Source organism: Camelus bactrianus, chromosome 27, assembly GCF_048773025.1.
Source record: "Camelus bactrianus isolate YW-2024 breed Bactrian camel chromosome 27, ASM4877302v1, whole genome shotgun sequence".
NCBI lineage: Eukaryota > Metazoa > Chordata > Mammalia > Artiodactyla > Camelidae > Camelus > Camelus bactrianus.
Window position 1 is genome coordinate 26868681 of NC_133565.1, and position 128607 is coordinate 26997287.

Here is a 128607-nt window from a genome sequence, read left to right on the forward strand (position 1 = left end):
AAGGGAAAAGATGGAACAAAGTCAAAATAAAAGTCATGTTCAAACTCATCCAGACCTTGATGAGAGGGGCTGATGTAGCTGAGCTGGAATGTCCTGGGAGACCCTGTCATACTCTTGAGAGTAGCTTCTCTTGTTATGCTGAGCTAAGGATGTTAATTAACAGTAGCCCAAGATTTTCCTACCACAGGCACCCAGTTTACTCTGGAAGTTCAAAACAATCGGGAGAGGGGATCCTGGCACCAGTAACAAGTTCCTACAACACTTCATCAGTACTCGTATTTAATAGCAAACACTGACTGCCTTGTATTTTGGTTATTTCCAAACACAGAATCACAGCATGTGCTCCTCTGTGCTCTTTCAGGACCATGTGCAAACCTCTGTTAGAGGATTGATGGTGATTCTGGTTTAATTTTCTATTTTTCTTTCAGGCTTGAGAGGTTCTTGAGGGTAGAGACCATAACATTCATTTCTATACCATCGGTACCTGGCATAATGCCTGGCTTATAGTATTCAGTAGTGACTTAATAAATACTTGCTGAATCAACATCTGTCATCTTCAGGATCATAAAGGATCATGACCTTACTCCTTTTAACAAAAGAGAAGTCTAAAGTAAAGCTCAGGGATGGTGAGCCACTTGCCCAAGGTCACACAGTGGCTCAGTGGAAGAGCAGGGTTAGAACCTGAGTCTCCAGACTCCTAGCCTAGTTCTTGCTAAACACCACCTTACATATCCTCTCTCTTCTGCTAGACTGTAAATTCAGGAGAGATTGTGCCTTTTTGACCTCTCCATCCTTGAATGCCTTGATACTCCTTACTCAACTGTGCCCCCACCATCATGAAAGTCTGCTTGTTAAATTGGCAGATAGCAAGAACCCGGAAGGGCAGATTATACAATGGATGACAGGAGCAGAATTCAAAAAGATTCAGATGAGAAGGAAAGGGAGTGTGAGATGAACAAAATGAGATTTAACTTAAAAAAAAAAAAAGGTAAAAGTTTGCAGTTAAGATAAAAAAGACTTTACAAGTAGGAGTGGGAAAGACTTAGAAACAGTGGTTCATGTTGAAAACATACAGGCTTAGGGTCAATGAAATAATTTGGCTGCCAAAAAAATTGATGCTAATTTTGTGAAGCCCAGCCCCAGAGAGGTGCTAATTCAGTTGTAGGCTGCTCTAATTTGACACTTGTGGTGGTGGTGGTGGTGGGGTGTGTGTGTCACATTTTCAAAAGGAAATTGATAAATTGGAATAACTACTAGGTAACTAGTGGCATCATATCCATTGTCATATAAGAAATGGCCTAAAGGGAAATCTAGGTTCCTCCTTGTACCAGGCAAGACCTCTGGGATCTGGACCCTGCCTAACTCGCTTGCCTCTCTACTTACCCAAATCCAATATACTTGAATGAATACCAGGCTGTTTCATACCTCCATATCCTTGTGCATGCTATTCCCTCCATCTGGAATATTCTGTCCACCCTGCCCTCTGCCCAATTTTTAAAATCCTTTTCAAGCTTTACTTGGATTCTTCCTTCCTAACCAAATCCCTAGGCAGAACTAACCAATCTTCTATACTTTATGCTCTTCTAGACATAGCTTTATAATTGCACATTTCACCTTGAATTGTATTTTGCTTTTATGCTTGTCTCTCCTTTTAGACCATGAGATTCTTGAAGGTGCAGATTCTGTGACCCTTGCCTGCAACACATGTGCTCAAGCCTGATACATGGATAGTCACTTAAACAAATGAACCAAAGCTTCAAGCAGGCTTTCAAATATGTGAAGGTCTGTCCTGTAGACAACTGAAGAGATTTTAATAAGCACACCTCCAGAGAGCCAAGAAAAAGAATGATGGGGCCGTGTGGTCAGGAGACAAATCCGAGCTCATTAGGAGAAAATGCTTCAGGATTGGTCAAGGCTCTTAGATTCTACTAATTTGAAGCAGTTTGAGCAAAGGAAGGACTTTCTGGGTACAGATTCCAAGAAATGGCTGAACTGCCAATCTGCAGGTAGGCCATGGACAAAGCTGAGTATCAGGAACACTTACAACAAGGCACCTGAAAACCATCAGGACTCTCTGCCCCTTGCCTTCACTTCTCTGTTTGGCTTCCTTCTTCCTCACTGCATATTGGCCTTCTCCACACAGCAGAAAATATGGCTGCTGAAAGCTTAGACCTCACAGCTCAGTTTTCCACCACAGAAGGACTGGTTTTCTTCCCTGATTCCAGTTAAAAACGTTTTGGTGAAGAACTTTGACACACCTTGGGACTGATGTGGTCAGGGAGATGGGTACCATGAATAGCCTGGCTTGAGTCAGATGAGAGAGTGGAGGTAGTGGGGGCGTGGGCACATGTGGGAACAAGGCAGTTGCCATTGGAACCACACTGAGAGTGGGGGAAGAGCCGTTTGCAAAAGGAGTGGGGATCTGAGTGTAGCTTCTAGAACAGAGGGGTTGCACTCTTTTGCTCCAACTTTCTAATGATTATAACCACCCAGCTCCAGGGACTTTCTGGATACTCTCAAGGATACAGGAGATAAAAAGATGGATAAACAAACTGTGGTCACTCCCAATGTTTAGAACCAGGCTTAGACAGTGCTTAGAATTTTACTGTCAGAAATTTTTGAATGATTATATTGTTTTTCTGAGCATTAGAACTCAGCCCATTTCCCCCTCGGGTGCTAGGAAATAGAGGCCGAACAGGGAGGAGAAGGAGGTTCTAGAAGTGTTTACTGAACCCCTAATGTGTGCTAGGTAATGAAGGGAAATACAAGACATTTTCAGAGGAGTTCTGGCCTCCTAGGGACTGAGGTCACTTATGGAAGTATGTGGGTTTGGGTTTGTCTAAGTGCTGGACTAGCCGCCACTGGCAAGGCCAGGGTCAGTCAGGGCTGCTGCCAGAAAGACTGGCGGGTCTTTGGCTCCTAGTGGATCGAGCCCAAGCTCCAAGCAGCTTCTCGCCCCTCGGCGCCTTCCCCTGGCCTCGCCGGTCTCGGGGCTTCCCTCGCAACCCCCGCGCAGCATCTTGGGTACTTCTACACCTTCCGCTTGGCAAAGGCCGCAGAACCCGAGCTTCCACGCCTGCAAAACGGGACGCGAGCGGGGAAGGCAGGCTGACAGGACGCCGGGGTCCTCGGTGAGGGGGCTCCCCCTTCACCCCCTCGCTCCGAGAGGCCTCCCCGGGCCCCGGGCCCCGACGCGGGGCAGCTGCGGGCGCGGAGGGGGCGCTCCACACACGTCGGGCCGTCGACTGAGGGAAGGAACCCATGGACCGGAGTCGTCCCCCTCAGGCGGGGCCTGGCGGGGGCCCCCGCGGCCCGGCGCCCCCCGGCGCCTCGGAGGCCGCGCTGGCCCGGCCGGACCGGGGGAGGGACAGCAGCAGGTGACGACGACGGCTGGGCCCGGGACTATAAATAGGGGCGCGCGTCAGCGGCGGGCGGGAGCGGCCGCCAGCGGCGCGGGGGCCTGGCGGGCAGGGGCCTGGAGAGCGGGCAGGGGCCTGGAGAGCGGGCAGGGGCCGGCGGCGGGCGCGAGCCGGCAGCAGCATGGGGTCGCGGAGGGCCCCCAGCCGCGGCTGGGGCTCGGGCGGACGGTCCGGGGCGGGGGACGACGGCGAGGACGACGGGCCAGTGTGGATTCCCAGCCCCACCAGCCGCAGCTACCTGCTCAGCGTGCGGCCCGAGACCAGGTGAGTCGCGCCCTGGGGGCCGGGGTGGCGCGTCGGGCGGGCGGAGGCCAAGTGCGAGGCCCTCGGATGGGCCCCCGGCGCGCCGCCCGAGGCCTGGGGACACGGCCAGGCCGGCCCGGCCCTCACGGCCCCTCACGGCTCCTCTTGACCTCTCATGGCCCGTGGGCCTCAGGCCTCTGGCAATATGAGGCTCAGGGGAAGAGAAAGGACCTACTTTGGGGTGATTTCACAGGGGCCTGAAGGCTCTCCTTATCTGCGTACCTCAGTCCCGCCCCTCCGCACCCTCACCCCAGGCGCAGCTACTCCCTGGCCTTGGATTCCACCGTTCGAGATAAGGAGAGCTGGAGAGGCCGAAATTCCTCCCGACTGGAAGGGAGGGGGAAAGCATTCATGGGGGGTGGGCTGATAGCGGGAGGAGCGAAGCGCGGACTGCCCTGAGTGGGGCTGCTTAGCTCACGATTCACCAGGAAGAAATAAACCCATGCAAAGAGGGTTCTTCCTCTGGACCGAGGACTTTGGTTTTCCCCGGGATCTTTATGGGGGCTAATGAGGTGAAGGGGTGGCAGGAGGTGCTGGTTGGCCCTGCCTGAAGATTCAGAGCTTGTGGCTCTGAGGAGGCCAATTGCCCTGCCCAGTTTGAGGAAATGGGATGCCAAGGGAGGGGACTGAACTGATGAGCCCTTTGCTCCTCTTCCAAGAGTTAAAGAGGTGTGGATGCTTTGTTCTAGGAGCTAGGCTATCCACAGGTATAAAGACACGTAGACAATAGAGAAGCATCTGCACTCAGAGGCACACAGACACACAGGAACGGTGTATTACCATGGAGACGGACACTTCCTGTCCCCTATGGCAGCTCAGTTTCCCTCCAACTCTGGAGCCTATTCCAAAGGTAATTGTGATGGTTGGCTATTGGGACAGTGGTTGTGTCACAGCCCCAGAAGTTGGCTTGCTGCAGGTTATGCAGAAAACAGCCACTCCTCTGAGAAGCTGTCTGGAGACCTCTTGTCCTCTGTTCTTAAAACAGCAGAAAAACAGACATCAAGGACATTCAGGAAAAGTTCCAAGCACTTCCTCGTGGATTGGCTGAGTTCTGTTGACCTTGGAGTTGGAAAAGTTCAAATGTAACCGGAACCGGTTTCTGCATAAAACTCGTCAAATGGTGTCACATGTCTGGGGCAGGGCTGAGGGCTGGTGTTGGTGACTGAGTCAAACTCAACAAGGCCCCTGGTTGCCAGGAAAGAATGCCCCTTCCTCCCAACCACTGGCTCTATGGAAAAACTGGAATGAAATTTGTATGTTTATTCCAGTACGTGGTGAAGCTTACTGCCTTGTAGGAGCCTCACACGTGTCTCACAGTTGTCACAGTGATTTGTCTGGGCTTTGCCTCCCGTGTCTGGCCTTTGGCAATACCAGCGGAACAAGTAGAAGAGGGAAGCAGGGCCCTTCTTGGAGACAGCAGCAGGATGGCTTGAAAACCAGGCAGAATTGGGAGGGTAGGGGATCTGGGCTGTTAGGAAAAAGGAAAAGAGTGCACACTTCCTAAAGCTGCCTGCCTGACAGTTGTATGTTAGATAAATTTTAACTGCACATCAAATGAGAACAAAGCACTGTGTCAGCCTGAGAACTACGGGTAGATTAGTGTCTGGCTTAAGTCTCTTTGGACCTAAGTGAGTATGTTCTTAAAAGGAGACTCTTTACGAGTGTTTGTAGGGGCAGAGTTGGGGCAGTGGGAGAGGGGGTTTTATGACCCAATACTATGGGCTGTATTTTGCCTCAGCCAACTGGCCACTGACCCCCACAAGTCCTGAGGGACAAGGAGGGCCAGATTTCTCTCACCTATGGAAAAGCCTCTCGCCAAAGAGACAAGGAGAAAGAGGGTCCCTTGAGAACTTTGCCAGCTGTCCCTGGCTCCAGTCCAGATGAGCCCTGACTATCCCAGCGTCCTCAGAGACAAGTTCTGTCCCACTCAGTACTGACTTCAACATTTTCTGGGTCCACCTCTATGCAGATCTTTCATAGAGCTTGTGAGTCATCATTTTCGGGGGCCCTTGGGAGGGTGGGCTGCTCCTGGGAGCTGATGGACAGTTAGGCTGGGGGCCAAGCTGCCAGAAGCTTTGGCCCAGGTCTAGAACCTATCTTCCTGTGTGTACCTTCCCTTCCCCACAAGCCTGGAGCGGTTTCGAGTCCATAGTCAGCTCAAGGATATTTCTAATACCTACTGGGGTCAGAGGTCCAACATGCATATAGTCCCACCAAACTTTAGGCCCTACCTCCTGGGGTATCAAGTGTCTACAGGAAGGTGGGGCATGGATAGACTAGAGTTGGTTAAGGAACCACAGCTGGGTGGATGCAATTATAACTAAGTAGCTTCTGAGGGAGTTAGAAATTCCAGAAATCCCTGCCTCATCATGTCTTGGAGGCCCTGGTCCATGTGGGCTCAGAGGAGCAGCAGAACTCATGATATTTGCTACAGCTTTGTAACACCTCTTCCATTTTGCTTGAGTCAGGCAGGTTATCTAGAACTTTCAGGGAAACTGGGGCATCAGGCCAGGACTTTCTGAGGGCGTTTTATGTCCCAGAATATATGAAAACCAGGAAAAAATGGGTGGCTGCAGCTTCCATGGCCAGTCCTCGTCCCTCCTGCCCTTTTCTCCTTTATGAAGAGACCTTTCCTTCCTAGACCCTGAATTCCCATTCTATAGAACGAATAGGTCTTTTAGGCCTTTCTGCTCCAACATTTGACGTCTCTGATTCTGACCCCCTCATAATCAGTAAATGAGGAGTTCCCTTCTCACCTGAGGGTGAGAGCCCTGAGCCTACCTTTGGCCCAGTCAGCAGGGTACACAAAGATCTCCCACCTTCTGAAGACAAGTTTCCTCCATCACTCAGGACTCCTGACATGGCTAACTATTTAAGGGTGAAGCCTAGAGAAAGCAGGACCCTGGAGCCAGAGGGCAGAGCATTACAGCCAGTCCTAGAGAGAGCCAGGGAGGGGTCACCATCACCACCTGCAGGCAGAAACTGTGGATCCTGTCACTTTCTGTCTGAATTAGAGAGCTGATGCTCTCCTTCTCCCAGGGAGGAGATCCAGACTCAGCAAAGGAGAAATCTCTCCATTTTGAGAAGAAAGGCAAACGAAGTTCATGGTCAGGAAAGGATGCAGTTGGCCAGTGCCTTGAAACCATGGGAAGTTCTACCCTCACAGCCTCTGAGGGATTTTTAAAGCTCTGAGCAAAGGCAGCTTCATTCTGGAGCAGGAGCTCCCTCTTGGGGGTGGGACCCTTTGGGTTTGAAAAATGCACTTCCCTTCCCTCCCTCCCTCCTGTCCCTCTTTCTCTCTCTTCCTTCCATGAAACAGCTATTGAAGACCCACTGTATGCCTAGCACTGTGCTAGGAACTATAGAAGCTACGAAAAGATCTAGGTTTGAAGCCTGGGTGGGCAGGATTTAGATGAGCAGAAGGAAAGTGGGAGGGCTTTCCAAGCAGGGAGGACAAAACTGAAGTCTCAGAGGCCAGGAGTGGCCGTGTCCATGCTAGTGAAGGGCAGGTCTGGTTACAGTGGAACCTGAGTGTTGGAAAGTAGAGAACTATGATTGTAGTAGGAGTGTGAGTAGGTGATAGAGGGGTTTAAGTGCCCAGTCAAGGAGTGTAGACAATGTAATATACAGTGGGGGGGTTGTAGCTTTTTTTTTTTTTTTTTTTTCAGAGAGATGGTGTGATATGAGGGGTAAAGGAACAGGGGTTGAGGTGGTCATTAAATATGGAACTATAAGGGTCTAGATCAGAACACAGCAGAAGGAGTAGAGAGAAGAGATTATTGACTGACTGGGCTTGGGAGGACAAAGAGTAGACCAAAATGGCAGATTTACAGCTTTGGAGTTTGGGAGAGTGCTGGCGGTATACACAAACACAGGAGCACTAGAGTGGAAGCCGTGTTTTTGGGTAGAGGATGAGTTTGGATATTTTGGTTATAAAGATACAGGCTGTCAGTAGTTAGATATGTAGACTGAAACTTCCATGGAGCAGGCTGGGTTGCTGATAACAAAGGAAAAGCTATTCTCATGGTGGGGACAGCTGAAGGAATGTGTGTGGATAGAGTGGCCCTGGGATCTCTCAGAGAGCTGTGGGAGATAGCAGCCCCAGACTCCACTGGAGATATCTATGTTAGGAAAAGCGGAGGCAGAGGTAAAAGCTGGCTCATATCAAGTGGGCTGGATATCCATTAAGGGGAGGCCCTGTGTAGGTCCTCAACGCCTCCACCCTCGTGGCTTACACAGTCCCTAGCTGGTGTCTGCTTTCAGCTGCCCCAGGGCAGAAGGGATCAATGATCAGGGCCTCTAAGCATAACGGACCTTGTGCTAGTCTGACCAAATTGGGTGCCTCCTGGCTCCTGCTGAATTAACCGCTTTGTTTTTCTCCTCTTTTTTACTCTCCCAGCTGGTTTGCCTTGCGTGGCCTCTTTAACCATACTTAAACATATTAATGGGTGTTCTCCAAGCCACCTATCTCCTTTCCAGCCTGTGAGGGGATTTCCAGGAATGGGAGCTCTTCTCCCCCAAAAGATCAAGGGTTGAAGCAGGAGCTGGTGTGCTGCGGGCTGGGGAAACATGCCAGGCACCTATAAGTGACTCAAGTACACAGGACACACCTTTCTCAAAGTGCAGCCCCGAGGGGCTTCCTTCCTGCCTAACCACGTCCCTGGACTCTGCTGCATTTAACGAGCTCTTGGTTTCAGATACGTTGGTGTCAGGTGGTGAGGCCACTTGCTAGCTGGAGCAGGCCAACTGAGACAGCTGGTCCCTTTTAATAGAAAGGCCCTTAGGCCCCAGATGGTGGCCGATTAATACTTTGCCGACTGTTGTTGATTTCGCCTCCTCCTCTCCTTGCTTTTTTGGCCTAATGATTCCATTTGCTGTTTTTGCTTAGCTTATCAAGCAACCGGTTGTCTCACCCCAGCTCTGGAAGGTAAACGCACCATTGCATTACTTTTCTCTGACTGCTTTTTTTCTTGGGTCTGGGCATTGAGGGGCCTCTGGGTGATTGCTTGTGCACTAACCAGGCTGCATGTGGTGAAGGGAGGGCTGGAGGGTGGTTGGGGAGGGTGTGAAAGGGCACTCATGTGAGCATGGGTCTCACAGGGGCCAGAGTTAATGCTTGCATGGACCATTTGAAAGGGGTGCAGTGACCCAGAAATAGGCAAGGGTTCCCAAGACGCCTGCAACTATATCTCTGTGCCCCTGGGAGAAGCACTATGGGACCAGAACAGAGAGCCACCAGTCATGTGACCCATTTCTCCCCCATCCTAGGTTTTCATGGTTTTTGTAACCACATATCTAGGTTTGATACCTTATTGTCTATCTTCTAACCCTGGCTACTACCTTAAAAAAAATTTTTTTTCTGTTCTTGAAGTTCTCCTTCTATCATCTCTTTCTCTGAATTTCCCTTTCCTTTGGCTCCTCTCCACCCCTGCAGACTGTGAACTCTGTAAGGTCAGGGAATACCATGTTAGCATATTCCTGCATTAGCTTGTTCTCTGAATCTGCTTCAGAGCCAGGGCAGTGCCTGAGTAGGGCCCATGGTCAAGGCTTGCCTGTTGAATGACTGTCCTCATGCCTCCTGAGCTGGGGACAGCTCTCTGCCCCTGGCTGAACTGACAGTTATGATCGAAGTGGGAAGGTTTCCCACCACTTGGGCCTCATCCCAGACTCTCTGGTCGATTTGGGAAAAGATGACTACAGTTTCTTTACACCAAGAAAGATTTCTGAGTAGCTAACTGGTTTCTGAACAGCTGATAATGTCTACAGACATAGTTAGTATCTACCATGTACAATTCCTTTGATAGGGGAGAATACTGAGGGACATTTGTTCCGAGTGGCTCATGGTCTGAAAGGGTGGAAGAGAGGGTATCACAACTAATTCAAAGCGGAGCATGGTAAGTGCTGAAAGAGAGGATCTTGGAAGTTTATTTAAAGCAAGGTGAATAACCAAACCTAAGGGTAGGGTTAGGTTCCTTTGAACGTGTTGAAAACCAGTGATTCTGGCATTCTGTAGAGGCACATGATTAGGCTCTGATATCCTTATGAAGTCACAGAATTGGAAGGACTTGGAGGTGTCAGGGTGGGACCAGACCATTTCCAGATGTGAAGATTTCTTGGCTTTCCAAGGGACTGGAATCAGCACACTCAGAGTCCATCCCACATCTACGTGGTTTGGAAAGTGGGGTCAGAAAGCGGTGACATGCAATAAAATATGATGGTGTATGCAGTGACTCTCCCTGTCCCCCTCAAATGCACCCCAGATCCGCTCCCCTAGAAGGCCTTCTTCTAGTTATCCTTTTCAGCAGTTACTTATGATTTCCCAATGTAAACATTTTTTATAATATAGCTTAGGACCTAGTGTGGAAAGTTTGGGAAGATAAGCATTCTTTCTCACTCAAAAAAAGATAATGAAATAACATAAATACCTGTTGTTGAATATCTAGCATGAGCACTTGTCTCTGCAAATTTTCTTTTCTTTTTTTTAATTTGGTGGGGAGGTAATTAAGTGCACTTAATTTTTTTAATGGAGGTACTGGGGATTGAACCCAGGACCTCATACATGCTAAGCATCTGCTCGACCGCTGAGCTACACCCTACCCCCGTCTGCAAATTTTCTTGAAGCATAATTTCCCTGTTTTTCTCTTACCCAGTAGCTTATTTTCTTAGACTTCATGTCCAAGTGGCTTCATCCCTAAGAGCCTAAGCTAAATACTAGATCCAGGCTCATGTTCAAGAGTAGGGTAGGATTCAAATTATGTAGGGAGGACATAATTATGGATGTTTTGAATTAGCTGCAAAATTGTAGAACTCTGATTACTTTTGGCATGGCAATTTTCTCCAGAAACTGTTGGTTGGGATTTGATATTCCCCAAAGTCAGAAATTACTGTTAGTATGAGAGCAGCAAGAAATGTTTTCAGATGTTGTAATTCCTGAGTTCCAGAGAGTTGATAGTTTAGATCCTAAAGGATCCACTACTTCTGAGTGGATTAAAAGGGAAAGGAAAAGACAGTTCCTAGTTCTAATAAGTTACTTATTAGACAGTAAGTTCTAGGCAAGAGTGTTGTAGAGAGTGTTATGGAAGTCTTAAATGCAGTCCCAACTCAAGTGTTCAGGCACATGAGAAGTTGGGATCCCCTTTCTAGGTAGTCTTTGTGGGGGAGGACTCCTGTCAACTTTCCGAAGGCCCAGGCATCTGCATTCCTGTCCAGGAAGCACAGCTGGACCCCAATCAGTGCAGAAGTCTTCCTTGATTCTAGACACTGTTCCTGGGATGCAGCCTTTCTCCTCAAACTCAAGTCCAGAATGACACCCACAGAAATGATAAATTGAATGTGGATGCCCTCCCCACAAAGTAGGGTGGCAGCTCCTGTTTGCTTGTGTTCCCAGACTCTCACCTGCCCTGATGGACAGGTCGTGGGTGACACACACTGCCCGCGGGCGACCACCCCTCCTCTGAGGCACAGAGAAGGGCAGCTTTGAATGATTTGTCTTTCCCACCACAGTTCCTCCTGCTCCTCTTCACATTACCCTCACAGTCCTCCCTGCTGCTCACAATAGGGTGTGTGAGTTGGGAGGGGGAGGAGGGCTGGGCACGACTTGTGCACCATACAATCTGGCTATGTGGTTACACTTCACGCCTAGGGATGCACTGTCTCTGCTGGCCCATGAAAGGACTTGGCATGGTGGTTTGCTTCGTGTGCACAGACAGGAGAGGGCTGTCAATGCTGAGCAGTGCTGGTGAGTCTGTACTGGACTCAGTGAGCCCACAAATGCCCCTGAATCCTGCGAGATGGACTATCACAAGGGAACTAAAAGCCCTGGCTTTTGCAGGAGCAGATCTGTTTGGATGTGGCAGTCCTGCTGGTTGGTCCTCGAGCTGCCAGCCATGTATTCGCTTGAGCATGTGGTATCCAAGGGTGGAACAAGGGAGCCATGGCTGGCTTTCCATTGTAGGTCTGTAGCCCTGTTTAGGGTCAGAATTCATTTAAATCTTTCTTTTCTGATACTCCTAGGAGCTACAGTCCACCATTGGGTCTAGACCCCTGGCATCGGCCAGCTTATTCTTTTCTACTATGGGCCTATGCTTACAAATGCAGGGGCTTTTCTTCTGAGCTGAAGCTTTAGGAGAGGCCCCTGAGCTCCTAGGCCTATGGATCCTTGGGATTAGCCATCTTTTCCCTCTTTGGCATGAATGGAGGCTCTGCTGTGCTGAGGTCTCCATCTCTGAGGCTGGGCCTATCCATGTGTGTGTCTCCTCTGTGCACGAGCTTCCCTGGAGATGAAAGGTGGAGTGTGAAGCCAGGCCCCCCTGAGTAAGGATGGGATGGGGATGCCAGGACTGGTGGTCTGGCATGCTCAGGAGCCTGGTCCATGGTCAGAAGCCTGCCTGTTGTAATGAGTCTGAGTCAGGATTCCATTCAGCCCCTTGGTAACATCCCTGCTCCTGACCTGGCCAAGAGACCTAGTCTCTTTTGAAGAAAGACTTGCCCAGGTGCTAGAGCCATGGCCACGAGATGACGGACGGACATGGTAAGATTTAAGCTGCCTTGGACAACACCAGGCTGTGGTATACTGTGGTGGGAATGGGGGAAGACTGCTCTGAGTAGTTTTTTGCCTTTCCTAGGAGCACCTTCTGCTCCATCATTGCTCAGCTAACAGAGGAGACCCAGCCACTATTTGAGACCACGCTCAAGTCCCGGGCTGTGTCTGAGGACAGCGACGTCAGATTCACCTGCATCGTCACAGGTAACGAGGCCATCTGTATGATCCATGCCAGGACTGCTGCACAGATCAGGGCCCAAGGGGGCTGTGGGGACAGGCATGGAACGGGGTTGGCTATGTGCACAAAAATGTGCAAGCTGACAGTTGTCTTCTTAGCTTTCTCTCCAGTTTGATCTCCCTATGTGGCTTGGGGTCCCTTTCTCCTCCCATTCTGGAGCCACACATACACCCTGCTCTTCTTCAAACTTGTCTTCCCTAAAAGTTCCTCACCCTCAGGCATATATATATGCATGACTGATGAATCTTATTCCAAGGAAAGAAGCTCTCCAATTGAAAAAAGTTTTTGAGGCCTTTCCCTCAAATATCCCCATTTTATAGTTGAGCAGTTTGAGTCTTGGGAGTTTCAAGCCTGAGAGACAGTGATGTATAGTGTTTCTGACTGCAGACCCTGGAGACAGACTGCCTGGCTTGGAATGCTGGCTCGTCCCCTTTCCAATTATGTGATACTGAGTAGGTTATATGGCCTCTCAGCACCTCATCTGCAAAGTGGGGATGAGAATAGTAGGAACTTCATTGTGAGACTGAGTGCATTAATTCATGCAAAGCATTTGCAACAGTACCTGGCACACAGTAAGTATCATATAAGTGTTAGAAATTAAGACTGTCATTATGTGCATGTCACTGAATTCCATGGTGGAATTTGAAGCAATAAGTTGGTAGAATGGGAAACAGAGTGACACTCCTTGGAGGGTGGGGGAAAGAGCTGAGAGTACTGGGAAGCTGGCCCTGGGCATTGCCCCTCCCCCAGACCTCCCAGCAGCTTCTCCCACTGTGTTAACTCCACCTGCTTCACAGCCTGCAGGACTCCCCAGCAGGTGCTTTACCTCTCCCAGCTCTGCAGCCAGTAGGTCAGGGTTCTCTCCAAGAGCCCATTGTTTTAGTAAATCATGGCATTGGTGGTTTCCAGCTGTGATATGCTCTGATTCTGGGGACCTCATCTGCCCCAGGCAGCTGAACAGCTTCCCTGGGATTGGGCTCCCCTAGGCAGTTTTCTGCCTTGCCCGGAACCCTCCAAGCTCGAAGCCGAGAACACTTCCGCAGGACAGAGATGTGCCTGCCTTCCTTACCTTTGTATAGCGTAACATGCTTGCAAAAATTCATCTGTTTCCATCTGCCATTGAATTCTTTCAAAACTCTATGAAGGCAGTGCTGTTATTAGTCAGATCTTACAGAGGAAAGAAACTAGAACAGTTTAGGTGACCACAAGGCCCACAAAGCTGGTGAAGAGGAGATACTGCTTTTGCTCTGCAGCATCTGAAGCTGCTTGCTTATGCCTGCACCTGTTACATTCCTGGGCACTAACAGTTTTCTAGAAAAACTCGGCTTGTTCACAACTCTGCTTTTTCATATGCTATCTTCCCTATATAGAATGTCTTTAATCCTTCTTTTTAAAGACAATTAATTTTTATTTTATCAAATTAATACATGCAAAAGCTTAAGGCTTCAGATTGTGCTAAAATGCATATATCAAAAAATATCTAAGTTCACTCCTCCTGTTCACCCAACGTTTCCCAGAAACAACTGTTTTCAGCCTTTAACTCTTTCTTCTGGTGTATATACATTTCTATAATGCTGAGTAATATGTGAATACTGCTAACTTCTGAGTCTTCAGGTTTAGATGCTGTCTAGTCTTCCTGTTACGGTAGAGAGGGAATTTGCTCTCTTCACCATTATTTTCTCAGCTTCCCCTCACTTATCTTCTCAATAGAGCTATATCATAATTTTTGCTTAAATCAGTATTTCTGTTTACCTTGTTACACCTGTGCAGTATTATTCATAACCAAACATTGTAGTATGCTATGATTGTATTTCTTTCTTCTGTTTTTCCTAAAGTTAGTACTTTCTTTAATTTTTCAGTTAGTTAGCTTTTTGGTGTCTATGACTAGTTTTTCTTATAGCTTCTAATAGCCTTTAAAGCGACTTTTCACAAGGTCAATGCCATCAGTACTGTCGGTTACTTCCCTCGGAGACGTCCCTATTTTTCCATCTGAACTGGTGGCCTTTTAGGCCTAATACACAGCTGTTATCCTAGGCCTTCCCTTTGCCTTTCTCCTGGGTTTTATTCAGTCTCCTGGACCTCATGTCTTCCCTTTCTTTGGTTTACTCTCTGGCTTTATTGAGCTACATCCTCCAGTGGTTTCATCGGGTCCCAAAGATGGTACAACATCAGGAGGCAATGTGATGACAACTCTCAACCTCTGTACTCTTTGAGTCATTCTGCTCCAGTGAGATTTAATTGCTATCTGTATCTGGTGCACAGTTGTCATCCTAGGCTCTCCCTTCACCTCTCCTGTGGTAGATTTCCTGTTTTGTTTTGTTTTTTTGTATTCCACATCTGTCTCTTTCTCCTTTATTAGACAATTCGTGTCTGAAAATGTCTTTTTTTCCCCTACTTTATTCTTCATGGAGAGTTTGGCTAGGTATAGAATTCTAAGTTGAAAAGAATTCTTCAGAATTCTGAAGACATTACTGCATTGCCTTCCAGCGTCCAATGTTACTGTTTAGAACAGGAAGACGGTTTGATTCCTGATTCTTTGCATGAGACTGGTTTTTCTCTCTGGGAGTTTTTAAGAGTGCTCTGATATTTCATAATGATGTATCTTGATATGGGTGTCTTTTCATCCTGGAGCGTGCTTGGACGCTTTCTGTCTGGAAACTGATGGCCTTTAGTTCTGGGAAATTTGAGATTGTTTTGCTGTTGATTTCTTCCTCTTGTTTTCTCTGTTCTTTCTTTCTGGAACTCTTATTACATGCATGTCTGCTGCCCTGGACTCATTCTCTTATTTTCTTATCTTTTCTTCCCTTTCATCTATTTGTCTTTTTGTTCTTTCTGAGAGATTCCCTTAGTGTTATCTTTCAACTCTTCTATTCAACTCTTCTGAATACCCACAGTGTCATCATGGGAATTTAATTTCTAAGAGTTCTTTTTAAATCCTTTTTCATAGCATCTGTTCTTTTTATAAATATAATATCTTCTTTTAGCTTTGTGGGATGAGTAGTGATAGTTTTCTAAAAGTTTCCTTCTCCCTGCATAGTTTGTGTTTCTTCCAATTTGCTTTTTTCTGTTTAATTGTTTTGGTCCTTAATCTTCTATTTATAGGCTTTCCTCAGATATCTAGGAATCTTTGGCTGTTAAATAATGATTAATAGATGGGGACTAAAAAGCTGATTGGAAGTTCTGAGCAAGTAGAAGGGGCTTGAAAACAGGTTTTCTCTGTAGGGTGATCTGGCGGCCACTGTTGGGAACTGACAAAGTAAGTTTCTTTAGTGTTTTGCCCTAGTTTTCCGGGAGCTATGCTGATTAGAGGGTTGGGTGGGTCTCAGCTTAAAGCATTTATTTTATATATATGGCTATTAAATTTTTCAGTTTTCAAGCCCTTAATTGTGCTGGCTTACCCTTAGGGCAAAGTTTTACCTTTCCAGATAATAAACCTCATCTTTGGCCAAGGTGGGGAAGGAGCAGTTACAGTGGTATGGAGTGGGTGAGGGGATCCAGAGATCTGATTGTTTTTTCACACATCCTTTAACCTCTCCTTCCCCTTGACCCTCAGTTCCAGAAGTATCTGGTTGCCAGTTCCTATGCCCTTTTGGACTTTTCCAGTGTTCAAAGGATAGTTCTCAGTTTTCCCCACTGCTAGCTTAGAATTAAGCTGTCTTGGGTCGGCTAAGTCAGTTTCTACTTGTCCATCTGCTTTCCAACTTCCAAAATGTTGTTCCTGTTCCTCTCCTTGCTTGTTCTCACCTTCTTTGTGGCTTTATTTATTTGTTTTTAATAAAAAACCTCACTAGTGTAGCTTAGTGGGTTTGGGGGGAGAGTGGAAACAGAAGGTGTGCTTATGCTACCTTTTTACCTCGAAGCCCACTTGTTCTTTGCCTCCTCTTCTCATCTTTTAAGGCCAGCTCAAACAGCTCATCCTCCAGGAGGCCACCTCCAGCATTTGCACAGAGAGCTCTTGCTTTGTCTTTATAGTACAGTTTCTTTGTTCGTACATCTCTCTCCGGAACAAGATCGTGAGGTCTGCAGGGATAGAGCACCCAGCAGACACATTGTGCCTCTGCAGCAGCACGAAGGTGCTCAGCGCACATTTGCCAACATGACCACGGTGAACCTGGCTGTGCTGATGACAAAATCAGTGTCTTTGCCACTGTCCACATTGCCTGTTCGTTCAGCTGCACCTTCAGTGACTTGACAACAGCAGCTGCTGCGGGGGCCTCCCATCTCTCCTTCTTCCATTCTGTCCTTTGTAGCCATGGACTCTGAGAACATCGTGAAGCTGACATGACTCTGACTTACAGAATCTTGGGGTGTTTTATTGAATACCCACAGTCTCATCATGGGAGTAAGCTTATCCCCGTCTCAAGCCCAACTCAAATTAACAAAATGTATCCTCTCAATTGCCATAATGCCCATGTCTCATGATGGCCAGTCAGGTCCGTGGTCTTCTGCTCAGAAGCACCTGCCTGCTGAGATCTACAGCACTACCAGTTGAGCCTATCAGAGTTCCAGGGCTCTAGCTATCTCGAGCATCCATACCTTAGTCCGTGGTTGTGCCTAGTTCCCTCCTTCTGCCTGCCCCCCACCCCACGTCTATCAAAAGTCTTCAGTTACCTGAGTTTTATTTGGCAGATTAGGAAAGAAGTCTCTACGATCACCACAGTACACACACGGTAAACAAGCCTTTCTTAATTAGCAAGGAGAACATGTAGATTGTAGGTGAGAGGTGGTGCAGAAAGATCAGAGAACAAAGGAAAGAGCGTTAGAAATTGGATCTCCCCCATCTAGAATAGAGGATGGTGAATGGATGTATGGCTGAGACTGGCCTCCGTGTGAGACTGGTATGGTGATCCTGGCTTGTCCCATGGAAACTGAGTGACCACACCTGCTGCCCTTCCTCCCTCCTTGCTGGTAGCATTCCCTAAATGAGGTTGGGGTGAATCAGCCTAACCAAGGCCCTGCCAGGAGTAGGTGATTCTTTTTCAGTGGGTCAGAACCTATTCCAGGTGAGGAAGAAGAGTCTGTGCCAGTGCCCTGGCTGGCTGAGCTCTGGGGGAAGCCCTTGGGGACCTGGAGAAGTGGCCTTGAGTGAGGTTCTTCCCTCTCACAGTATCCTTGACTGGGCCTTCTGGCTCCTGTCTCCCCCAGGGAGCCCTCTGGCCAGAATGCCACTGTCCTCCTTGAGGCTGCCCATCTCTATCCAGCATGGTGGCCCCCTTCCCCTACTCTCCTCAACTCTGTTGTAGATTCTGAGTTAGTGTGTGTGTGTGTGTGTGTGTGTGTGTGTGTGTGTGTGTGTGTGTGTGTGTGTTGGGGCAGGAGAAGGAAGCATCAGTAGCAGGCTGGCTGGACAGAGGGACTCAGCCTTCAGACAGAACTAAGTTCCTGAAAATACTCATTTTAAAGAAATAAGTCTAAGATAATGACTGCTGGGGGCAGAAACTTACATACTGGTCCCAGAATCACCAGTGGAAAGAGCAGTGGAATAAGGAAAAGGAAACCAAGGGCTTTGTCATGTGCCAGCTGTGTGCCCTTGAGTAAGTTACTTGGTTTCTCTGAGTCTCATCTTCCTTTTGTGTAAAATAGAGATTCAAACACCCTGCCTGTTTTGTAGAAGAGAGAGATTTGAATTCTGCCTCTTCTGCATATGAGTTGGATGACTGGGCAGAAGCCTTAATTTCCTCTTGGGGAAATTGGGGATTAGTAAAAGTACATTCTTCATAGGACTTTCGTGAGGATTAAATGAGGATTACATGAAAAATGTTCATCTCAGTATCTGGCACATAGTAAGTCTTCAATAAATAAATGTTCACAATTCTTTTCACAGGATTGTTATGAGGGCCAAATGAACTTTTATATTTGAAACTTTTTGAAAACTCTAAATTTACATTCATCATTATTCTTCTCCTGAATCTGAGCTTCTCCAAACTAGGAATAGTTGGGATGAGGCTGATAGTCTTGGAGCTGAGCTCCGGACTCAGGCACGCTGGCCATGAAGCGGAGGTATCAGGGTGTGAATGGGAGGAGAGAAGGCCACCGCTGTGGGCTCTCCTGGCCAGGGCTGAGTGTGTGCGTATGCACACCTACCTCTGGGCACAAACATGGGCTTACATGTGTGTGCAGCTGGGAGTGAAGGACCTCCCTTGCTTTTGTGTGTTTTAGAGTACAGTTCACATTATCCAGGGGACAAGGAAATGTTTCCTCCCTAAATAAAGTTGTTTCCAGAACCCACTGTTGTCATCAAACCCTAAGCTAACAGGTTGGCCTCCACTTTGTGAAAAGGCACCAAAGGTGACATGGGGGCTGAGGCCCCAGGCTTATGGCTGTGGGGTCCATTCAGCGTTTCCTTCCTTGCCCCGTCCCTGCCCCCTTGCTCCAGCCTGACTGGACTCAGATGCCCTGGAGGCTGAGGCCCAACTGGGCAGATCATGGGTCAAGGAGGCTCTGAGCCGGGCCCTTGTAGGGATGAGATCATCCCACAGGATGGTGAGGACACACACAGTGATGTAACCAGGGGCTTTAGCTCACAGTGGAAACATGGGGCTCGCTTTACAGTCAGGGCTGCCCAGAGTTTGTTCCTGGCCGACCCAGCTGCAGCCTCGCCTCCCTTGCTCCCTGCTCCTGTATGCAGTTCCCCAACATGCCCTCTGCTTTCCACCCTACACTCTACTGTTGTGGTTCATCTGTCAGGCATGCCCTTCCCACTCACCTCTTGTCTGTTTGCTCACTCATGCCCTTCCTTATTTACTCACTCATCCAACAGATTTTTATTAATTAACTACTATGTTCCATGCAATGTCTGAGATGGTGGGGTTATAGAAGTGAAGAAGAGATGATTCTGACTCACGCAGGACATAAGTCTAGGAGGGGAGACAGACAAGGAAATAGTCAGTTACAATATCGTGACTGGTGCTATGAAAGGGAAGCAGAGGCACTGAACCCACATTTTCTGAAATTCTACCCGCCCTTCGCAGCCATTTCAAATGCCACTCATGCCATAAAGCCTTCCCTGATTCCCCAGCCAGAGGTGCTTGTTCCCTTCTCTGTACCCTGAGCCCTTAGTGCGTTGCTTCATTCATTCATCTATAAATATTTAATGAGTGTTGATTCCATACCAGGCACTATTCTAGGAACTGGGGACATAGCAGCGAATAACACGGACAAGTCACGGAGCTGTTCTTTCCCCCGGGGGTTGGAGAAGAGGCATGTAAACTAACAAATTCATAAGGGTATAATCTGTCAGGTAGCAATGCATTCTGTGGAGAAAAAGAAACATGAGAGCGATAAGAAGGCCAGGGAGAGAGAGTCGCTGTTTCACACAGGGTGGTAGGGAAGACCTCCCTGAGGAGGTCACACGCGAACAGGGGCAGAAGGAATCAGCTGTGATGCTCACATGGTGTTCGAGGCCTTGGGCTGTGTGGCTGGCCTGCGGCAGCAAGGCAGTGAGTGAGAGGAGGTGAGGCCAGTGTTGTAGGGGCCAAGATCATGAGGGCCTTAATCAGATGGGGGCTGTCAGGGTGTTTTGAGCAGAGGAGTGCTAGGACCTGATTTTATTTTAAAAGGCTCTGGATGCTGTGCTGAGAATGGGCTGAAGAGAGGCCAGGATGGATGTAGTGAGATCAGCAAGGAGGTTGTTGCAGAAATTGAGGTGTGAGATGGACCAGGTTGATGGTGGGGAGTGGCAAGAAGTGACCAGATTCTGGATATATTCTTAAGGGAGGGCCATTAGGATGGTCTGATGGAGTGGGTGTGAGAAAAAGGAAAGAATAAACGATTTCCTCCAGGGTTTTGGCCTGAGCCGAATCAGAACAATGAAGTTGCCATTTACCAAGATATGTGGGACCTGGCTTGGAAAGAGGAATGAGGATCTTGGCTTGGAACTTACTAAGTCTGATACTGATTAGATCTCCAAGTGGGGATAGGTACACAGTCAGAAATAAGAACTGAGAGTTCAAGGAAGAGGTCTGAGCTAGAGATACAAATTTGGGAGTCATGAGGATATAGATATTTAAAGGCCGCAGGGCAGGATTAGATCCCCTAGGTTATATGGATAGAGAATGGAAAACGGTTCTGAGGCTTGAGCCCTGGCGCATCTAACATTTATAGGCCTAGGTGGTGAAGAGGGGCAGGTGAAAGAGATTAGGAAAAGTGGCCAGTGAAGTAGGGAGAGTACTCAGAAGGAGTGGCATCCAGAAGCAAGTGAGGAAAGGTTTCAGGAAGGGAGGGTCACTGCTGATAGATGAGGCAGACGAGGCTTCAGAACGGCCAGGGGATTTGGCAATGTGCAAGTCATGGGTGACCTTGACAGGAGCATTCTGGTGCAGTGGTGTGTACAACAGCCTGACTGGAGGAGAGGGAGTGAGGACAGTGAGTACAGAAAACTCTTTCAAAGAATTTCTCTGTAAAGGAGGGAACAGAGAAATGGGGGCAGGGGCTGGAGGAGGATGTGGGCTCAAATGAAGTTCTTCTAAAAGGAGGGAGACAGTACAGCAGCTTCTATGTGGTAAGAATGACATAAGAGAGGAAAAGTTTGATGATACAGTAGAGAGGAGGAATAATTGTTAAGGAGATGTCCTTGATGAGACATCTCATCAAGAGGAGATGGGATCCAGTGAGGGTGGCTTTAGACAGGCATGTGGGCAGTGTATCTATAGACAGCAGGGATGGCAGAGCCTGCGTGCACAGATGCATGTGCACCCCTGCCTTTTGTGGAGGCCTGTCCTATCTTCTCTGTTGTATAATAGGTTCCCTGAGAGCACAGAGCTGTCTGTCAAGCTTCTGTAGCTTCATAACCTTGCTTGGCAGTCAGCACACACCTAATATATATATTTGAGGGAATATGTTTTAGGAGTCTTTGATTTCTAATAATCATTGCAAACTACTTGGAGTCAGCTTAAGAAATGAAGCAGATGTCATTCCACTGGGTTCGGATACTGGCTTAGTAGCCAGAAGTCTCCCATTTATGACCTATGCCATCCATATGTGGTGAAGCAGAATAGCAACTTTTCTTCCTAATACTCTAGAACCCCCAGCTCCCGGAAACCTCTCTAAACCAGTACTTTGTTGTTGAAATGTTGTGAACTGTTAGTGTCTGGAATTTTTTTTTCTAAGAAAAAAGATTAAAGTACTTCCTAGTAGGGAAAAAAAAAAAAGAAAGAAAGAAATGAAGCAGAATTCACTGATAAGGCTTAGATGGGTTTCTTGTGGAATTGACAAGTAGGAGTGTAGCTGTGCCCAGACAGGGAATGGAGCTAGTATTTGGAAGGATGTTGGGACTCTTGTCTCATTTTTCTTATTGTATCCTGAACGTCAGCTTCACTTTCCATCTCGCTGTAGACCAACTTTGTCTGCTTCTCAGTCCGTGTGGCAGAACACAGCTGTACCCTTTCAAAGTTATTACTAGACACTAGGGTAGACTGTCTCTAGGTTCTTATTCCCAAATACTAGGTCAAAGAATTGGATTAGACTATCTGATACACAATCTGATACACATTACTGGACCAGTCAGTTATGTGGCCGTGGAGGCAGGGACAAGTGATTCTCACAGTTGGAAGCTCTCTTTGTATATAGGGCTGGAAGTCCAGAGAGGAGAGGCTGGGAAAACACCTCAGTCAGTTTCACAACAGTGAAAGGGTGGGAAGGTAGGTGTGGATGGGTGGATAGATGGATGATGACTGGTTGGATGGCTGGATGTTTTAGCTGTGTCATCAAGGAATACTAACAGTTCAGGAACCTGGAATGGGAGACAGAGGGCTCTTGGCAGTGGTGTTGATGTTGGGTGTTGGGGAAAGACCTCTGAGGGTAGAGCTGTTATTACAGTTAAGGATGTGAAACAGGCCACTGAGGAAAGGGAGCTTATTACTACCAGCCAAAGCTTTATGGAAATGCCCTGCTTCCCTTCTTACCAGAAGTTAGGAAGTTTGTCCTCTATACTTGCCTTCCAGCTGCTGAAGGGGAACAGTTTTCATGTTTGACAGGGCCTAGCTTCTAAAAATAAGCTGAGCCATATGATAGACCTCCTCTTCCTGCAAGCCTGGGGCAGGTGGTCTGGGGAAACCAGTCCTTCAGGTGGTCTGGGGAAGCCATGGCCTTCTGTTCTCTCCTCCCACAATTTTGGAACTGGTTTTCCTGCAACAAAATCTCCCGCTTTCTTCTTAGGATACCCAGAGCCAGAGGTGACCTGGTACAAGGATGATACAGAGCTGGACCGCTACTGTGGCTTGCCAAAATACGAGATCACTCATCAGGGCAACCGCCACACACTGCAGCTCTACAGGTGAGGGAGAGGGGCCTGTTCTGCTCTCTCCGCCCTCCCTAGGGTCCTATGGTCCAAGCCTGCCCTCAGAAATGGAGTCAGCTGGATGAAGATGTCCAGGCAGGATCAAGGGTTCTGCAGCTGAGTTGAACCACCTGGTGAATTGTGTCTGCCTGCCAGTGTCTGGGATCTCCTAAGGCCAGGGTGGGAGTATTTCTGACAGCCAGAAAGCTGAGCGCAACCAGTGGAGGTCCTGACCCACAGAAACATTTTCCATGAGGTCAGCTGCCAAAAAAAGCTCCTGTGTCATCCTTACTTCACGAGGGGCTGTGTGGGTCACCTGCTTTTGATGGGAGCTCTCCTGGGCCCCAAGTCTAATCCCTCCTGGAACAGCATGACCTTGGTCAGCTCCCACCCTCTTGCCAGCCTCAGTTTCCTCAGCTGTAATGGAGAGTGTTGGATGTGGTGACATCTGAGGCAGGGCGTGGCACTCAGGGCAGGATGGGCAGTGGGTGGGGCAGCACACCCAACTCAGGGAGGCCCTGGCTGCGGGGCGTGGGGGCTCTCACCTCCCTCTCATGCTCCTCCCTCTAGGTGTCGAGAAGAAGATGCTGCCATCTACCAGGCCTCTGCCCGGAATGCCAAAGGCATTGTGTCCTGCTCAGGGGTCTTGGAGGTGGGCACCATGACTGAGTACAAGATCCACCAGCGCTGGTTTGCCAAGCTGAAGCGCAAGGCTGCAGCAAAGCTGCGGGAGATTGAGCAGAGCTGGAAGCATGGGAAGGAGGTGGTGGGAGAGGCCGACACCCTGCGCAAGCTCAGCCCTGACCGCTTCCAGCGAAAGCGGCGGCTGAGTGGGGCCAAGGTGCCAGCCCCCTCAGCCCCAACCCGGGAGGCCGAGGATGGGACTCGCGTGGTTTGGCAGGAAGGAGAGACTGAGCCTGATCGACACGCAGGTTTGGGCCTGATCAACAGTTTTGCTTCAGGAGAGGTGACCACCAATGGGGAGGCTGCCCCTGAGAATGGGGAGGATGGGGAGCATGGCCTGTTAACATACATCTGTGAGGCCATGGAGCTGGGGCCTCAGAGAGTCCCCAGAAAGGAGTCTGGGGCCAAGAAGAAAAAGAAAGATGAAGAACCTAAGCAAGGTCTACAGAAGCCAGAGTTAGAGAAGGCAGCTCGAAGCCACCGTTTCTCTGAAAATTATGTCCCCAGTTCAGACAAGCCTGACTCCCGTGGGACACAGGGGCCCATGGGTACGGAGAAGATTCAGACCCGGCCCAGAGGCAGGGCCGCACGAGGGCCTGGGTCCTCTGAAGTGGATGGCACCAGGAAGCCTGCTTCTGCTGCAGGCACTCAAGACCAGGCCCAGAATGTCCCTGCCGCAGCCCCTGTCCCAGGCCCAGACCAGGAAGTGTATTTCTCCCTGAAGGACATGTATCTAGAGAGCACCTGGGCAGTCAGGCCTCAGGGGAGGAAGGAGTCCCAGACCCCCAGCGGCAGGGCCCCTGGAGAGATGCCCTCAGGGAAGGCACCCAGCAAGGCTGGAGGTGAGAGGGGGCCTGGAGCCCCTGGCCAGCCCATGTCCTCAGCCCCTCAGCAGACTAAGCTGTTCAACAGGAAGAGATTTGCCCCTCCGAAGCCCAAAGGGGAGCCCACCACCAGCAGCAAGCCAGATTCTTCCCTGAGTCAAGATCCAGAACCTGGGGCCCAGGACCAAGGGAAGGCCACGCCTCAGGCCTCTGCCCAAGTGCCCACACCCCCCGCCCGGCGGAGACACAGCACCCGGGATAGCCCACTGCAGGGGCGAGCAGCCCACAGGACTCCAGGAAAGGTAAGCATGGGTGTTGGGTGCCTGGAGGCCACTCAGGGAAGCTGACCTCATGGAAACTCTTGCTACAACAGCTCGGCAGCCAGTGAGCAGCGGGATATTTATAGAAGCGGGTGAGGTGGGGATGGAGTGCCAGCCAGGAGCAGGGGACCACAGGTCTGGCCCTCTCTCCAGGCAGTCCCCAGATGCCAGGCATGTGGGCAGCACAGCCTGACGGTGACCCTTTTCTCTGACAGCATGGGAGTTCACTGCCAGGGGACTGTACCCCAGAGGGAAGTGGAGGAAGACAGTGTTCTTTGGGGAGGAAAAGGGAGGGAGAGAGTGATGAGTGTCTGTAGTGTGCAGTGGATCTTGACCTGGATGCTTATTAGAATATTTAAAAAATATCCAATATCCAGAAAATTCTGGCTTAACCCAGGTTTTTATCTAAGATTTTGGATCTGGTAACCTATATGCAAATCTGACTACCCTTAAAATTGTGTGATCTTGGGCAAGCCATAAAACCATAATAGTAGTAATGCCTACTTCGTAGGGCTGTTGTGAGAACCAGAGTGCTTGGCACAAGGCCTGGTGCATGTTAAGAATGAAATAAATGGCGGTAAGTTTAAGGTATTAGCTGGGAACAGAAGTGCTGTCATTTTCTGGCTATCAGGTAGTGAACAGAGGAAAGAAGTTTTGTGTGGAGATGGGTGTATCTACTCTTCAAAGAAAGAGGCAGATGGGTGACATTAAGTATTAAGGAGTTTGATGGGGGGAAAGAGGGAAGGGAGGAACGGGATTGAGAGGATTGACAGAAGAGAAACAGTTTGTCCCATTTGGTCAGTGTTTCATGTTTCAGGGGGCAAACGGCAGGCAGTTATTTCACAGGAGTTTAGGGAGACGGAGTGACTTATAGTGGGGCAGAAAGAAGACAGTATTTCTTATGAGTGGCAGAAAGAAAAAGCATTTCAGGAGTGGGAGTGGGGTGGATAAAGTAGATAGGATATAGTTATACTGAGAAATTAGTGGTGGTTTGTCTGAAATTCAAATTTAAGTGGGTGTCCTGTGTTTCTCTTTGCTAAATCTGGCAACCCTAAGTGGAGACAGCATTTTGGCGGGAACTAAGATGACATTGTTTCTTGGGATGGAGGAAACAGGAGCGTGGGTCCCAGGCAACAGAAGGAGCAGCTGCAAGCAGTGTGTCATAGGAGTCAGGGCAGAGGACAGATGGCTTCTTAGAACAGTGAAGGGAAACACATGAGGGACAAGCCCCGCAGTATCTCCTGGAGGGCAATGGGAAAGGGATGCTTGGTGGGGAACGGGGTGGGGGGGGGCTGCCTTTCCCATGGAGAGAACTCTCACAGGGCAGGAGGGAGAGACCAGTTTTAAGGGTGGTCAGGGGAAATGGTTTTATTTCAGTGGGTGCTGAGGTTAGTCTGTGGGGACAGTAGTTCAGAGGTCTTTGGAGTGGGGTGAACCTCAAACCAAACTCTCTGGACTCTGTTCATGACTCTCACCCCTGCATGCGTGGTCTCAGGAGATTTCAGGAGCTGGAGAGGTGAGTTCCTAGTGGCCCAGGTGGGGCCCCTCCATGTGGCTGACAGCCCACAGGCTGGACAGCAGGGCCTACTGTAGGGATGGCCCTCATGGACCCCTCCTGGGGAGCACATTTGGAAAGAGACCAGGCTGGTGGCCAAGGCTGTGAGTGACTCTGGCTTTTCCACCCACAGCAGTGGCAAATATCACAGCCAGGACGGCAAGACCCTCTTTGCCTCCCAAACGTGGGAAGAATGGGCTGGGGCAGTGCAGGTACAGGAGAAGCTGTCTGCAGAGGTTCTGCTGTTCCTGCAAAGAGCTTTTGTGACTTTTATTTTACTTTTTTATGCTTAAAAAATGTAAATATATCATACATGTGAAAAAGGCATTTAAAATTTATGTAAATGTTGAAGCTGTTGCTTTTTAGTGGCTGAATTTGACTGGTTTTTAATGTTCTCATTCTACTAAATATATATATACATATTTTTTTAATCTATTTTTCTGGTTGTGAAAGAAACACATGGCCATAGTAAAAAATATGGGGGGAAATTCTAAAAATTCAGAAGAAAAAGTAAAAATTCGCTATAATTCTACCACCTAGAGACATCTTGGTATATCTACCAATCTTTTTATAATGCATTTTATTATTTTTTAAATTTAATTTACATTGTTATTCAGTTTTACATCTTGCTTTCTTTATTCCTGATTATTTCATAAACATTTTCTCATGGTTCCTAAAATTATCTGAAAAACATCATTTTTAGTGGTTATGTAGATGCCACAATATGCCTATTTTTATCATTTCTTCCAAAGTGTTTATGTTTTCCTTCCTTATTCCAAGGTTAGTTAAATATAAATCTATATTTTTATGATTTTTGTTGTCTGAATTCCTTCATTTGACGTTTAAATTAACCTGGAATTTATTGGGGAGTATAGCATAGCATCAGTCTCTAGCTCAGTTTTTGGTTAATAAGTAGGTAATTTCCCCCAATATCAATCTTTGTGGAATAGTCAACCTTTTCCTATTAGTTTGTGATTCTTTCTTTATATACTAATTTTTATATCCACTAAAGACTTTTTGTTCCCATATATAAATCTATCATAATTCATTAATCTGTTTATTGACTTTTATAACAGAATGATCTCATTTTTATTGTAGCTTTAATTTCTGGCAGAGCAACCCTCTTATACTTCTTTTAAACATTTTTTGAGCTAATCTCTCTTATTTATGCCTCTTGTTTAGAATCATTGTTTGAATTTTTCCTAACTCCCAGATACCATTGATTTTTACCCTGTATCTTTATATTCACCATTTTTAAAAACCACATTTAAAAAAAAAGTGATTAATTATTTTTAATAAGATCAAAAGCCTATTAAATCCTTTCATGGAAGACTAGTCAGATTTGAATTTTGAATGGTCTTTTAGTAGAATTTGCTGATATATATTTTTAAACAGCTTTATTGAGGTATAATTTATATACCAATAACATTCACCTGTTTAAAGTGTCCAATTCAATATATACAATTCAGAGTTGTGCAGCCATCATCACAATCCAGTTTTAAAACATTTCCATCCCCTTAAAAATATCCTTGTTCATTTATGCAGTTAATTCTTGTTCCAACCCCAGACCCAGGCAACCACTAATCAGCTTTCTGTCTCTATACCGTTGGTACTTTGAGATTGCATTAAGTAGAAGAATTAATTTGGAAAAATCATTATCTTAACATTAGCTTTCTTTCTTTCTTTACTTCCATTATTCAGGCCTTCTTTCTTATTTCTTTTTAAGTTCTATTATTTTCTTCATATGGGTCCAGCATATATCTTGTTAGCATTAGATATTTTAAGGGTCTCTGTGTCTGGGATATAATACTGCTGCTCCCCTACTCTGTCCTGATTTCCTTTCCTGGAAATAAGGGTTATCTCTGGCAGCTCAAGTTAGGCTTCCATTTTGGTTATAAATGAGGAGCAGGTGATAAAACTGAGTCCTCTTGGGTTGTGAAGAATGCCCAGAGACCCTCTCCTTGAGCCCAGCCATGCTATTCAGGGAGCACTTTCCCTGGGCAGAAGCAGACTTGCCTAAAGGCACTTGGTGAATGGGAACTGGCCTTCAATGCCCTCAAAGCTTGCTTTTTGTACCCTAATTTGAGATCTTCTCTGAGACTGGTTCAGATCTCTGGACCTGAGGTGCAGGGGCTTGGGGATGTGGTGAAACACCCCATCTGCTCAGATCCTCCTAGTGGACAGTATAGGCATGAGAGAGCATGGCTGAATGCCTTAAGCCCTCAGAATGTCTCTTCTTGAGAAATCCTGTAAGTCCTGAGGATGATCATCTCAAGATGTGGGAACACCCCTCTTATAATTAGGGCTCTTTGATTTTCAGGAAATACATGAATATAAGTGTTTTCTGGCAGCTGTTGAGGGGGGAGGGCTTGAAGAGAGAGATGATCTTTGCCTTAAGGAATTACCTAATGAATCAAGGGGATTAGACTTAACACCAAATCATAAGTTCAAAGAGGCTGTGGTGAAAGTTAATGCAGGAGGTGTTCAGGGAGGGAGGGTTGGGTGATCTGCCTTCATGAGGGGAGGCATTAGTATGAACAGAGAGAGCTCTAGGAGAAGCCCTTTAGATCAGGCTTGAGAGATAGGAAAGCGGTCTCCTGGTAGTGACAGTAGTGGTAGCAGAAGCCACGGAGATCTAAAACTTTGACAGAGGAGAATCCGCCCCCCTTCCCCCTTCAGAGGAGCTGGGATCAATCCTGTTGCTTTTTCTCTCTCCTGGGTATTCTTCTGTGGCCAAGACACCAGCTCATGTGTGAAAGTATGTGACAGAGGGGTAAATGAAGCCCCATCCATCTGGCCAGAGGACTGACTGGAAAAGTGAATCCTAGGGACCCAGAAAGTAAAGGGTAGATCATGGGGAGGAAGAAGTTTAGGAAAGTGACTTCATAAGCTGTTTATAAATTCCTGGGCTTATTCCCAAGCTGTGTGTGGATCTGGTTCTGAACATCGTATTAAGAACTTTGAGAAAAGAACTGAGACCATCATTCAAGTCCCAGACTGGCCACCGGGTGGCACACATATAGGACAGATCTGATAGCACTGCAAAGATTTTGAAAATGGAACTGACATTGAAACTACAACCTCAGAAGGTTGAACAGAACTTGCAGCCTGAACACAACCAGGTAGATTGCTAAGTCAAAAATATTAATGCTCTTTATAGGATTTATACAGGAGAACAGATCTCATAATATTCAAAATGTCCAGGATATAGTAAGTATTACTTAGCATATGAGAAAATCAGGAAAATTTCAACTTGCATGTGAAAAGGCAGTTAATGTCAAGATGGCAGAGATGTTGGAATTATCTGACTTTAAAGCAGCTACTACAAAAATGTGACAAAAAGTAAGGGTGAACACTCTGGAAATAAATGGAAAGATAGAAAGTCTTGGCAAAGAAATACAAGACATAAAGGATCAAGTGTTAATTTTAGAACTGAAGAATACAATAATTGAAATAAGATTTGCTGGTTGGCAAGATGCAGAATGAAGACGACAGAGGAAAGTCAGTGCACTTGACTTTTAATTTTAATAATCAGAAGTATTCAATTTGAATAATAGAAAAAGAAATGATCAGAACCTCAGGGAATCTGTGGTGGAATATAAAAATGTCTAACATTCATGTCACTGGGTACCCAGAAGAAGAGGAGAGAGGGAATGTGGTACAGAAAAAAATATGTAAAGAAATAATGTCTGAAAACTTCCCAAATTTGGCAAAAAACACAAACTTACAGATCAAGAAGTTCAGCAGATAGGAAACACCCATGGAATTCCATGCCAAGAAACATTATAGTCAAATTGCTAAGAACTAAAGACAACAATAACAACAAAATCTTGCAAATAGAGAAAAAATAATGCACTATTTATAGGGGTACAACTCAAATGACTGCAGGTTTCTCATCAGAAACAATGGAGGTTAAAAAAGAAGTAAAATAGGAAGTGAAACTATAATACATTAAAATTTTGGATGCTGCCAAATCAGTGTCTTAAGGGAAATTTATAGCATTAAATATTAAAAAAGAAGAAAGATCTCAAATCAATAATCTAAACTCTCATATTGAGAAACTAGAAAAGGAAGAACAAAATAAATAAACCTAAAGCAAGCAGAAGGAAGGAAGCAATAAAGAAAAGAACAGAAAACAATGAAATTGAAAACAGAAAAACTAGGAAAAAAATAAACTAAGCCAAAATCTTGTTATTTGAAAAGATCAATAATATTGATAAACCTCTAGCAAGACTCAAAAAAAAAAAAAAAAGAAAAAGAAAAAGAAAAGAAAGAAGACAGAAATTACTTGCACTCAGAATGGAAGAGGAGCTTGATTGTGATCATTTCACAGTATATACCAAAACATCAAGTTGTACACTTTAAGTGCATACTATTTTATTTGTCAATTACATCTCAAAGTTTTTTTTAAAAAAATGAATGAAAGGGAATATCACTAGAGACCCTGCAAACATTAAAAGAATAATAGAAGACTACTATGAAGAAAAAAAAAAAAACACTCAAGTTCAACAATTAACATTAAATAAAACAATTTAAAAAACACAAACTTCTAAAACTCTTGCAAAAATTAAAGAAGATAATTTGAATAAGCCTATAACTGTTAAAGAAATTGAATTTGTCTTTTAAAATCTTCCCCCTAAAATCTTTAGGGCCAGATGGTTTCACCGGGAAATTATACCACACATTTAAAGATGTCGAAGCCTCAGTTTGAGCCCTGGAAGTAAATTCCAGGTCTTGACACTGCCCGGCTTCATCCCTATTAAGCCCCTGGTTTTGTCTCCTGCCCCGCTAAACCAGCACTCTAGGGCCATGCCCTCTTAGAGGGTTATAAGCCATAGTACTTGTCATTAAGTGGTTTATTCCTGTGAACCTCCTATGTGCCTCAGAACCTAACAATGTTCTTTGTAATGAAAAAATCTCACAGAGAACCAGGAGGTTCACCCCAGCTCACACAATTTTTATTTTTAAGAAATACGCGACATTTCTCCTTATCTCTTTACATAGTTCCAGATGCAGACACACACCCAACAGTGTTTAGAGGGATCAGCCTTTGTAGAAGTGTTCAGAAAGTATTCAACCAATCATTCACCACTATGTACCAAGTCTAACCCTGAGCCTGTGCTGGGCCCTTTTGGGAGGGGAAGAGTTCACAGGTTAGCAGGTGACACGTGCATGAAACAAATAACTGCCACACAGAATGAGGGTATAATGATGGAATTAGGTACATTTGTCATGAGTACCTAGGATAGGAAGCCGCTTACATTTTGGGAAGTGGAGGAGGGAATTCAGAAGTCTTCAAAGGAGAAGAAATTTGAGTGAAGCCTTAGGAAAGAGAAGGAGTCCTCCAGGTGATCAATGAGAAGGCTGAGAATGTCCAGCAGAGAAAAAACAAACTGGTTACAAAATAGCACAGTAGTCAGTATGGTAAGTTAGTGTTGTTGGATGGAGGGACCCAGGAGATAAACCTGGAGAGACAGACCTGAGACCCTTGCTGAAGGATGGGCCTCACTGATCTCACAAGGGTCTATTTACTTATTTATTTTCATTCTTCATTGAATTTTGTTGAATATGTGTCATAGGCACATGCTATAAAATTCAAAAAGTATGAAAAACATTTACAGAATATTAAAATTTTCCCTTTTTCTCTACAACCACCACCCCATTCCTCTTCCTAAATTCAGTTGCTGTTACTGGTGTCTTGAGGATTCTTCCAGAGCTATTTTCTGTGCATTTACAATTATGTGTGTGTGTCTGTATTTTCCACACAGAGGTGGCATATGATACTTTCTATCCTGTACCTTACCTTTTTATTTGGATATTTATTTTATTTGGGATGTGGATATACCATAATTCACTGGATCAGTCTTATATTGATATAGTTCAGGTAATTTCTAGTCTTTTCCTATTATAAACTATGCTGCAGTGAATATCCTTTTATATATATCCTTGTACATGAAAACACATCTATAGGATAAATTCCTAGGAATGGAATTGTTGGGTCAAAGAGTGTAAGCATTTTTAATTCTACTAGATAATGCCAAATTCCTGTCCATAGGGGCTTTGCAGATGCCTGTTTCCCCATACCCTGGCCAGCAGACAGTGTTCTTAAATTTTTTGCTCTTTTAGGCTGGGGCTTTTAGGCTTTATCTTGTAAGTGATGATAAGCCACTGAGAGGCTTTTAAGCAGGGTAGTGTCACAATCAGATTTATATTTTGGAAAGATCACTTGAGCGGCATTGAGGATACGGTTTTAGTAGAGGCAAGATGAGAGTCATGGATACCAATTAGGAGGCTTTACTGTAGTCCAAGCAAGACAGAATTGTCGGCAGCTTAGATTAGGCTGTTGGCAATGGAGACAGAGAGAAGGGAATGGATATTGAGATTCTGAAGAAGTAGATTCAGTAGGATTCAGGGACTGCTTAGTCTTGGGGTGAGGGGGAATGAAGATAGCTTTTATCAAAAGTTCTGTTCACATGAGTCTTGTGAGCAAAGTCAGCATTTTCTTTGTAAATTTACAGCTTTCACGTCCATATTAATATTTCCTAATCCTAGAATATAAGAAGTTAACGGAAGGTGCTATTATATTACTAAGTGCTGTTTACTGGCTCCAAGGCATTTTTGTCTGTTCATATCTTACTGGCTGTCAGAGAAGTTGGAGGAGCGTTTTTATTAACATACTTCAGTCAGTCAGACTTACATTTGATGGCTCCTGATATTCACCAAGCTCTTCTATTTTTCTTATATTTATACCATTCATTCAAAATTCCATATTCAGTAAAATAACTTTAAATTCTATACTTAATTTAAATATAATTTAATTATATATTAGTCTTTCATTATATGATCTGTTTACTTTGGTTTTGTGTGTGGTTCTTCTTATACTTAGAAATATTTGTGTGTAGTAATTTATAATTTAAATTTTATAAAATATCAGTTATTTTATGTGTTGTGTCAGTGTCTTTTAATTTTTTATGATGAGCAATGTTAAAGTGTTTCCACCACCTCCCTACCTTTTTTCCCTTTCATTTTCTGTCTCCTATTAGCCCAAAGTTTTATTTCTAAGGGACTGTCTGTATAGTTAAATATCCTGTCTTTCTGTTACCTGGGTTTTCAGCTTTGAGTCATCCTTTGATTGCAGGCTTGTATAAGTGATACAATCTAGGCACTTAACTCCACTTGTCACCTCCCTCCCCTTCCCATTCTGTGCTACTTATATCATTTCTGCATTGTCAGGACACAAACACTGACGTTCTGATCTACCACTCTAAACTTTTTTGATTTTAGTCTTGGTTCTATGGTTAAGTATTTAATGCTTACCATCAGTTCTTTTGCCTTGATTTCCCTGACCATCTTTTGGTTGACCCAAGTTTATTCTCCAGTAGTTTTTCCCTCCAGGGCCCCAGGAATAACATTCCTTAAGTCCTGTATGTTTAAAAACAATTTTCTTAACAATTTTCAGGAAGTTTCTTCAGGAGTGTATTTTTGCTGTTTTTTGAGATCTGTCTCTGGCAGGCTGTTCTACTTTTCTTCCCCTGACTCCATTGGACACCTCTCTTATGTGTCTTCTGTTTGACTTCCACCCAGTGCTCCATGATCCTACAGCTCTTGCAATCTCCCAGAGTTTCATCTGTCTGCTTTTGGCAGCTCTTAGCCATTTTTTTTTTCCCTAGAGACTGTGGGTTTTATTTGCCTCCAGGTTCACTAACAATGGAATTTGCTCTGTTTTTTCTTATTTTTTTGTTGGTTTTGATTATATCCAAGAGGAAAAGAGGCAAATTACTGTTTTATGCCAGTATGTTTAGACAGAAAGTCCTTTAATTATATTTAAATGCATGATGTTATAGTATAACAGCAAAGGACATGGGATTTGAAGCTAGACACACCTGGCTTCTAAGCTAAACTCTACCACCTTACCATCTGATAATGGGCAAATAACATTCCTTCTTTGACCACTGGTGTTCTCATCTCTAAAATAGAGATAATTCTCATATTGTTGTGAGGAGTAAGTGAGGTTTATATATAAAATAAATAGAGGCCTAGCATAGTATTTTGCAAATAGTGGGTGTTCAGAGGGGTAATGTTACAATGTTTCATTGATGTCCTGGCATAGGTGTCATTCATAATTCCTTTAACCCTCTCACTTTGGATGGCATTGTGTAATTACCATTCACTCAATGTGAATGGTGGATGCTGTCACTGATGCTGTCAAGGAGACCCTTTGGCATTCTCCCACTTCACCCGTAATTCTGTGCAGGGCAATTAGTGCCACAAGAAGGGGACAGATTAATACTCAGAAGCCTTAGGGAGAGACACTGTCCTCCAAGTGGCAGGGGTGAGGGGTGGGATAGAACTGGAGCAGGGTCTTTCAGGAAAGGCAGGATTCCTTGAGGTAGAGGTGGGAAGGGGCAGAGCTAGATCTGGATTTCGGATATTCCCTGGTCTAGATCCTGGGATCAGGGGTTGGGGTGGGTGGGCTTGGGATTTTGTTACCCCTAGCAGGCCTGAGAAACCACGTGGCAGGATTCCAGTCATGGCAGTTCTGGATGAGGTCAGAGGAGGCTGGGATGCTGGATTGGAAGGAGATCCTAAGGCACATGTAGTTAAGTTTTTGCTTTTGTCCATATGTTTTCAGGTCCAGGAGTCCCAGGCAACCATGGCTCCTGCCGTATCATCCAGCAACAGCTCTGATACAGTCCCTGCTGGGTGCAGCACCTCCAGAAGTCAGGGCATCATTGAGCCCATGGATACAGAATCCCAGGAGGATAGGAGAACATCTGCTGATCAGAAAACTGGAGGCAAGAAGATTACAGAGGTGGATAGGAAGATGCAGGTGCATGGGAGGACACAGGGAGACAGAACACAAACAACCCAGAGGACACAGGCAGATAGGAAGATGCAGGTGGATGTTGTGACACAAGAAAGTGAGAGGCCAGAGTCAGACAGGAATTCCCAGAAGGATGTGGTGGCACAAGAAAGGGTGGGGACACAGACAGATGGGAGGACACAGGCAGACAGGAAGACACAGGCAGATGAGATGACGCAGGAACACAGACGAGTGCAGGAAGACAAGAGGACACAGTCAGCGGGGAGCACTCCCACAGCCGTGAAAGGTCAGTCAGAGAAGGAATCGCCGACCAATCTCAGCCCGCGGTCCAGAGCCCTGGAACACCCACCTTCAGAGGATCCTGGGTCTCCTCAGACTATTGAATGTTTTGAACAGACCCCAGAAGAATTATCTATCCCAGACAAACCTGGTTTTCTGCTCAGATCTGACAAGGCAGCAAGAACAGCCCCGGAGAACCATGAGAAAGCTATGCTGGGTCCCCTGGCAGGGGGCCTCCCACTCCGGGCACAGCTGCCTCCTGAGGGTAGTTTGGAGCAGATGGGAGAAGAGAGATGTGGAGGGCCGAAGTGGTCAGGTCCAGAGAAGGACAAGCCAGAAGAGGGCCTGTTCCAGGGCCCCAAGGAGGAGCAATGGGAAGAAGTGCTGTCTGTGGACTGGGGTGGCTGTCCTCCAGCTGGCCTGAGCCCGCAGGTGCCCCCTCCACCCTCCGTTCCCAGGACTAGCCTGACTGATCATTCACAGCAGGGGCTGCCTGGCACCCCAACTTCTCCCCAAGTGAGTGCAACTGCCTTCCTGCCCTCAGGGAACCAGGCCTTGCCGAGTTCTGCCCCTGGACTGCACCTGGGGCCAGGGACCCCCACCCAGAGTCACCCACCAGAAACCATGGCAGCAAACACTGAGGGGGCCTGTGCCAAGGTGCCAGATGTGGAAGGGAGGACTTCAGGTCCCAGGACCTGTGACCCGGGCCTCATAGATTCCCTGAAGAACTACTTGCTCCTGCTGCTAAAGCTATCCAGCTCAGAGATGAGTGGAGGGGGCACAGAGTCCCAGGGGGAAGCTGCCATTGGTGGTCTGGTGCCCTCGCCTACACTGATCCCTACTGTGGAAGTGGCCGGTCTGAGTCCACAGACATCGAGGCGCATCCTGGAGCGTGTGGAGAACAACCATCTGGTGCAGAGTGCGCAGACCCTGCTCCTGAGCCCCTGTACTTCCCGCCGCCTCACCGGCCTCCTGGACCGCGAGGTGCAGGCCGGCCGTCAGGCCCTGGCTGCTGCCCGGCGCCCTGGCCCCAGCCCCCTCTCCGTCCCTGCCATTGTGGTAGGTGAAGAGGAAGGCCCTGGGCTGGCCTCAGAAGGATCCAGTGAGGGTGAGGGAGAGGTTTCCCTTGAGAGGCCTGGCCTCCTGGGGACCTCCCAGGAGAGTAGCATGGGTGGGCCACTGAGGGAGGTGGGTGGGCAGGCAGCCCCTGGGCAGGGAGTGCTGTCAGCAGAGAGAAGAGCCCAGGAGGCCTTTCAAGAGAAGGAGGCCCCAGGGGAAGCTCTGACAGGTCTCCCCGCAGCTACACCTGAGGAACTGGCTTTGGGGGCCCGGAGGAAGAGATTCCTCCCTAAGGTCAGAGCAGCAGGAGACGGGGAGGCAACTAAGCCTGAAGAAAGGGAAAGCCCCTCGGTTTCCCCCCGGGGGCACAGGAAGGGCCTTGCACCTGGGTCCCCAGGGACTCCAGGGCGGGAGAAACGCTCCCCTACTCAGGGCAGAAAGGCAGGCATGCTGGAGGTGCCACGGGCAGAGGAGGACTCGGCAGCAGGAGACCTAAGCTCCAGCCCCAACAAGGCCAGCAGTCCAGATGCAGAGCTGGCCCAGGATGAAGGCAAGCAAGATACTCTGGCCAAGCCGAGGAAAGCCAAAGACCTGCTGAAAGGTGAGCAGTGGAAGGGATGGGTACCGCTTCATGGAAGTGGGCTGCCCAGAAGAGGACACTGCTGGGGTGACACGTGCCCGCTAGGGGTTTACAGTGTGCCTTCATAAAGGTATCCTTGTGTAATAATCCCACAGGCTTTGGAATCAGAAAGGCCCAGTTCTTGTCCTGGCTCTGCCTCTTGAGCTGGTAATGGTACCAACTTGGTAACACTGTGAGGGTTAGATGGGAGAGAATAAATCAAGTATTTAGCACAGGGCCTGGCTTCCATAGCGTTCTGTCTCTGTCATCATCACCACCACTGTAGTCCCCTCTCTGCAGACTTGTCCCAGTACAGAGTGGTACAGACAGGATTCAAGTGCAGCTTCCTAGAGTCAGGAGCCTAGACTGCAAATTGAAGTTCCTCCCTTGACTGCTGTCTGTGTCCTCAGCTGTGAGGTTCTGCCTGGCCTGGAGTCGGGGTACAGTAGTGGGTTCTTTCTAGATAAGATGTGTGTTTTGAAGTCAGGGCAGAAGCCTCAGAGATACAGGCGGGGCTGTGAAGTAATGGGCTTGTGTGGAGACTTGAATCCTATTTTCTCTCCGCCTGTGCCACCAAGGACACACAGGGAAGCAGGGTAGGAGCAGAGAGGGCATGAGATGGAGGGAAAGTAGCTTGTCCCTCTTAACTGTACCCCTGCTCCCAGCCCCACAGGTGATCCGGAAGATTCGGGTAGAGCAGTTTCCTGATACCTCGGGCAGCCTGAAGCTCTGGTGCCAGTTTTTCAACATTCTTAGTGACTCAGTCTTGACCTGGGCCAAGGATCAGCGCCCAGTGGGCGAGGTGAGCAGGAGGTAAGCCATCTGGATACCACCTCCACCTGACCTGGCTCCCTAATTAATTACCGTAATAAGAATATTGGGGGCATTGTCCTAGCCCTTTGGATCTGTCACCTCATTTCTCCCTCACAATAACCCCCTGAAGGAGATTCTGATATTCCCATGGTAGAGAGGAGAAAACTGAGACTCAGAGGTAGTGAGTCACTTGCCCAAAGTCACACAGCAGGTGAGTGTCAGGATTGCAAACCTGACCGGGATCAGCTCTTGACCCCAGTACCTCACGCCACCTGCCCAGAGCTCTCAGAGCCGGGGTTCACAGCAGCCTCTGAGAGCAGAGCCTGAGGAGCCTCAGGACCACAGTCTGGTCCTGGGCTATGCCCTGGTGATGGCCTCACAGGAAGGGTTTCCACTCTGCAGTGCAGGGGATGAGGGGCCAGCGGCCTTGGCCATCGTGCAGGCGTCCCCTGTAGACTGTGGCGTGTATCGATGCACCATCCACAATGAGCACGGCTCAGCCTCCACTGACTTCTGCCTCAGCCCTGAGGGTGAGTGTGACCCCCATGCCCTCCTCCCCCATCCCCCGGGGCTCTGCCCAGCCTGGCTGCTGAGTGGAGGGTGGAAACAGTCACCTTTGCAGCGATGGAGCTCTCTCTGGGCAGACCAACCTGAGGGCAGTTGCTTTCTCTTCTTTTTCTCCCCATAGTGCTGTCAGGATTCATCTCCAGAGAAGAAGGTCAAGGTATGGTGCCCCTCAGGGGGAAGAATGGGTGGGCTTTTGTCTCTACCCCTGCTATCTGCAGGGAGTTCTCTAAAGACTGGGAATCTGTTCCAAATGGCATGTTTGTCTCCACATACAGCTACATTTGCCCCTAGTTAAGATAAGACTTACGGAGGAGGAAGGAGGAAGACTGCTGTTTCAGAAGATTGTGGGGAAGAAGTGGCTAAGGGGCCATCCCACAGGAGCTAATTCAGCCTGTGCCCTTTGCCCATGTCAGAGCCCTTGGTCAAGGGCAGGACTGGCCACTGGGTACTTCCTGACCTGCCAGCTCCCTTCCTGGAGTTCCTCACAGTGGCCTGTGGACTCTTGCATTTGATTCACATAGGGAGGCTGCTAAAAATGCAATATCTTGAGCCCTACTGCAGATACTTGTAATCACAATCTCTGGAGAAGGATCTAACACAGTTGCATTTTCCGTAGACTCCCTGGTGATTGTGATATGCCCCAAAGCATTTTAAAGGCTCAAAAATTAGAGAAATTATCTAATATTTGTTCAGTTATCAAATCAAATTTAATCAATATCAAATATAACCTCACACCTAAAAAACTTAGTAATAATACTTTATTATCATCAGATTTCCAATCAGATTTCCCCAACTATCTTGTAAGTGTTGGTTTATTTGAATTAGGAACCACTCATCGCTTTTGGCTGACATATCTCTTAAATCTATCAAATGTTGCTCCTTCTCCATTTGTTTTCCTTCCTTGCCATTTATTTGTTGAAGGCACTTGATTTTCTTACATTTGGGGTTTTGTTGATTTTATCACCATTTAACATGTTCATTAATGTGCTTCCTCTAAATTGGTAATTAGCTTGAGGGGCTTTCTCTGATTCAGGTGCAAATTTTGGGGGGCAAGAACACTTCACAGGTGTGCTGTGTATTTCCTTTTACATCCTATCTGGAGGCACATGGTATCTGATTGTTTTAGTAATGTTAAGATTGATCAGATGTTTTCTGCCTGATCCATCCCTTTTAAATTTAAAAAAATTGTACCTGATACAACCTCTCTCCTTATCTAGGGATTGTAGCAGTCACTGATTATCACCTAAATCCAGTATTTCATTAAGGTTTGCAACATGGAGTGTTTTAATTCTGTCATTACTTCTTTATTCATTAGCTGAAGTTTTTCAATAAAGAAGAAATGGTTATTTGGCAACACTTATTATATATAGGTCCAACAGAAGATGAGGGATAAATACTTTCTTTTCTTCCTTGCTAGATTTCAGAATAGTGAGTTGGTGCCCTAGAATCTTCCAGAGGTCACCAATGAGGGTTTTTTTAGGTGAGGGTAAGGGTTTTTTTTTTTTTACTTACAATTATGAAAGTATGAATTTTTAACAAAACATTGCAGTGTTTTGTTGTTGTTGTTAAAATTATCTCTCTCTCTCTTTTTTTTTTTTTTTTTTTTTTGGCCAATGGAAGCCCCTTCAGGTTGGCTCCTGTGTCGTTTTGATAAGCCTCCAATCATTTTTGGTAGCTTTCCTGCTTTCTGGTCCAGCAAGATGTTTCAGGTCAATCCAAGACACTTCCTGCCCTAGAACTGGAATCAACCATCTCTTTAGGGAATTCTGGTTCCTTTTAGTGGAAAATGGTATTTAGTGATCACAATTTGAGCACTGGGAGTGCTCACTGCTACTGGATTGATCATGTAAACTTTTTGTTTCAGTCAAACATGTTGGTTGAGAAGGAGGCATTTATTCATTTGATCAAAACAACAGATTAAAAAACAAAGTAATTCTGATATTCTGTATTGATTGTTACTTCGTCAGAAAACCCCTGTCTTCCACAGACACTGGCTGAGCACTTACTGTGTGATAGGCACACACGAGCAGTGTTGAATGACAGGGGTTGTATCAGATACACTTTCTGCCCTCAGGAGCTCACAGTCCAGTGAGGGTGCACACCCAAAGAGCAGTAATGGACAGAGACTGAGTGTCCCAGAGTAGTTGAGTGGGAGACTGTTTCAGCCTTTTCCTGCCTTGCGTACCCACATCAGTCAGGTGGGAGCTTCTAGTTTTCCACATTTCTCCTGTTTCCCTTCAGTTGGAGAAGAGATTGAGATGACCCCCATGGTGTTTGCTAAGGGTCTGGCTGACTCTGGCTGCTGGGGGGACAAGCTCTTTGGGCGCCTGGTGAGTGAGGAGCTGCGAGAGGGTGGACATGGGTATGGCCTTCGGAAGGCCTCCCAGGCCAAGGTCATCTACGGGCTGGAACCTATCTTCGAGTCAGGCCGCACCTGCATCATCAAGGTGTCCAGCCTGCTCGTGTTTGGGTCCAGCAGTGAGACTTCTCTCCTCGGCAGAAACTATGACGTCACCATCCAGGTACTATGTCCATCCCCCTGCCCCATCCTTCCACTCTCTTATCCCTCTCCTTTCCCAGCCTGCGTGCTACTGAGAAGCCCAATATGGAGGCAGAAGCCATCTGAATCTCAGCTTTATGAGGCCCCTGGGATAGGCCCTGAGGAGAGCCTGAGATGTAGCGTAGGCTACACCTTTGGGGCCATAGTTTTAAAACTATAGTTTTGCAGCAGAAAGCTTTCCCACTGCGCTCAAATATGTCTTGCACAGAAGCCTTATATGTGAGATAAAAGACGAGTGACTGTGAGTGGGGTGGGTGTCTTGCTTTCCACAGCATGGCCCCTGGGGCACAGCACCTCTCACTTGGGCTCCAGGAAATATACTTTGGAAACCACTTTGAGAACAAGTCCAAATCCTCTTGTTTTGCAAATGAGAAAAATGAGGCGCAGAATAGGGTGGAGGGAAGGAGTGAACCCCGCCTCTCCCAGGGCTGGAATCCTCCTTGAAGCCTCTAGCAGATGGCCCTCCCATTTAGAGCGAGGCATGATAGAGAACAGGGCAGCTTCCTTGCTGAGCAGAGTCGGTTCTCTTTAATCCACAGGGGTGCAAGATCCAGAACATGAGTCGAGAGTACTGCAAAATCTTTGCAGCTGAAGCCCGGGCGGCGCCTGGCTTTGGGGAGGTGCCTGAGTAAGTGCACAGGGACGGGGGCATGCAGTGCGCAGACCTGTTGACTTCAGCTTCTGTAAAGAGCTGTGATTTTACAGCCTCCCCAGGGCATCCTGACTTACAGCCATGTGCAAACGGGCCCCCAGCTAACCCCGTGCTCAGTTCGATGGTTCCACAAAGTCTAGGAATAGAGACCTCAGGATTCACTGCCCACTTTAGGAAAGCCTCTGCTCTGGTCTTCAGTCTCTTCTCACCCACCCTAATTCCCCATCCCCTTGCCCAGTTTTTGCTGATTGCAGAGGTTGGGCACAGCAGGTTCTGGGCCTCTCTGGAGGTGATGGGGTGGGCTAAAGCTTCTGGGCAAACTGGTCAGGACTCTAATGTGGTAGGTGGGCAGATTCAGTGTGGATTTTTGCAGGAGTCAGCTATAAATGGTAATTGTTTCCATTTTGAGACTTGAACTTCAACTCTTGAGTGTTAGGGTCTAGCTGACATTGAGCACACTCTTGCTCAATCTTCTCTAGATCTATTCCTTTCTGTTTGACACATACTGACCTCAGTCCCTCACCCAAGCACAGAGGCCTCCTGGGGCCATAGCAAGGTTTAGTTCTAATGCCCCTGACCTCAGAGAACAGACAGGACTCTGAAGCCAGTGACCTCCCTTTTCTTTACTGAACTCAGGGTAGAAGCCCCCTCCCTTGCTGTCCTTCAGGCTCAGAGCTGAGAGTTCTGTTCTTGGAAGGGCCTTCCTGTTGGATCCAAGAGTATAGAATTGAGGAGGAGGGAGGAGCTCTCTGGGGCCATGCTTCCAGCTCACTGCAGGGTGACACTGTGTTTAGGATCATCCCACTGTATCTGATCTACCGGCCTGCGAACAATATCCCATATGCTACTCTGGAGGAGGACCTGGGGAAGCCTCTGGAGTCTTTCTGCTCCCGGGAATGGGGCTGTGCTGTGGCTCCAGCAGCACCTAGCAGCTCTGAGGCCATGCAGAAATGTCAGACCTTCCAGCACTGGCTGTATCTGTGGACAAACGGCAGCTTCCTTGTCACAGATCTGGCAGGTACGAGGGTGTGAGGGTGTGCACGTACATGTGTAGGGGAGCACGTGGAGGGGCAGCGCCACAGTGCCCGTTGGCTAGGCTGCAACACACTTCCGCACGTATTCTCTCTGGCTTTCACAGTAACCTTGTAAAGTGGGTTGGACAGGAACCACTTTGTATGCAACCTTATTACAGACCAGGGCCTCATGTAACCCAGTCTAACTGCAGTTGTGTTTGAAGGAGTGCACTCAAGGCTCCACTTACAATCAAAAAGGAATTTATTTCAAAGAACATTACATGGAATCTAATTCAATCATCACAACCATCTGTTCAAACTCTCCCTTCTCCTCCTCCCCACAGCTCTGCTCTGAACTTTCTTACCCTTCATACTCACCAAACTCTCTCTTCCATCTTCACACACATAGCTTTACTGTCTCCTCCTTCCCCACTCCCCACTCCATCTTTGGTAGCTTTTTATTATGGAAACAAATGTAGTTTCTCTTGCTTCTTTTTATTTACTTCTATTTCTCCCATTACGCAGATTCTCCCCAACAAAGGAAGGCCAGCAAGCATGAATTCACCTTCCTTCTTTGACCAGTCCCAGAACTGGGCAGGGGAGAGGAAAAGATAAAATTCCCTCTGCAGTGGGAGGAATAGAATGCTGGGAATATCACACATTATTATGTCTTGTCCCTGATATAAATAAGTGAGAAAACTAAGGACCAGAGCTAGGATACTGGCTCAAATGTGCTTTTCATTAGGGTGAAACTGTACAATGAATATTGGATATATAACTCTATATATTGCAGGGAGAGGGTAGCTAGTAACACATTAAACCATTATCACTCACTGTTTGTTAACGCATAAAATTTTCCTTCCTTTTTTCCTTTCTTCCTTCCATCCTTCCATCTATCCATCCATCTAACATTACTAAATATTGGGAAAATAAAAAGGTGAAGTAAGACTAGCTGTTGTCCTCGAGAAGCTATGATAAGTATACCAATTTCTAAAATGAGATGGTAACACAATATAGCAGAAAGTTTTGGGGGTCAAAGAAATTCAGGTCTAGGTCTCATTGTTTTCTAGCTGGGTCTCTATTTTAGAGAAGAAAACTAGCTCAGACAGGTTAGGTCACTTAATCTCTCTGCACTTCCATTTCCTTTTCCTCTGTAGGAATAATAATATCTTCCCTGCCTATCTCTCAGACTTGTTATGAAGATTAAATGAGGCTGTGTTTGTGAAAGCCTTCTGCAAACCAAAATTCTGTGCAAATGTAAGGGATCAGAATGACTATAATGCAAAATGGGATGTGATAAATGCTGAAAAAGAAATGACAAAGAAATTCATGTTTCTTGCAAAACTACTGTGTTTCAGACACTAAGGTAGAGTCCTACACATATTGTGATTGTTTCAATACCCCTGCAAGATGGGCAGTATTATCCCTACTCTTACAGTAAAGGATTAGAGATAGTAAGTGGACCGGCCAAGTACACACAGCTCCATAATGACAGAGCTGAAATGTAAATCCAGGTCTGCCTGTTCTCAAGCCCACATTTGTGCCCCTCTATCATCCACTGGTACTCAGCCCCGTTAGTGAGAGGTAGGCCCCTGGAGGAACACAACTGGACAGCGTGCCAGTGAGGAAAGAGAGTCACAGGCCTAATGCATGAAGGCTAAGATGCTGGGGAAGACTGGCTGGGGTGGGAAACGTTTCCTCCATCACCATTTGCCTGGCTCTATTCTTCCAGTGCTGTCTTGACCTAGGAGCCCGTCTGGGCTTCTGGGAGTGCTTGCTTGCTGCCTTTAGGAGTATATGGAAGCCAGTCTTACCCAGTGTTACATTTCTGCTGGCCCAGCCCTGATGTACCTTCACTTTCTCTTTTTTGCCCAGATAGGCTAATGTAAGAGGAAGGAGAAAGTTTTAGCTCAAAGCCAGAGGCCAGCCCAGTTTGTGACCTACTCTCGTTCAGTCAAGGCAGGATTGCAAAGCTGGAAGTGTTTTGGATCTAGGAGTAAGAAAATTGAACTTTGTTTCACAGCGGCCATTGCACAGTCAATGCTCAATCATTTTTTAAAATTTTTTAAACATTTTTTAATTGAGTTATAGTCATTTTACAATGTTATGTCAATTTCCAGTGTAGAGTACAATTTTTCAGTTATACATGAACATTCATATATTCATTGTTGCATTTTTTTCGCTGTGAGCAATTATTAAATTAATAAATAAATGTGACTTTGCTCCAGTTGCTTAACTTTGAGTCTATCTACTCACATGTGAAAATGGGAATATTGTTATTACCAATAATACAGAGATACCCACATTTACCATGAGACAGACCAGTGGTGACGCCCAGTGAAAGGGTACCTGAAGATGTGCCCTGAAATCTGGCACCTTCCCGTCTAAAGTGATATCCATCTTGGACACGTGGGGTCCCTAAAACTGGCCCAGGCTGCCATCAATTCCCAACTCTCTCTCTTTTCAGGGGTTGACTGGAAGATGACTGATGTGCAGATTGCTACCAAACTGCGAGGGTGAGTGCTTTTGGGGGACAGAGTGCCCTCTGAGAATCTGCTCAGGGCGTAAAAGCTCAAAGTTCTTCTGGTTCTCCATCCCTGAGATGCTGGGCCTGTGGCTAAATGGTCCCAGTTGCACTGTGGCCATGTAGTGACTTCACAGGGCCCACTGATCCCCACCCACTGTGCCCTGGACCCCAGGTGTGGACCAGCAGCTCTTGACACCCACACGCAGGGCCCCCTGCAGTCCTGGGCTCTCAGTGTACCTGCTCCTCTTCCTTCTCACTGTGAAAGCTCATCATGATGCAGAGGAGCAGGGGCCCTATGAGTAGAGTGGTGACCGGGAATCTGCTCTACTTTATATTAATAAGGCAGAGCATCCTTATGCCAAATAATGTCCCACATGATAAATTTCATGGGCGGGTGTAATGAGACCTCAATTTAGAATTGAGGTTTTGGATGCTGCCACCTCAGGTGGCACCAAGTGGACTCCCCAGCACCCCCAGGTACAGTCAGATGTACCTTGGGCATGATACCCTGGCTATGGCCATCCCACAGTTGGCCCCCCAAGGACTCTCTCTCTGGGTGGAGCTCCCACTCAGCTCTTACTGTTTGGCTGCAGATACCAAGGCCTCAAGGAGAGCTGTTTCCCTGCCCTGCTGGACCAGTTTGCCTCCTCCCACCAGTGCAACACCTTCTGTGAAATGCTGGGACTAAAACCCCTCAAGGGCCCTGAGGCTGCCCACCCTCAAGCCAAGGCCAAAGGCTCCAAGAGTCCATCTGCTGGAAGAAAGGGACCCCAACTGAGTCCTCAGCCCCAGAAGAAAGGCCCCCCCAGTCCCCAGGGCACCCGGAAGAGTGCCCCAAGCTCCAAGGCCACCCCTCAGGCCTCAGAGGCAGTCACCACCCAGTTACTGGGACAGCCTCCCATCCAAGAGGGTGGCTCTAAGGCCCAGGGCATGCGGTAGCCCCGACAGGAGGCTGGGGGCCTCCACCCAGCAGCAGACCAACAAGGAAGCAGCTCAGACCGATGGAGACTTTCCCAATATGGAACTAACCGGAGAAGGTGCACTGAGGAGGCACCAATCAGGGGCCTCTCTGAGCAGCCTCTCCTCATCAGACAGCTTGGTACAAGGCGCACAGCCTGGTGGCCTCTCCTGGTGCCATCATCCCCCAGGGCTCCCAGGCCCCACCTCCAAGTGCCTGGCGGCCTAGGCCCTCCTTGAAGTTTACACTGGCCACTGCTGGAGGCTCCCTGAGTCCTCTGCATGAGTTCTGCATCCAACCCCTTGCCCCAGACCCTGCTGTGAATGATGTATTCTGCAGGCATGCAGGGCAGCATTTACCCTTTTCCCTTCACTTGGCCCTGACCTCTCCCTGTTCTCAGGGCTCCAGACTTCCTCTGTTGTGTCTGGCCTGGTGACTCTCAGGGTATCTTCTCCTTCCAGCCATTTTGCTTCATTCATCCCAGCTTATCCTGCAACTAACCTGTCCTTGATCCTGGATAGGGCTCAGGGCCCTTCCAGAGCCTGTCATATCCCTGTGCGGTGGTCTTTGGTGATGCGTGTTCATGCTCTTCCTTCCCCCATCACTCAGGCACTCACTCACCTGCTTCCCATGCTCCCTTGCACATGGTCCCCCATCCCTGGCTTTGAGCCCAGTTATAGGCTGTTGCCTGCCTTTCACTGACTTCTGCTTGTCCCTCTGCCCAAGGGCTCCCTAGCCTGACCCTGCTCCGTACCTACCATACCCAGATGAGGAGCAGATCCTCTGGCCTCTCAGCCCACCCCAGTACACTCCTCCCCTACTTCTCCCAGGCCCTCTGCTCAGTAGGTGAGAGCTGGCACACAGGTTGCATCAGCAACTGCGGCCAGAGGGAAGGTATTGACTTTGATGGACCTTGTGTCCCATCCTGAAAGGAGATGGGGTCACATCCTGTCTTGACCAGGGATAGAGGGCTGGGACTCATCTCTAGAGGGAGTGCACATGGGAGTTCTAGGAAGAATGCAGTCCATCCATGTGCGGTATGGAGGGGTGTCTCTGTGCCTGGGAATTAGGACCCTTGCCTGCAACTATTAGCTCTTGATCCTGGGGCTCTAGCTCTGGGCCTCATATATAGGCTCCCAGGGAATTGCAGTGCTCAGCCCAGCACCCTGGGTCCTTTCTGAAAGCCCTTCTTTGAGACCTAGGATAGGGTAGGTCTGGAGCTAGCCTGCTCCTCTTGGAATGCAATAAATGCAGCAACCTGTATCCTGCTCGCCCTCATCTGGTGTGGTTGTAGGTGTATGGGGTCAGGGTCCCCTCTCCCCAGGCAGGTTCTCTGAAGGTGTCCTGTATTCCTTGGACCCACTGGAAAAATTAATCCATGATTTGGCTCCTGGATTGACATTCAGTCTCAGCCTTCTGTGGCCACAGCTAGACAGTCTGTGCTTCTTGTACAACTGGGATGATGGCTTGTGCCCCTTAGCACAAGGGTACCTAGACCTTTGGGATTGCTCCTTCATTTGGAAGAAGAATGCAAAGGAAGGAACCCAGGAAGGAAGAGCAGAGCTGGGGCTCTGGGGAAATGCCCAGTGTCTCTGGCTGCCTCGACTGTAGCAAGACCAGCCCAGGGGATAGCCAGTGCCTGCCTCTCAGCTGCTCACTGACTGTTTCCTGCTTCCCAAGCTGCAGAGGTTTCTCATTCCCAAACCCACCACCCAGTCTTTTCTTTACCTAATATCTACCTGCCTCCATTTTGACATTTCTGACTTCTCTACCTCCTTTTGTGCTCAGGTGACTCTCCCCACTTTTTCCTTTTGCCCCAGTGTGCCCTCAGCTCTCCCAGCCTGTGTATCCAGATGGCCTTGGTGAACTGAAAGCTGGAATATTGTTGATTTGTTTATTCATTTATCCATTCATTCAGCAGACATACTGAGCAGACTTACTTTATGCCAGACCCTGAGCTGACGGCTGTTGGGAGGCAAAGATGTATGAGGTGGTCTCAGAAGAGATTCTTTCCATTAGGTTTCTTGGGTTTTGAGCAACAGAAATGGACTTGGACCAACTTAAGCAGGGGAGAAGGGTTCATAGAAAGGGTGTTGGGAGTAGTTCACAGAACCAAAGGAATAGCTGAATAGTTGGCTTTTAGAAAGGCAGGAGCACCAGAGCTTGCCTCCCAGGTGCCACTTCTGTTGGCTCCAGGGGATCTCCCTCCACTCAACATTCAAATTCCTGTCCTGGAGCTCAGGGCATTGCGGAGGGGAGAGAGGAAGTTTCCAAAGCACAGGGATTCTTAACAGAAGAATGGTGGAAACTGGGAGGATAGAAAGGGCTTGGTAGGCAACCACAGACGACACCCTAACACACATAAACCCTTCTTCCCATCTGATGTATTATGACTCCCACATACACCCAAAAGCCATTCAAGGTCATATCCAGTGACTAAGTCCAGGGGTAATGACCAGCGCTACAATTCTCCAAAGTCCAGTGTCACTAATGATACTCTTCCCTCTTTTATCACAATCTCATTTTGAAATTCTGCAACCCATGGAAATGATATAACCCAGCAAAAAGGGAAGTATGAGTAAAGGCTACAGTCCACTTCTGTAAGTGGTCATGAGAACAAATGTGTTTATGACTAGGGATTTTTTGCCTGTTGGATTGACCCAAATCTTCAGTTCTCAAGTCCAGCTCCTTAATGGTCCTGCTTGTGTGTCAGGCATTAGCCACTGGACATGGCAGTACCAGGAAGCACTTTAGGAACCCCCCACACCCATCCGTACCCTTGCCCCTTTTTACGTAGCAGCAATCATATTTTCCCTTGATTGATATGGTTAATCATCCTAGCTACTCCCATAACCTCTTGTTATGTGTCACTCAGAGGTATGAGCAACCTGAAATGGCCAGGTGCCTAGGCTTCTAATTCACTTGAATTATTACTATGAATCTTTGAGGACATGTTTCCTTGGGGACTAAAACTTCTACACCAGTCTGGTCCTAAACCTCAGAGACGAGAAAAGCATTCAGATGTAGTGATAACATGCCCCTCTCCGCCCTTTTTCCTAGCCTGTTTGAGAAATAGCACCACGAAGTGGTTGCCAGTTCAGAGCTTATGCTACATCTCGCAGGCCTGACTCAACCTTGCAAGGTATTGTTTCTCAGCTGGTGCCATAGCTGAGTTTTCAACAAACCGTTTCACCAAACTATCAGGCTAACCCCACAGGCTTCTAGACTGTGGGGATCTTGACAAAATGAGCAAATGCAATAGGCATCTACTTTACTTTGGTCTAAAGTGTGTTCTTCGGTTGAATGCAATATGTGGGGATACCGCAACGATGTTTACAGCATTTGATAATTCCATGGATTTTGATGGCAAAGAGGCAGGATGGGTAAGGAAAGCAAATCCAAATCCAGAAGAAGGGCTCATAATGATCAAGACAAATTCCTGCCTGTTAAAGCCATAGCATAGGTGTAGATTGAGGCCAGCTCAACTGCAGGGCAGGAAGAGGCATCATGGGACAGTGAGTGAGTGTCCTACACACACGGCTTGCCTATGCCTCCAGAGCTCTGTCCTGCAGCACCCACCTAAAGATGGAGTACTTCTGGTCACATCTGACTATGGCTGGATGAATCCAACAACCCCTGTTCATGAGGGCCAACGTGGCCACCTGGTATGCTGTAGCCAAGCAGTTAGGCTCCCCCAGAGCCCAGTGGCAAGCCATGGCCATGTCTCAAAAGGATAATAATTACTTGTTGGCCAGATTATCACTTGGTTCCAAAACCTGGATTCCCCTGCCATATTTTTTCAATCAAGTCTTGCCACAAGCTCCATACATCACTCTGCTCTGCCACAGGCTCCATGTGGCTCCCAAAATGCCACAGAGAGAAACCTCAGGCACTACTGGATCTGCCAGGTCACATGGCCTGGTGGCAAAACCATTTGTGCTAAAGGCTTTCCCTGCTGGAGTGCCTTCACTTGCTCAGGGCCCAGCCCAAAGCTGGTAGCCTCTGGGTCAGTCAGTAAATGTGTTGGATCAACGTGCCCCAAAGGGACATTTTTGCCTGGAATTGGGCCTTAGTGGTAGCAGATTCCAAACATAGGGATTTGGTGTACATTAATGGAGGAACAATTCTGCCCTCAAAGGACCCCTTGATTCCCAGGAACTCTATCAAGGGAGCAGACGTTTGCATTTTCACGTGACTTATCTCCTACCTCTGACTCATTCATGTCTGACCAAGGCATCTAGGGAAATGGCTGGTCTCCAGGCCCTATCAGCATGATGCCATCAGTGTGATGGAACACTGTAGTGGTGAGGGCAAGGTCCCTGTGAGCCAGGTTGTGGCACAGAGCAGGACAGCTAAGGTAATATGTATCTTTAAGCAGGACAGCAATGGAGTTCTACTGCCCTGCCAAGTGAAGACGAATTGCTTCTGATGTTCTCTGTTCATCAAAATCAAGGAAAAAATGAATTTTCTAGATCAAAGTGTTCATATCAAATGCCAAGAGCTGGATGAATTTGCTTTAGCAAGAAGGCCATTTCTGGAACAGCACCTGCAATTGGAGTCATCATTTTTTAAAGTTTACAACAATCCAAAGACCTCCTGGTGTTTTGCATGGGTCAAGCTGAACTGTGGTAGGAATCACTATGGCTTCACTCTCAAAGCTGATAGTAACACTAATTTCTATAATTCCCTGATGAATACAGTATCACTTTTGACTTACCATCTTTGTGGGGGGGGGGGATTCTAATGGCTTGTGCTTACTCTGTCCCACAATAGTCACTCTTACCCCACTAATCAGAGCCTTTGTGGGGGTTATACCTGTTTCAAAATATATCCATTTCAACTGTACACTCTAACCCCTGATTGACTTTGAGATTCCACTGGGTCTACTATGGCACAGAATTTGGTCTATTAAACATCTCTCTGGATTGGCAGACCACAGGCTTTTCTATTGTCCCCAGAAATCGGACTTAGCTTGGAGCCAGTGTCCTATAGAAACTCTCTCCTCAAGTTTGAGTATTTTCCCTTCCCTTCTGTAGTTCCCAGATAAGTGAACACAGATCCCTTTGGGAAAGGCTGCAAGGAAGGTTCACAATATGCCTCTAAGTGTTAAAATAAAGTTTTCCTTCAAAGATGCTTGACTTCCTCTCCATTGAAGGTCTGGAAATTAAGTGGGAGATTTTGACTCTACCTTGGCAGCTTGAGACAGACCTCTTTGCCCACCCGGAAGTCTTTAGTTATGGTAAAAAACTAGGTGATATCTTAGGCACTGTCTGGTCTTTTCATTCCTGGGGCCCAATGACTGATTGACCACAGCTAGGGGTCTGGTTTCTATGCCCATGTCTATTACGATGACTCCTCCTACTGTGTCCCTTCTATCTCTCTCTGCTGCTGAGATCAAAGAGTTTATTTTCATAGCAGCTCTTCCAACCTGCATTCCAGGCCTGGAGAGGAAAGCCAGCAGAGCCTCACCAGCTTCTCAAGGCAAGGAGTGAGACCATCTTCTGGGTCCTGGCAGAGGACAGTGAAAGGGTAGATGGGCTGGATGCATGCCAGGGACCCAATAAAGCATTCTCGTCTCCTGAGATCTGTGAGTTCCTGCCTTTATTGGATTTTTGGTCTTTTGTTATAATTTAGCATCAGTCAACATTTGATCCAGATTTGTACTGTTGACCTCCCCACCCCACCACCCCATGCCCAAATGGTAAGAACTGTTAACTGGCTGTTTGAGCTTCTATAGAATCTCTGGTGAGTGAACATATCAATAAACAAAATTTGAATCAAAATTATGTTCTTCTATCTTGGTCAAACAGCCTTAAAAAGTTTCCATAAATTTCCCCTATATTTTTTGGCAATGTCTACTAGCTAGCTCGTAGAATTTCTTCTGGGAGTAACTCTTCTTTTTCCTGGTCTGATTCTCCCTCTCATCCCCTGGGTTACGTTGAGCATAGACACCAGTTACTGGCAGATCAACAGTGTTGTGTGGGGCAGGGTCAGGGTCTCAAATCTGTAACTTGATGCTGTCAGTACCCCTGAGCTGCTCACACTCAGGGAGGCTGTCTCATTCATTAGACATACAAAGAAATGGAATTTGCACACTAAAAATGCATCTTGCTAACTTTTTATGAGAAATGTAACCATCCAGAAGACTGGACACTTGTCTTTACCTGACAAGTGAATTACTCCCTTCTTCTGAAAGGAAAACTTCAAGAGAAGCCAAATTATCAGATAGTTGTTTGGTGAGCTTAGGAAAAGTCAGACAAACATCAGTTCAAATCCAGCTCTACTGGTCATGTGAACTTGGACTTGTTGCTTACCCTCTCTGATCTGAGATTCCTTATCTTTTTTAAAAATAATTTTACTGATACTTACAGACTGCTTATCATATGTGATAATTATATACCCTGGGTACGTAATAGTGACCAAAACAGACATAGATCCCTCCCTCATGGCGTTTGCAGTCTAGTCAGGGAGACAAACATTGAACAAACACACCAGTAAATGCATAATGGTGAGTATGTAAGTACTAAGTAGTGCTACGAAGCAGAAGAATGGGAGAGAATACCAGGGTGTGGGGCCCAAATTAGACTGAGGGCTGTAGAAGGCAATCCGAGGGTGTGAGACCTGAGCTGAGATCTGAAGGATTTTAGTCTGAGGAAGGGAAAGCAGGAGAGAGTACCAGGCAGAGGAGATGACTAGTGCAAGGATTCTGAGTCATGTTGTATTAGAAGGACAGAATGGAAGCTTGTGTGGATAGTGGACTGTAGTATTGCAAAATGAGGTTCAGAGAGGGGCAAGGCCAGGCCATGGAAGGACATTTCCATTTAGCCCTAGGATCCATTAAGATCAGCTACATTTGGCAATAATAGAGAAGCACTCTAATGACAGTGGTCTTAAGCAAGACAAAGTTATTTCTTCGTCAGGAAGAAGTTTGTAGGCAGTAGGAGATCTGGATGTGGTCGATCTAGGGCTGGCGTGGCAGCTCTGGGATGTTGCTGAAACACGCTCCTCTAGCTGCCTGCTCTGCCCTGCCAGCCCAAGCAGGAGTAGTCATTGATCCCAACTGCAATGTCATGAGTAGAAGAACCAAAATAGTAATACAACTGCCAAACAGCCAAACATCGGAGCGCTAAATCTTCATTATATATAGTAGTCAATAGATAATGTCTAAAGTTGAAAATAAAAAATAGTACCTATATTTTATTTATCTACCTGTCCATCCATCCATCATTCATCTATTTTATTTATACAGGTTACTACCAGAAGTGAAAAAACAAGAACAGCTTGTTTGTAATTGTCTGGAGTGGGGGGTTGGGGGTGGGGCGGGGCTGCTCTCTGGTTTTCCCAGCTCTCGCCTCCCTGAGACAGCTTAGTGCTGAGCTTCCTTTAAGTTTCCTTTGCCAGTCACTTATTTGGACTAGAAAGATCTACAGAAGGTCCCCAGCTCCTTCTGCTTCAGGAACTGCCTATCAGAAATTGGATCATATCCCATTCAACCAGGCAAATTTGAACTCTAATGTTAAATTGCAATGGAGAATGTGAGACTGATGGCCAGACAGGCATACCTATCTTCAGGTGGCTGTAGTTGCATGATTGGAGCTAGCTCTGGGTAGGAATGTTAAGAAAAGTCAGCTGAGTAAATGTGAAGGTCTGATTGGCTTTATTCAACAAGTCATAAATTGAACAGTATTTCACCTAGCAAGTAGAATGGAGCTCTGAGGAGGTGTACAAAGTGGAAGGTTTTTAAAGGCAGGAAGTGGGTGGGACAAGGAAGTCATAAATGAAAGGAAGGATTATTTCAGGCAAGGTCACCTTTCCTTGGGGGAAGTGGGGAATCTATCATGAAGATTATCTCACTGTGTTGATCAGGTAATTACAGATTGATGGGTTAAAGGCCACATTCCTGGGAGTGGCTGGAAGTCTAGTTAAGTCTTGATTTGCAATTCTAGGAACAAGTGACTCCATTTTGGGTGTGTTGTCCTTTTTTAAAAACAAAACAAAACAAAACAAACAAACAAAAAAAAAACGGGCATCCGCTACTGACACCCAGAGGTCCTGGAACCCACGAGGTACTGGTGGAGGCCACTGGTGCCCAGCTCAAATCCCCTTTACTGTGGGCCTAGCTCCCAGGGGCTGTGAGTTAGCTCACATCTACCTCCTGTCTGAAGAACTGCCATGAGTCAAATGGAAACCATCTCACCTGGGAGGCAATGCCCCCCTCCCAAACCCTTCCCCAGTTCTTGACCCATGACTGACTGGCTGGGCCTTGCCTCAAGGTGGGACTAACCTAGGGGACAGTTTGTATTCCAAAATTTCCCTGTGGGATCAGACAAAAGCCAGACTCTAGCTAAGACCACACTCTCACTTTTTACCTTTGCCCTGTTCTGCCTGCCTTACCCCACTTCTGCCCAGAGCACAATCCCCATCACCACCCCAGGTAAATGGTCTGAAAAAGAATCCCCACCTCAGGTGAATAAACCTGCCTAAGACACATCAGGCCTCCTGCTCTGTAGACTGTCACTGATTTGGATCTCACTAGAAGCAGAGAAATTTCACTAGGGCTCTGCTTTTCTAACAGGGCAAAATCTGTGTTCTCGGAGCAATTGGGTTTATGTGGTTATTCAGGTTATGTGGCTGAGTGTCCAGTAAATCAGCCTCTGCAGAATCTGTGCTGGGTCTTACTTAGGAAATTGCTCAGAGACACTCTATCCCTGATTTCATGGAGTCTGACTAGAGAATACAATTCACAGCCATTACAGGGAGCGGTGCGTAGAGTGCGTGCTGAGCATGCACAAGGTCCTGGGTTCAATCCCCAGTGCCTCCATTAAAATAACTAAATAAATAAACTTAATTACCACACCCCCTCAAAAAAACCAAAACAATTCACAGCCATTAGGCCTAAGTGTGGGCCCAGAATCCATTCTGCCTGCCAAGCAGCAGTTGAAGGTGAAAACATGGTGGACACCTGAAACGCCAGCTCAGAGCTCCCAAATACAAACATGTAGCATAGTGGCCCATGGTTCCACCTCAGGCTGTTCAACTTCTCAATAGTTGCTCCATTTAAGGTCCTGACTCCTCCATCACACACCTCCGTGCCGGACAGGTGAAGGGAAATGGTGACCAGCACCTAATTCATTGGGTTATTGTGAAGGTTAACTGAGATCATGCAGTAAAGCTCTTAGCACATACCAAGCTCTCAAGCTCTCATACATAAGATTCTCAGCTGGTGCCACTGTTGTCACCTTCTCTAGGAACTACAGGATCCCTCTCAGGGCCACTCACATGCTGCTCTTCTCCTCCAAGCTGTGAGACCCTGGTGTTTCTCCCAACCTACAAGGTGGGGTGGCTGACAAAGATCTCTACCCGCACCCCTGAAAACTGTCTTTCCAGGTCTCATCCCATAGGGAACAATCGGCACTGCCTCCTGACTCACGAGCTGGCCAACGTTTAGCTCCTGTGCTGGGTCAGGTTCTCCACAGACTCCCACGGTCATGGAACTGAAGGGAATTGGACACAACATCTGGAATAGGAAGCCTGCTTCTACAGGCATAGTGAAACGGAAAGCAGTGTTTCAAAGTGAGTCATGATCATACTTGGCAGGCCCACCCAGGAATAACAGTTGGTACTAACCAGAGGAAAGTCAGGGAGAAGGAGGCTGTGCCTTGCGCTCTATGGCATGATATTACTGGCTGAATTCCATCTGGGTCCTGGGAGGCAAGATATGCCTGGAAAGTTTCCATGTCTAGATGTGACACTCAGAGGTGTCCATTTTTGTTCTTCCTAACAATTGTACTTAATTTGTGATGCCACCACTTGTCGGCGCCTTCGCTACAACACTGCAGATCTGTGGCAGATTCATTTACTGGCTCCTCGCAGGAGGCCTGAAGTCCTCTTCAGGGAAACTTCTGTAAAAATATCTGATTTCTTTCTAAGGCTCAGTGGGTGTCACATCAGACCACTTCCCTGACATGGGGAGAAGATGGAACAACCAAGGAACTATTTTTGTCTATATAAGTAACCAGCTTATCGACTTCAACTCAGTGTCAGGCTCTGGGCCAACAAGGCAATGGAGACCCAAGTTAATAACCCCCACAGCCCCTGCCAATGAATGGCTGGAGAAGGAAAATGGTGCACCTTCAAGAGGAAGAAATAGCCTTTGTTACAAAGCCCACAAAAGCCAGGGATCTCATCCTTGAGTCCGACAAGATGATGTGAATTAAGACCTGCCTTGGTTTGTGGAACATCTTAACCTGGTTTGAACTGAAAAAGGAAACATGTCAGTCTCTCATTATATACAAAACTAGTATGAGGTGGAATGGCAAGAGGGATAGAAGGTAAAGCAGCAGCAACAACCAGGGAAACACACTTCACAAAGCGGCAGCCAGTTAAATATTTGGAAAGACCGATCTCTTAGCTGCTTGGGGAAAATCCCCCTGCCTGGTGGCCGTGGGCCCTCATGGGCATGGGACCAGGCATCCTTACCTTACTAGCTCTTTACTGTTGCTAAGACAGATGAGCCCCAGACCCATTCTTTCATTTTGTATTGGATAATGGCCATTTGTGCCCATCTGTTCCCAATGAACAGAAAGGGTCAAGGGAGGGACCATATCAGGAGATGCTTGGCTAGTGATTACGAGTAAGCTGGGGCAGGGAGCTTTGGCCTTTGGGATACCGGGAGTGTTTCCTTTCCCTGTGAACACTTGGGTTTGCTGTATACTTGCTAGAAGAGCACTCTGCTCTAAGTCTTGGGTGGGCCCATTCCTATGGAAAATGTGTCAGGGTTTCAAGTAGGAGTTGATGTTTTCAACTGTCTAAGCTATGTCTTCAGCTTTTATTTTGCTCTGTGTCATCAGAATTTGTAAATGCTTTCTACTTTTAAATATTTCTACTATGACTATAAAAAGCCCATCTTTCAATGCTCCAAATGAGAAAGGAGACATTGTATTGGATATCCTTTCTGCCAACGGCCCAGGTTTAAGAGAGAAAAGCAAGTTTAGGAAAAAGGAATGACAAGGCCGTGTTCATGGAACTTGACCAGGGAGGAGCCGCTCTTTTTGGCTACTGTTTGAACACATGAATCAGTGTGATGAAAGAGACCTCATCTGTGAAGAGCAGAGAAATGAGTGTGGGCAACACCGTGAGAAGAAAATAAGGGGACTGTTGAACACCCCTTCTGATGAGGTCCGCCTCTTACTGTTCCGAATGTCTCACTCGCCACTTACAAAAATATCCTGTTATATCAGAGCCTGGCAAGGAGATTTTTCTTCTTCTCTGACCAAGGATTCCTCTGAAACAGGAGTGGCTGCAGAGAACTTCAGCCAGAGACAGGTAAGGGGTTGCCTCTGAGGAATGGGACGGGGATGGGAGAGGTGGAGCAGCCTCCTCATTATAAATCCTTCCAAGTGCTGTTTTGTTATGATTGGAAGGGGAATTATATATATATATATATATATATACATATAATCCTTGCCTACCTCTGCCCTGGACCCAGAACCCCGGCCCCGGCTTGGTCTCAGGCCTCACTCTACCACCCCAGTGAGATCATCCCCTCAGGAAGCAGCCACAAGCATCAAGAGACATGCTGAGGTCACACAGCTGGATGGGGCAGACCCCAGCGTCCAGAGGTCCTCCAGCTCTCGTTCTTTCCCTGGGGCTCATCCCAACTACCCAGCCTGTGACTCTTAGCCAAATTCCACCCAAAAAGAGCATCTGACTTCCTCCCAGAATCTCTCTCCAGAATTACTGTTGGCTGTCCCTCCTTGAGGGCAGGAGCAGTGGAGCCACACTGGGCCTCCTGTCCTGGAGGAGGAGAGCAGTGTGTCAGGACAGCCCCGAGATGGGACCGGTGACAGTGATGACACCTGCCAGGTTGGCAGTGCCAGCCTTTCTGTTAAGCACCTCACCTGCATTAGCTCATTTAGTCCCCATCAATATATATTTATGAGGTGGGTACTATTATCCACCCCCACTGCTTTACAGATGAGGAAAACAAGTTAACTTTCAGAGTCAGGACTGAATCTGGACCTTTGGGCTCTAAGCTCAAGGTTCGTTCCAACCCTGTCATTCTAAGATACAGTGCCTATTACATCCTTGTTTTAGAGATCAGGGCACACGAAGCTGTCAAGGCTCTAAGGTCCAGTGTAGGGAACATTTCGAAACAAGTTTGGCTGCTACTGAAAGTTTTGTGCCTCCTGGCTTCTCTCTGAGCCCCAAGAGAAATCAAGAGAGGAAGGGAAAGGAGAGGAGGGAGGAGGAAGGGGGGAAGGGGAGGGGAGAAGGGAAAGAGGGGAGGGGGGAGGGGAGAAGGGAAAGAGGGGAGGGGGGAGGGGAGAAGGGAAAGAGGGGAGGGGCGAGGCTAGAAGAGGGCAGAGGCAGAGAAACAGATACAGTCACATCTGCCCTTCACTGGGAATTCATGAGGTCCCTGCCAGGGCAGCTCCAAGCCCATCCCTGTGGAGGCTACCCATGGCGACAGGTGTCCTGCTCAGGATAAACCAGATGACACCACAGACATTTAGTTTATAATCAAGGCAGCACTTGGGTCCCCAACAGAGTGAGTGGAGCATGGTGTGGATCACCACCCATAAAAGCAAATTGTTGGTATAGTATGAGCCCCCTTTGTATAAAATGAATAACATAAAAGAGTATTCATTTATAAAAAAAAAGTCTGGAGAAAAATTCCACCAGCTCAGTGGTAGTCATCTCTGGAGGGCTCTGATTAGAGGGATTTTTAACTTCCTGTGTTCTATATATTTCCATAATGTTTAAATGTTTAATGATGCATGTGTAATGCTTTGATGATCTGAATGACAGACAAAAAATGTTTTTAAAGAAAGGGAGTTCGCCCACCCTTCATCCATCACGGTCCCTACACTTCCAAAACAACCAGCATGTGTCGATGACTCTGCCTCTGTGTACCAGGAAGTGTTTGTGCATCATAAACGGTTTTGTACTGAGTGTGTTTGATTAATTATTAAAGAAATGTTGTCAATCCCACCAGATAAGTTTAATGTTTAGTTTGAGGACTGAAACATTAAAGAGTTTGTTCCTTGACTTTGCACATTGTTGCTTAAGTGTCAGTTAAAAAAAAAAAAAAGGAACAAGGGCAAACAATGTGATTTTGTTTTGTTTTCAAGACTGCTTAGACTTGAAACACTTTCACTACTTGTGGTGCTTCACTGCTTTCCTTATCTTCACTCTCAGGAAAATATGTTGCTGTTGTAACTACTGATCTAGTGAGAAAAGGGAGACTGGGTAAGATGCCAAATGAGAGATAAAATGCATGATCTAAAAAACTGAGTAGCACTGATGGCAGGTGGAAAAGGAGACCCCAGGAGGGGATGTGGGGAAGATGAGAATAATAAAGGCAGCCTTCCTGGAAGAGGTGGGCCTGTTTGGAAGCAGGGCAGAGTAGAGAGGAGGGCGTCCCAGATGAGGAAGGCAGATTCAGTGATTAGGCAGGAGCTCCGTGGGCCAGGCCTAGAGTGGGCCCACTTGCTCTGGTTTCTCTTTTTCCTGAGAGAGGCTGGGGTCCCCACCCTGGCCGTGGCCCTGGGCTCTAGAGAAGGTGCTAGCAGAGCTGGGTGGAAAGCCCAACCTACTCCAACTCTGGACTCTGCCCAGGGATTTCCATTGAAATGAGAAGACGGGCCAAAGCGTAAGCGGGTTGGATCCAGCCTGTCCCTGTGGGAACACGCGCTTCCGTCTGTCCCTGAGAGGGACTTGCTGACCACAAATATGTGAGTAGGATGAGGAGGCTGCCCCTCTCGGTGCAGCTGTGTGTGTTTGCGTGTGTGCCCACAGGCTCTACCCTCCCTCACATGTCCCCACTCATGTGTGCACCCGTGTGTGCCCCTGGGTATGTGAGCTGAGCCAGGCTGGCATTTGGATATGGTAGGGTGTTCCAGAAGGGGAAGAGAAAGACAGGAAACAGGAGTGTGGAGAAATGGGGTCTTAGAGCTCTTATTTACAGATAAGTTTAGGCGTATGAACTGAGCTTCAGCAAAACAAACAAACAAACAAACAAAAACTATATTGGCTCTTGTCATTGAAAAGTCCAGGGGTAGGATTGGTTTCAGGAATAGTTGGATCCAGGTACTAGAATGATGTCTTCAGGATATTGTTTTTCCATCTTTCAGAGATGGGAGAGTATAATACAATGGAAGTATCACTTAATGGCAATCATTTAACCTGTTGTGGGGAGTGAGGAAAGTGAGGGCCTCTCTTCAGAAAAATGCTTATATCGGGTATATGCATATGCTCTGTGTAATTCCTTCCTTTCCTTCCCTGTGAAGTGGGTGGAACTTGCCCTGTTTCTACCTGGCCTTCCTGATTTACAAGGAAGGACTTGCCTCTCACAGGTTCAGAAGTGAATGCAGGAAAGGGGGCCTTCCTCTCTCACTGGGGCCCCTGGCACATCACCTGAGTTCTGGGATGGTAGAGGCTGTGCCAAGCTGCTGCTCCCTTCTCCCAGCCCCCTTCCTCCCCCCACCTCCTCCCACCACCCCTCCCCTCCCCTGGGTCCTCCCTGGCCTCCCCTTTCAGCTTTGGGCCCTTACTTTGTCTTTTAGCTGGAAGTTCTGGCACATGGAGCAACACACACCAAGACGAAGACAGTCCAACTCTCTCACATCCGTGGCCAGTGGTTTGGAGAACATGGGCGTTGAGCTGTCCGAAAGCCTGGTCTGTCCCCTCCCCCATCCCAGTGTAGCCCTTGTTGGGAGGGGCCTTTGTCCACCATCTTCCTCCCGCTCCCACCTCCTCCTCACGTCTTTGCTTGAACACTTAGGAACCCCAAGCGTGTTGACCTCCTCCGCACAGAGAAGCCCCCTTATTTCACTCATTAAACATTTGCTGTTTACCTACCATGTGCCTGTATAGCCTGCCCTTGTCTGAAAGGTCAGGGAAGGTCTCAACAAGGAAGTGATATTTGAGCTGTGATCTAAAGGATGAGAAGGAGAAACCTCATGGTGAGGACAGGAGATCTCTGGGGACGCCTCAGCCTCTGAGGAGCTGGCAATCTTGGCCTTGCTCTAGAATGACCAGAACACTGGGGCCCTAGGTGACACCCTTTCCCTCCCAACCTCCCCTGAAGCATGAGCGTCCCTCCCTCATGCAGACCATGAGCTCCCCGAGGGCAGGATGTGTCTGGTACAGAGCCCAGCACAGAGTAGGCATTTAATGCATGCTTTTTGGGATTTAGTTAAGTTGCCCTCTGGTTACTTCCTGTGTCCTCCCCCCACCCCAGCCCACTCCTGAGGTGGCTGTGGGCACACTGGTAGCAGTCTGGATCTCTCCCAGCTCCAGGCCCCCAGCTAGTGTTCTCACTTGAGGTGGGAGACACACTCTGGTCACTCTCTGGTGGCTTTAGGAGGAGGACCAGGCCCCTGGCAGTGACCCAAACCCCACAGAAGTTGGAGACAGCGGGAGCAAGACTGGCCTGGAGCCCTCCTCAGGATGGTAGGTGGTCTCTGGAGAGATGTGGGTGAACCTGGGGAGGAGGCCCTCGTGGGGAGCACAGATGGGGATCTGGTCTCTTGTTGGGGAGGGGGCTCCCTGAACCTTTGTTGAAGAAATGGGTAAACATGTTTTAGCCAACAAACAAGTTCTGCTGGCCTCTGCCTCCAACGTGAGCCAGGCAGGAGGTTTCTAAATTGTATTGAAGCAGCCGGAATAAAATCCCATTGGGAATCCTGATTTATACTGTGGGACTGCTCTGGTTGAAGTTGGACAGCACCCCTGAACCAGCCTGGTCCCCTCTGTCCCCGCATCTTCCTTCTACCCCATTCTGGGGCACCTCAGGGAACCCTGAGGCTTAGTTTGAAAACCCCTAGACTGGGCCAGGCCCCTCATTTCACATGGGGAGGCTGAAGCCCGGAGAGGGAGAGGGATGGGCCCAAGTGACACAGGCAAGTTCAAGCCTAGAGCTCAGCCTCCTGACACCCAGGCCTACTGGGGGGTCCCTCCCTGGCCAGTTCCTGAGCTGAAGAGAGCATGAAGGGAGCTGGGGAGGATTCCATCTATCTGCCTTGGGGGGAGATTGGGGAAGAATTCCTCATGCGGGAGGTGGGAGTTAGGGACAGAGAGAGGGGAGAAAGTTTCCTTAAAACAGTGGCTGGTGGCTGAATGAACATGAGTGAGCATCTTTTACAAAATCAGCCTGGGGACCCCAGGGGCTATTCAGGTACCAGCCTTTCCTCCAGGGACAGACAAGCAACCAAATGACCAGGCAGGAATTGGCATTTGCACTGCACCGGGAAGGCAGGGGGCATACATGATGGCTGCCAGTGGGCTGTTCACACTTTCTCTTGCTGGGAGGAGCTACTGACTCAGAGGATAAGTGTCTGGGGTCCCAAGGGAGTAGATGCAGGGCTGGGAGTCTCCCCACCTCACCCCAGGGACAGGTGGAACTGGGACAGGCCGGGGAGGCAGCCATCCTGGTTGTGCGTTTCTTTCTCCTTGTCTCAGTTCATTCCTTTCCGAGCCTGAGACGGGATTATCCCTGGGGTAGTGGTGCTGCTCCAGGCCCAGGCAAAGCTGGTACAGACAGAGGCCAGAAGGAGTGGATGGCCTGAGCTGTTCCTTAGTTTGCTCTGGACTAGGGTTGCCCTTCAGTCCTGTGGGATGTCCCATGTTGCCGTTTTACAGGGGATGTACCTGCGTGGCTTCTACCTGGAGGTGTTGAGGATCCCCACAGGGTGGGAGTCTGGGGGAACCACTTGTGGACCCTGCTGGTCTTCTCCCCAGGAGGAGCCTGCAGCCAGCCCTGAAAGTGAGATGCTTCTACAGGGAGCACACACAGCTGTTTCGGTGGATCTGCAAAGGCCTGCTCTGTACTGGTGAGCTTGGGGCCCAGCCCTACTTGGGACAGCCACCCCCGTCCTAGCCCCCAAGTCCCCACCACTCTGGTTTCAGCCACCTCCATCCTAGCCACCCATGTCCCTGGGCAGGGTCATTGACTTACCCAATAACTCAACAAAGGTTGGTTGAGCACCAGCTCAGGGCCAGCTCTTGTTCCAGAGGCTGGAGCATCAGATTTAAACCAGACCAGATCTTGTTTGCAAGGTACTCTCTGATCAGTAATAGAAAGAGGAACAAGTATTTCCACATAATGCAGAGAGCCATTTGGGAGCATGAAGGAAGGATGTGGGGGTGATCATAGAAGACTTCCAGGAGGAGGTGATATTCAAGTGTCACAGGTTGGGCAGGAGTTAGCCAGGTAGAGGAGAAGCACAATAAGAGTGAGGAGGCATTCCATGCGGAGGAACCACAGGAGCAAAGGTGAAAACCTGCGGGACATGGGCAGGAAGCTGATGAACAATCTAGTGTGGCTAGAGGGTAAAGTTCTAGACCAGGTGTGCCAGAGGATGAGGTTGGAGGGATGTGAAGGGGCCTGGTTTGGGGAGGGGGTTGGGAGCCTTGAATTTTACCCTTAAGGCCAAAGAAAGCCATGGAAAGATTTAAACTGTAAAGTGTCAAGGTCAAATTCACACTGTGGAAACCCGGAAGAGGCAGGCTGGAAAGACGGGGAGGAGATGTTGAGGATGACAGCACATGAGTGAGAAGACAAAGTGGTAAAAGATGGAAGGGGATGGATCTGAGAAATCCCCGGAAGCAGCGCCAGTCAGCCTTGGGAGCTGATCACCTGTGCGGGATGAAGGAGGCCCTGGAATTCAGGATGCCTCAGGGTACTGCCTGGGCCACGGTGTGGGTGCTGCTGCCCTCCAGAGTAGGGAACAGGGGTGGAGGAGGGGGTCTCGGCAGGGAGAGGGATGACAAGTCATCTTGGACAGTGTGTTGTAAGTACTGCTGCCATGCCCTCCAGGAGGAGAGGAGGTTGGTTTCCCAGGAGTGTTTGGAGAATGAATTGAGAGGTGGTTCAAGGACAGAAACCTGGGGACCAGCCACACAGGAGCTGGAGAGGAAGAGGGCCCTGAAACAGCCTGAGAGGAGTGGAGACAGGGGTGGCCACAGGAGACCAGGAGCAGAGTTGGCACCGGAGCCCAGAGAGCCAAGGCTTTCAGGCAGGAGGGAAGATCCGCAGCATCTCTGCAGCTGGGAGCCCAGCGGGACAGGGACTGAGCAGCGTCCGTGGGATTTAGGACCAAGGAGGTCATGATGACTTGGGGCAGAGGTGCGAAAGCTAGACTGGAGAACAGGAGGTGAGGCAGTGTAGACAGTAAGTCTAGACAGCTCTTCCGAGACATTTTTTATGAGAACTGGGCAGGAATATTCATGGAAGGGTGTGGCAGTGTCAAGGAAGAAGGTGCATTTGTGAAGGGAGACCCTTTGATTGTGTTTCTGAGCTGAGGCAGCGAGTTTGTGGGAAGAAGGTGACACGCTAGGAGGCAGAGATGACCGGTGGAGCAAGGTCCCCCTGGGCACGGAGAAGGAGGGCTCCTGGCCCAGGCATAAGGGCGGGTCTTCCTGGTTGGAGGCTGGCCAAGGCTTGTCAGGTGGGAGGTAGTGCAGGGAGGTGGGTGTGGCCGCACGGACCTTCACAGGGGGTCCCGCAGGGGAGAGGACATGGAGACATGGCAGTGGTGGCCCCAATCTTCGTGATGAAATCAAAAGCAGGGTCATCTGCTGAGATGGGGCTGGTTCACAGCTCCCCCCAAGAGATGTCTGACATAGAGAAGCCTTCCTTCGGCAGGATCTGATCAGGGCCTTTCTGTTTCCCTGGCTTCCACCTCCACTCAGACTCAGATTTATTTCTCTTGAAGAAATGAATGACTTCCTTCTAGCAGATAATGGGAATTACCTCCCATATCCTACCTACTTCCACTTTTCTCTTGGCCTTCAGGAACTCAGTCTCCATCCTTAAATCATCCCTTACTTTCTCCATGTTTAGTGATTTTGATTTCCTCCGATTCTGATATTTTTATGGAGTCACGTATTCTATGGTGAGGAGGCCCTTCCTGTACTTCCTGAAAGTAGGCATGGCAGAGAAATGAAGCTAATGTCCTCAGCACTTCGTCGGAGCTGTAGCAATGGCTTCCTCACCTTAGACAGGCTTTCTCCTTGGACACAAAGACAGCACTAGTAGCCAGCTGACATAGAGGGCTTCAGTGTCCCCAATCTCAGAAGAGTGTGCCTCTCTTGCCCATATTTCTGGCCAAGTCCCTGGAGGTCTCTGATGTGCCTAGCTCGGGTCATGTGCCCACCCCTGGGCCTGGGGGATGCTGTGGTCTCCCACCCCTGAAGCATATCAGGCACCACCGGACCACGTGGGCTAGGAATGGGGAGGGGAGCCCCAAAGGAACAGAAAGTCCTGTCACCAGAGTGGTGAACTGATCCTAGAAGGTTAAAAATACTCCCTGAGACATGTTATTCCTGTGTGCTGCCTGGAGGACTTGTCCAAACAGCCTCCTCTCTTGTACGACGTGCCTGAGTCCCCGCTGGCCACAGACAGACCTGGGTTGGAATCCTCCCTGTGTGAGTCACTTCCTTTCTTGTGTCTATATGGGCATCACCATAGTACCCGTGAGACGGTTGTGGCGAGCAATCCTGCCAGTGCTGTAAAGTACTGAGTTCGGCGCCTCTCTCCTGCCAGCTCCCCTGCCAGCTCCCCCTCCCTTGTCCACCCACAGTCCTGTGCCTGCGTCCCGGGCACTGACTGGCAGAGCCTCACCTGTGTGCCTCTAAATGACACCCATACAGGTAGCAATTCCAGCCCACAAGCTTTTATGTGAGAGAAAAGTAACTTTATTTTCCACAACTCAACTTATTTCCCACTTCGATTTCGTCATTTCCACTGAATGATAGGAACTGGATGTCTGGTCAGTTTGGAACATCCCTCTACCCCTTTCCTTAGAAAGAGGCTTATCTGCTACCAATCCTCAGGTGTCTGCCAACCTGTCCATTTCTCCAGTTGGTCCTAGGTTCTCTGCCCCTGCTGGTAGCCATGGAGATACCCCATCTCCATCGTGGGCCTGTTCTAGTTTCCTCTCTGAGCCCCTCACGGAGATCGCTTCTGCTGCTTTCTGCCTGCTGAGGTGTGCAGAATCTCAGGAGATTTCTATGGCTCTGCCTACCCACACACTCCATGGGTGTTCCTCTCCCTGAAATTCTTCTGCCTCCCTAGGGCAGGGCTTCTCTGCTTGCAATGCCACAAACACATCTGGGCTTTTGCCACCTCCCCAGACTCCGAGCCCTTTCCCTTGGGACCCACTGATCTCCTCTAACTAGTGTCCTCCAACTAGTTTGGCTGCAGAACAAGTAAGGGTAGGGATTACGCTTGCTCATAATCTTTCATCCCTCGTTTTTTATCCAAAGGAAAGCCTATAAGTCCTTTCCATTCTTCAAGGGCCAGGGAGAGCTATTTCCCCTCTGCTAGCCACGGTCATATTCCTTTCTGGAGATACAGCACAGACTGGCTTAGCTGCTTGAAGGGGAGAAGGGCAAAGGGGGAAAAGGAAATTCCAGGAAGAAAAATGGTCATTGATTAATACTTCAGAATGGGATGCTGGCTCACACAAGCAACCACTTTCCTGGAGTAACTGACTTATCCATCTTTGTCCTCCACAGTACTTAGCATGGCTCTGGAACATAGTAGGTGCTCCATTGATGCTCAGAGATTCATGCTGTCTTTTCTTGTCCTTACACATCTCCCTCACATTTGGTCAGCACGTTGCAGTTTGAAAAGTCCTCTCACACACATTCTGTCAATTAATTCCATAACAACCCTCTGACATGGTAGAGATGACTTATTTCCAAATGAGGAAACAAGCTCAGAGAGGTTGGGTAACACTTCTCTCTCTGCACTCTGGCTGGAGTAAGGTGGAGCCGGAGGGCAGGACTGCAGGGTCCGGGAGAGGCCAGTGTCGTTATTGATGACCCCTTCTCTGTTTCATCCCCCTCCGACTCCCAGCTTTCGCTGCCTTCCTGCTGATTGCCTGCCTCCTGGATTTCCAGAGGGCCCTGGCACTGTTTGTCCTCACCTGTGTGGTCCTCGTCTTCCTGGCCTACAGCCTGCTGAAGAGGCTGCTGGGGCCAAAGCTGCAGAGATGTGTCAAGCCTCTGGGGCATCCTCGCCTGAACCTCTGGTTTAAGAGGTAAGTGAGCCCCCCAGGTGGGGCATGGGGTTGGGGGCAGGGGGCGGGCACATTGGCTGAGGGCCTCTGAGTCAGCTCCAGGGCTGGGTGAGGAGGGCCTCAGTCCTCGTCCCACCAGAGGGCTCCTGGGCCATGGGGAGCACACCATACTTGCTTGCCTCCTGGGAGCCCCAGGGCAGGTGTTGCTGGGTGGGTGGCTTCAAAAGGCAACTTTGTAGCATCTTTATGGTGTTTTGCCAATTCCTGTCTGGTTACAACAGGTGACTATGACATTTGAGAGCAGGACTCAACAGTTTCCTAAATTCAGAGATCCCAGCCCATTCAAGCAGGGAGGGCCCATATCAGTGCCTCCTATCAGATCACCCGGGGCGTGTGTGAGACATACAGTTGCACAGGGCCACCCCTGGAGTCTGATTCAGCAGTCTGGACTGGGGTCCAGGTGTCAATCATTTTAGCCACCAGGGGATGCTAATGTAGCCAGCCACGTTCAGGATTCCCTGACTTTCAAGCTGAGTTCCACACAGCTCTAGAAACCCTGGAGATGCCATAGGGCAGGTGAGGGAAATTGGAGAGGGGAACATCAGACACCCCGCCTCCCAATCTCCATTTCAAGAAGGCAGCTCTATTTTATCTGTTTTGTAAGCAAGTTTTCAACAAAAAAAAAGTTTCTATGGCTTAAAAATAGTCTGAAGGCCTCCAATCTATTCCAGTATTCTTTTTTTGTTGTTGATGAAGAAACTGGTGCCCAAAGATATCCAATGACTAAGCCAGGCAGGTTCAGGGCACAATGGTGTTTCCCAAAGTAAGATCCACATACCACAGCATGATTTGAGCCAGCCTAAAATTTTTCACTTTATTTCTAAGTAGATTTGTCTTTACATTAGACTTTTCTTTATTAAATTGATTTATAAAAGGATTTATTTTTATAATTATCTTCTATTTATGACAAATCATTGATACTGGTTTTCCATTTGAGGTATTGATGTAAAGTTTCCTTTAAAAAATACATGCAGATAAACTAGACTGTATAAAAACTAAAACTTTTTGATTCAGAGGACACCAACAACAAAGTGAAAAGACAACCAACAGAATGGGAAAAAATTTGCAAATTGTGTAAATGATAAGGGACTTGTATATAGAATTACAGCTCAACAATAAAAAGACAACCAAATTGAAAAATGGAGAAAGGATCTGAATAGACATTTCTCCAAAGATACTCAAATAACCATGAAAAAAGCTCAATATTATAACCATCATGAAAATGCATATCAAAACCGCAATGAGATACCACTTCCCATCCACTAGGATGACTGTCACAAAAAAAGATAGATGACAGCAAGTGTTGGTGAAGACGTGGAAAAATCTGAAACCCTCATACACTGCTGGTAGAAATGTAAGATGGTGCAGATGCTTTAGAAAACAATTAGTCAGTTCCTCAAAACATTATACTTAGAGTTAACTTACAGTAACTAGAGTTACCATATCCAATAATTCCACTCCTAGATATATACCTAAGAGAAATGAAAACATATATCTGTATAAAAACTTACATGCAAATGTTCAAAGTATCATTATTCACAATAGCCAAAGTGGAAATAACCCAAAAGCCTATCAACCATTAAATGGATAAATAAAATCATATATCCATATAATGGAATGTGATTTGGCCATGAAAGGAATGTAGTATTCATAAATGCTACAATAATGATGAAGCTTGAAAACATTAGTTTTAATTTTTTACTGTTCCACTATTTTCTCATTTGTATTGTTTGCTATACTAAGTAAAAGAAGCCAGTCCCAAAGAACCATATATTGTATGATTCCACTTATATGAAAAGTCCAGAATAGGCAAATCTGTAGAGACAGAGAGTGGATTAGTGATTACCTAGGGCTGGAGGGGGATGGGAAGACTGAGGGGTGATGGTAGAGGTACGAGGTTTTTCTTTGGGCTGATGAAAATGTTGACTGTGCTGATGGTTGCAGAACTCTGTGAATATAATAAAAACCATTGAACCATACACTTTAAATGGGCAAATTGTATGGTATGTGAATTTTGTCTCAATAAAACTGTTTTTAAAATACATGCATATGATTTCGGCATCCAAAGTCAGGTCAAGATGGAGTAACAGAGACCAGGTTTATCCTCCCATTTGAAATAACTAAAAAACCAGAACAGATATATGAAACAATAACTCTTAAGACACTGGGCATCAGGCAACAAAGGACAGTGATCCTTGAGAAAGAGGAAACAAATGAGATGAGCCCTGTGATTGCCCCAACTTACTGCATTAAGAGAGTTTCCAGGCCACAGTGCAGGGAAGGGGTACCAAGGTGAGGCCTGCAGATTTCCTGAGTTGAGCAGACTGAGCTTGGCATTCAGGGAAGCCAAAGCAGCTAGAGTTCACAGTGCAGAGTACCAGAAAGGAGAGAGCTGTGCAGAGAGAAAACTCCAGCCATCTTCAGAGGGTCTTCCCTCAGTACGCAACTGAGTTCTGATCAGTGAATGTATGTGAGGGAAATATCCAAGACCTAGAAAAGAACCTCCCAAAAGGATTAGAGGCAACAGTGCCCAGAAATCACACAGGGCCAGGAACAGTGTTTGTTCTCAACAGTCAGAGTGGAAAACCTCGTAATTCACAGGGCATTGTTTAGAATACCAAGAAAGATCTTGGGTCAGTAATAGGGAAAAATTAACCGAAGAATAAACCCTGCTCAGGTTCTGCCTAACAGATCTTGAAAACAAAACATGAAAGAGTCAAACAGAGCATCAGTTAACCACGGAACAACATTAAGTGGACAAACAGATGGGTAACTGAATTTTCCAAAGAAGAAGGAGAGAAAATAATACTCAAAGAAATCATGTCTAAAAAATTCCAAATTTGATGCAAATTATAAACCCAAAGATCCAAGAGCTTCCACAAACCCACAGCACAAGAAACATAAAGAAAATTACACCAAGCCATATCATTTAAAAATTGCTTTTTTAAGCAATAAAGAGAAAATCTTAAAAACAGCTAGAGAAAAAAAGGTACGTTCAGAAGAACAAAGAACAGCAGAGTTCTTCTCAGAAACAATACAAATGAGAAAACAGTGGAACAGTAAAAAATGAAAAGCTAAACAAAAATATGTCAATCTAAAACTCTTTACCAGTGAAATATCCTACAAAAAAAAAAAGGAAAAATTGGAATTTTTCAGACATACAAAAGCTGAAGGAAATCTTCAGACACACGAGAAACAGAGAGGCACTGCAAGAAATGTTAAAGGACATTCTTCAAACAAGGAAAGTGGTACTAGACGGAAACCTAGATCCACACAAAGGAATGAAGATCATTGGAAGGGTAACTGCATGGATAAATAAAATGACTGATTTAGTTATTATTTAAATCTCTTTCAAGTGTAATCAGCTTGTAAGGCAAGAATAATAACAAAGTATTGTGGAGTTTATGTTATATGTAGAAGTAAACAACCATAGCACAAAAGCTGGGAGGGAGGAAATGAAATCATAGTGCTTTTAGATTTTTATACTGCATGTGAAGTGGTATAATATCACTTCAGGGTGGACTGGGATAGGGTAAATATGTTTACGATAAATGCTAAAGCAACCACTAACGTAACACAGCAAAGAGTTATAGCTAACAAGTTAAAAAAAAAAAAAAGGAGAATAATTTAAAAAGTAGTCAATCAGAGAGAAGGTAGAAAAATAAGAAAAGAGGAACAAAAATGGGGCAAATGGAAAATAAATAGCAAGATGGTAGATTTAACCCCTCCCCCATACCAATAATCACATTAAATGTATAGATCAATAACCCTTATGAACAAAGATGCAAAAATTACAAACAAAATTTTAGAAAACCAAATGCAGCAACATATAAAGGGATAATATATCATGATCAAGAAGGGTTTATCCCAGGAATCCAAATTTGGGTTAACATTAAAAAAATCAACCAACATTACACATCATATTAACAGACCAAAAAGAAAAACTATATGATCATGCCTATAGACTCAGAGAAAGCATCTGACAAAATTCAACATCCATTTCTGATCAAAATTCTAAGCAAACTAGGAATAGACTGGAACTTTCTCAATCTGACAAAGGCCAGCTACTAAAAATTTATAGCTAACCTCATCCTTAATTGTGAAAGACTGAGTACTTTTCCATTGAAATCAAGAACAATATAAGAATGTCCATTCTCACCACTTTTATTCAACATTGTCCTGGAGGTAAAAGAAATAAAAGACATGTAGATTAGAAAGGAGGACTTAAAGCTGTCTTTATTCACAGACAACATGATTATCTATATAGAAAATCCTACGGAATCTACATAAAGCTAGTAGAACTAATAAATGAGTTCAGCAAGGTTGAAGGATACAAGATCAACATAAAAAACAATAGTGTTTCAATATACTAACAACAAGCAATCATAAATTAAAATTTAAAAATGTAATTTAGAACAGCATAAAACATGAAATACTGAAGGATAAATCTGACAAAAGTTCTGCAAACCTATACATTGAAAACTACAAAACACTGCTGAGAGAAATTAAAGAAGACCTAAATAAATGGAGCAATATTCAAAATTCAAGTTCATGGATTGAAAGAAGCAGTGTTGATAATATATCAATTCCCCTCAAATTAATCTATAGATTCTAATAGCATCTCAGTCAAAATTATAGCAGACTTTTTGGGTAGAAATTAATAAGATGATTTAGAATTCATATAGAAATGCTAAGAACCCCCCTCCACAACATTGTAAACTGACTATAACTCAGTAAAATAAAATTTTTAAAAAATGCTAAAAACCTAGGATAGCTAAGACAACTTTGAAAAAGATGAACAAAGTTTATGAATTTACACTACCTGTCTTTAAGACTTATTATGAAGCTACTGTAATCAAGACAATGTGGTATGGGCATCAGAACAAATGGATCAGTGGAACAGAATAGGGGGTACAGAAATAGATCTACATATATATAACCAATGGATTTTTGACAAGGGTGCTAAGGCAATTCAGTGAGGGACTAATAATCATCTCAACAAATTCTCCCAGAACAATGGGATATCCATATGCCGAAGAAGAAAGAGGGGGAGGAGGAGAGATAAACAAAGGAACTTTGATCCAGGAGTCACATTACATAAAAAATTAACTGAAAATGGATCATAAACCTAAATGTAAAGCCTGAAACTATAAAATTACTATAAGAAAACATTACTATAAGAAAATCTTTGTGACCTTGAGTTAAGTAAATCTCTTAGATGCAAAACCCAAATCACAATCCATTTTAAAAAATGATAAATTGAACTTCATCAGAATTAGGAACTTCCACTCTTCAAAAAACTTAAGAGAATAAAAAGACAGGCCATGATTAGAGGAAAAATTTTGAAAATCATCTATCTGACAAAGAACTTGTATCCAGAATCACTTATTAAGAACTCTCAAAACTCAGTGATAAGAAAAACAACCCAATTTAAAGGTGGGCTCAAGATTTGAACAGACATTTAATTAAAGAAGATATGTAGGTGGCAAATAAGCACATGGAAAGATGCTCAACATCATTAGTCATCAAGGAAATGCATATTAATACCGTGGGGAGATACTGCTATATGCCTGTTAGAATGGCTAGATTTCTGAAGGTTGACCATACCAAGTGTTGGCAAAGGTGTGGAGGAACTGGAGCTTTTATACACTGCTGATGGGCACGTGAAAATACACAATCACTTTGGAAGACAATTTGACAGGCTCCTAAAAAGTTAGGCCTTACCATATGATTCACCCATTCCACTTACCGTGTTTACCCAAGAGAAATGGAAGCATGCAGCCACACAAAGACTTGCACATGAATGTCTGGGCTGAGCTGAGTACATACATCCTCTGATTTAGTCCTCTTAGCAACCTTGAGAAATAGACTGTCTTTGGCTTCCATTTCCCGGTAAGGAAACTGGACTCGGAGTGGCTAGGTGATCTGCCAAGGTCACACAGCACTCTCTCTCCTCCCACGAGCCCTGAGTAGCTTTTCCCTGGGGCCCTGGGTGCTATTGTGCGGGCGGTGGGGGTGATGCTGACAGTAATGGCTTCCTACCCTTCCCCTGCAGGGGTCTAGCACTTGTCGCTTTCCTGGGCCTCATCCTGTGGCTGGCTCTGGACACTTCTCAGCGGCCTGAGCAGCTAGTGTCCTTTGCAGGAGTCTGCGTGTTCATCGGCCTTCTTTTTGCTGTCTCAAAGCATCACCGCGCAGTGAGTGCTTAATTGTCAGGCCCAGAGTGGGCCACAACCCCTTCTCTTTCTGATGTCAGGACCTCTTTTTGTTTCACAGTGTGGTTAAAACCTTCTTCCAAGCTCCAGTGAAGCCTCCAGACATCCTGATGCACACCTGAGTTTAGGGATCACGTCTAAGGAATCATTAAATGCTGGGAGGTAGTAGTGGCCCTTAGCAGTCCAGCTGCCTTCTGCTGAGGGGGCCATGTAGGGATTGGAGTCAGGGTGCCTGGGAGCCCTGACTATGTAGGAGGGATGGGGAAGCATCCAGGCACAGGTTACACTGAAGCCAGACTCTGAGGCCACATCTCCAGCTCCATCTACCGAGCAATGACCCAGCACCAAGTGCCATGGCATGCTCAGGGCTGGTCATTGGTTAGACCTTGCCCCACCCTTGCCCACTGCCCAGGCCCACTGCTGCCAAGAGCATGGCCTATTCTGAACTCCATAGGGGATGTAACCATTGGCAACAGGCCCAGAAGTCTACGTGGGTCCAGCCTTCATCCTACAGACTGTCCAAAGCTCCAAGGCCCTTCAGCAGTACCGTGCCCTCTGCCCTCACCCACCCTTTTCCCTGTGGATCTCTTGAATTGCTGAGCTCACCAGGACCTTTCTATCGGGTGGCAGGTGTCCTGGCGGGCTGTGTCCTGGGGTCTTGGAATACAGTTTGTACTCGGACTCTTCGTCATCAGAACAGAACCAGGATTTGTTGCATTTCAGTGGCTGGGTGACCAGATCCAGGTGTGTACATCATCTTGGGTTGCCTGGGGATGGAGGAGGAGCCTCTCTGCTGGAGGGAGGTGGGCAGTGAGGCCACAGAAAGGGACTGGGACCAGGATGGTGGGTGTGTACTGGGACCCCAGACCAGGTGGACAGCTGGGGGCTGGGCAGTGCAGCTGCTACTTCCCTCAGGCCTGGTACCACTTGCCCAGATAGAACAGTTCTTTCAGAGGCTGGGTCTGATGTGGAAAAGAATCTCAAAAAAGGCAGGTTCCTGGGGTACACAGGCACCAAGGCACGTGGCTTTCAGTAGTCATCAGTGAAGTTGAAATTATGATAGTTAAAAGTGCTTTAAAAATTGCAAATGATTTACTTTGTGTATGTGTGTATTTAAAAATAGTGTTCAGTTTGTTGAAGTTATACTTTTTTAATTCCATTTTTAAAATTGTGCTATATATATATTGACATAACAGAAAAATTACCATTTTAACCATTTTTTAAAACAATATAACAATTCTTTTTTGTGTGTTTTTTGTTTGTTTTGGGAGAGAGATAATTAGGTTTATTTGTTTATTTATTTATTTTTAATGGTGGTACTGGGGGTTGAACCCAGGACCTGTGCATGCTATGCATGCAGCCTACCACTGATATACCCTCCCCTCTATTTTAACACTTTTTGAGTGTCATTAAGTTCATTCATATTGTTGGGCAACCATAATGATTTACTTTTTAAAATATAAATCATTGAGGACACAAGGTTAATCCTATACTCATCCCCACTCACCATCTCGAATTTCCACGTGCTGTCTACAGGGAGAGCGCGGGGTGGAGCAGGGAAATGCCACGCATCTTGACTCTGCATGCCTGTTGACCACCCCAACAGTATCCGTGGGCGTTGTGCAGGAAAGACACTTGCTGCTCTGAGCACACCCCCATTTCATAGATGGGAGTCCTGAGGCCTGGACAAGAGAAGTGACTTGTCCCTGCAATCACAATGCAAGATCTGGTTCTAAATACAGGACTCTTGCAGCAAACGTGTAGCCAGATTGGGACACCAAGGCCAAGAGCCTCGAATGGGACAGGACGGGGCTGTGCCATCCTGGGTCAGGAGGGGAAGGGAGAGGACAGGCTCAGAGAGCACCACCTTTGACAGCCTTCTCTGTGTGTCTCCCTGTTTGCTTCCTCCACTGTCTCGTCTCTATTTTGATTGTCCTAACAGCTCTCATCTCAGAGTATTTCTTTAAAGTTTATTGAAAAGGTGTCTCTTCTGGAGGACATGCTCAGAAGGAGCAAGCACCCATGAGTGTGGTTTTCACCATGCACATGGTGCTCCTGCCCCTGTAAGGCCCAGGGCCTGGTGGACTTGTCCTCAGATCAACCTGCCTGGGGCCGGGATGCCTGCAGCCTCTGTGTCCTTCTCTCCCTCAGGCTGCTGGGAAGGCACAAGGAGCAGGCGAGGCCCTGGTTTATGTTTTGTTTGTTTTCTCCTTTCAGATCTTCCTGAGCTACACCGAGGCCGGCTCCAGCTTCGTGTTTGGGGAGACTCTGATTAAGGATGTCTTCGCCTTTCAGGTCAGCTTGACTTTTGGCCCACATAGCCTTTAGCCCCCTCTGCCCAGCGCCTCCAGCTAGTGGGGAGTCTGAGCCAAGCCCAGGCGGAGTGGGAGGGCTCCTGCGGGCAGAGTCTGGGTACCAGAAGCTAATGAAGTTGAGCCTCGGGGTCCTGAGAGGGGCCCTGGCAATGTGTTTGCCTGAGGGTGTGTTTTCAGTGTATTTTGTAAAACTTGTGAAAGTAAGGTAAATCTGAATTCTTTTTCTTAAAAAATGAATCCCCAAGTCAGAATTGCTAGGAGGCTGAGGACAAGAAGAGAGGGTAGGAGACCTGGGGATGGGACCTGCTGTGACCTTCACCCCTGATGTGCTCAGGGGCCCTAGAACTGTAAGGGATGGTTTCCAGGAACCCTTAGGCTCAAAAGATCCTTTCAGGGTGTTCCTCCTTCAGGGCCCCTCATGGGCCACCTCTGCCAGGAAGCCTGCCTGTATTAGTCCTGTTGCAAGCTGTAACTCTCTCCTCTGGACTCTCCTAGACCCACAGTTCCTCCCACCCTCCCTCCCTCCTTCCCTCTTTCCAACAAAAATGTATTGTGTGCCTACTTCAGGACAAAATGCTATCGAGGAAACTGGGATAAAGACTCAAAGACTTATTGTGCGATGGTGGAGCCCCCACCCTCACTTAGAACAGGGCAACCTCTGCTGAGTATGCGATGGTGTGACTGCTTCACTGTTCAGGTGGACTGTGGTTGTACTTCTTTCTCCAATTGACTTCCCAAGCACCCAAATGCCTCCTTTAATAAGAACTCTAAGAAGAGCTCGTGTACCTACCTCACACCCAAATTGTCTCAGGACCCTGAGGCCCACTCCAGGCTTAAGTTCCACTTCCAAATGCCAGGTAGGGAGAGAGTCCTGGGGCCGCATTACCCATTAGCTGGCCCCAATTTTCTGCCACTGTTGCCATGGCACTGCAGATGGGGACTGGTGCCGTCCACTCAGTATGTCCTGGACCACTGTCACCATGGGGCTGCAGTGCAGGATCCCATATGTAGCTTCCAGAATTTCTGCTTTTCACCATTACTCAGCCATTGTTCCCAGAGCATCCCCACTCTGCTGGTGGTGTTGAGCCCCAGAGGCTTCTACCCCAAGCCATGGGCTTGGCCATGAACCCCTGGGCTGGTGTCAAGCCAGGTCACGGGTCCAGACACCTCCTCCAGAGCACCCCTGTCCTGACTCGTGATGAGGTCCTCTGGGAGCCTCAGTGTCTGTTTGTGCCGGCAACTTTCTGGGAAATGTCCACTCCATCCAAGGGGTTCTAATAGTGTCAGCCCTAGGAGGAAAGGGGGAGGGACCAGGTTCCTGTCCTCTCAGGACAAATTTGTCCATCATGTTTCTCTGAGACCAGTTCTAGGTGGGGGGAAGATCAGGAGGGAAGCTTCTGTCAGCCCCTCCAAAGGTCCCCTCACCCTATTCCCGTAGGGCAGGGAAAAGGGGGGACACAGCTCCCTTCATATTTGCATTTCCAAGTAGAGGCCAGCCAAGGTTTCAGGGAATATCAGTATAGTCCTGCTCCAGGGTGACTCCTGTGTCCACCAGACAGAGAGCTAGCAGCTCACACTTTGCAAGGCAAACAGACAGCACTCTGCAACTCCACCTCCCCAAGCAGCCTGTTCAAGTGTAACTGGCACAAAGGAAAGTGCCTGGGGAGTTCCTTTAGGGAGAGATTGTTTAAACTCGGGACAGTGAGGATGCCTCCTTGAGGAGGTGGCATTTGATGTGGAGCTTCAGGACAGGAGAAAATTGGGCACAGGGAGATAGGTAGGAAGAAGAGACACCTGGGCAGAAGCATGGAGGTGAGAAAGCGCTGGGCCGTCTAAGGCACAGGGCATAGTTCAGCCTGACAGGCATGTAAGCTATTTGAAGGAAGGGATGGCTTAGCAGATAAACTGCAGGTGGGGTGGGGCAGTATCTTCAAGGGTCTTCAATGCCAGGCTGAGACACCTGGATTTTGTTCCCAGGAAATAAGGGGCCTTAAAGGTTTTTGAACAAGGAGGAACTTGATTGGAGCTTTGGGATGGTTATTATGTCAATAGAAGGTAGAAGCGATTGTTGCCAGGATGTTTGGAACAGGGGACCAGTGAGGAGGCTGCCTCACACCCAGGTGATGATGCAGGGACCACCAGCCTGCCACAGTCCCAAAGAGAGGTCGCTCTGGGGAATGAAGGTGGGGGGTGGGGGTAGAGAGACTAGCTGTATAAAGCTCATCACTTAGCTCCATGTTGCAGCTGTGTTTGTGTTTAGCTATTGGAAGACCAAGCTTGGGTCTTACTCATCCTTGTGTCCTTTAACTGACCCCAAGCCCTGCAAAGCCCTGCCTGGTGCCTAGTACATTGCTTCTTGTTGAGTGAGTGAAGTGAATGAATGGCTGTTCTTCTGTGCATGTAGGAAGTCCCTCTGTGCCTGCTGAGAACGTCTGGCTCTGTGAGCCCCTGGCTGGGGGTTGGGCTTCCACACGACCAGCCTCTCCCCAGCTGGACGACCATTCCCAGGACTGTGTGATCCTGAGCAGCTTTCCCTTTGGCCCAAGACCAGGGCTGAGCTCTTCTTTCTCTAAACCTCCCCAGCAGAGGCCCGAGCTTCCCAATCCTCTAGAGCCAACAGCTATACACAGGTTTTGCAGCAAGATCCAGGGTCCTGAGAAACAGTTTTGTCCCCCTCTGACCTGAGATCCTGGTGGAACAGAGAAGAAAAGCTTAGGGAGAAGGAAGTCATAACAGCAGCTGCTGGGTATGGAGCCAGGACCGTGTGCCAGGCACTCACTTCACCTTCACAACAACCCTTGTAGGGAGGATACTGTCATTATCTCCTTTTTACAGATGAGGACACTGAGGCTCAGAGTGGTTGTTGCTTGTGCAGGGTCCCAAAGCTAGTGAGTCTTGGACTCAAGATTGGAATCAGGTCCAGTGCTCTTATTAGCTTCTTGCCTTGATATCAGGGCCCTTTCCTTGGTAGGCAGTGGTAACTTAGAACTTAGATCTTTGTTTTCCCCTTGGTTTAGCAGAAAACAGTATTCTTTAGGACTATTTGGTTGCCAGTGACAGAAACCCATTTGAAACTTGCTTTAAAAGGAAGAGAGAGGGAGGACTGTTTCTTGGCTCACAAACTGGAGGAAGGCAAGGTAGGGCTGGTGCCGGCTGGAACCAGGCCCCAGAGCTGCCAGGCTCACGGCCCTCAGCCTTGTGTCTCTGCTTATCCCAGAGTGTCAGCTTCATTCTTTCATACCACATCTTCCCCCGGCCCCCAGCAACACCAGATGCTCATTCTTAAAGCATGTCCACCAGAATGGGGGAACTCTTCTCTGCCAGCTCAAATTAAAAAATCCCAGGGTGGGCTTTGGTTTGGTCTGCTTTATGACCATTCTTGGACCAACCATGAAGACCAGGGCATGGGATACTGCAGTTGGAGTGATTGGAGTCTCCTGCTCCCACCCAAAACCAGGGAGTTGGGTCTCTGATTGAGTGGAAGCTACTTCCAAAATGCATCATTTGAAGGATTATTGCCTAGGACAGGCAGGTACTATTAATGCCCCATTATAGAAAACAAGGCAGACAGCTTCCTGTAGGACCTCCATTAGCTCCATTTTCAGGGTGCCCTTGTGTTCCAAGTGAGTGTTTGTGGTCTAGTATAGGAGCAGGGCACAGGTGACTCGCTAGCATACCTGCCTGGGAGCGACAGCAATGGCATGGACCCTTTGATCTATAGCCCCTCCCAGCCATATGTGGGGCCACATTTGGGAGTCTAGGCTGTACTTCCTGACTAGGGTGCTTAGCTCCTGAGTTCATCAGTTGTAAATGACAGAAACACAACTCAAATTGACTTAAGCAAAAAAACAAAACAAAACAAAATAACAAAAACAAGATTGATTCAATAACTAAAAAATCCAAAGGCTTCAGGTCTTGCTAGATCCAGGTCCTCAACATCACTGGGGATTTGCTTTGCTTATTTCCTGGTTCTGTGTTCTCAGTATTGGCTTTGGTCTTAATCTTGGGTAGGCTCTCTTAAGACAATGGCAAAGAGGTACCAGGCTTACATCCAACCAACTTGGCAACCTTAGTGGAGGGAGAGAAAGAGAGAGACCCTGTTTTCCACTAGCTCCAGCAGGAAATCCAGGAGTAGTCTCCTTCTAGCCTAGCTTGCAGTATATGTCATCTTTGAACTGTAGCCAGGGAGGATACATGGCTTTGGTCAGCCAAACCTGGAGCCTCTGGGCTGAGAGTGGAGGAAGGGTGGTTTCCCAAAGGAAATTAAAGCTTTGTTTCCAAAAGAAGTGACTGAAGGGGCACTGGGCAGTCCAGGCAGCTGCTTTACACCGCAGCCCCTGTCTGGCTTCTCTCCCATTCCAGCACTGGAAGTATCACCTGGCTTGCTGCCACATCCATCCTCTGGCCAGTGTTAGTTTTGTGTCCTCCTGTCTTTCTTCCCTTTGTAGAAGAATGTGCACACACCTGCTACTTGCATCTCTCCCCAAATCACCCTTTAGAACCATGGATTCATAGACCATTGGGCTAGGAGGGAGCTCATTGATCTTTGGGCCTCCTCTTTATATTGCAGAGGGTCAAGCCACGCCCCAGAGAGGAGCAGTGACCTGGGCACAATTGCCCAGTGAGGTAAGGCAGAATCAGGGCTAGAACCAGGTTGTTGGACTTCCAGGCAAGTGATGTTTTCTTCTTCATACTCCGGGTAGAAGTCAATGGCATCACATCTCCCTTCCAAATACAAAAAGCATCCCTAATAACAATAATGGTAAATTTAAAACCTATTAATGGTTGCAAAAGACTTCGAGATTGGATGCTTAATCGAGAGAGAAAAACAAGGGAGGTGGGTTTATCATTAACCAGCCTCAGCAGTTCCTAGTCAAACGCTAACTGTTTCCTGGCCCCCAGGAGGCCCTGTCTTCTGGACAAACTCCTGGTCAGTGTATTAGCCAGTGGCCTCCTTAGAAAAGGCAGGCCAGAGTGAGGGAGGACGCAAGACAAATGCTCCATGGCCACAGAATTCCCTTTGTCAATAAGATTCAGTAATTCATCATGCCTCCCTGCATCACGCACACACACGCTCACGCACTTGCAGAGCTCGGGACTTGTCCTCAGGCTGTGGGTAGCTTTAGCTTTGTTACTGCTGAGTCGAATAGAAGGCTCAAGAGCTTTCCTTCCATTCTTTCCATGAATCATGTGGACCTAGTCCAAGGCCTTTGGCCCGTGTCAGCCTCGGGAAGTCTCGGAGCTCATGCAGATTTTCAGAATCCAAGCTGCTTCCTGCTGGGCCACAGTCCAGCTCGTTGCTTCTCCAGGAAGCCGAGTCTCTGCCTGGGACCCCTCAGCCCTCCATCTCCCCTGGCCCAGGCAACGTGGCAGCCACCTCCTGGCTGTATCGCCTTGATTAGTCATTCCACCTTGGCCCCATCTCCCTTCTAGTAACTTTCCAGCCACATGATTGCCTCCGCCGGCTCCCTCACCCTTCCTGGGTCTGGCCTCAGGAACACATACCCACCCTCTAAGCTCAGCAGTGCTGCTTAAATGTTCTCCCTACATTTAACCCCTAGGGAGAAAGAAAGTGTTTTCATCTCCCAAAGGTGTCAGGGTGTCTGCCTGATGCAGCTTCTGCAATCCCCAAGGGTCCTCAGTGCCAAATTTAGCCAAAAAAAAAAAAAAAAAAAGGTAAGATCAGATAAGATAAGGACTGAAAGGTGCCACTGGATTTAGCAATTAAGGGCTCACTGGTAATCATAGTGAGCACAATTCTCAGAGAAGGGAATGGAAAGTGAGTGGAGATGGGGTGGGTGCTGCAAGGAGGGAGACAGGACAACGGAAGATCTGATGAGAATGCGGCATCTGTGAAGGCCTCCGAGGGAGACATCAACACGCAGAGACAGGCAGGAGGGGCCGAGTGGTGTGGTCGTTCTGGGTGAAAGGACAGCATGACCAGGAAACCAGGAGTCATGCCCAGCCTATCTGGCCTCGGAGTAGGTCCCTTCTGTAATGTTGGGGGGTGGGCATTGCAGCAGTCCCCGCTGAGGAATCTTCCAGCTTTGGGCTTTTTGTGGTTCATTGTGGCCTGGCTCTGGTGATAGGGCTCTGTCTGCAGGGCTTAGGCCTTGGGGCCTGGGGTGTGGGGGCTGCCAGGACAGCCTCAGAAAGGCATCAGAAGCCCAGGCTCAGCTTCCTCCAGGGAGAGGAAGCAGCAGGGCCAGGTCCTTAAAGGGTTTAGTCTCCTTCCAGAGCCTGTTTCCTGGGAAGGAGATGGTGTCTGCCAGAGGGTCTGGTGTAGACTCCAGAGCAATGGTTCTTGGAGTGTGGTGTCCAGACTGGCAGTGCCAGCAGCAGCTGGAAAAGCCAAACTCTCCAGTCCACCCCAGACCTCCTGAATCTGGAACTCTGGGAGTGGGGCTCAAAAGTGTATTTCTAACAAATTTTCGGGTGATGCTGATGGTCCTGGGGCCACCCTTTGAGAAGCACTGGCTTAGAGGCACTCAAAGTTCCTTTTCCCTTGAGTAAGGGTGAGCACTGGTACTAGCAGGGCCAGCCTGCTCTGAGTGCCCACCAAGCAGTGGTCAGGACTTACTTGGGGCTGCTACATCCTGGGCTAAGCTCTGCCTTGGAGGATGCTTCTCCTGAAGACAGAGAAATGAGGCTCCAGGACTGGCATCAGGGCAAACCTCCTCAGGGACATAGTGTGACCTTGGCAACCTGCTTTGTGGCCAGGAGGTACTCTGTCTCTTTTCAGTGTGTAACCTTGGGCAGGTAACCAGTACCTCGCAGCCTCAGTGTCCCCACTGTGAAGTGGATTTTCATCCACCTCAGTTGCTTTGAGGATCCAAGTCACCACACATTGGGTACCGGGATCACAGCAGGACTACATAGTAGACACATACTTAATGGCACTTTCCTCCCCCTCTCCATGGCCGCACTGTCCAGCTGCCCGCCCTGTCTTCTGCCATCTCACAGACCTCAGGTCCCAAGGGTATTTCCCAAGCGGGAAGATCATATTGACCTCGGGGACCTTATTAGCATTAAATGTCCCACCTGAGAAATCACCTCTCTTCTTTTTCATTCCTCTTCCCTCCCTAGACAGTCACAGCTCCCCTTCCACCAAAGATCCCCATCTCACAGATAGAAAATGTCTCCTGGTTGTTACCAGGAGAAAGTCTCAATTCTGCAGTCAGGTCCTGCTGCCCCAGGCACTCTCCCTCCTGGCCCAGGCCCCCTCTGCAGCCCTGCCAGGCTGCCTAGCTGCCCCTCGCATGATAAATTGGAGAGGCAGTCTAGACAGTGCGTGATCCTCTCTGCGTTCTCCTCCAAGGGAGAGCCAGATGCTGTCACCACCCCTTGTGTTGGGAGGTGTGTCCAGCACCAGGCGGCCAGGGGGAGTCACAGGACAGGAAAAGGATTTCTCCACCCGGTGCCTGTGTTCCCTGTCAGGTGACATCGCCCATGCAGGGAGGCTGGTGACAGAGATGGAGAGTGGAGCAGATCCAGATAAATCCCACAGCACTGGCCTGGGAGGGGAAAGGGAGAACCACGGCAGCAGGGCTTGCTTCCTCCGGGGGAGCCGCCTGCGCCGTCTCTGTTCTCCTCAACGACCACTCCGTAGTCCTGGTTCACTCCAAACGGGCTCCTGACTTCGATTGTCCAAGACTCTCCCTTCTTAAAAATGAAAACAACTCTTCCTCCACCCTCACCCCTCTCTGCAGCCCTTCTTCCCTCCTGCACAGCTGAGCTCCTCGAAAGAGCTGCCTATCCTGCTGTCTCGACTTCCTCACGGTGCGCCAACTCCCAGCCTCTGTCCCCATCCCTCCTGACACTGCTCTCACCTAGGTCATCAGAGGCCCCTGAATGGCTGGGTGCCAAGGGTCTGTCTCAGTCCTTACTCTTCCAGAGTTCTCTGATGCGTCTGGCACAGCTGACCGACCGTCCCTTCTAGAAAAGCTGTCCTTAGTTTCCATCGCACCCCTCTCCTGGATGTCCTCCAACCTCTCTGTTTCTTCTCCATCTCCTCCTAGCACCCCTCCTTCCTCTCTCCCCTTTCAGCGACGCTGACCCCAGGGCTGTGTCCTCAGTCACTTTTCTTCTCACTTAGGGCAATTTCCTCAGTGAATTGCGTCTGCCCCACAGCCTCAGCCTGCACTTCTGTGCAGATGAGTCCCAAACAGAGGCCCGGCCCAGACCTCTCCTCTCCTCTGAGCTCTTGGACCCTTCACCCAACTGCCTGGCCCACTCCACATTCCACTTGGATGTTCCACAGGCATCCCAAACTCAGCAAGTCCAAAACCAAGCTGATGAGCTGCCCCCAGGGCTCTCCTCTGCCCAGGCTCCCCTCCCTTGAGAAGTGTCCACCTCTTATAGAAAATTATAGGAGCAGCTGAGAAATTGGAAATGAAGAAAGAAGAAAACAAAATTTCTACAGTCCCAGCACACAGCAGCGACTACTTTGACTATATGCCTCCTTCTTTCTATGCTTTTAATATTCCAGTTTCCCCACGTAACATTTTAGCATAAGAATGCTCCCATGTTATTACCAGTTCTGCATACTTTATTATTTTAAATCTGTTTGGAACAGATAGGACATTCCAGAGGTACAACAGGGGATATGGTAAAAAGTAAGTCTTCCTCCCACCCCTGACCCCCAAGTTCCCCAGTCCCCTCCCCCAGGCAGCTCCCCTTCCCATTATTTGCATATCCCCCTAATGATGGGGGGGTGCCCACACCAGAGCAGGTGCCATGCCCCCACCTTCCTTACCCAGAAAGTAGCACAGCTGGCACCCAGTTCTACACCTTCCCTTTTTTTCCTTTAACAACCTGTCTTGAAAATCATCCCCAAACTGCTCATAGAGAGTGTCCTCATTCTTGTTTCCTGACTTTGAGTGCACCAGGTTATCCGAGGAGTCCTCCACTGGGAGACATTTCAGTTGTTGCCAGTCCTTGCTATTATAAGTCAGCCTGCAGTGAGGAGGCAAGGAGGGGACGGGGCCATGGCCCCTGGGGTGGAAAGAATGGACCTGAGGAAGTTTGGAGGGAAGACTTGAAGAGGCTCAGAGTAAGTGAAGAGTGGTGATAAGCCTGGTAACAGGAGATGGGGTGACAGGGGGCAATACTGGTTGCTGGTCCAAGTGAGTGGCATTCGGCGCTCGCTGTCATGAGTGGAAGTAGAACACTAGGAAGATGGGGGGCCCCTGATGCAGGCCCAGAGCACAGGAGTGAGGTTAAGGCCAGAGTCTTGGGCCAGGGGTTGAGCTCAGGGTGGAAGATGGACATTGCGCAAGGTGGTAGGCCAGCTCCTTAAATACTCTGGACAGCCTGAGAGGGAGTCATTTCCTCCTCATTTCAAAGATAAAGAAGCAAATGATCAAAAGCAATTCTCCACCACAGCCCAGCCCTCATCCATGGTGAGGGGAGGAGGAGGGACGGCTGGGTGGATGGTTAATGTTTAGAGGGGAACGGTGAGGACACTGTCTCCAGAGAGGTCCCACGTGTGATTTTATGTACCAATTTAGACCTTCTCCCCGACCCTGTCAGGCCTCTTCAGGGAGAGGCCTTGGATGAAGCGGGCTATCTGGGGGCCCCGAGGCCCTGCGTGGTACCCTGCCACCCATCTGCCTCTCACCCGGGGGCCTGTGCTCTTTCCTGGCAGGTTTTGCCCGTCATTGTTTTCTTCAGCTGCGCCATGTCAGTTCTCTACTACGTGGGCCTCATGCAGTGGGTGATCCTGAAGGTGAGCTCCCAATGTCCTGGCCGGGGCCCCCGTCTCGAGTCACGGTCTCATGGGGATGCACTCTCCCAGAATGCCATGCTCCCAGGGCCCAAACCCTCCCCCCCAACCCCCTGCTCCGAGAGCCTGGACCTTCCCGGAACCGCCTGCTCCCAGGGCCAACAGCCTCTCAGAATCTACTGCTAACCAAACATCCTTTCAGAGTCTCTTGTCATGATACTAAGGAGAAATGGCACCAAGACCCAATGTGGTCTTGGTGGAAGTGAAGTTAACAGAACTGAAGCTGCATTAAGGAGAAGTGTTAGGGGAAAAGATAATTTATACCAAAAAGATCTTGAGAGGAATGAGCCATATTGGCCATACTTTGCTGACATAAATGTCAAATCCTGTGCTTATGTTCATAAAATCTGCTGCATAAAACCAGGATGCAGGGGACAGCGTTGGATAGTACTGGGCATGGCAAGAGATTCTGAGGTTTTAGCTGACTGAGCTCAGAACAAACCAGTACCACCAGGTAATTGCCAGAAGTGCAAAAACCGCCTGTGGTTATGTTAATAGTGCACAGTGCATGGCATGAGGGAGGCCATTATCCCCAAATTTGGAGAATGTGTTTGACCAAGGGGTTGTGATAAACTGAACCATCAGCAGGAGAGTGAAAGGGCCTGAAACCATACCTTCCATAGAATGGCTGAAGGAAGTAGGGATGAAGGACCTGGAAAAAAAAGGCAGGATGAAGAGGGTTTGGTGTAGGATTCCAAACACTTGTAGAAGAAAGATTAGGGAACAGGCAGCCTGAAAGTCACCTGCAGTGGAGAGAAATTCCAGGGAAGCAGATTCACACTGATTGAAAGAAAGAAGTTTCCCGAAGCCTTTTCACAAAACTCTAGTTTCTTAACAGGTTAAAAAATGCTACTAGGCAAAGGGATCCTATGGGCAAATAATTTTGTGAAGCTAGGCTAGACACCAGGCCAAACAAATTCAAACAATTTTTCATGCAGGACTTCTCAGAGCCTTTACTAAGCTAAGAAGTGTTGGTCATCTCCAAGGTGTAGGTGTATAGCAATTCTCAATGGGTGGTAAGCCCCCATCAATGGAAGTTTGGAAGGAGATGAATGGACTTTGGTGGAAAATGTAGGTGAGGGGGGTCCTACCTGGGTTGGGAGTTGGAAGGAAGGCTTCTAAGGTTCTTCCACCCCTGACTCTCTCTTCCCCTGGGCTTGCTGATGCCAGCCCACAAAAAGCACCCTGCTTCCTTCTAGATCTCCTGGCTGATGCAGGTCACCATGGGCACCACGGCCACAGAGACCCTGAGTGTGGCTGGAAATATCTTTGTAAGCCAGGTGGGTACCGCAGCCTCCTGCCCTCAGGTGCCCTGGCTCCCTAGAGCTGTGATTCAGTCATCAGAAGAGCCAGTCAAACCTCCCAGGGTCACCAAAGGCTGCTGCCCTAGGATGCTCTGTTTGAGGATGCACTCCCTGCCTGGGTCATGCCAGGGAGGATGGCACCTGCCTGGCACCTCCAACCACCCTAGGCCTAGGCTGTCTTCATCAGCTTAGAGACTCACAAATCCTACAGATGGAGTCCAGTGTTCTTCTTTCATATATGCAGAAGCTAAGACTCAGGAGTGGGGATGATTTTTCCAAGATCCCACAACATAAACCAAGACTTAGAATCTACCTCTTCTCCTTCCTGGCCAGGGTTCTTTCTGCAACATCAGGTTGCCTTCTTTCTCTCCCTCTTTCTGAGAAGTCTCTCCTAGGGGCGAGACTCTGGTGACTTGTCCAGGATCCTGGCCCATCTGCCTAACACTTGAGTCACAAAACAACATACTTGCCAAAGTATGCTATATTTCACTGGATAGTTTAGGAAAGTTTGGAGAATATTTGCATCTTCTTTGCTATGATGCAAGTCTGTTGATCTTAAAGGTTTTTTCCCAAGCCAATTAAGACAGATGTGCTCTCAGATAAATTGTCCAAAATCCCTTCATGTTCAAAATGAGGCAAAAGAGAAAAGGATACTGAAATACAAAAGCACTTATTTTACATGAAATGCTGCAAAGTGATCAATGGTTTTTGTTGAGAAAATACAAATCTTAGGTGAATGTCACCTTGGGTGATGTGAAGAGCTCTGAAGTTGAATTAACTTTGGTGTCAAGGTGGGGGGCAGGTCACACCAGCCCCATGGCTTAAACACTTCCTCTCCCCTAAACTTCAGTCTGACATATCCAACTTGACCCTCCACTTGGATATCTAAGGGGTATCTCAAATTTACTAGGCTAAGTCCAAACAAGCAGAACCCTTGATTTCCTCCCTCAACATACCTGCACGTCTCCAAGTCTTTCCCTTCTTGGTAAATGGCAACATCTTGCACAATGTTGTCTAGACAAAAACCGAGGAGTCATACTTTCTTCCTATACTTCCCTTGCTCCTAGCTGTATCCAATCCATCAGCAAGTCCTGCCAGCTCTGCCCCTACATCTCATCTCAGTCTTGCCCTGTTGCCTTTCTTCTCCTTTGCTACGAGTCTCTCACCTGGCACTGTTATCACCTCCTCCCAGCCCTCCCTACGTTCTTGCCCCTACTATCCTTCCTTCACACACTTGCTGGAGTGACCCTTTAAAAGCACAAGTCAGATCATGTGACACCCTATTCAAACCCACTCCTTACCCTGGCTTGCCCACCTGCCTTCCGTCTCCCCCAGCTGTATCCCCATATCATGTAACAGTCTGGAACATAGTAGGTGCTGTAATTATTTATTGAATGAATAAATGGCTCAGGCTTCCCAAGGTGCCCTGAAGTAAATATGCCAGCTAACGCGCCAGCTCCTTTCTTCTTGGCAACCCGCATGGCTTCATTAAAAGCTCAGGCCTGGAGTTACATCTGCTTCTGGCTATCTGCATGAATAGAGGTAATTCTTTGATCTCTGCTCTCCTGGAAAATAAGATGACCATTTCTTTCTCAGAAGGTTGTAAGTAGTGAGTGTGAAGTGCTTAATGGGGTCCCTGGAGGCACTTAACCCAGAGGCAGCATAATCAGGCCAAAAGAAAGGGCTGGGGGTCCTTCTAACCAAGCCAGGGTGACACTGAGGTTCAGAGAGGCTCAGCCAAGTACAGACCATGGTCTTCACCCCACCCCACTCTTCCCCTGGGGTCCCCAGCACTCACTGTGACCTGCCCACTCCCAGGGGGAAGAGGAACACCCCAGGTGCCAGTGCTTGCCTGGCCAGCACTGCTTGCCTGACATCTTTCCCATTTGCAGAATGAGGCCCCTCTACTGATCCGGCCCTACTTGGCAGACATGACACTCTCTGAAATCCACGTTGTCATGACCGGAGGCTACGCCACGATTGCCGGCAGCTTGCTGGGCGCCTACATCTCCTTTGGGGTATGTAGAGCCCTCCTTCTGCTTGCTGAAAACTGAGAACCTGAAATTCACCTTTGTAGGAGCCCCACACAACTCCTGGCCAGAGCAACCAGGGGTCCTCTCCTGTGGGCTGCTGTGATGGTGGGAGGAGAGGCTTCACCTGAGTGAAGTGGGCCAAGTGGGCTGAACTATTTGGGCTTCTCACATGGCCAGTGGGAGCAAAGACTTCCAGTGTTCAGCTTACTGGTATATCGACTATGCACCAGGCAGAGTGCTCGGGCTTTTAATATCCCCATTTTACAGATGAGGAAATTGAGGCACAGAGAACAAGTGAGATGAGATGCCCAAAGCCAGGACTTGAGCCCAGATCTGCCTGGCTCTGAAACTCATACACACAGTCCCTCATCTAGACCATCCCTGGAGATTTATCCTACTCTTCCTGCACCCCCTCTTCCCACCTCCTCTTCTAGACACCCTTTCTGGGCACAAGTCCTTCCTCTACTCCTAAATTTTAACTTGTGCAGCTTTCTGAGCACAATACATTCTAGGTCAAGTTCCAATGATATGATTCGGGCCCTTAAACCAATCACCATACTATTGCATGGCAAGCAGAGATGGATCTTCAGTGTGTCCCCAGCAAAGTGCCTGGTAATAATGTTTGCATTTGTGTGTACTTTCACACGCAAATCTTTAAAGATCTTAAATTTTTTCCTTCACTATAAAAGATTCTTGCTTCTTACAGAAGTTAATAAAGTAAAAAAACCAACTTTATTCCCACAGATAACTGCTTTTCCTAGATTAGAACTGTAGTTCTCAAATTGTTGTCCATCGACCAGACCAGCAGCTCCAGCCTCACCTGGGAACTTGTTAGAAATACAAATTATTTTTTCAATTAATGTATTTTAAATTAATGCTGCTTTCTTGAGGCCATTTTATTTTGTATTGAGGAGGAGTGTGGGTAATTAGGTTTGTTTATTTATTTATTAATGGAGGTACTGGGGATTGAACCCAGGACCTTGTGCATGCTAAGCACACACTCTACCACTGAGCTATACCCTCCCCACATAGAGAAACAAATTCTTGGGTCCCTCCCCAAACCTGCTGAATCAGAACCACGAGGGATGAGGCCCAAGATCCTGTATTGTAACATGCTTCCAGATGATTCTGATACTCACTCGATTTGAGAACTACTGACTTAAAATATGTCATTCCAGATATTTCTGTGTAAATAGTCATTTAAGTATATACCAGAAAGCACACACACTTGCTTTCTTTTCTTTTTCTGGTGGGTGTGGGGTAATTACGTTTGTTTGTTGGTTTGTTTTTGGAGGAGGTACTGGGAATTGAACCCAGAACCTCATGCATGCTAAGCATGTGCTCTACTGCTTGAGCTATACTCTCCCCTCTCTTTTTTTTTATTAAAGATGAGGTAATTCTATCCATACTTTTCTGCAACTTGCCTTTTTCTTGTAAAATTCTGTGTATGAAATGAAATCCAGAAGTGTAAAGGAAAAAGCTAACAGAACTGACTGATAAAAATGAAAAACCTCTGAATGGTGAGAAAAGTCACAATTTTTTAAAAGTTTAATGATTGATCAGGAGAAAATAGTTCCTACATTATAAGCAGATACTCAAGTTCACTGATAGTCAAAGAAATAAAACAATAATAACATGTGTCTTCTAAAAGATATGCAACATTGTACATGCCTCTAAACAGCAAGGCTGTGAGGTATTCATATTCTATTTTTTTCTAATTCTTTTTTTTTTCAACTGAAGTATAGTCAGTTACAATGTGTCAATTTCTGGTGTACAGCATAATGTCCCAGTCATGAATATATACACATATATTCATTTTCATTAAAGGTTATTACAAGATATTGAATATATTTCCCTGTGCTATAAAGAAGAAATTTATTTTTAATCTATTTTTATATATAGTGGTCAACATTTGCAAATCTCATACTCTCAAATTTATCCCTTCCCATCCACTTTCCCCCGGTAACTATAAGATTGTTTACTATGTCTGCGAGTCTGCTTCTGTTTTGTAGATGAGTTCATTAATGTCCTCCTTTTTCTTTCTTTCTTTTTTTTTTTTTAAGATTCCACATATGAGTGATATCACATGGTATTTTTCTTTCTCTTTCTGGCTTACTTCACTTAGAATGATGATCTCCAGATCCATCTATGTTGCTGCAAATGGCATTATTTTATTATTTTTTATCACTGAGTAGTATTCCAATGTATAAATATACAACTTCTTTACCCAGTCATCTGTCGATGGACATTTAGGTTGCTTCCATGTCTTGGCTATTATATATAGTGCTGCTGTGAACATTGGGGTGCATGTATCTTTTCAAATTAGAGTTCCCTCCAGATATATACCCAGGAATGGGATTGCTGGATCAAATGGTGAGTCTATTTTTAGTTTTTTGAGGAGCCTCCATACCATTTTCCATAATTGCTGCACCAAACTACCTTCCCACCAGCAGTTTAGGAGGGCTCCCTTTTCTCCAAACCCTCTCCAGCATTTATCATTTGTGGACTTTTGAATGATGGCCATTCTGAGTGGCGTGAGGTGATACCGCATTGTATTTATTTTATTTCTCTGATAATTAGCAATATTTTCATGTGCCTATTGGCCATTTGTATTTCTTCATTGGGAAATTGCTTGTTTAAGTCTTCTGCTTATTTTTGAATTGGGTTTTTTTTGTTGTTATTAAGTATGAGTGTTTATATATTCTGGAAATTAAACTTTTTTCAGTCACATCATTTGCAAAAATTCGTATGTTCTTGATGGGAGTACAATTTGCTCTAAACTTTTTGAAGAACACCTATCAGTCAACTTAAGACTACTCCTTCCCTTTGATCCAGTTTAGGAATATTATGATACAGAAATATTTTCTTAAGTGGTCAAAAGATGCAAAATTCCAACATTATTTGTGATATTAAAAAAAAACACAAAACAATGTAAATGTAAAGCTGTAAGCTCATCCATGCAATGCACTGTAACTCAGTGCGGATTTGGAGGAAAGCAGCCTGCCTTCACTGCACCTAGTCTCCCCTGACGCTGTGCATGATGCTGCGGATGACAGAGTGACCCACACTGTCCCCTTCTCAGGACCCAAATTCCACCTGTCTTTCTCATCTCTGTCCCTGGGGCTGGCCTAGGGGATGAGCAAATCTGCCTCTCAGTCCCTTCTTCCCTCAGGACACCTGGCCACACCAGGAGGCTCAGTTCCACGTGCTCACAGAGCTGTCTGGGCAGAGCAGCTGCTGCGTGACTTTTCAGAAAGTCCCCTTGTGCTCCAGGGCTTTGTCTTCTTGGCCTGGCACACTCACATCTAGAATTTTAGAGATTATCTAGGTTCATATCTTGTCTCACCAAGGCCTAGGAAGGGCCCATCAGAACCCCCCAACAAAGACACCTCACCACCAATTGATTTGGGAAGGAATTTGATGTTTCAAAAATGGGAACTCTGAACTTTGTTCCTGAAATTTTTTTCATGGCGGTGTACTGGGGGAGATGTTGCCCTACTATTTGAGGGGTTGGGGGCAGATTTAGGGTTTTTAAATGTCTTAACTTTGCTCTGCATCCCACAGCCAGTTGGAAGAATGGTATTCTTTCTACTGCATGTGCGTTGCTGCCATTACTTAAGACTAAAATACTGGAAGAACTCTCCCTTTTTCACAGGCTGCCTTACAATTCAGACTCCTTTCTTTCCCTTTCCCAGGCCAGCGTCCAGGCCCAGCCCCAGGCAGTCAGGCCTCCCCCTGAAGGGGCCGGGGTACCCACTGCCCTTTAGCTCTATAGAATGTGCCGCCAGCATCGGCCACGTGGCTGTGGGTCTCCATCCATAGCCTCTGGCACGGAAGCCCCAGGCTACCACCATAGCTAGCCAAAAGTGAAGGGCACCCAGCCTACCATTCTTCCTTCCCGCCTCTGGATGGGCCCCCAGTCCTGTAACAGAAAAGCCCTCTTCTGCCCCCACCTGGCTCTTGGCTGCCACTGCAGCAGACCCAGGGCTTCCTCCCACTCTCTCCTCCTCGAAGCAATCCCTCGCTGTGTCCTTGGCTCTGCCTTTAAGCCCTGAATTCCAGAGAGATCCCCCTTACTCTCTACTCCTTTCTCTTTGTTGCTCAACTTTTGGCTCCCTCTGCCCTGTGCCCCTCCTTCTGCTAAAATATGGATGTTTCTAGACCTGAGCTGTTTGACCCAGTAGCCACTGGCTATTTGAGCACTTGGAGTACGGCCAGTCTGAAATGAGAGCTGCTGTGAGACAGTATGAAAAGACAATTACTATATTTTATTCATAAGTTTTATATTGATTACATGGGTAGAAGGATAATATTTTGGATATATGGGGTTAAATAAAACACATTATCAAAATTAATTTCATGTTTCTTTTTATGTTTTAATTAGCTGCTAGACAATTTAAATCACAGGTTATTTTATATGTGTCAGACAACACTGGTCTAGACCTTCTCCCTGGTCTGAAGTCCCAAGGGTCACTTGACTGAATACTTTCACTGAGACCTCCACATACATGTCCCTTTTCAGCATTTCCCCCAAAAGCTCTACGGCAGGCACTAACTCTCTCTGCTCACCCCGGACACTGGCCTCTCTACCCAGCCCTTTGGTTCAGGACCACTGTGAAAGGGGATCCAGATGTGTGCCTTGGGCTGTGAACACAGGCTGGGTTGACAGGTGGCCACAATCAATTGTGCAAGACTGGGAGCCCCTGGGACAGTCTGTGAAGTCCCAGGCAGGGCCACGTGAGAGTCAACTACATGCTTAGTTTCCACATCTATAAAATGGGTAGAATTGCTGCCCACCTTGCAGCAGTTTAAGAATTGAATGCAATAATAGACAGAAAACACCTAAGACATGGTCATTGTTCTTCTGACATATTAAGGAAATCCATCTTTCTGAAACTAGCCCATTTTATGCTTTGTAATTGTCTGATTTATTTCCTTTCTCAGTAAAGATCATTTTGAAAATTGAAGTGGAGAGCTCATACCCTCTATCCCTCTTTTTTTAATTTAATTTAATTTAATTTCTTTATTTATTGAAGTAGAGTAAGTTAACAATGTGTCAGTTTCTGGTGTACAGCATAATGTTTCAATCATATATGTACATACATATATTCGTTTTCATACTCTTTTTCATTATAGTTTACTACAAGATGTTGAATATAGTTCCCTGTGCTATACAGAAGAAACTTGTTGTTTATCTGTTTTATATATAGTAGTTAATATCTGCAAGTTTTGAACTCCCAATTTATCCCTTCCCACCTCCTTTCCCCCCTGGTAACCGTAAGTTTGTTTTCTGTGTCTCCCTCTATCCCTCTTCACATAGGACACCTTTGAGTAGAGAGAGGAGGGTCTTGGGCAGGAGTGGGCCCTGAGAGGCTGGGACAGAAGGCATTCCTGACCCAGTGCCTGGAGGAAGGGCTGGGGGATGTCCCGGCACTGAGAGTAGCTAGCAGCAGGGAAGCCGCGTGTGGGCTGACCCTGTGTCCCAGGGAGCCCTGCCTGTGCAGGACTCAGCCCTGTCCAAGATGAGCGGGAGATGACCACCTGGGGCATCTGAAGCGGTGGCCACGAATGGCCCACTCAATGGGCAGTGTCCAGAGATGTGACAACCGCAGGGTGTATTCCCCACTGGAAGCTGACTTGACAAACCAGATGTAACCTTCAAGCTGGAGGAAAGGGGAGAGTCCTGGCTGGTGAAGGGAAAACCCCAGATTCCAGGTATGGCATCATGCCCACTGGAACTTGGCACCTGAGAAGGAGGCCAGTGACGTCCCGAAGCCCAGCCCGGAAAGCCCAGAGAGGACACCTGCATGAGGCTGGCCATCCCCTCAAGGAGCAGAGCCTGTGCACCCAGTGCCAGTGATGGGGGTGTGCGGGAGGTGGGTGCTGATGCTGTACACGTCTTAAGGGGTTTCGCCTTCCATTGAAAGGAAACAAAAGGGCTTTAAAAGAAGAAGAAGAAGGATATTACCTGGGTTTCAGAGGGTCTCCCAGGTATGGTTCCTCATCAGCAGTTCCTGGTACTTCCGTGGGCTTCTTTGGCCCTCTGCTTTTATAAGCCTGAACATGTAGCTTAAACTCCCCTCCTGACCTTTTTTCCTTTTTATCTAAAATTTAAGAACTGCAGTTGATTTATTATAAATTTTAAGAAGAATAAGTCTATTTTACTTTTCTGTTTATGAAAGCAATATATATCACTGTGGACATTTAGAAATAGACAAAAAGGCCAAAAGAACAGAAAATCACTCTGGCCCTGGCAGCCAGGAACAGACAATTGGTTGCCATTCTGGTGTGTTTCTTTCTGATCTTCTTTTTATGCATAGTTGTGGGGTTTGTTTTTTCTCCACCATTGTGGTTACGCTCTGTGTGCAAGTTTGTGGGCATTTCTCCACGTTATTGTGAAGCCTTGGTAACCATCATTTTTGATGGCAGCTTGACAATGCTTAGCCATCCCCCATTGTTAGATGTTTGGGTTGGACCTAATTTTCCCATTTGGTAAATAACACAGTGGTGAAGAGTGTCCCATCTCTATGAAGAGAACAGGGAAGCAAAGGGTTTGGGATCACAGCGAGGATACAAATTCAGGAAGGGAGATTCCCAGGGGCTCTGGTTGCTTCATCTTGTTGGGAAGGGCTCCTACCGCGTGGCTCCAGAAGACAGACTCAGGGCCAAAAGCTGGCTGTTGAAGGAGGCAGGTTTCCTTAGAAACAGCTCTCTGACCATGGGAGTGGATGATGGGCTTCCTTGAAGTGGTGAGTTCCCTCTCACAGTAAGGATTCAAGGAGGGATCTTATAGAGGTAGGACATTCCTTCACTCCCAGGTCAAATTAGCTCACATCTTGAATCTGTCCCAACTCTCAGATTCTGTGAGCTTTGTCTGAAACCATCACAAAGCCTTCGGCCAATGATGAATCAGCCCTCAGATTAGTAGTCAGCCTAGAAGAGAAGGAAGAACCTTGAACTTGGAGCCCAAAGACATGATAAGTCTAACTGCTTCTCTTCTGTTATTTTGGGCAAGTCATTCTTAACCCTTTGGAACCTCAGTTTCCTTGTCTGTCAAATGGGTTAATAATCCTTGCCCTGCCTGATTTACAGAAGTGCTGGGGGTAAAATATGAGATTCTGTGCATACAGCCTGTGACCCTCTACACATAAAAGGTATTATTATTATCAATAGTGATGCTGGAAGTACCAACAATGATGACGTACCAGTGGGGTAGAGTACCATGTTCTCCTGCTGCCCTGAGCTGCACCTCTTGGCCTCCACATTTCCTGACTTGTCTCTCTATAACCCTCTTTCTCATTCTTGCAGATCGATGCTGCCTCCTTAATTGCTGCCTCCGTGATGGCTGCTCCTTGTGCTTTAGCCCTCTCCAAGCTGGTCTACCCAGAGGTGGAGGAGTCCAAGTTTAGGAGTGAGGAAGGAGTGAAACTGACCTATGGGTGAGCAGCAGGAGGGCCTGCAGAGCGGGGAGTGGGGTGGGGGTGGGGACTGGAGCAGAGCAGGGGCAACAGCAGGTCCTGTTTTCTCTGCCCATCGCTGTCTTCCACCAAGCCCAGCCCACCTCTCTTTGCTCACTGCCCTGGTTGAGGCTTCCCTTGAGAAAATGTAGGCTCCAGTTCTCACATCTTATTTTCCAGTCTCTGACCAGCAGGAAACATGGACTAGTCAAGGCATGGGAGAGTGGCCTGGTTCTTGGGGATATGCCTGGTGTGTGTGTGTGTGTGTGTGTGTGTGTGTGTGTTTTGAGGAGGGTCGTGAAAAGGCTCCATGCCACCTTCTCTACATGCCTTGAGCTCTACCCCCCCCAGTGTCAATCACACATTAATACAGTGAGTGCCTCCCTTGATTTCACTCACTTCCTAGCATCTCTTCGTCATAGAGTGAGCAACCTTTGTGTAACATTTAATCCTTAAAAAATGTCAAAAGACACCACTTTTGACAAATGTGCTTGGGGATAGAATAGCAGCCCTAACCTCACAACTTCCTGAAAGTCCAGAGCAGCACTGCCCTAGAGAAATATAATGAGTCACATCTATAAGTTAAAATTTTCTAGTAACCGTCTTAAAAAAGTACAGAGAAACAGGTGATTTTAAGAAAATGTTTCATTTATCTCAATATATCCAAAATATTGTCATTTTAACATGTAATCAATGTAAAAAAACATTAATAAGATATTTCACATTCTTTTTTTTTTTTTGTACTAAATCTCTGAAATCTGGTGTGTATACTTGCAACATTTCTCAATTCTGATCAGCCTTCTTTCAAGTGCTCAAAAGTCACATGTGGCTAATGGTTTCCATCTTGGACAGCGTATATTCCCAAAGTCTGGGCCTTATCCTAGTGGTAGGACCAGCCCCTTTCTCTCTCCCTTCTCAGAGGAAAAACAAGGACCAGTGGTTCTGAAATGCTTTGTCCAAGTTTCCTCTTTGAGTCTGTTTGGGGAGCCCTGCTGTTTGTGGGTAAAGGCCAGTAACGATGGCTCTTGATCCCATCAACAGAGATGCTCAAAACCTTTTAGAAGCAGCTAGCAATGGGGCCGCCCTGTCTGTGAAGGTCGTGACCAACATCATAGCCAACCTGATCGCCTTCCTGGCTGTGCTGGCCTTCATCAACGCTGCCCTCTCCTGGCTGGGAGAAATGGTGGACGTCCAAGGTCTCAGCTTCCAGGTGCAGTTCTGGCTGCCCACTCAGCCTGTGGAGGGGGTGGCCCTGGTCAGTGGGTGACAGTGGGTGGATGCCCACAGAGTCCAGGCTGACCGTGGTCCCAGCAATTCCTCTTGCCTTGTGCCTCAGCTCATCTGCTCCTACATCCTGCGGCCTGTGGCTTTCTTGATGGGCGTGGCCTGGGAGGACTGCTCCGTGGTGGCTGAGCTGCTGGGGGTGAAGCTGTTTCTAAATGAGTTTGTGGCCTATCAGGAGCTCTCTGAGTACAAGCAGCGCCGCCTCGCGGGGGCCGAGGAGTGGGTCGGCTCCAGGAAGCAATGGATCTCTGTGAGTGTCCCGTCCCTGTCCCCTCCCTGGGGCAGGGAGTAATGCGGCTGCTCCCGAGAGCCCTGGGGCTGGGCTAAGACACAATGAGGTGGCGCTTGGCCTCCCACATCCTACTGCCCTGGGCCACACAATGGCTCAGGTTTCACTGCCATCTTTCTCAAGGCCTTTAGGAGGCTGAGGTGCGGGGACCTGCCTGTTGGAGGTAGCTGAGCTCTACCTGTAGATGGGCCACCATCCCATGTGCCCTTGTCCAGCCGCTGCACCTTCCTCTTCTGTTGGAAAACCAGTGTGACACCTGCCCGCAAAGAAACGGATGTGAGCATCCAGTGAGCTTAGTAAGAGAGGGAAACAGGGAGACCTCACCACCACATTCACCATCAGCATATTAGATTCAGCTTAGGGATTGGTTCATTCTGTTAAGATTTATTTTTAATAACTATAAAACTTTCTAAAATGAAACTTTCTCAAAGAATATCAGCTGTATATAACATGATTAAGAATGAAAAAAATCACCCTTTATCTCACTATCCCAAAATAACATCTATTATAATATATAATTAATTATAACTAATTATATTATAATAAATATAATTATATAATATGTAATTCCATTATTTGGCTATCATACACAATGCTGAAGTGAATAGCTTTTTGTGTGTCTGTGTGTGAATAACATTTTGCACAGAAACTTTTCCCTCCTCGGATCATTTCCTCCGGAGCTTTCCCAGATGTGGGATGACTGAATCACATGGCACGAATCCCCGAGCGGTTGCTGCCAGTAACTTTCCCAAAGGGTCTTAGCAACTGAAACTGCCCCAGCTGTGCCTGTGAGCATTGATTTTATCATACACTGAACAGGGCTGAGTAGCCTTTTTAAAAAATAAAAAAGTTTTGCTACTTTAATGGGCAAATAATAGCTCATTGTTTTAATTTTTGTTTCCTGGGTTACTAGGAATTTTGAACTGAATTTGTGTTTCCTGGGTTGCTAGAAACTTTGAACATGAAATATTTTTTCTTGCCTTTTTTTTTTAATGGCGGTACTGGGGATTGAACCTGGGACCTCATGCATGCTAAGCATGCACCCTACCACAGAGCTATATCCACCCTCCTTTTCTTGCTTTTTAAATTATTTTTTTAATTGTAAAGGAATGTGCTCTTTAGTTTAAAAAAAAAGTTGGTATGGAGTAAAAAGCCCAGGTTTCCCCTCACTCCTCATCCTCAGCTCCACTCTCCACTCCTCTAGAGATAACGGGTGATATGCTCCTCCAGGATCTTTTTACACGAACTTCATTCCTTCAGCAAGTATTTCTTGAGACCTCTGAGGTGCCAGGCACTCTGCTAGGCACCAGGGATAAAAAGGAGAACTAGACAGACATCGTCCCTAGTATCATAGAACTTACATCTAGTGAAAGACACAAGAAAAGCATAAGAAAGCAAAGGAATAAAAAATTTTAAAACACAATTTGTGGTAAGTTCTACAATGGAAAGAAGAGGAAACAGGGAGGGGTCTTCCTTGACTGGGCTGGTCAGACAAGTCCTCCCTGAGGGGTGGTAAAAGGGGCCAGGAGAAGTTGGAAAGAGCATTCCAAGCCAAGAAAGAGACACAGGCAAAGGCCCTGAGATTGAAAAGCACTTGTTTGGAGAACTGAGAGAAATGAGGTTAGAACAGGTGGTAATTGTAGGAGAGTGGCACAGGCCACGGAGCAGTAGGAAGTTACTGAAGATTTGACAGTCTACATTCTAAGATTACTTGAGCTACTGTCTTGAGGGTGATTATAGACGAGCAAGCAGAATGCAGGTACCTTAATATTTTTCCATCAATTTGTAAAAGCTCTGTATGTTATAAAGAAATTAACCCTTTTCTGTTATATTTTCTATATATATTTTTCCTAGTCTTTTTCCCTTTTGTTCTGTATTTAGGGGTTTTTCTTTTAAGACAAAATTTACACCAAATCTTTGCCTTTGTGATTTCTTCTATTATTTCTTATCTTAGAAAGTTATCTCCATTCCAAAAACCTGGTAAGTGTTAAATTCCTGAAACAATATGGTAGCTAAAAGTATGAGCTTTGGAGCCAGATAAAACTGAATTCAAATTCTGACACAGCTGCCTTTTTGCTGTGTGAACTTTCTCAGTTACTTAACCTCTTTGAGCCTCAGTTTGCTCCTCTCGAAAATAAAGGTAATACTATTACTTTGTAACTATGATAATTACTGTCCTATATTTTCTGTTATTTGATGTTTATTTGTTTCAATAATCTAGATTTAATTTTATATGATGTGAGATCTGGGTCTAAGCCATTCCCCCCCCCCAAATTGTTTCATTTTGGCTCTTAACCCTTATTTCTGAGAAGTTAAACAACTGTTCAGAGCAAAAGGGAAGGAAAATTACCTTGCTTAAGTACGCTCTCTATGCCTGGTACCTCCTATACATTATATGACCTTTATGGCAGTCCTTTCAGGCAGGTACTATTATTTCCACATTCCGGATGCAGAAACTAAAACTTAGGAGACTATGGACTTGCTCCACCTGAAAATAGGCTGTAACAAGCCCAGGTTGATTGGGCTCCGAATCCCACACTTCCTTCACTGGGCCGCAGTCCCTCTCTGGGCATGATAGCACCCTCCGAGGGCCTCAGCCTGAGTGCATTCGCAGTGAGCAGAAGCCCAGGACAGCAGCATTCAGGGAAGGGCCCTTCACCCACGTGCCCCCAGGTACAGAGCTTAGGAGGGCCCAACTGAGGATTGAGCCAGCCTGAATCATACCCAGAAGGCTGGTCATTAAGATAAGATGATTCATGGGTGGATGGGAAGGGGGCTATGTTTGTGAGGGGGTGCAGCTTGAGTTGACTTAGAGATGGGTGTGCAAGGCCTGGAAAGGGGGCGGCATCGAGCGCATCAAAGGTCAGAGACACAAAGGAGTTGAGGGAAATTTAAGGCCAGGGAGCCGGGTGGTGAGGGGGTGCTCCCGGTACCTCTGAGGGAAGCCCCTCCCCACTCATCTTCTGTATTCTCAGGTCAGAGCAGAAACCCTCACAACGTTTGCCCTCTGTGGATTTGCCAACTTCAGCTCCATTGGGATCATGCTGGGAGGCCTGAGTGAGTCCAGTGGGTCCCTGGTATCCTGGAGGGTCAGGGATGGATTCCAGTCTTGGCTCTGAGACAACTTCCTGAGGGTCTGCAGGCCTCAGCTCTCCCATTAGTCTAAGACAGGGCCTGAACAAGATGACCATAGAGCTTCCCCACTTCAACCTAGCCCTAGAATTTCATGATTTCTCTGCTGCTGGTGTGGCCCAGGAGGTCTTCACCTTGGCCTTGAGGGCCAAGCCTGGCTTAGGGCTCTGGAGAGGGATGGGAGATGTGGTGGTGGCCTGTCTCCTGAGGCTTTGGTCTCCAGTGCTCACACCCACAATGGACAGGCAGGCCCGGTGGGGCCTAGGGAAGAAGGCTCTGCACAGCTCTCAGCTCTTTTCAAGAAACATTTCCACCCCTTAGAGTCCCCTGCAGCGGGGGGACTCTATTTATTCTATTTTACAGAGAAAGAAACTGTGTCTTGGAAAAGCGAAGTGATGTCCCAAGTCATTCAGCTAATAAGTGGCTGAACCTGTGTTTAATCCCAGGCCAGCCTGACTCTAAACTCACAGTTTTTTCCTACACCTGCCACTGATGGTGCGTGGAGAGGTGTGGAGTGCTACCTAGGGGCCCAAGTCAGGCCAAGGAGGACTCCCAAAGTCAACAACCATCAGGGGGACAAGGTCTGCCCCTCTGGCACCAGAAGAGGAAGGGGGTCAGCAGATGCAGCCCAAGCTCAGTGTGTAGGCAGCCTGGCCCTGAGCACTCCTGTCCTCTTGCAGCCTCTATGGCCCCCCAGCGGAAGAGCGACTTCTCCCAGATCGTGCTCCGGGCACTCTGCACAGGGGCGATTGTGTCCATAGTGAACGCCTGTGTGGCAGGTGAGTGTGGCCTGGCGGGCTCAGGACTCAGAGCCCTGATTCTCTAGCTGGCCCTGGTGCAGGGCCAGGCAGTTGGGCGGAGTTGAGGGGTAGGAGGGCGTGGGCCCTGCCCACCAGCTGTTTTCCCTGCACAGGGATCCTCTACGTGCCCAGGGGGGCTGAGGTCGACTGCCTGTCCCTCCTGAACACAACCCTCAGCAGCAGCAGCTTTGAGGTGTACCAGTGCTGCCGTCAGGTCTTCCAGAGGTGAGGGCCTGGGCCAGGGGGCGGGGGCACTGACGGTGAGGAGGAGCAGAAGGCCTGAGTACCAGGGGATGCCTTTAGCACCAGAGCAAGGGGTAGAAATGTTCTGGCTATGGTTGATGTGACCACAGGAGGGGGAAGTGGGGCTTGAGGACCAAACTTGGAGAGGAAGTTTGAACCAGAGACATGGAGCAATTTTCCCAAAGTTGCACAGCCTTTAGTGGCCAGCAGAGCCAGGCCTGGAACTCAGACTGCAGCCTTTGCTTCTTTTCAGCACCAGCCCGGATTTCAGCCTAACGGCCCTGGAAAACTGCTGTCGATTTTACAATCACACGATCTGTGCATAGTGGGGATAGAACATCTTTGTGCCTTCTGGGGGCTATTCTTAGCCAGGAAGCAGCTGTCCTCATCTTTCCCTCTCCAGCCCCTGGCTTGGGGAAACCACAGGGCTTGGACCCACCCGAGTCACAGAGGTGGGAAGGGTGACTGGGCAGAGTGATTCTGTAAGTAAATGAGGGATAATCCTCCCTCCTCACCCCTTCTGCTCTCCCATCTCCTCCCTCCCACAATGTAAATTCTCAGGGTTGCTGCTGCCTCCTCTCTCCCCTCTGCGTCCAAATAGCACCCTGCTCATCTCCATCCCCCCTGACTTGGGGCCCTCAGATTTGCCCTTCCCTTCTGCTCTTGGGCCCTCAGCCCTGGCATTCCAGGTGCCCCCTTCCCTCCTGCTCTCTGGGCACTGGGGTCTTGCTGTGGCTTCACCCCTCCCAGACAGCATCTCCTGGAGACCCTTCCTCTACTTTCAGAGACTCCCCTCACTGCCTTCACCCATAGCACTTCCCAAACTGGTGTCCTGTGGAACACTATCCCACGAGGTGTGCAGAGGTTTCCAGGATCCGCTAGGTTTGGAAAACGCTGGGCTAAATAAAGCTAGGGTTTGTTGTGGTGGTGGTTGTATGTTTTTTTGCTGTGGACTCGTCAGGGTTTAATGCGGATATGCTAGCAGATGTTTTCGAGATTTGGCTGTAAGAACCTTTTTGGTGGAAGCATCACCTAGTTGAGGCTTCCGTGGGAAATAATTTGGGAAATGTTGGTTAATAATTCAAACTGCTTTAGCCTACACAGCTGCGCTACTTGCAGATGCGTACAGGGCACTCTGTCAGTGCCCTGCTCTCAGTGCTTCATACTTTCTAACTCAATCCGTGCAACAACCCTGTGAGCCAGGTGCTGTTATTATCCCTAGTTGAGGAATCAGAGTCCCAGAGAGGTTAAGTCGCCCAACGTAGCACAGCTGGGAAGAGGAAGAGGCAGGACTTGAACGCCTGCCATCCAGTTCCACAAGCTGTGTTGTGTGGAATCTCTCTGCTGGGCCCTGCACGTGCCTAATCACCAGCAAAAGAAATTGAACAGTCTTTACTCATGGAAAAGCCTGGATGCCCAGATCCTGGCGAGAGCACACCTCCCCCAGGCAGGGTGGCTCTGGCTGCCCATGGAGCTGACCACAGACAGGCTCAGAGCAGCCGGAGAGTGCTGGCCCTGGGTGCACGGCGGTGGAGGCTGTCCTGCCTGGGTGTGTGTGTGTAGGGGTGGTGAGAACAGTATGCCCTGCAGGGAAGGTCATGGCCCTGAGCTCAGCAAGATGAGGCCCAGACAGCAGCCTACTGGTGGCCCAGGCTGCCCTCTCATTTTGGGGAGCAAGGGGCATGTGCCGTGTGGGTGAGGGGAGGGGGCAGCCTGGAACCCCAGGGCCTCTGTGAGGCTACACACAGAGGGGTCCACTTTCTGTGCCTCTCCCACTCTCTGACCATTTCCCTCCAATCTGTCCTGGACCAGTACTTGTATAAAAGACAATACAGGTGAATTATGAGAAAAATAATTAATAATAATAATGATGATGATGGCATATAACATACAAGCTCTAATTCCTTGTTGTTAGATTCAACAAACATAAGATTACTCTGTGAAACCGCTATGCAGTTTCTGAATGTCACTTTCAACATCTATACTTACGTTACTACAGACCTATAAGCAGACATGGACCACACCAGTTCATGCTGTGAATAGCTCTGTCCTATAGTATTTTCTGTTAATGAAAACTCATCAATGACTTTTTCTCCTCAGATGGTTGTCCTGAATTTCAGATTCTCTAAGAGGAATGGGGTAAAGGCCGTAGAACTCTGGTTGGAATCCATGAAACCTGCCTTTCCTAGGAGAGAATGCATGCAAAATTGCAAGGACAATAGAAGGATTCCAAATAATTTATGCAAACGCTCCCCACTCAAGGAGTGGAGCCTAACTCCCCACCTCTTAAGTGTGGGCTATGCTTAGTGACTTGCTTCCAAAGAGTACAAGTGCGGACGTGGGAGAACAGAAAAGGAATTTTGCAGTAGAGAAACCTGGTAAACACTTCCTTAGCCAGGTGGTCATGGTTAACCTCATCAGTGGTAAGTCCAGTTAATAGCATATACCCTTGATATCTTGTGTTGAGAAGGGCACCTCACCTCAGTGTTCTTCCTCCCCAAAGCCCATAACCCCAGTCTCACCATGAGAAAAACATCAGACAAATTTAAATTGAGAGACAGTCTACAAAATATTGACCAGTCATCAGAAGCAAGGAAAGTCTGAGAAACTGTCACAACCCCAAGAAGCCTAAGGCGACATGATGACTAAATGTCATGTGTGTTGTAGTGGGTTGAGTTGTGTCCCCCAAAAGAAATGTCCATGTGCCAACCCCCAGTATGTGTGAATGTGACCTTAGCTGAAAATAGGATTTTACAGATGTAATTAGGTTAAGGATCTCAAGATGAGATTATCCCAGATTTAGTATGAGCCCTAAATTCAATGACTGGTGTCTATAATAGAAAGGAGAAAGAAATTTGAGGCACACAAGCACAGAGATGCACAAAGAAGGCCATGTAAAGATGGAGGCAGAGATTGGCATTATTCACTCCAAGATAGCACCCACCCCATGGTGACAGGCCAAGGAACACCCAGGGCCACCAGAAGCCGGAAGAGGCGGGAAGGATTCTCCCTTAGAACCTTCAGAGGGAGTGTGCCTACAGACTTAGAACTTCAAGCCTCCAGAACTCCAGAGAGAATACATGTCTATTGTTTTAAGCCACCAAATTTGTGGTAATTTGTTACAGTAGCCCTGAGAAATTAATACAGGCATCTTGGATGGGATCCTGGAATGGAAAAATGACGTTAAAGAAAAACTAATGAAATCCAAGAATAGTATGGAGTGTAGTTAAAAACATATTAATATCAGTCCATTCGTTGTGATAATATAACATAGTCACGTAAGACGTCAACAACAGGGGAAACTGGGTGAGGAGTCTGTGAGATGATTGGAACTCTGTATTATTGGTTCAGCCTTTCAGTAAATCTAAAATGATTCTAAAATTTTAAAGTTTAGTTTAAAAACTGCATGGGAAAAAACCCCCTGTATTGATGCAGGTGCTTTGTAACTTGTAATTCAGCCTGTGGGTGGCTCTGTCCTAGACAATGCGTGTCCTAGGAGGCAACCCACCAAGGTCTGTGTGTTGATCAATAGGTCACATTTACTCCTTTTCCACCACTTCTTCCCATGGTCCTGCAGTCCCCTCGCTTTAATTCCAGCGTCTGCCTTCAGCTGAGGATGACTTAGTCCTGACCTTCTCACAACCACATGAAGAACGTCATCTGCTTGAGATTACTTTTGACTCAGAATTAGTGAGCTCTGAGTTTGGACAGGACTCTCTGTGTCATTTTGAGGGTGTCTGCCCCTCCCAACTTTTCTGAGTTTTACACCCACTGCACAGATGGATGGCCTCTGTCATCACACTTTAGTCTGAATCATGAGACTCCACCCCCATGACCATCACTGATTGAACCAGGACTGAACACCTAACTCAAAAGAAGCAAAGCCACCAATCTTGCCAATGGTCTTGCAGATTCTTGGGGAAGAATTCAAATAAAAAAAAAAAAAACCCAAAACAGAACTGAGAGCTGAGTCACCACAGTGGGACTGACTTGGAGCTGATCTCATTCCCACCCTTCCTGCAGCCTTGTTGCTCAGCTTTTCCTGGGATTCAATGAGAGCTGAATTCTTTCCAAAATCCCTCCTAACCTGAGCTAATGAGAGAAGGTTCCTTTTACTCTGTAATCAAGAGGATACTGCCCAGGATAGCCCCTTTGTTGAACTCCCCATTCTGCTTGGAATCATCATCATCATTTGCTTGAATATCACCCAAACAAGAATCTCACTGCCTCTTTGTGCAGCCTGTTGCATATCGAATGGCTCTACTTCTTAGAAGGTTCTTTTTGATTTTGCATCCAAAAGGGTTCCCTTTTGATCCAGTTTTGCCATTCTGGGCAGCTCAGAACAAGTCCAATCTCATGTGTGTCTTTATTGTTCCTTTTTTTTTTTTTTAAGCAAAGTAATACTTGGTCATTAGTTTTAAGAAGTTAAATCTTATAGAAATATCATGGAAATGTTCTGCTCTCTTTCCCACATGACAGCCCTTCAACTGTTTGAAGATGGTAGCCATCCAGTCTTCCTTTCTCTGAGCTGGGAACCCTTAGTTCTTTCAGTTGTTTTTCACATAGCACGTAATAGTCTCAAAATTTGGCCCAGACCTGATTCGTAGTTGTTCTGCACTCATGTGCAGACAGTTCATGAGTCATGAACTGCCCAAGATTGAAGCCAGAACACAGGGTGGTAAATGTGAAATCATGGGTGTAACCAAGATGATGTGTCTGGACTAAAGAGCGGATACAGCCTTGGGAGGATGTTTAAAAGAGGCAGACCTGTTAGAAAGGGTGAGTGTTAAGAAGCTACATGCCTGCTTCAGAAATCCTCATAGCTGAGGGCTTACATGTTCAGAGTGTAATACTAGGAGAAGCTGTCATTGAGAGAGAGAATGGGAGAAAGTCCTGGCCCAGATGACAAAAGGGACCAGAGATAGGATAAGAATGGGGGTAGAGGACCTTATCTATTGGGACATTAACTAGGACTCCTACATACCCACCATCAAGGGTACAACAAGTTCCTGACTTGCTTGCGGGATGATTTCCATCCCAGAGGTGAAGGGGACTTGCTGCTTTGGGCCGAGTTCTGAGAAAGATGTGGAACTGTGCAGTGGGAATAACCATGCCAACAGAGACTTTGTGACTGGAAGCGAAGTGGGGGCTGGCCCAGCCAGGCACTTACTCCACACTGGAAGATAAACGCATTCAGGAAGATTCTGAGTGGAAAGCCAGCTCTTGAACAGAACTCAGGTTCTGCTGTAGTAAAATCTCCCAGTGAGGCAGGGAAGGCAGAGATGACAAAAGAAATCAGTTATGAATAAACATCAGGAAACTGGCTTATAAGAATTTTTAAGTAACAGGCATCAAAATCTGGCCGGAGGACACATGACCCAGCATAGGAAAGATAGCTGGTTGTCCTCCAACAGTTATTCTTCCCTTTTCCTTTTAGTAATAACTAAGGGTCTAGCTGGGCCAATGGTTGCCCACCTTAAAGACTACATTTCCCAACATTCCCTGCAGTTAGGCATGGCCATGTGACGAAGATCAAATCAATGGAGTGTGAGCAGAAGTCAAGGAGGCAGTCTCTAGATCATGCCCTTAGAGAAGGGGTCAGCAAACTTTTTCTTAAAGGGCCAGGTAATTAATATTTTAGAAATTTTGGCCCATATTATCTCTGTTGCAACTACTCACTTCTGCCCTTGTAGTTTGAAAGCAGCCATTAGACAATAGTTAAACAAATGAAAGGGGCTATGTTCCAATAAAACTGGGTTTACAGAAACAGGTGGCCTGCCCACAGTCTGTAGTTGGCTGACCTCTGCCTTAGATTAAGGGGCTCATCCTCCATGTCCCTCGTACACTGCACCATTGGCCCCATGCCAGATGGAACACAGATGTGCAGGTGAGCCTCCTTAGGTAATGGAAACAAAAGCAACACCCTAGGGATGGGGCAGCCACAAGTCAGAAGGAGCACAAGGCTGCCGTGACAGCGCAGACTTTGTGGGAGAGAAGAGCATCTGTCTTGTACATGTCAGTGTTTGGGATCTCTGTTGCAGACACCCTGCCAGTGGACAAGAAGAGCAAGACAGGCAGGAAGAAAGAGCAGTTATGCCTCTTCCGTGGGAGGTTCTTGATGAACAAGTGGGAAACAAGATACTACTAATGAGGTGCCCATCACCCCAGTCTGGTTCTCTGGCAGCGTGGGGCTGGTGCAGTCCCCTAGAGCCCAAAAAATGACCACGCCCTCAAACAAAGTCCAAATCTGAAATATACCACCCACTTAGGAAAGAGAAGAATCCAAATATATGTGTGAGAGGAAGTGGAGAGAGAGCCACTCGGCCAAACTGCAAAATTTTCCAATTCAGCTTCGTAACAGGAGAGCACCGGAGAGAGAAAGAAAGGTCGAGGCAGGGTCATACCAACTTTGCACCTCAGGCTCACAGAAGCAGGCAGGAGAAAAGAGGCTGATGTGCTGTGCATAACCCGTGAATGAGCAGTGACCTGGCCCATGGGTAAATGTGGCCCAATCCACAATATTAGATCTGCATTCCCTCCTCTTGGAGAACAGCAAGATTGAGCTAGCAGAAGGGCATTCCTCCCTACTCCCCAACCAGTGCCCCTCCGGCCCACCACGCCCACCAAGCCTTGCAAAGTGTACATAGAGCTTCCAAGGACCATTTGGAACTGACTTCTCTCCCAACAGTCAACTTTCATATCTTTTCAAGACAGTAAGGACGGCAATAACCGACAGCTGACGACTGGCACTCAGAATGCCAGAGCTCTCCCAGATGTCAGTATGTACTTTGCATCCAGTGACTGCATGTGCTTAAACCAATGAGAGTGAGTCTGGTGAGGCCTGGGAAGCTACCACGTGGGCTGCTTTCATCATTCAGCTCCAACTGATGAAGGACCCCTCCCCACTCCCCCTCCTCCCAAGAGAAAATTTTCTCTTTTCTTTCCAAGGAAAAAAGATAAGTCATTTAGGGATGGGATCAGAAACTCACTTTGTAGACTAAAGATGGCTTTTATCTCCTGAAACTTGGCTTCTCAGTAAGAGTCTTTTTTACTTTTAGAGGCATCAACTTGTTTATATTCTAACTGAACTATTTGTTTTCAAAGCCAAAGCCTCAATTAGAAGAGAAATAAACTGTATCAAAGCGTACAGCTTTCAAGGGATCATTTCTTCTGCAGTGCCCCAAGAGCAAATATCTCTAATCTCCTCTAATCGCCTTTGTTGGGGTCTGGGGCAAGCTGTTTTTGTGGTGTCAGCTGCTCTGAGCCAGAGTGTGGCCAAATGCTGGGGGCTGGGACCAGGGTCATCTTGTTAAGAACAGAAGCCAAAGGTGAGAAAGTCTGGTGGCTGGCATGGCCATTGAGTACTGAAAAATTCCATCATTTTCAGCTACTTAAGCTGGAATGAATTCCAGGAAGCTCAAGTCTGCAGCTTTTAACACACTGTGGGTTTTATCACTTGTGAGGTGTGTCACATTTATTGGTTTCCTTATAACAGTGAAAGTACAGGAGTTTATGAACAATTTTCCTTTTTAATAAAAAATATGCAAATCAGAGTGGTATTTTACTCAGAATTCTTTTGGTTGCAAATGACAGAAAAGAAGTAATTTATAAGAAAAGGAATGGATGGGCTCTGTCACCAGGAAGTTGCAAGGGGACCACTCTAGGTCATGGTCACAAGACCCAGGGACTTCATGGCTCCAGGACTCTCTCTATACCTCTCAGCCCCTGCTTTTCATTGTGTTTGTGTCTTTGTGTGTGCATGGTGGCGTCCTGCTGTTGAACTGGCTTTTTCCATAAGGCTGGGATCCTGGTCATCAGAAAATCGTGGATTCACATGGGAGCTCACTTCCCTGAGAGCTAGTTGGGAATAAAAGGGCAAATCTTCAAGAGTGTAATTGATTCTCCAGGGTCACGTGTGTTCCTCCAGACAACCATTAAGGCCTAGGAGGTGAGATGTGATGATTAGTCCAGTCTGGCTCTTTTGTCCACTCCCAGATCCATTGCTGTGACCTGGGAGGCAGAAGATGGTGGCTCCTGTTTGGACAGCCTGCTTGGAGGCAGGGGGCTGAGCAATTCCCCAAAAGAATGGGGGTGCTATCCCCTGAAGAAAGGCAGCTATTCTTTCCATATATCTATAAAGATTTGCAATTATAGCCATCTTAGAGTCTGAGATAACAGAAATAACAGAAATTCAGCTTTTGAAATAACTTAGAAAAAAGAGACTAACATTTTATAAATACTTCCTGTGGGACAAGTTCTTTGCATAGGCTATCCTGTGTAATCCTAAAAAAAGAAAAAAAACCTACGAAGTAGGTATTACTATCCCCATCTTAACTGTGGTGTAGAGGAGTGAGGTGGCTTACTCCAGGACACACAGCTCAGTGGCTGAGCCAGGTTTGGACCCAGTTCTCCTTGACTTTAATCTCAGACTCTTAGCCATCAAAATATATTGGCTTCCTCATTAATCTACCCAATGAACAGATATATGTGTAAATACTTTAAATTATTCTTGTTCTGATGAACGGTATTGAACATCTGTGGTGGTTTTACAAGATGACTGCAAATTCTGTAACCCTCTTCCCATTGAGGCCAGTCTAGGCCTCCTCTCCTTTCATCTGGGCAGGCTCGTGCCCACTTCAAACAGTAATTTCTGAGGGAAACGATGTTATGGAACTTCTGAGGCTGGGTGTCTTAGTCAGCTTGAGCTTCTGTAACAAAAGACCATAGACTGGGTGGCTTAAACAACAGTCTTTTAATTCTCATAGTTCTGGAGGCTAAGAAGTCCAAGATCAAGATGCTGGCAGATTCAGTGTCTGGTGAGAACCCTCTTCCTGGTTTGCAGATGGCCACCTTCTGGCTGGGTCTCTCTTTGTCTTTTTGTAAAGGGCTCTAAACTCATCACAGGGACTCTACTCTCATGACCTCATCTAAACCTAATTACTTCCTGAAGGCCTCACCTCCAAAAACCATCACATTGGGGCTTAGGCCTTCAACGTATGAACTTTGAGGGGACACACACATTCAGTCCATGGCACTGGGCTATAAAAGGCCGGGCAGCTTTGGCCTTGTTCACTGGAATATTCACTCTGGAACCCTGATGCACCAGGTAGGAGATCTCGCTACTCTGAAACTACCATGCTTTGAGGAAGCCCTAGCCACACGGTGGGGTCAGAGGGAGGCATGAGTCAGCAGTCCCAGCTGAGACCAGCCTTCAGGTCATCCAGCTGAAATGCTAGACATGAGGGAAGGCGCCTCCAGGCAGTTCCAGCCCTCAGCCATTTGGGTCTTCCTAGCTGAGGCCTCTACATCAGGGAACAGATACAATGCATCCCTAGGGTGCCCCCATCCAAACTCCTGATCCGCTGACTCCAAGAGCATAATAGGTAGTGGTTGTTTGATGTGACCAGGTTCGGGAGGGTTTATTACACAGCAGTGGACAACTGGAGCAGCTCCAGAGTAGGAATCAAAGATGTCTGGTCATGGAGCCTAAGATGAAGTATGACATAAGAGAAAGATGAAATTGAGGATTATCTTGCAACAGTAAAGTAGCTAAGTAGTGATTCTTCCCAGTAGGGAAGCAGTTGCAAAAATCCTGACAGCTCGGGGCTGCATTCTCCCTTCCTCCACCAGGTGGAGTGGATGCATCGGCTCTCTGTCCTCTGCAGTTCCCCAGGCACGGGGAGAGAACTGTCCTGCTCTGCCAGACTGTGGATGACCCCACCCCAGTCTGGATCCCTGGCTCGCAGGCTGTAGAGAGCCGAGCCCCAGGAGGGCCTGGGTGAGGCTGCTGCTGGGATCTGCCTCCTTCTTTTGAGGAAGTCAGAGCCTCTAAAGGAGAGTAGGACCTGAAAACAAAATTCTCCTGCAGGATCTGCCATCCCACTACAGGAGGATTCAGTCTCTCCATTAACAGGGCCCCCTCAGAATTGTTCATTGCCCCTTCCCATCGACCTTCATGAAGCTCCTGATCAAGGGCTGGGATCCACAGAGAATCCCCGATTTATTGCCTCCTTCCCTCACTTCCTTTCTTCCTTCCATTCAAACCGTAGTACTCCATATACATGATTGTGAAAGTCAAACAGTACCATAAGGTTTATAACAACAACAAGAACAGGAAAAAAATTCCAGTGATTCCCTACCCCACCTCCCCATCCCTGAATTCTTCCTTTCAGACTCCTTCAGTTGCTTCTTCTGGTATTTACCTACATATTTTTAAATAATGTACTCACACTGCTATTTTTTTGGAATTATTGATTTTAGATATTGTCTTTTTACTCCCCATTATGGAAGAGGAAGCGTTGACTCTTTTATACCAGCCATGCCCTACTTCTCCTTTCATCCTCCCAATACTGTAATATCACAGTTTTTGGTAAAAGCCGTATTCCATTAATGCTTGTTTACCTCATTATGGCTGTGTGTCTTGTCTGTTCATGAACTACATAGCATACCATAATTATATTTCCTTCCTTACACTTCTTTTTATCCTTCTGGAGATATAACTATAATTCTCCTAATCTAATATTGTAAGATGCCAAGAAAGTATGCACCCGTAAAATTGGTGCAGCCACTATGGAGAACGGTATGGAGATTCCTTAAAAAACTAAAAATAGAGTAAGCATATGACCCAGCAATCCCACTTCTGGGCATATATCTGGAGAAAACGCTAATTTGAAAATATACATGCATCCCAATATTCACAGCAGCACTGTTTACAATAGCCAAGACATGGAAGTAACCTCAGTGTCCATCAACAGATGAATGGATAAAGAAGATGTGATGTATATATACAGTGGAATACCACTCAGACATAAAAAAGAATGAAATGATGTCATTTGCAGCAGCATGGATGGACCCAGAGACTATCATACTAAAGTGAAGTAAGTCAGATATCATATGATATCACAAATATGTGGAATCTAAAAAAAAGAGATACAAATGAATTTATTTACAAGCCAGAAATAGACTCACAGACGTAGAAAACAAACTGTTTACCAAAGGGGAAAGGGTGGGGTGAGAGATAAATTAGGAGCTTAAGATTAACATATACACACTGCTACATATAAAATAGATAACCAACGAAGACCTACTATATAGCACAATGGACTATATTCAGTATCTTATAATAACCTGTAATGGAAAAAATCTGAAATATATATGTGTGTGTGTGTGTATATATATATAACTGAATCACTTTGCTGTATACCTGAAACTAATACAACATTGTAAATCAACTCTAATTTTTTTAAAAAATTTTTTAAAGAATGCAGGTTAAAGTTAAAAAAAAAAGCATGCTCCCAACTAAACTGTGACATGTCATCGTTTGCAGGATGCATCTCAATAACAGAAATGTTAGAATACAAAATACGTGTACCTTTTCAAGCTCATATAATACTATGTTTGCCTCCTTTTTATTGCTCAGTTTTCTTTGTTTCTATCATGAATTCTTCCCAAATTTTTAAAGAAAGTTATTTTTTTCTTTAAAGCCAAAGACCTTGAGACCTAGTTTCTGTAGGTCAAACACACCAGACGCTATATCTGATTAGCTTTTTTCCTGGAGATGTCCCTCGGGGAGCCCCCCCACCCTCTGACTCCAGCGTGCTGCACAGCTGTCTCCTGGGACTCTCCTACACCTCCCTCCTGTGTGGATCGACTGTTTTTGGATTCCTTGTCTTTCTCTTTCTTGGTTTACTCCCTCATTTTGGTGGAGAATGCATACACAGGAGATAATATTTTCTGAAGCGTTGCATATCTGAAAATGTCTCTATCAGTATGCTCCGTTACTAGGTTGGCAGGGAATAGAACTTAAGTTTGGAAATCATTTTCTCTGACAGTTTTGAAGACTATCCACCTGCATTCTGGCTCCCAATGTTGAGGCTGAGAAATCTGATGCCGCCTATTCTGATTCTCGATCACTTGTATGTGAATGGGTTTTTCCTTTCTGCAAGCTTTTAGTATCTTTTTTTTTTTTTAATCCTTGGTGTTCTAACATCATAATGAATCTTTTTCCAGTCATCGTGCTGGGAATTAGGCGCGTCTTGCAATATGCAAATCCAAGTCTTTGAGTTCTGGGAAGCTTGATCTCATTCCTTGATACTTTCCTTTCCCTTCCTCTTTCTCTCTTTCTGAAACTATTGTTTTGAATGTTGGACCCTCCTGATTTATCTTCTACTTTTTTTAACCTTTCTTCTATTGTCTCTTTCTTTATGATTTTATTTACTTTCTGGAAATCGTCCTTAAGCTTATCTTCCAACTTCTCTCTCAACTTTTCTCCTGCTACCATAATTTTAATTTACAAGAGCTTTTTGAAAAATTCATACTTAACAGTGAGGCCCCAGATTGTTGTTTGGGTACTGGGAGCTGTGAGAGATAAAACTTATCAACTGTTGGGACTCACTGTGGCGTAATAGGGCCAGGAGCAGACATTTCACTGGAGGAACTCCCAAATGTCAGTACTACAGATCTCTTTTTTGGGGTCATTGTGTTTCTCTAGAGAAGAATGTTCCAGCATCCTGCCTGAGGGGTATGCATCAGGCAGAGAGAAATCTGGGAGTGGAGAGGCACAAAGGAGGAGAAGGTGGTGCCCAACATTCACTTTATAAATTCTCACTTCATCTCTCCTTTAAAGTACAGGGCCTCCTCCCCTCCACTATGCCTGGTTCCCTGATTCCACCTCTTCTCAGAACAAAACTCCAGTTTCCTCAGTGTGTGTGTGTGTTTGTGTGTGTGTCTGTATGTGTGTGTCTGTGTGTTGGGGGCGGGGGTGGAAAGTCACCCGCCTGTACCAGGTGGGTGAGTAGGCTGGGTTCTCTGTTCCAGCCTGGCCCCTGTCTTCATCGCCTTCTGCAGTAACAGGTGCCTCTGACTCCTTAGGGTTCTGCCTTCTCAGCTCTACCACCTCCTCCTTCTACTTCTCATCTTCTGAAATTTAACATGTCTCACCTCTATCGTTGCTACTCTTGTTCTTTGCCCTTGTTTTATATTTTGTTTCTCTCCTGTCTTTTTAGTGGGATTTTGAGAGAAAACAGCTGAACGCATGTGCTCCATCTATCACATTCAGCTGGCAGATTGGAGACTATGCCGCAGGGGTGGAAGGGAGAGGGTGGTAGGGTGTGGGCTCTGGAGCCAGACACATCCGTGGTTGAGTTCCAGCTCCACTTCTTCACATCCCTGTGTGACCTTGGCGAGATAATCAACCTCTGTGAGCCTCAGATTTCTCATCAGTCAAATGAGACTAATGCCACCTCCTAACTCACAGAGGCATTGTGAACATTAACTCTGAGAAGGCAGGGATTTTCACCCAGGCCTATTTGAGTGCAAGGCAGTGCTCTGAGCCACCGAAACAGCCTGCCTCCCTAGAGAACAGCATGTGTCAGAGACGGGCTTCTTGTTCAGCCTGGGCCCAGGATGAAGAGGACACACGGAACAGGCAGCCCCCAAGCTGACTTAAGCTGTGAGTGTGAGAGAAATCTTCAAAAAAAATTTTTTTTTAAATTTTTTTAATGGAGGTACTGGGGATTGAACCCAGGACCTCATGCATGCTAAACACGTGCCCTACCACTGAGCTACAACCACCCCACCCAACCCCCCTGGAGAAATCTTAAAGGCTGTAAACCACTAAGATTCCAAGTTTGCCTCTAACTTCTGCAGAATGTCATGAAGAATGACTAATCCGACAGCACCCAAGGGGGTCCAAGTACTCCAGGACGATGTTGGGTAAGGGAAGCTCCAGCCACAGGAAGTCACCAGGTAAGGGCAGTGCGTGAGAGAGGCAGGAAGTGCTTGGCAACAGCTGAACCCGTGACAGTAAGAGACATGCCCTCCTTCTGGCAGGAGAGGAAGATGATTTATTGACATATTAACTTTGTGTTTCTCCCTCCCTTGGCTCTTTCAAGCAGGGAGCCAGTCCCTTGGTACTTCCTTGTCTTGGGTATTTTTGGTAGTCAGAGTGCAGAAGCTTCCAGAAGTCAGTGGCTGTGCTTTTTGTAATAACCTTGACTCTGTGGAGATTCTGTAACATGTCTTGGAAGAGGAAGAAAGAGTGAGCCTTTAAGAGCTGAAAGGAGGGAGAGAGAGATTTCTACCCGAGAAGGGAAAGGGGTGGAGTGTGACTAGGGCGGGAAGGGTGGGGAGAGGTCCCACACCCTGATTCCAGGCAGTGTGAGGCGATGACAGGGCCGCCCTGCCTAGGAATGGATGCCCACCCATGTGTGTCCCCAGGCAGGGGCCCCCAATCCTCCATCTTGAGGTCCTGCTGGAATGGGCTATCAGAATATTTCCTGACCAGAGGGAGGTGGGGCAGCAGGGCCCAAGTCTGGAGTTGGACAAGGAGATATGATACCTAATAGCAGACATGTGGCACAGGGTGGGACATCTGTCACCCCACAGCGCTGCAGTGGGCAGGGCTGGCTCATCTTCAACTCTGGCCTGACCAGGCAAGAGGCCTTCCTGGGGGTCCGGCTGCACGCTCATCTTCTTCTATCAGCCCCTGCACACCAGGCCAGTTCATGAAGGGACTGACCCAGGACAAGCACTGGACAGCAGCTGAGCGGTACAAGGGCAACTGGGTGGTTAAGAGGCAGATGGCCCAGTGGGTGCTTTCAGGCAAAGTGCCAACTCCTCATCATGGCGCATAAGGATAACTGTGGTCCCACCCCTGATGACCCCCCTCATTTCACCTCTAGCCACTTCCCAGCACAGCCCCTCCCTTCCCTGAGCTCCCGCCTCACTGAACTGCTCCAGTCCCTTGAAGGGGCTGCATTCTCTCCTGCCTTGTGGCTCTTCTACAGGCTGCTGTACATACTCAAACGCTTCCTTCTGCCACTTGGCTCATTCTACTCATCCCTCAGGACCCAAATCCTATTTATCCTTAGGACCAAATTTGGTCTTCTGCTCTAGGAAGCCCTCTGAACTCCCAAATCTAGATTGGAAATCTGTTCTAGGCCCCCCATAGCACTCTGATTTTCTGTCTTGGTCCTTGTCATGCCTGTTGTAATGGATTGTTTCTTTGTCCCATACGCTAATCTTTAAGCTCACAGTATCTTTAGTACCTGATGTGTGATGAGGAGGAAGGAAAGAGAAAGGGAAGGAAGAGGAAGAGAAGGAGAAGGCGGGGAGGGGAGGAAAGGGAAGGTTGGTGTCACCCACTTTGCCTTGCCCATGAGTCTTGAGATCTCCTTGCCTGTGAAGCTCTTCAGTAAGGAAGCCCAGTCCCCAGGCCTGGATGGCAGTTTGGTTGGGGTGGTTAGGGAGCCTGTGTCTCCTGTCTGGATTTAGGACAGGTTGGGGTGAGAACACCCAGGACAGCTGAAAGCCACATTGCTGAAGGGAAAGTTTAACTGCAACCAAGCAGAAAAATAAAGGTCACTGCCCAGAGGAAAGCCTGCATCTGGGTGAAGTGCAGCAGAAGTACGAAATGCTCAGCAGGTCGGAGCAGGCTGGGATGAGGGAGGGAAACCAGCAGAGACTTCTTGTTGATCCCAATATCTGTTTCCCCTTCTTTTCTTTTAAAATTTTGTTAATTTTTTTTGGCGGGGGGTAGGTAATTAGGTTTATTTGTTTATTTATCTTAATGGCAGTACCGGGGATTGAACCCAGGACCTCATGCATGCTAGACATGTACTCTACCACTGAGTTATATCGCCCCCCACAGCCCCCTCTTTTATTAAATATTCAACTGAACGTATGGCCGTAGAATAAAATTGACATTTCCCGGCCTCCCTTGCAGCTAAATGGGGCCACGTGACTAAGTTTTGGCCAATGAAATAAAGTATGTGGTATGACTTCCAAAGTGTGTCCTTCAGGGAGGGTCCATGCCTTTCATATAGGGTGACTGACTTGTCCCAGTTTGCATGAGACTTTCCTGGTTTTAGCACGGAAAGTGCCGTGTCATGGTGATCCCTCTGTCCAGGGCAATCAGGGAGAGCTGGTCACCTCGTGTTCTTCATCTCTCCCTCCTTCCTTCTGACTAGTACGGGGGTGTGAGTGAAGCCAGCCTGGAGCCAGGAGGTGGAGCCACGTGCTGAGGATGGCATAAGGCTGGGCCGCCAGAACGGTGCCTGCATAGTGAGTTCAGGCCACTCAGGTTGTCCTGAATCTGGATCACCTGAGCCTGCGTCTATGGGCTTTATTTACCAGAGAGAAAAATCAGCATCCATGTAGTCTAAGCTTCTGTTATTCCGGGTTTTCTGACACATGCAGCTGCACAGAAACAGGACTAAAGCCTTGACAGATGCTAGTCTGTTATGCCGGGGGTTGGGCGTGTGGGGGCGGGGGCGGTCGTGAAAGTGCTCACTGTTTTAGGCAGCGCTGCCTCTGGGGCTGCCCCTGGGAGGGAGGGGCTGACATTAAGGTGAAGTTTCTACCCACATCTCGTCGAAGGCTTCTGTGCTTCCTGCTCTCATTTCTTTTAACAAAATGGTTCCCTTCCTAAAAAGCAATTTGAAAGCCACTGGTTCTCAAAAGAATGGTGACAGCCAGACCCACTGTCCCACTCTCACCACCCCCCCGCTACTTAGTTACTCTTGCCCACTCACGTAAGAGTTGCACAAAATTCATTCAGACCCAGACATGTCAATGAACCTAGAGACCAAAAAGAAAAAGGAAATGAAATCCTAGAAAAAGTTGCATAAGCCTAAACCCCCAGGAGAGACCTGACAGCAGACAGTGTTGCTGGTAGCAGCCCTGTATGGGACTTGCTGCTGCAGGGACCTCTCCAGGGGCCACTTTGGGGTGGAATCTTCTCCCTGGGGTGTTGCATCATGCCCCAGGTGGCCTTGTTTCTAACAAGGCATCGCTGTTCCTGGACATCCAGCCTCCAGGTTCACCTGCGCAACCCAGGAACTGTCTGGGTTTGTGGATAAGGCTGAGGGTGAGCTGTCAGCTTGGGGATGAGGGCACAAGGCAGGGTTATGCACAAAGACCTAGTGAACCTGGAAGGAAGGATTTCCCTTCTGGCTCCACCAGAAGGTTGGGTGGTTTGGAAGGTACTAGCAGAGCCCTGTACTGCCCTGTACTGGAGAGATACTAGGGGCCAAGACACCCAGGGCAAGTGGCCTAGCACAGGGTGTCCCAGAGGGGTAAAGATAAGCAGAGATGGGACAACTCTTCCAGCCCAACCCTTGAAGAGAGGGCTCTGCTGCATCCCATCTCAGCCACTTCCTGCTTGTGCCCTGTTTCCTCTTTTGTGGTGCAGGGAGTGATAAAACCTCCTGCATGGATGTTGTCAGGGTAGCATGCAAAAACTCAGTCCAAGGCCTGCTTAGTGTGGCTAAGTTTGTGGTTCTGGGCTGAGTTCTCTCATGAGGTTGAGGTCAAACTGTTGGTCATGACTGCAGTCCTTCGAAGGCCTGATGGGGGCTGGAGGATCCACTCCCAAGATGGCTCGTTCACAAGGCCGTTGGCAAGAGGCCTCAGTTCCTCTCTCCATGGGCCTCTCCTAGAGCTGCTTGAGTGTCTTCACCCCCTGGAGGCTGGCTTCCTCCAGAGCAAGTGATCCAAGGGACAGAATGAGGTGGGAGCTACATGCCTTTTACCATGTAGTCTCGAAGTCGCACACTGTCATTTCTGCAGTAGCCACACGGGCCAGCCCTCTTGAATGCCCTCCACAGGGGCATGAGCTTCAGGAGGTTGGGGGTCGTTGGACCATGTTGGTGGCTGGTACCACATGACGTCACTGAGCCACTGAGCCAATCCTGGAGCACCTGCTGCCTGACTTCTTGTTACATGACATAAGAAATCTTCTTGTCATTGTGCTGCTTATAGCCCAAAGCACCCTGATATCCCTTCTTCAAAATTCCTTTTTTGCTTAAGGCAGCCAGAGTTGGACTCTGTGACTTATAGCCACAACCCTTGGTTGATGCCTGGGGGTCAGCCTAGACTGCCAGCCTTGTGTAGGGAGAGGGGGAGGTGGGCTCCTGGGCTGCAGGCACCCTCTGTGACTCTCACTCCAAATCTCACAAATCTGACCAGCTCGTCCAGGGTCCAAGAACAGGCACTGTGACGGTAAAGAAAGCCTGGCTTTCACATACCTACATAGACATCTATAAGTAAAAATACAAAAGAAAAACACTCGCTGTAATGAAATGACTCAGTTCTGCCTGCTTCTCTGGACACCTCTGCAGCTGAGTCTCCATAAGAGGGGTAGAATCCTTCTCCTTCTTTCTCTCCTGTCTAAGATTCCCTGCTTAACTTTGGGATGGGGCTAATTCCAGTAGAGGCCCAGTTTCTGTCCCTTGAATGGCCAGTAACCAAGAGAATCTCAGAAATTGACATTGTGGGCCAGGAGAACACAAAATTTCCACACGTCGGGTCTCCTACCAAAGGTAGGCCAGGAAGCAGGATTCCCTGAGTGCTCTGTGGCCATCACGTGGGCCCTGGCACATGCTCACATCTCAGAAGGAGGAGGAGCCTTTTTGAACTCACCCCCTCTGAAACTCAGGATTAGCCGCAGCTGGGCACCCATGGAAGCTGGCAGCACCATCACTGCCAGGCACGTTAATCATGTGCTGGGAAGAAGAGTCTTGTCCCAGCCTGGACTTCTGAACTCTGCTGGGTCCCAAGGGCACACATGCAGAGGGGCAGGCTGCAGGGTGGGAGATGACCTAGGGTCATCTTTATCCCAGCTCATACTCCCCTTCAGCTCAGAGAGGTTGTGAGTGACACAATGAAATGAACTACAAGAACTGTTTCACACTGATATCCATCATTGTGTGAAGAGGTCAGGCAAAGGGGTGCACTGGGAAAGAGTGCAGCAGACTGGGGGTCCCAGCTCTGCCACCCGTGTGCTGTGGCCTTGGGCAAGTCCCCTCTTGCCAAGCCTGTTTCTTTCTTTGAAAAGAGAAGTTAAATCACAAAATGCTATCTCTAAAGAGGACAAGGAAGTTCGTCTGGGGGCCTCATGTAAGGTAGAAGGCTTTGGGCTGCAGATAAAAGAAGACCCAACTGAAAAGAGCTTACACAACAAAAATGTTTTACACCCCATAACAAGTTCAGATGTTGGGCGGTTCCAGAGGTGGTTCATCCAGCAGTTCTGTAATTGCACTCGGGACAGCGATGACACAGGCTCTGTCCATCTTTCCACTCTGCCATCCTCACCTCAGGGGTTGGCAGCTCCCCCTCACGGTGGCCAGGTGGCTCAAACAGCTCCGGGCATCACTTTCTCACCGAGCCACTCCAGAGGCAGAAAGCAGTCAAATGTCTCTCTTGTGTCTCTTTTTCAGAGCGAGGAAAACTTTCCTAGAAACCCCCTGCACTCTGTCCCCCGGACCACCCCATACAGCCCACTGACCAGGGGTGTGTCACTTGCCCATGACTGATCCAATCCCTGATGCGGGGAAAGGAGTGACCGTGATTGGCTGAAACCAGTCAAGCATCACCCCACGGGCTGGGAAGAGCCCAGGAAGCACACGCAGAGAGGAGGGAAGAAGGTGTCGGGTAGGAAACAAACAGCTCTGCTCCTCCTCTTACAGACGAGGACCTGAGCGGAGAGGGACTTTCTCAAGTCAAGTCACACAGGAGTTGGTGGCAGTCAGAGGTGAGTGCAGTTCTGACTCCTGGACAAGCTATTTCATCACCACCTTTTGGTTCTGGCCTAGGTGATCTCGAGTCTGGAATAAAAATCTGATTCTCAGTGAAAACCTTTCCTTCTAGAGTCACTTTAAGCCCATGGCTGGCCCGGGCGGGACATAATTCTCCAGAGCTAACTCAAGCTCTTCAAGTTTGTCTGCCTCCAGCCTCAGAAGAACCTTAATGAGTAGTTGCTGTAGTGCAGTGGCTAAGAGATCTCAGGGCAGACAGAAGCCAGATCAGACCCCATCACTGCCTTATCTGCTATTTGTTGATCCCAGTGGACTATCCCGGCAGCAGCTGGAAGTGACACCTTCTGCCAATGAGAGCAGCAATTCGCAATAGTCACCCCATCATGATTATATCAATCAGCAGCCAGCTAGGAAAATACTAACCACGAGTTATTTCAGGCAAAGCAATTTTAATGAAGGGAATTGGTTAAAGGTGTTGGAAGGGCTAGAGAAACACAAGCATGACAAATGTGTTTCCCAGGGATCAGAGGGCTGCTACGTCCCAGGAGGCCACACACCTCACTGCTGGAGGAGCCACCCCCTATGCCCACCCCTTACCTCCAACCCAGCTGCAGCCACCACCACGATGCTGCCAGAGCCAGGCTGGCTTTTCCCTTCCTCTCGCCTTCTAACCTCTTCTGTGCCTCCGCTGGCTGAACCCAACTAGAAACCAGCTGGTCAGAGGAGTGGGATGAAAGGGAAGGGATGGAGGTCCCCATAGATCATACATGGGATAGAAACATGTAAGATGAAGATCATTCGCCTAGATCTAAGGGTCAGAGAGGCCTAGGTTTGTGTCCTTATTCCGTGACCTTGAGCAAGTCACCTCCCTTTTGTAAGCTTTAGTTTACTCATCTGTGAAATAGGAGTGATAATGCCATCTCAGAGTTGTTGTGAAGGCTCAAAAGAAAATGATCATAAAGAGCTTAGCACAGTAGTTTAGAAGGGGCTCAGTTCCTGAACATACCCTCTCACTTCAGGGCTTTTGTACTCTGTACTTCCTATTACCTCTGCCTGGAATGTTCTTTCCTATATATATTTTTTAATGCTATTATTTTCTGACTCATCTTCCTAGTCCAAATAGGACATTTTTAGTTGCAAGAGACCAAAAATTAGACCCAAAAGAGGCTTAATCAAAAGCAGAAGTTGTTAAAGCTGAGAAGTCCAAGTATAGTTCTGACTTCAGGTATGGCTTGATCAGAGGCTCAGCCAATAACATCAACATTCATTAACTCTGGATTGGCTCATGTGCCCACCTCTAAATCGATTTCTGGGGCCAGGGATACAGGACACACTAAACATTCCACTCAAATAATTTGAGCTGATCCTAGGGGTGGTTGTGGTTTCCCAGAGGAAAATTAGATATAGTTATAAGAAAGGATGAATGAGTGCCTGAAGTGAGCATGAAAAACAGCTCTCCACTCATGTTTGAGCTTGGAGGACTTCCTGGGGCTCACTCTCCCCTGTCCAAAGTTAAGTCATTTCCTACTGTGATGCACACTCAGCTCCTTATACGTCACAGCCCTCATCAGCTTATAATTACACTCTCATGAAGTTGAATGATGGCTGCCTCTCACCCTGGATTATGAGCTTGGAGAAGGCAGAGGCTATTTTGTCATCATGATATCCTCAGTGTCCCGCCCAGTGGGACACATGCTAGATACCCAGTAGAGTCTTTACATGACGGGGTGAACCTGGGACTCTGGTTATGATGAGGCCCTACCTGTTACCTTGACTTTTGCTAGCTGCACTGCCTCTTAAGCCAGAGTCTTCCCCTCCGAAATCTTCTCTCCCCTGCAAGCAGCCCTGGGGACACTTGCACAGGACACACTTCCCCAGAGAAGAGAATGACAATTTTCCCATGGGACCTGGGAGGCCTGAGACCCAGAACTCTGGGTGGGTGATTCAGATCAGCAGAAGCAACTTGATGAATCAGGAGAGGAGCCAGCGGAAAAAGGAGGGTTACTTTGGATTAAGAGCTTTAAGAGGAGTGATTCATGATCATTGCGGCTGACATTTAAAAAGCCCCAAATACTTTTGGTAAATAGTGTGCCGCTTTGCATTTTGCCTCCCATTTATCCTGGGAATGAAGCAGTTGCTCTGGGATATATCATATTTCACTTTCTGCTTCTCAAGCATCAGTGATGTTTGGCTCCTCAGTTTCTCGTGTGTAACTTATCACCAAAGCCTATTTTCATGGAAGCGCTTGCCTGGTAGAGTCAGACTGGGCTCTGGTGTCAGATGGGGCATGGTCTGCAGCCCGGTTCTGCCATCTGCTCTCTGTGTGACCTAGGACAAGTTACTTAACCTCCCTGAGCCTCCATTTTCTCTCCAATAAAGTAAGGATAATAACATCAGCCTTGCAGGGCTTTGGGGAGATTTAGATGGGGATGTCTTTGGTATTGCGATCTTCAGGTTTAGCCAAAGCTGTGGCGGGTTGGCGGAAGGGCTGGGAAGGTGCATGTGTATCATGTGAGGGAGGAGATGGGGAAGCCACAGGGCTCTGGGATCTCACTGCTCTACCCAGGGCTGGGTGCGAGTCTAGGTCCCCAAGAGAAAGTCTGTGGACAGAATTCAGAAGGGCTCTTTGCCCAGATATGAACTCTGCAAGACGCAGGGCAGTGTGGCTTCAGGGCCTAGGAGACAATGTGAGACACTGGGGACAGTGTGTGTGTGTGTGTGTGTGTTTGTAGGAAGTGTAGGGTGACCAACCAGCCTGGTTGGTCTGGGACAGAGGGTTTCCCAGGATACAGGACTTTCTCTGTTAAAACCAGGAGAGTCTTAGGCAAAGTGAGACATGGTGGGTGACCCTGGAAGTAGGCCTTTCCCCCAACTTGTGCTGGAGCCCAGCAGGGCATGAGCATCCTGACGCCAGGGCCCCAGCTTTCATGGCACCAGGAGTCAGCGCAAGGGGCCCAGCCATTAACATGGTCACGGGTGCCAGGGACAGAGAAAATGGGGGGTGAGCACACCACCTCACCTCAGACCCACCCTCAGGCACTCCCAGAAGTCACTGGGTGACGTGTTGCAGGAGGCTGGAGGCCTGCATTAGTAGAGGGGGAAAGAGCCACCAAAATGTGGGTTATGACTACCACGGTGGTCCAATGAGGCCTGGGGAAACTTGGGTTCCATGTAAAGGCCAGCCCAGAACCTGGCACTTAGTGTGATTTTTGTCATCGTATTTTCTAATTGGTCATTGACAGTCCAGAGTGCTACTTTTTAACTTTGAATCTGGTCACTTTAGAGAAATCTTTCATCTTAATAACTCTGGAGTTGATTTCTAAGTATCTGGGATACAAAGCTATATCACCTGCCCTTAATGATACATTTGTCTCCAGCTCCAACATCTGTGCTCTGATTTCTAAACCACGTCCCACAGCACTTCTCAGACCATCTAGACAACATTGGATGATAGCAGCGATGGTTGTTGCCCATTGTTTTATTTCTGTATCCACTAATTATGCTCTAGTCAAGTGCTTCTTGGTCTTGGGATACTCTTTGAAGTAGACCTGCTGAGTCCCAGTCCTGGGAAGTGTTCTAGTGCTTCACTATTAAACGTCTGGAAAGCCCTTAGCTGGAAAGAAATACACTTCATTGTATTAAAGAAGCATCCTTCTGTTTTTAAGAGCCTTTATGAAGGATGGACATTGGGTTTTCATTAGACCTGCATCAGCCCTGCTTCTGAAAAACCTCAGTGTCTTTGTAAAATGGGGGCAGGGGTAGGGGAGTGGGAGGGGAAACAGTAACCACTTCATGGGGCTATTATGAGGAATAAGTGAGCTTACACCCATGAAGGGCTTAGTGGAGGGCCTAATATAGTCAAGCTGGCAGGTGTCATCGCTGACACAGGTCCCATCTTGGGGCCGTCCTGACACACTGCTCTCCTCCTCCAGGCCAGGAGACCCTGTGTGGCTCCCCTGCTCCTGCCCTCAAGGAAGGACAGCCAACAGTGATCCAGGCCCCCAGAAGCCAAATGCTCTTTTCAGGTGGAATTTGGCTGAGAGCCACAGGCTGAACGTATGGGAGGCGGGGTGGGTTGGGATGAGCCCCAGGGTAAGCACAAGAGCTGGAGGACCTTGGAGGGCCTGGCTCTGTCCCATCCAGCTGTGTGACCTCAGAGTGTCGCTTGACTCCCTGTGGCTGCTTCCTGAGGAGATCTGAGGCCGGTCCCACTCACCAGGGCGGTAGAGTGAGGCCCGGGACTGAGCCAGGGGAGGGGCGCTGGGTCCGGGGCAGATGGAGGAAGGACTGTGGTTACTAAATAACAACATGACAGGCAGGACAGCAGACCCTGTGAATTTCTCCCAAATTCCTCCCCCCAACCCCTGACCCTGCTCTCCTCTGCACACACCTGAGTGCGCTTTTCAAAGGAGGTAGGCAGAGCCAGCTCCAGAATTTGTGGGGCCCGGTGCAAAATGAAAATATGCCTTGCTCAGCACTTATTAAGAATTTCAAGATGGTCACAGCCAAGCATTAAACCAAGAGTGGGGCCTTTCTAAGCAGGGGCCCTTCTGTGACGGGGCCCTGGGAGTAGGGATACTCCAAATCAGGGACTTGGGACAAGGAACTCCCCCGAGGTAGAAACCAACAGTGTAGTCGTGGGGCTATGAGGTGGAGCCTGGGGCTCCCGAAGGCCATGGTTTCAGCATCACAGCAAACCTTGTCTGGAGAGTCAAAGTGTCAGGATGGCAAGACAGTCCGAGTGAGCCCTCGTCCATCTGGGTCCCTGATGCTGAGCCCTGCTTCCCTCTCCTGTATTCTGGGGAAATGAAGCAATAAGTACCCACCCTGGCTAAACTAGTAGAGTGGGGCTTCTGACATTTAAAACCAAATATAGCACTGGTAAGAATTGGGGCCTTTCTCCAGTAGAGCAATGCAGGCGCACACCTGAATTCTGGAGTTAGAGCACAGTACCCTGGGGGCCTTCCCTCCACTGTTCTCCCCTATAGGAAGTGCAGCTCCCTCCTTACAGTTCTGGCCTAGGGGCGGGCCACTCAGTCCCTCCCTTATCTGAGAAAGCCTGGAACATTCAAACACTTGACTAAAGGCTTGGGAGTACCAAGAGAAATCAAGATAAGAAGGTGTGGAGAGGGTGATCAACAGGGGCCTTGCATCTGGGGGTGGCTGGATCCTCCTTATCCAGGAGCAGAGAGGGTGTCCAAAGAGTTCCCCTTCTCAGTCCCTCAGCCTCAGCTGGGCTCTGTTTTCATTTCCTTTCATCCCTTCTGGAGCTGGGCTGAGCGAGTGGGTACATACCTTTCCACCAAGCAACTCAACTTTTTAGAGTCCATCTTACAGAAAAAGATACATTCAAGGATGTTCGCTGCAGTCCTGTTTGTGATATTCTAATAGCTGTGAGTGAATGAGTATGTGTGTGTGTGTGTGTGTGTGTGTGTGTGTGTGTGTAATATATTTAACATAGAAACAGGTCTGGAAGCATATAGTCCAAACTGTTAACAATAGTTACCTCTACGGAAGGAAGGGAGTGGGGAAGGAAGAGAGACTTTCCTTTGCCTCTGCACACTTTATACACTTCTGCTTAGTTTGATTTTTAAAAAATTATTTTCTCCAGCACATATTCATGTGTAAATTATAGAATGTTTAATTGAAAAACAATTTTTAAAAAATCATGTTGTGCAAAATTTTGAAAGTTAGAGAAATGAACCTGGTAAAGTGTGATGCTGCAGATTTGTCAGAGTATTGATCCTCATAGTGATTTCATTTCCTCCAGCAGTTTTCAGCAGTCTCTGGGCAGGCATGGAGAAGAGTGGTGTTGAAAGCACCCAGGAGAATGTACTGAGCTCAGATGCAGGCACCCAGTAATTATTCTAGGCATTTGACATCACTTAGCCTGTTTAATCCCTGTGAGGTAGATATCTTTAATCCTAGATTTCAGTGGAGGAAAGCAGCTTGGAGAGGGGACATATGGCAGGGCTGGGATTCAGACCTCAGGGTGCAAGAACTCTCCCACTTGTGGCTGCTTCTAGCGCAGTTCAATGGGGAAGGCAGGGAGAGGAGTAGAAAGCCGAGCCAACAGCAGTCTTTGAATGCTGGCCCCCAGGTGGAGGAGGAAGTAAAGGCAGGAGGGAGCATCTATTGTATCAAGGATCAGCTTAGGTGTAAGAGGTGTGGAAACAGAGTCGGTTTGGGTTTTAGATGAATAAAGCTGTGTGGGGCCCAGCATCTTCTTGTCTCTAATGAACTGGAGAGGGGGTTTATGAGGACTGAGGAGTCTCCTGGAAATGGCCCGTGTTAGTGCGGGACTGCGCCCAAGCTGGCGTCTGTTCCTTGGCTGACTCCTTTCCAGCCCCACTGACTTCATGCCGGAGTCCTAGGAGTAAGAACTGAAGTCGACATTTAACTACAACCCTGAGCCCAGTGGGGGTCAGGCAGCTCTGCTTGGGGGTCCCTGCACCCAGGGGAATGGATTGGGGGTGGTAGGGGAGTGAGTTCTACTGCATGTCACAGAACTTCAAGATGCCCATATGGCTCAGGGGGTGCCCCTCCTGCAACAGGAGTGGGATTGTTCATGAGCTCCCAACACACCTCCACATGATTGGGTTCTTCTTGGGACTCAGGAGTCCTGGGTGAGCCAGTGGGTAGCACGCCAGTGAGGTTTGGGTTACTTCTGTCATTGTGATCCCTTTTGTGCCCCTGTCACTGAGGTCTGGGGAAACAGGGTAGAGAAGTGTTCAGGGACCTCAAGTTGCAGGTTATGATCAGGAAAGGAGGGTGGGGTGGAACTAATGTTAGGTAGTTGAAGCTGAGATGGGGGAGGGGCTGCAACTTCCTGGGGTGTCCCAAGCTGAGCTCCAGAGTATAGACAAAAGCAAGTTGAGGGAGTTGCTCTTTGTGACCCCAGAAGCAGGCAGAGGACTCCTACCTTTCCTATCTGCTTTTGCTGTGTTCTTAGACTTAGGTCTCTAAGTCTAGGGTCCCCAAATTGCAGAGCTGGAAATCAGTCAACGCTGCAATCCAGCAGTTCTCTGGGAACAGAGAAGTAAGGCACCAGCTCAGGATGACACTAGGCAGTGCCATGAGGCCAGCGAGGCGCGG

At 47.5% G+C, this 128607-nt stretch overlaps 2 protein-coding genes and 1 non-coding gene across 15 annotated transcripts; 2 read left to right on the forward strand and 1 right to left on the reverse strand.

Moving 5' to 3' along the window:
* Positions 1 to 3421: 3421 nt before the first annotated feature.
* ALPK3 (alpha kinase 3) lies at positions 3422 to 51815 on the forward strand. 4 transcript variants are annotated; one of them, XM_074354021.1, is made up of 14 exons: positions 3423 to 3683; positions 8611 to 8649; positions 12347 to 12468; positions 22658 to 22775; positions 23349 to 24588; positions 34794 to 36924; positions 37608 to 37755; positions 38158 to 38285; positions 38444 to 38479; positions 40564 to 40844; positions 41422 to 41510; positions 42329 to 42552; positions 45015 to 45063; positions 45668 to 51815. In XM_074354021.1, exons 1-14 carry the CDS (start codon positions 3541 to 3543, stop codon positions 46011 to 46013), a joined length of 5094 nt encoding a protein of 1697 aa, XP_074210122.1. In that variant the 5' UTR covers positions 3423 to 3540; the 3' UTR covers positions 46014 to 51815. The 4 variants fall into 4 exon arrangements, with proteins under 4 accessions (XP_074210125.1, XP_074210122.1, XP_074210123.1 ...); XM_074354024.1 differs by lacking the exon at positions 42329 to 42552 and having other exon boundaries at positions 3422 to 3683; positions 45668 to 45770; XM_074354022.1 differs by lacking the exon at positions 8611 to 8649.
* A 1518-nt stretch (positions 51816 to 53333) lies between these two features.
* Positions 53334 to 121631, forward strand: SLC28A1 (solute carrier family 28 member 1). Of its 10 annotated transcripts, none has more exons than XM_074354035.1 (18): positions 53334 to 57357; positions 60600 to 60711; positions 61400 to 61488; positions 62776 to 62867; positions 66899 to 67082; positions 73177 to 73318; positions 73967 to 74080; positions 75554 to 75631; positions 85298 to 85378; positions 86635 to 86715; positions 88632 to 88757; positions 96081 to 96211; positions 97271 to 97439; positions 97566 to 97763; positions 100778 to 100859; positions 101615 to 101713; positions 101848 to 101959; positions 102231 to 109530. In XM_074354035.1, exons 2-18 carry the CDS (start codon positions 60616 to 60618, stop codon positions 102301 to 102303), a joined length of 1947 nt encoding a protein of 648 aa, XP_074210136.1. In that variant the 5' UTR covers positions 53334 to 57357; positions 60600 to 60615; the 3' UTR covers positions 102304 to 109530. The 10 variants fall into 10 exon arrangements, 9 of the variants coding, with proteins under 9 accessions (XP_074210136.1, XP_074210137.1, XP_074210144.1 ...); XM_074354036.1 differs by lacking the exon at positions 53334 to 57357 and adding an exon at positions 58378 to 59283; XM_074354037.1 differs by lacking the exons at positions 53334 to 57357; positions 102231 to 109530 and adding exons at positions 59329 to 59768; positions 121195 to 121631.
* TRNAA-AGC (transfer RNA alanine (anticodon AGC)) lies at positions 89724 to 89796 on the reverse strand. The gene has a single exon. It is a non-coding gene; the product is annotated as a tRNA-Ala (tRNA).
* Positions 121632 to 128607: the final 6976 nt, after the last annotated feature.

Coding starts and splice junctions, on each gene's coding strand:
- ALPK3 (XM_074354021.1), top strand. CDS start 3,541: ATGGGGTCGCGGAGGGCCCCCAGCCGCGGCTGGGGCTCGGGCGGACGG. Junction 3,684..8,610: donor AGCGTGCGGCCCGAGACCAG/GTGAGTCGCGCC, acceptor GTTTTTGCTTAG/CTTATCAAGCAACCGGTTGT. Junction 36,925..37,607: donor AGCCAAAGACCTGCTGAAAG/GTGAGCAGTGGA, acceptor CCCTGCTCCCAG/CCCCACAGGTGATCCGGAAG.
- SLC28A1 (XM_074354035.1), top strand. CDS start 60,616: ATGGAGCAACACACACCAAGACGAAGACAGTCCAACTCTCTCACATCC. Junction 75,632..85,297: donor AGGATGTCTTCGCCTTTCAG/GTCAGCTTGACT, acceptor CTTTCCTGGCAG/GTTTTGCCCGTCATTGTTTT. Junction 100,860..101,614: donor GATCATGCTGGGAGGCCTGA/GTGAGTCCAGTG, acceptor GTCCTCTTGCAG/CCTCTATGGCCCCCCAGCGG.